Source organism: Macrotis lagotis, chromosome 1 (assembly GCF_037893015.1).
Source record: "Macrotis lagotis isolate mMagLag1 chromosome 1, bilby.v1.9.chrom.fasta, whole genome shotgun sequence".
Taxonomy (NCBI): domain Eukaryota; kingdom Metazoa; phylum Chordata; class Mammalia; order Peramelemorphia; family Peramelidae; genus Macrotis; species Macrotis lagotis.
Genome location: NC_133658.1, coordinates 435,175,953 through 435,281,581, shown reverse-complemented (window position 1 = coordinate 435,281,581; position 105,629 = coordinate 435,175,953). Strand labels below are relative to the sequence as shown.

Sequence of the window (105,629 nt, the reverse complement as noted above, 5' to 3'; positions counted from 1 at the left end):
CTTCCATCCATCCATTCTTCATACTCTTGCTGCTAAAAACCTCCTGAAACTCCTCATTGCCTTCAAAATAAAAATTTCTCAGTCTGGTACTTAAGTCATTTCACATATTCTCCAAAATACTACTTTCATACTTTCAACATTACTCCCTTTCACAAACTATGTTACAACCAAATTGGACTTCTCTGAATTTGATGTTCCATTTTCTGATCAGGTACATTTGCAAAAACCCATACTTCTAAAAAGTCACCCCCTCTTCTCCACTTCTCAAAATCTTTGCCTTCCTTCAAAACTCAACTGGGAAGGCACCTCATCAGAAAATATTACCTGATTTCCCCAACTGTTTATGCTTTTCCCCCTAATCAAATTATCTTATATCTCCTTCCAGATAAGCTCCATGAGGGCAAAAACTGTCTTGTTTTTTAAATCTCCAATATGAGTAAATACCTTGCATGTTGTAGACATTAATATTTAATTAAAAAAGATTTTCTGAAATAGGATAATGCCAATGATGACATGCCTACAAAAATGTCATTGAAGTTTATCAAATAAATATATATTTTACAAGGAATAGGTTACTAATGTTGAGAGAGTAAGAAATAACAGATGGGGAACTCCAAACTCTATAATGACATTCATGAAATATTAAAAGATCTAGAAGAAAGTTTGCATTACCCTCAATAAAAGGGTAAAAGACATGGACAAGAATCATTAAAAGAAGTCATAAGCAAGATAAGAAGATGGGCAAGTCATGCCAAGAGAGCAAGGAATGGATAACTAATGTATTCTACTAATATCCACGAAATCAACAAGAGATTTAAGGGAAAGTCCCAAAACTTTTTTGTGGACCTCTTACAGAAGATTAACAGGAGGACATGGATAAGAGTTACACATAACGAAATGGCATTAATGGGTTGTGATTGAAATATGGGTCAAGCAAGAATTATTCAGGAAAAGAAGGTATACGTGTAATCTGTATTGGTGGAGGGAATACCAATATGAATGAGATCTATATTTCTAACAGACTCTCAAAATGAGTAAAATTTTAAAGTTTCAGAATGTTCACAAAGTTTTCTAAAATTATATTTCTTCTTACTCTGGAAAAAAAAAATCAATGGAACCCATTCAACTCGTAAAATTACATCTCTCTTTATTCTCATCAGGCTAATCCAATTACTGGTTCCCATATAAGCCAAGTTCACATCTGGTTTCATTTACTCAAACTGTTATTTGGCTCGCCTACCCGTCTCTATCAATCTAAATTTTAATTTTCCCCCCAAAGTTCAATTAAGGTCCAATGTTTCCATACTAGCCTAGCTAAAAAACCTTTTTATTTCCTAAATTCCTATACTGAATATCTTAACTATACAAACATTTGACAATATATTACTAATTAATAGTACTATTTGCTTAATAACTTTTTAATATAGTAAGTATCTAAAGAATAAGAATTATATCTTGTTTCTTGTCTTTCATGTTGTATCTAAAACTGAGCTTAGCATTTAACAGAAGTTTAATCATGTGGACCAAAGGATTTGCTTTGGATCTAGAATCCTGGCTTTGGTGCCAGGACAAAATTTCTATACATGAGTTCAAGTTGGAATAGTTTGATAGTAGCCAAGAATAGGGCTGGTCCTTACCCTATATGATGTTATTAGAAGTTTTCAGTTTCTTTTCAAGTAATTGTAATAATACAATGTGAACCTGTGAGAACTAGAAAAGCATGAGCTGATATTAAGGTCCATGGCTGCCAGATGTTGCAAGCACATACAGCACTGGGTTCTATCTTTTTGAGTTCAAATTCAACCTCAAAATTTATTAGCTCTGTGATCCTGGGTAAGTCATTTAACCCTGTTTGTCTCAGTCCACATCTGTAAAATGAGCTGAAGAAGAAAATGGCAAACCATTCAGTACCTTTGCCAAAAAAAAAACCCAAATGGAGTTATAGGGTCCAAAAGAACTGAAAACAACTCAAAAAAATATATATACATATATATATATACATATATATATATATAAAACATATAGTGTTATTCAGGGTTTCTTAACCATTCCTTAAAAAAATGCTGGGGGGGGTGGATAGGTGGCAAAGAGGATGGAGTATTAGCCTTGAAGTCAGGCAAATCTGAGTTCAAATATGGTCTCAGACACAAAAGCCATGTGTGACCTTGGGCAAGTAACAACCCCATTGCCTTGCAAAAAAAATACCCCAAAAAAGAAAAGAAAAAATAATTGCTGACTTGACCTTTATAACTTAGAATGTTGCCTTCAAATACAAAAAAGGACATACAATATGTACAACAGGTACTTATGTCTATTTCTTTATTTACACAATGAGAACTAAAAAATAAAAGTCCCCCCAAATAAATTTAATGAGACTAATTACAGTTTAAAGAATTTGATAAAAGAAAGGACATTTGGTTTTAAGCAAAATCTTTTACGTTTTGGTTTTAATAGTAAAATTTTCTAATAGTCTATAATTTACATAGTCAGAATACTATTATTTGCTTTAAAAATCAATAGGCTTGGGATGGCTAGGTGGTGCAGTGGATAGAGCACCAGCCCTGGAGTCAGGAGTACTTGCGTTCAAATCCGACCTCAGCCACTTAATAATTACCTAACTGTGTGGCCTTGGGCAAGTCATTTAACCCCAATGCCTTGCAAAAAAACTAAAAAAAATCGATAGGCTTTTATAATCTTACAGCTTTTCCTTTAGAATGAGACTCCCAGGATCTACAATTTTTTTTCTGGGTTTACCAAACTCATATATATTATTTCCCACGATCGTATATCCCTTTTGTTGTTAAATCAATTTTCAGTCAAGGCAGACAGTTCGCGACCCTTACCCACCTACTATAGAATATTCAATAGCAGGAATCCATAAATAGGGTAGCTGAAGCTAACACACGATCCTCGTGTAATTGTCCCCACTTTAAAAAAAAAAGCTCTAAATTAGGATTTTTTAAAAATCATCTAATAGAAAATGAGAGAAATAAGTCGGGAAAAAAGCGAAAAGTTTTAAATCTGCGCACTGGAGCCAGCAGGATGTTGGCAGAGGCATACAAAGACACCTGTCTTAATAACACACCTAGGACTCGCTTCTGTCACCCTTTTCTGGATGAACTCGGGCCGTTCCTTCCCGGGCCAGAGGGAGGCCTCCCGCGCTGCCCGCGCCCGGGCTGCCCGCCGGGGCTCGCCTACGCGGGCCACTCCGCCACTCCCGGGGCCCACGGCATCCAGGCTGTCTCCGTTCCACCCCCTCCCCGGCTCACCCCCTCCAATCCCCCCCAAAGCATGGAGCCCCCCCTTCCCGGGGCCGTAGAGGGATCCCACAACAAAGTTAGGGAGGCTGCGGAAAGCGGAATTGGGGGCCCCTGCGCCGCCGGCGGGGGGAGGTGCTCACTTACGCCTGTCTGCGGGCGATAAGTCGGTGCATGGGAGTCGCCATCTTAGCGAGAACCGGGGCTGCCGCGGCGCATTGTGGGAAGTTCTCCCCAGCTGGAAACAGCCGGTCGGAGGTCATAGAGACGGGACTAGCTGTGGCTAGAGGGGCGGACGGGCCTTCTGGCGACGGTGGGCGCCATCTTGCTCCGGGGCCCGGGAGGGCTTTAAGGCAGTCGCCGCGGATATCGTCCGTCGGAGCCCTCCGGAGGCAGTCGGACGTCGAGCCTGGCTTCCAGAGCCGGGGTCACGGCGGTGCGGCCGCGCCGGGGGCACAACGAAGCCCGGGAAGATGCTAGACGGGCCCCGGAAGCGGAAGCCCGCGCCTTCCGCCCTGTCAGGAGGGAGCGGAAGGGGGCGGGCCGCTCGGGCCAAGGGGCGTGCCCGGCTTTCTCCTCTTCCCCTGCGGGGCCGTGTCTCGCCTGGGCGTCCTCCGCGCTCCGGGGCTGTTTACCGCCTGCCCCTTCGCCCCGGTCCTCCGGCACCCGGCTGCCGGTTTCCCGCCCCTCCGGGGGCGTGGCCGCGGTTCTCCCCGCCCGGGAGTCCTGGAGATTAGATCTCAAGTCCCGGAGCTGGGAAGAACTCAGCCGCGGGGCTGCCAATCCTCTTGTACCCCTTTCCTCTCTAGCTCCCTCCTCCACTTGGGGTGTATCCTGCAACCCCTCCTCTTCCATTATTGAGGCGCGTTCACTCTCCTCACCCTCCATCCTCCTCGGTCTCCCACCTATCCTAGCATTAATGTGTTTTTACACTGCAGGTAAAACGGACATGCTCTTCCCCAAAAAATAGTTCTGCCCAGGGTCTGAAGTAAGAAAAAGGAAAGCCTCACAGGATGCCTTCTTATTGCACCCATAATAGCCTCTAATCCAGTCATTCAAACTTGGCATCCTAAATTAACTGGCCAAGGGATGCTAAATTAGTCCGGGAGAGAAATTTTCCCCACCGAAATCCGTTTAACTGAAGGCCAATAAATCTAGAAGTGAGGCTAGAAGAGTTTAACGAGCATCAGCTGATGAGCAGTTGCCAGGTGGTCAGCAACTCCTCGGAATAGAGAAACAAACATAGATCTGATTTTACAAAACTTTAGGGCAGGCAGTAAAAGGCTATTAGGTAAGGCTGCTCAGTCACTTATTTCTTTGAGGAATAGGGAAAGGAGGTTAGGTCATTCTTTTTGAGGGGGTATCGAGGGGCTGAATGTTCTAAGTTTGGAGGATCAAGATTTATTCTGGTTAGGGTAGTTTCCCAATAGTTAATCTCATCAATTCAGTGGTGATGCAGTTAGAGCACCAGCCCTGGAATCAGGAGAACCTGAGTTCGAGTTTGTTCTCCATCACTTGTCATTTACTGTGTGACCCACGGCAAGTCACTAACCCATCTGATGTCTCTTATCCAGGTCCATCTCCAGGTGTCTTCATCCATATCTGTCCACTGGACCCAGATGGCTCCAGAAGGAGTAAGTGAGGCTGGTGATTTTGCACAGCACCCTTTCACTCAATTCAAGTGCCTCACCTCCCTTAGGTCATGGTCTTTTTCAAGAGGAAAAGGACAAACGTCTATAATCAATTACATCAGATCATCACAAAGTCTACATGGGACTAGAGATCTAAAGTTAGAGGTCTTCCCTTTGAGATGGAATCAGACTGAGTCTGACTTTATTTACGCAAATCTTGAAAATGTACTTCTTTGACTTCTAAGGGTATTTCTAGAGAAGTGTTTTCCCCATACAGCACATAGGTCTCCTATTAAACGTTGTTAAGTGTTAAGCACAGGTTGGGTGCTTGGGATTCAGAAACAAAGGGCGGCTAGGTGTAGCAGTGGATAAAGCACCGGCTCTGGAGTCAGGAGTTACTTGGGTTCAAATCCGCTCTCAGACACTTAATGATTACCTAGCTGTGTGGCCTTGAGCAAGCCACTTAAACCTATTGTCTTGCAAAAACCTAAAAAGAAACAAAGGCAAAAATGTCCCTGGGCTCAAGGAATTTACATTCTAAGAGAAGACAACTTATACATATACATAGGCTGTGATGAGTGAATTTCTTGAAACAAGCAATAATTTTGAAATGGTTTCTTTTTTTGACAGCACATTAATGTATGTTTTCTTGCACTAATACTAGACAAACTCAGAATATTGGATCTTGACTAGATGAAACTAGATTGATATGGTTTCCAAAGCCTTTAGTTATTTCTTTAGGATCAGTTGATTGTTGAATACACTAATGCTTCATTATTCTTTTTCATTGTTTTAATTCTATAATTTTAAAGAATTGATTTACTCCAAGGAAATGTACAAAAGTGTAGCTCTCACTCAGAAAGTACACTTCTATGACTGTTAGAGAGATTGTAACAGCTATTAGGGAATCAAATGTTTCAAATCATTGGTGCTTCCAATGAAACAGAAAAGGAAAGTATAGTTGAAAATGAAAAGCAACTTCAATAACTGACAAACCTGTTGTAAAATTGTTTAATCCTTTTAAAGAAAACAAAGATTTCAAAAGGATCTAAATTTTTCTACTACAGAATTTCTTAATCTTTGGTTATTTTTTTTGTCATGGATTCCATTGGCAACATGATAAGCCTATGAACCCCCTTCTAAAATATATATTTTTTTATTGTTTTTTAGGTTTTTGCAAGGCAAATGGGGTTAAGTGGTTTGCACAAGGCCACACAGCTAGGTAATCATTAAGTGTCTGAGATCGGATTTGAACCCAGGTACTCCTGACTCCAGGGCCGGTGCTTTATCCACTGTGCCACCTAGCTGCCCCCTAAAATATATATATTTTTAAATTCATAGTTGAAGAAACGCCATAGTTAGTAGTTGGTGAAAATAAAAAGTTCCCCCCCCTCCATGTGCTTCTCTAGCATTGCCACTGGCTTATTTCTTTTTAGAAAATTATAAATTTATGTGCATACCCTTTAACACAGCAATACTACTACTTAATCTATATCCTAAAGAGCAAAAGGAAAGAAAAAGGAAAATATAAAGTTATTTATAGCAACTCTTTCAGTGGTGGTAAAGAACTGGAAATTGAGATGTTCATCAATTGAGGAACAATTGAACAAGTTGAGATATATTATTGTGATGGAATATTGTGCTATAAGGAATGGCAAACAGAATGCTTTCAGAAAAACCTGGGAAGACTTAAATGAATTGATAAAAAGTTAAGTGAACAGAATCAGGAGAACAATCTCCACAATAATAGCAATACTGTCATAAAGAACTGTGAATGGGGGTGGCTAGGTGGTATAGTAGGGGCAGCTAGATGGCACAGTGGATAAAGCACCGGCCCTGGATTCAGGAGTACCTGGGTTCAAATCCGGTCTCAGACACTTAATGATTACCTAGCTGTGTGGCCTTGGGCAAGCCACTTAACTCCATTTGCCTAGCAAAAAAAAAACCAACCTAAAAAAAGGAGTTTCCTTGTAAAATTATATATTCAGGATGACCCTAAAGAGATTATTATATAACTCTATAAAATGAAAATATTTATATGAGAAGAGGGCACGAATATTAAAAAAGAACTGCGAATGACTTAGCTATTCTGATCAATACAACTATGATTAATCTGAAGAATTTATGATGAAAAAATGTTATCTACCACTTTATTAACATGGAAGGAGAGAATTGGGAACTCAAAAAATTTTTTTAATGAACTTTGAAAATAAAATAGAATAATTTCAAAAAAGAAAATTATAAGTTTAATAAATATTAACAAACAGTAGCATTCAAACAAACAAATAACCTTAAAATGATTTACATGAAAACATGAGTTTTTATTATGTAAAGTTTGTCTAGAAGTTTATAATATAGTATTATAAAATAGTATTATAATATTTTTCCATGAACCTTTTTCTTTTGTCTATTTCTCCAGATTTGTTGCTTTTGCCCATATATAATCAGTGTATATGTGTATGTATATATGTATGTTTGTATGTATACACATATAGATTCTGTTAACTGAATTTTTACTGAGCCAGTTTCTAACCTTGACTTGAAGAGCAAGACAGAGACAAAGCTCCAGTAGTCAGTTAGCAGTTTATTCTTTTGCAAGGAATCAATTTGCAAATGTGGGATTTCTCATGATAGGAGCTCAACCTTGTTCAGTCAGAGAATAAATACATGATCATGAGTAGGAATGGAGTGGGAAGGTGGATCATAGAACAACCAGTTTGGGGATTTGAGTGATGTTTCGAGGACAAGTCCACCCTTCAGGACAATACATCAATTATATCAACTGTGACTAAGTTAGACAACACAGGTGATCTTGAGTCCTTTGGATAGGCTTGGGGGTATCCCATTTCTGCTTGAGTATAGTATAAGCTATAATAATTCACTTAACACAGACAAGTACAGGTCAGAGAAAAAATGCAGGACCTGTCATGATTGATGGATGGTTCCTGTTACTTTGTTTTCACTGCTTCCCAGGGCTGGAGTCTCTGCCTGTGAAAAAGATCTCTAGAAACTAAATCATTAAATTCATTGCACATATATCAGTATAAAAATCATAATTCTCTTTTTGACAGTTCCAATTTTTTTCATTCTGTATTTCTTATGAGTAGCAATGCTCTGGACTTCTCCCAAAGTATTTCTCTTCTCAGAGTTCTAGTGAGGAGTTAGAGATGTCTTTCTCTGTCATTGACTTAAGCCTCTATTCCAGGGTATTTCCAGTTGCATTCCAAGCTCTTTTGCCTTCCAAAATATTATATTCCAAGTTCATTTTCAAGCTCAACAAAAGTGACAACCCCAAAGGAAGATGACTACCGGAAGATTAATGTTGACAGATTAGAGTGCTTCTCCATGGGTGAATAGTTTGTTGCTAACTTAAAGCAGTGAAGCAGAAAAGGAGTAGGCGGCTTTCAGAGATTTGGTATACAGTATCAAATTTACTCATCTGGGTCAGAACACAAATATCAAGACTGGTTTGATGAAAATGATGGGGAAATTCAGAAGTTGTTAAATGACATGCAAGAACTCTACAGATTGACCAGAAGGATAGTTCATCAGTCTATATAAAGGTAACATGTAATGCCATCAAAAGTAAAGTGAAAACAAAGCTCATAGGGGCAGCTAGGTGGTGCAGTGGATAAAGCACCGGCCCTGGAGTCAGGAGTACCTGGGTTCAAATCCGGTCTCAGACACTTAATAAGCCACTTAACCCCATTGTCTTGCAAAAACCTAAAAAAGAAAAAAAAACTTATAAAGATGCAGGATTCTTGGCTAAATAAGAAGGCAGATGAAAGCACTTTTATGATGCATTGAAGTCTATGGGCCAAAGGACTAAGGTGCATCTCAACTGCTCAGTGCTAATGGAGTTACATAGATTAATGATAAGGTCATGATCCTGAAGAGATGAGATGAATATTTTCGTAGTATTCTCATCAGACTATCTGTTGAGATAGCCCCTGAACATATGCCTCACTCAATCCTCTAATCAAACTTCCAACTGAAAAATTTTTGAATGTTCTTATGCTTCTCTCATGTGGCCTGGTAAGGCAGGGGATCCACTATTCATACAAAAGATGACCAAAATTTCCAGGTTATACGACAAGAGGAGGTAAACACTAGTTCAAGAATGTTTTCATCCATTCTATCTCTAAAAGAAAAGGGAAATAGTTTTTTTACTGAAAATCAGCATGGGGGGGGGTTCTCTCTTAGTCACTGCTGACAATTTTTTTTTAGGTTTTTGCAAGGCAAATGGGGTTAAGTGGCTTGCCCAAGGCCACACGGCTAGGTAATCATTAAGTGTCTGAGGCCGGATTTGTACCCAGGTACTCCTGACTCCAGGGCCGGTGCTTTATCCACTGTGCCACCTAGCTGCCCCATTTGGTGACAGAATTTTTGCCAGACTCCTCAATTGACTGATTCTTCATCTGGAAGATGGTCCTCTACCTGAGAGACAGTGGGGCTTAAGAAAGGAGCAAGGAATGATTGACATGTTTGCTGCTTGATAACTCCAAGAGAAATGTCAGGAGAGAGGTCTTTTCACAGTGTTCATTGAGCTGACCAAAGACTATGATGCTATCAGGTTTGAGGGTTTGTGGAAGATCATGGCGAAACTTGGTTGCCAGTATTAGCCAGTTTCATGATGACATGTTTACACAGGTCCAGATAATGGATTCTGCTGTCCCACTTTCCCAGTCACCAGTGGAATGAAATAGGACTATGTGCTTGCTCCCAAGCTTTTTAGCATGATATTTTCTATGATCTTATTTACCTTCATTGAGGTTGAAAATGGCAATGAAGACAGCTAACACAATGACAGTAAACTAACTTGAAAAAGCTACATGCCAAGACTAATGTTGAGACTTTCCATTCACAGATGATTATGTACTCAAAAAAAGTCTCTGAGCCTGAACACAGCAAAGTATGAATTTATTCTCTGCTGCCTGTGCTAATTTGACCTAATACCCAAGAAAACAGAGGTTCTCCACCAAGCTATATCATATCATCCATGCTTGGAACTATCAGTTACAACAAAGGGAGAAATTTTTTTTAAATTTACATTTATTATTTATTTACACATTACTTGAACAGTCTTGTAAGAGTAAATATAATTCCCCCCCCCCAAAAAAAAACAAATATCATCACAAGAAATAAAGTGAAAGAGAAAAAAATGTGCTTCAGTTTGTGTTTCCATACCATTAGCTTTGTCTCCGGGGTGGATCATATTCTTTATAATAAATCTATCAGAGAAGTTACTTCCATATTTTTATGTAGTTGCTGCTGCTGATTGTAATGCCCTCAATCCATTCCTCCCCACTACCATTAAGTAATTTTCTCTCCCCTTTCACTCTGTCCCTCTTCAAATGTGTGCTATGGGGCAGCCAAGTGGCACAGCAGAGCACCAGACCTGGGGCCAGGAGGCCCCAAGCCCACAACCCACCCCAGAGACCCAGCAAACCACTCAGCCCTGTGGTCCTGGACCACCCAAACCCACCATCCTGCAAAAAATAAAAAAAAGAAAATGTGTTATATTTGACTATCCTCTCCCATGATCCCCCCTCCCCTCCCTTTGGCCCCCTTCTCTCATCCCCTTTCTCTCCTTTTTCTTCTAGATAACTATACTCTATTAAGTATGTATATTGTTTCCTCTCAGCCATTTCAAGGAGAACGAAGTTTCTCTCATTCAGCCCTTTCCTTCCCCCCTTCCATATGATTGCAAAAGCTATTTGTTGACTCTATTACATGAAATTTTCTACCTTTCCTTTCCCTTTCTCTCAGTACAGTTCCTTTTCACTCATTGATTTCATTTTTACAATATATTATACCTTCAAATTCAACTCCCTCCTGTGCCTTGTCTATATATGCTCCTCATAAATGCTCTAATAAATGAGAAGGTTCATAAGAATATTATCAGTACCATCTTCCCATGCAGGAATACATGCAGTTTATCATCATTAAATCCCTCATAATTTATCCTTCTCATCCATTCTCTCTATGCTTCACCTGTGTCCTGCACTTAAAGATCAAACATTCTGTTTAACTCTGGCTGTTTCAAAAGGAACATTTGAAATTCCCCTGTTTCATTGAAAGTCCATCTTTTCTGGGGCAACTGGGTGGCACAGTGGATAGAGCACTGGCCTTGGAGTCGGGAGGACCTGAGTTCAAATTTGACCTCAGACACTAAATCACCTAGCTGTGTGACCTTGGGCAAGCCATTTAACCCCACTGCCTAGACAAAAAAAAAGTCCACCTTTTTCACCTGGAAGAGGATGTTCAGTTGCACTGGGTAGTTGACTCTTGGTTGCATTCCGAGCTCTTTTGCCTTCCAGGATATTATATTCCAAGCCCCACAAGTCCTTAATGTGGATGCTGCTAAGTCCTGTGTAATCTTGATTGCAGCACCATGATATTTGAATTGTTTCCTTTTGACTACTTGTAATATTTTCTCTTTGACTTGGGAGTTCTGAAACTTGGCTATAATATTCCTGGGGGTTGTTTTTTTTTTTTGGATCTCATTCAGGAGGAGATAGATAGATTCTCTCAATTTCCTTTTTTACCCTCTGCTTCTAGAACATCAGAACAATTTTCCTGTAGAAATTCTTTAAAGATTAAGTCAAAGCTCTTTTCCTGATCATGACTTTCAAGTAGCCCAATAATTTTTAAATTGTCTCTTCTGGATCTGTTTTCCATGTCAGCTTTTTTAATGAAATATTTCATATTTTCTTCTAGTTTTTCAATCTTTTGGTGTTGAATTATTGTGTCTTGATTCCTTGCAAAGTCATCTTCCTTTAGCTCCATTCTACATTTGAAGGAGTTATCTTCAGAGAGCTTTCTTATGTCCTTTTCTATCTGGCCAATTCTGCTTTTAAGGCATTTTTCTCATTAACTTTTTGAGCTACTCTTTCCATTTGACCCAAACTGGCTTTTAACATTTTCTTCAGCATTTTTTTTGGATCTTCTTGATCAAGCTGCTGACTTGGTTTTCATGTTTTTCCTGCATCTCTCTCATTTCTCTTCCCAATTTTTTATCTACCTCTCTTCCTTGATTTTCAAAATCTTTTTTGAGCCCTACCATAGTTTGAGTCAACTTCTATTTTTCTTGGATGCTTTGGATATAGAAACTTGGACTTTCTCATCTTCTGAGTGTGTGTTTTGATTCTCCATGGGACCAAAGTAATTGTCTATGGTCAGGTTCCTTTTTTTCTGTTTACTCATTTCCCCAGCCTGTGCCCTGGTTTTTGGGGTGCTTCCCAAGCTTTTAAATATTTAAGTATTATTGGGACACCTCCCAAACACCAGTAACTTCAAGGTCTTAAGAGAGGCTCTAAGTACTCTCAGGACCTGTGTTTTGGTCTGTGGATGACCACAAACCCTCCTCTCTTCCCTGAAGCTGTGAGGAAGGGCCCTATTCTATGGCAATGAGGGGTCCCAGACTGAGGCCAGGGTCTGAATATGGGCAAAGACCAGAGTCCTGTCCCAGGGACAGCGGAGAGACCTCAACAGTCTCCCCCCACCCCCTTATTTTCATGGGCTGAGAACTCTGGGCTGTGCTATGCTGATGGCAGCCTCTGCACTGAGGAGGGCCATGCTGGCCTGGGCTTCACAATCTCTCTGACAGAGGTTTCCCACTGATCTTCCAAGTTGTGCTTGGTATTCCCTGGGTTGGCAGGTCAGGAAACAGCTTCTGCTGCCAGGAGCTGATACTCCCAAGGACCCAGGTGTCCCTCAGGCTGTTCCTGGAGGGCTGGAAATCCTTAGCTCTGTGGTGATCCTAGTTGTGCTGTTGCCCCCTCCAAGTCCATGGAACAGAGCCTTCCCATGGTCTTTCTGTTTACCTTGGGCTGGAGAATTGCCTCACTGGATCTTTCTGTGGGTTTTGTCTCTCAAATATTTAGTTAGAGTCATAATTTTAAGGTTTTTGAAATATTTTAGAGAGAGCACCTAGGAAAGGCTGTTCTGATACTGCCATCTTGCCTCTGCCCCAAAGGGTGAAATTTTAAATGCTATGGATGTTTGCTTACCTAGCATTAAGAGATAGACACATAGATGATAAGGATGATGCATTGCCAAAGTGTTTGGGGGGCTCTGAAGGCAAGTGTGACTAGAAGAGGTATTAGACTGTCTACCAAACTTAATGATTACAGAACTATTATGCTGATCTCATTGTTGCATGGCTGTGAAGTCTAGGCAGTATCAGCATCATACCAGGAAACTAAACTGCTTCCATTTGGATTGTCTTAGGAAGATTCTGAAGCTAAGGTACAGAAAGCTGAAATTTTTCCTTGAGATAACTACTAAGCATTCAAACTACTGCAGAGAGGGGCAGCTAGGTGGTACAGTGGATAGAGCACCAGCCCTGGAGTCAGGAGTACCTGAGTTCAAATCTGGCCTCAGACACTTAATAATTACCTAGCCATGTGGCCTTGGGCAAGCCACTTAACCCCATTGCCTTGCAAAAACTAAAAAAAAAAAAAAATGGGGACAAACTGCAGAGAATTTAATTCTGATGGTTTGGCTACATTGTTTAAATGTCAAACATGTTTTTTAACAGAGAACTCACACAAAGTAGGCACTCACATGGAGTCAGAAGAAGTGGTATAAGGATACCCTATTGTAGGAAATCTGGGACACTGTTACACTGTTGGTGGAGCTATGAACTCATCCAACCTTTCTGGAGAAAAATTTGGAACTATACCCAGTGGGCAACAAAAATGAGCATACCCTTTGACCCAGCAATACCATTACTGGGTCTATACCCTGAAGAGGTGATGAAAAAGGGTAAAAACATCACTTGTACAAAAATATTTATAGCAGCCCTGTTTGTGGTGGCAAAGAATTGGAAATCAAGTAAATGTCCTTCAATTGGGAAATGACTTAGCAAACTGTGGTATATGTATGTCATGGAACACTATTCTTCTATTAGAAACCAGGAGGGATGGAAATTTAGGGAAGCCTGGAGGGATTTGCATGAACTGATGCTGAGTGAGATGAGCAGAACCAGAAAAACACTGTACACCCTAACAACAACATGGGAGTGATGATCAACCTTGAAGGACTCACTCATTCCATCAGTGCAACAATCAGGAATAATTTTGGGCTGTCTGCAAAGGAGAGTGCCATCTGTATCCAGATAAAGAGCCATGAAGTTTGAACAAAGTTCAAGGACTATTTCCTTTAATTTAGGAAAAAACCATATCTTATAGTCTGATCTTGTTATCTCTTAGACCTTTTGTCTCCTCCTTAAGTATATGATTTCTCTCTCATCACACTCAATTTGGATCAGTATACAACATGGAAACAAATTAAAGACTTGACAGATTACTTTCCATGGGGGGTGGGGGAGGGAAGTAAGATTGGGGGGAAAATTGTAAAACTCAAGTAATATCTTTTTTTTATTAGGTTTTTGCAAGGCAAACAGGGTTAAGTGGCTTGCCCAATGCCACACAGCTAGGCAATTATTAAGTGTCTGAGGCCGGATTTGAACTCAGGTACTCCTGACTCTAGGGCCAGTGCTCTATCCACTGCACCACCTAGCCACCCTCAAATAATATCTTTAATAAAAAAATAAAATAAAAAATAAGGATACCCTAAAGGTCCCACTGAAGAGTTTTGGAATCAATTGTGAGACATGGGAGATATTGGCATGGGACTGCCCAGCATGACGTGCCCACATCAAAGATTATGCTTTGCTCTCTGAAGAAAGAATTGTGGTAACTCAAAAGAAACTAGATGTACAAATTTAAAGATACATCCACGCTAGATGTTCATATGGATTATTTGTGCCTAACCTATGGTAGAGTCTTCTAAGTTCACATTCATCTGATCAGCCATGGTCTGATACACTCTACCTTATACTCAACATAGAAATATCATTTTGGTCCATTTCAAAAAATGAAGGACAACAAAGTAGCCACAAGTAGTGACAGGGCAGTCTTATGCTTGTGTGTGATGAATCAAAAAAGAGTAATTCAGGGAAGGATGATTAAACTCAAAGTATCAATGCCTATCCCTGTTGAACAGTCTTCTCTTACTAAGGCTAAGTAAATCTTTTTGTTAACTGTTGAATGAGTTATCAGAGTCTCATTTTGGTCTAATAGCAAATTTTTACTACAAGGACACTGGCCTGAGTCAGGCTCAGTCCAGAAAAGATAAAAGTCTATGAATGATTTCTCAGCTCTAATAGCATAATTGTCTTATTGTATTGTTTTCCAAAAGGTTTGCACCAGTTCCCACCTCCACAGATGGCATAATATGCCTGTTGAGAAAATATTAGTAAAGCATTAACTCAATGTCTATGAAATAGACTAGTTCCCTTTCCCTTTACAATGAATTTTAGAGTTTTAAATTATCTTGAACAATTTAAGGGAAATAAAAGATATCTCAGAAATTTTTTAATTTGTATTTCTCTGGTTTAGAAACTTTAAATAATTTTAGGTAGGCATATAATTTTTGTTTCTTTTTATACTGCTTGATTTTATCCTTTGATCACGCTCATATTGTAGAACAGTTCTTATTCTTAAAAGATTTGTGTCAGCTAATATATTGTTGGTGGAGTTGTAAACTGATCCAACCTTTCTGGAGCATAATCTAGAATTCTGCCCAGAAGGCAATAAAAATGTGCATGGTCTTTGATCTAATAACACCACTACTAGGTCTGTATCCTTAAGAGATCAGCCTTTTTAGGCTAAAAATCCCACATGTACCAAAATATTTATAGCAGCTCTGTTTGCAGTGGCAAAGAATTGGAAATTGAGAGGATGTCCATCAATTGGGGAATGGTTGAACAAATTTTGGTATATGTATATGATAGAACACTATTGTTCTATAAGAAATCATGAATTTCAGAAAAACCTGGAAAGACTTGCATGAATTGATGCTGAGTGAGATGAGCAGAGCCAGAAGAAAATTATATACACTAACAACAACAAGGGGTAATAATCATCCATGATACACTTGTTCATTCCATTAGTATATTAATCAGGGACAATCTTAGGGAATTTGGATGGAGAATACCATCTATATCCAGAGAACAAACTGTGGGGTTTAAATGAAGACCAAGGTTTATTATCTTCAATGGTTAAAAATTGTCTCATGTACTATGTGATTTTGTTATCTCTATGTTTTCTTTCTTTTTTTGGATCTGATTCTTCTCTCACAGCATACTCAATTTCATTCTATGCTTATCATGGTTGTAAAGGTAAAGTCAAAGAGTGAGTTCTAAGAGATGTCCTCTTTTCAGATGACAATGTATTGATTATATCATATCCTGGAATATTACAGAGCTTATTAAAAGAAATCCATAATCTCTCAAAAATGAATTAACTGGATGTATCCATATATATGTAGAAAGATAGTTCAGTCATTTAGTTGCATATGACTCTTTGTGACCCTGTGGAACACAGTGTACATGGAATTTTTTTGGCAATGAAATTGGAGTGCTTTATAATTTTCTTTTCCAGTAGATTAAAAGAAACAGAAGGTCACATAGCTAATAAGTGTTTGAGGTCACATTTGAACTCAGGACTACTTAACTCCAAGTCTGGAATTCTATCCACCAAGCCACCTAGTTGACCTCTGTTTATATGTGTAAATATGTATGTATGTATGTGTGCACATGAGAGTGTTTGTGTGTGTATATAGACATACACACATAGACATAATATATGACACTGTAAATTAATGGAATGGATTGCCTTTGGGAATTTCAAAGATCTTTTAATGACAGTAAGCTTCTTTCTGAAACAAAAATTTATTTAGTACTAATATTGTTGGAATTGGTATATTGGAACACTACAATCTCTGAAGAATTGATATTGAGGATCACTCAGCAATTGAGGATCATAGTGGGTGTGACCAAGCTGCAACAGAATACAGAAGAAGAACTCTGAATGAGCAGTTTAAAGAATGCCAGCAAAGAAATATATGGCATTTTTGTTTCATTAGTTTATGCTGCCTCATTTAAACATCCTGGTAGATTTCTGACACATACGTTAAAATCCATTGCAGGCAATTGAAATAATTTAGAGTGCATTACCTGAGTCGGCCACCAGGGGTTGTTTAATGTAAAGTTTACATTGTAAACTTGCCTTCACTGAGCTCTCAACTTCTCTGCTGTCAAATTCTCTCAATTAGCTGGTGATGGCTCAATCACTTTTGTGCCTTTTGTGAAAGAGACTTCCCATTCTACATGCTCCTGCTTTCCATGTTCATATCTAGGGAATGAAAAAATTTAAAATAATTGCTACTATTATCTTGGTTTTGCCTCCACTTCTCTCTCTCTCTCTCTCTCTCTCTCTCTCTCTCCATCTCCCTTCCCCCTCTCTCTCTTTCCCATTTCCTCTTCCTCTCCCTCGCACTCTTTCTTTTCCCTTTTCTCTCTCCCTCTTTCTCTCTTTCCCCCTTCCATTCTTTCTTTGTCTCTCTATCTCTCTGTCTCTGCCTCTGTCTCTCTTTCTCTCTCTCTCTCTCTCTGTCTCTTTCTCTCTCTCTCTCTCTCTCTCTCTCTCCCTTAAAGAATCAGATAGGCAGAATATAAATCACTTCAGTTTTAAAATATGAATTTAAAGCAAAGGAGATAACCATCCTTTGCAATAACTTTCACTGGATCATTTAATCTCATTCAGAAGAAAGACTTATTGTAATTTGAAGTCCTCAGTAGACTCTATACATTCCTGCTTGGAAGTTCCAAAAGTTTCAAAAACTATCCTCCTTCTACAATGTCTTCTGTCCTATAGTTGATTTTCCAGAATCACAGCTATATAAATGTGTGTGTTGGGGGGAGGGGAAATGTTTTCTTTATATGGTAAGAATGGAACATGACCAATAAACTACTTACCCTCCACCTGAAGATGTACTGGGACTTTTTTTTCCTACACTCACTCAATTCCAATTCCACACTGGTAACTACTAGACATTTCAGATTGAATGTATTATCAACATCTCAGCCTCAACACATTCAATTTAATGTTCTGTTTTTTGTCCTACATCCTTGAAAGGACCATGACATCAGGGAGATGATGCCACGACAAGTATATGAATTGGATATGAGTGAGGGGGACTGTGATAAGCCATCAACCTAATTTTCTACTTCAGAACTATCTGGGTCCAGTGGCCAGATATGGATCAGGATGACTGGGGATGACCCTGGATGTGAGGCTATCAGGGTTAAGTCACTTGCCCAAGGTCATATAGCTAGTAAGTGTCAAGTGCCTGAAGCTGGATTCAAACTCCTCTACTTCTGACTGCAAGGCTAGTGCTTTATCCACTGTACTACCTAGCTGACCTTTGTTAATAAACATTTATTATGTGTCTACTAGGTGCCAAGCACTTTGCTGCTTGAAAGCTCAGCTCTACAGACCTCTACAATGAGGCCTTTCCCAGTTTGCCACACTATTCTCTCCCCCATGATTACTTTGTTTTTAACTTTGTATTTTCTTTGTCTCTGAGATTGAATAATTCTGTTTCTCCATGGTATCTTATTTTGCTGAAATTTTCCACGATTTCACAATGATTACTTTCATCATCATTTTATCCTGATATTTTTTAATCATATTTAGTAAATTCTTTATTCTTATTATATTTTTTGCTTATTTAATGTTTCAGGGGCACACAGTCATAGCATTATTCCTTTTGACATCAAAGAGAACAGTTCATTAGTTATGATGGTAATGTTCAAGTTGACAACATCTCAATCAAAAAACAAAAATGTGTCCATTTTCAATACTCAACAGTTCTGATCAGATGTTCCAAATTCCATTTATTCAGTTTATTAAATGGTAGTTAATAGCTAAGACCATTTTATTCTGCATCTGGTCCTCTTACATATCTCTTATGTCCTTCCTTTTAAGCTAGTCTAACCATTTTTTTTGTTTGTTTTTTAGGTTTTTTGCAAGGCAAATGGGGTTAAGTGACTTGCCCAAGGCCACACTGCTAGGTAATTATTAAGTGTCTGAGGTCGGATTTGAACTCAGGTACTCCTGACTCCAAGGCCGGTGCTCTATCCACTGTGCCACCTAGCTGCCCAAGTCTAATCATTTTAAAGACTATTATTGTAGTGCTAGTAGAAAGGCTGGGGAAAACTAGATGGCAGAGTAGATAGAGCACTGAGGCTGGAAACCAGGAGGACTCAGCTTCCTAAGTTCAAATCCAGACCCAGATACTCACTAGCTATGAGATCCTGGGCAAGTCAGCTAACCTTGTTTGCCTCAATTTTCTCATCTATAAAATGAACTGGAGAAGGAAAATACTATAGGAGCTTTACCAAAAAAAAAGCTCCAAATAGGGTCAAAAAGAGTCTAATGCTTTTGACATCAAGAAAAAAGTGGAAGGGCAAATCCTACTAGTTTCTTCAATGCCACTTCCCAAAGAAAGTGTCTCCTGATTCAACTAAGTCGTTAAACTCATCTCTCTCAACCATTTTTGACCAGATTGATCTGCTTATGTACCAGGAAGTTCTTTTGGATTCAACAACTGACTTTGTCAGTTACATTTAAGCAAGGAATGCAAAGTTAGCAAACAGTTAAGCAAACTCTATAAGTGCAAGGTTAACTGTTCCTAATCATATAGTACCCTTGTTCTCCATAGAGGTTGGAGGGGTCGTCTAAATGATCTACTGATTGTCTGAACTTAAGTTCCCCTTCCCATTAAGGACCTGTGAATCCACCCAGCAACACAATCAGAGGTAAGAGCAGAGACCCAGAAATCTGGGCTCTTCATTAGGATATGGATTATGACTCTTTGTGTGCCCTTTGGTCTCTAGGACTGAAGAGCCACATGCCTGTGAGGAATAATTTATCTGAGTCATGATTCATTGAGCACGTATGTTCCTTCTTAGTACCTTACCCTTAATCTCCTTACATTAAATTACTCATGTGCATTAGGAAATGAGATTAGTACAGTTTACAGAGAGAGAGAGAAAGAGAGTTTATAGCTACAGTGCTTTGGAGAGTAAGGAGGACTTCCGAACTCCTATGCTATCACTGCTGCAATGACACAACTACAACACTGGTGTGTTAAAACTGCATCTTATTCTGGTCCTCTTAATCATCATCCTGCCCCTTTTTAGTTAATATAGTAAGTTTAAGAGTAGCCCTTGTAAAGAGATAATGAAGGAAATAAGACTGCAATGGGGAACCTGGAAGTCATATACAGACTATCTCAAAGATCAAAGGAGTATAACTTATAAATTATGTTATAAATATTTTTTAAAAAATTTATTTATTTTTCCAACTATATGCAAAGACAGTTTTCAACATTCATTTTTTTGGGTAAAGTTTTGAGTTCCACATCCCTTTTTCCTCCTTCCTTCTCCCCTCCCCTTGATAATGAGCAATCTAATATAGGCTATACATGTTTATAACCATGTCAAGCATATTTACATATTAATCATGTTGTGAAAAAAGAATCAGAACAAAAAAGGAAAAAACCATAGGAGGGAAAAAATGAAACATAAAACAAATTTTAAAAATTGAAAATAGTTTGCTTTTGTATGTATTCAGACTCCATAGTTCCCTCTCTGGATATGGATGATATTTTCCATATCAAGTCCTTTAGAATTGTCTTTGATTATTGTACTGCTGAGAAGAGCAAGTCACATCATAATTGATTATCATCCATCATAGTTTTTAATGTATAAATTGTATTCTATTGACCAAAATTCACATCCTGGTAATATGTATTGAATTGGGGAGACCAATTATCAAAAGATGTCAAGATTTCAAGTCTTTCATAGTTTCAAAAACAGCAATATTTAAAAAGTGCTGATATCTTTGAAGTTTTAAAAATAACTTTGAGAAAACATTGGATATGTTAATAAACTAACCCTAAGGAGGCACAGATAGGAGTTAATCTATTTCCTTAAAAACCCTATAAAAAATAAATCTCAAACTCCTGAACCTCCATTCCTCCATCTCCTGAAAATCTGTGTTGTTCAAGTGCTCTCAATTCCTTTGGATTACATAAGTGACTCATTCTCTCTTTACACTTCTGTCTGCCTCCCTTCAGCATTCCATCCCCCCATCCCATCTAGAGACATCTGCCTTTTGCATCCCCACTTTTCATTGCATGTCTCTCTGTTTCCTGTGCTGTTTGCCCTTATACCCATTGTGGTTATTAAAGGATGATTATGATCCTGTTTCCTGTTGGAAATTGCCTGAAAAATACCCAAAGAACTGAAGAAACCTTCCCTATTTCATAATTTCACAAATTAATTACTAATTTAACTGAGATTATTTTCTCTATACACCATTCAATGATGGAGAGATTACATCTCCCATCTCTTCTTGTCCTTTCTCCTAGGGACATGCTTTCTGAAAATGCATAACACTCTTAAGTTTCATCTGCTTTACTAACTTTTTCCCTATTATTTTATTTTATTTTATTTTTATAAGGCAAAGGGGTTAAGTGGCTTGCCCAAGGCCACACAGCTAAGTAATTATTAAGTGTCTGAGACTGGATTTGAACCCAGGTACTCCTGACTCCAAGGCCAGTGCTTTATCCACTATGCCACCTAGCCGCCCCCATCCCTATTATTTTAAAAGTCTAAATAATCAACAAAATAGCAAATCAAGCCTTGATTTGTAGTGTTTGTTGTTTTCCAAGATGTAAATACTCTCACTGAAAATTTGTTTTGTTTTTGCAAGGCAATGGGGTTAAGTGACTTGCCCAAGTCACGGCTAGGTAATCATTAAGTGTCTGAGGCTGGATTTGAATTCAGTTCCTCCTGACTCCAGAGTTAATGCTCTCTTCACTGTACCATCTAGCTGCCTCTCTCACTGAAAATTTAACAGTCAGTTATCCCAAGCTGGTATGATCAGGTTCCAGAATCCTTTTTCAGGCTTTGCCCCCTCTCAGTTTATTGGTTTCTCTAAAGTTTACATTCTACATTTATATTCACTAATTCTCCATATGTTGGTGTTATAAAACCAACCAAATAACCAAAACCAGATAAAACCAAACCAAAAATCAAAGTATTATTGGCCCATATGTATTTCATTTACTATAGACCAGCTTGTAGGGTTAAATGACCAGCCACAAGGAGAGCATAAGGAAACATTCTATAATGACCTTTTTATAAAAGCCAAGTGGAGGCTCAGGACCACAGAAATCAAAGAGATTTTTTGAAAATATATTGCTAAGTTCTCCCAAAGCAGAGAAGAGATCAAATGACTTTAAAGCTGTATATGGAATGAGTGAAGTAGCTTAGTGGAGATTATGGTTTCTGGAATTGATTCAATTTTCCCATACTTCCATTTCCCAGATAGGTTTAAGGCACACCCAAAGGGGAAGGGCTCAGAGTGTTGAGAAAGTATTACCTACTAGAGATCAACTAAGGATTTCTCTTCAAGTCAACATCTTTTACTCAATACATAGACAAAAGCATGCTCCCAATCCTAACAGGAGTGTGATGGGACCAGCTCAAACCAGCTCAGGAGAGCCAATATTAAATTTTCATTGTGGGTATTTACATCTTAGAAACTCATGGATTGATTTTACTGTTTTGTTGATTTTCTAGACTTAAGAAAGTAATGGAATACATGTTAATAATGTCAATTAAATTTGTGTGTCCTGTGTACATTTCACCTCTCTCCCCACCCGCCTCAGAAAGCCATTCCACTTCTGCTGTTAGATAAGTTTTATTATAACTTTGGACCAAGAGCTAATGATCTTTCAATTCATGCTTGTTCACTTCCTTTGTGAAAAAGCACAATTAAGTTAAATGAATTTATTGGTCATGTCTGAGGCATAGGGGTCATATGTGGTTCAATGGATAGAGTACTGGCCTATGAGTCAGAGGCCTAGAGTTCAAATCCAACTTCAGACACTTGACTAGCTGTTTGACCCTAGGGAAGTCACTTTGATTGCCTTATGTCCAGCTCCATCTCCTGATGTTGTCCTGATTCATATCTGGTTCCTGGATCCAGATGACTCCAGAGAAGAAAGTAAGGCTGGTGACTTAGCATCCCTCACACTCAAATCCAATTCACATGCTTGTTATGGCATCACTTCTCTGATGTCATGGTCTTATTCAAAAATGAAGGATAAATTATCATTAGTTTTGAAGTTATAATAGATCACTGTGTTGATCTAAGAGTCTTCAAGTCTTTCACAGGTTTGTTTTTCTTTATATTATTGTAATCATTATGTGAATTGCTCTTCTAGTTCATATATTTCATTCTGTAGAGCTTCATGCATTCATCATTTCCTAAAGTTTAGTGATATTCTGTCATTCATATTCCATAATATGTTTAACCATTTCCCAGTTTATTTTCCCCCTACTTTTCTCAGGGTCTCTACTCTCAGTTGTCTGACTCCCCCACCCACCTTTTTTCTGTTTCACTCTTTCTCTTCTTTTTTTCCCTGTCTCTCTCTCTCTTTTTTTTTCTCTCTCACTTTTCTCATTCTCAATTATTTTGAAATGATAAAGCTCCTTCACTTGATTTTTACCACTTTCTAAGGATCTAAATAGGGCAGCTATAAATGTTTGTGTACACATAGGCACTTTTTCTCTTTTTTCCAAATTAACTACAAAGAATATATGAAAGATGCTATGTGCATCCAAAAAAAAAGAACTGATAAGTATCAATTTGTATAGAATGATTTTACGTATATATAGATATAGATATACATATACATATCTATATATGTTTCTAATGGTAGAAATCTCTGGGGCAGAGGTGGGGATAGCAAGGAAGATTTATATGATAGTTGATTGTATTTAATAGATTTGTAGTTTCATGGGCAACTAACTTTTTTATGATATCATTGTGGAAATGCTTGTTTTATTCCATAAATTAAAAATAAAATAAAATTTAAAATATATAAATATATAAATAGGGCAGCTAGGTGGTGCAGTGAATATTACACCAGCCCTGGAGTCAGGAAGATTTGAGTTCAAATGTGGCCTCAAATATATAATACTTACTAGCTGTGTGACCTTGAGCAAATCACTTAAGTCCATTGCCTTTTGGGGGCCCTCCCTCCCTATAAAAAAAAATGATAAGCAGGATGATTTTGGAAAAACCTGTAAAGACTTACCATATTTCCCTTTTCAAGAAATTTGGGGTCTAAAAAGTGGGATCATCTTATACAGTGGTTGTAGATTTTTTTTACTTGCATTTCTCACTTTTTCACATTTGTCTTTGTGCTCATTGTTTCACATGTTACCAGTACATTAGGTTAAATTTTGCCACATTCTGCCCAGAAATGGCTCAGAACAGATTTTTATACAATGCTGAATTCAAGTTAAAAGTGATCCAGTTTGCAAAAGTGAATGGAAATTGTGCTGCTGAAGGTCAGTTTGATCCTCCTCCAACTAAGAAAACAATCTGAGACTGGATCCGGGAAGAAGAAACCTTACTGAAAACTGATTTCAAAGGACATAATTGCTGCTTCAGGCTCATGCAATGGAATGGACTGAGCATGCATCCATACACCAGACTTGCCCAAAAGATGCCTGAAACTGAGTTGAAGGTCCTTGGATTTGTGATGATGAATAAAACTTAAGTTTAATAACTTAATGTAATACATTTTGTATTCAAATTTTGGGTCCCAAAATTAAGGCGCCTGTTATACACGGGGATACATAAACTAATACAAAGTGAAGTGAACAGAAGCAGAACATAGTACACAGTAACAACAACATTCTACCATGAAGAACAGTGAATTGCTTAACTTTTCTCAGCAATGCAAATGATCCCCTAAAGGGCTCATGATGAAAAATGCCATCCATCTCCAGAGAAAGAATTGATGCTGTTTGTTGTAGACTGAAGTATATTATTTTCTCTTTCTTTCTTCCTACCTATTTCCTTCCTTTCTTTTTTCTTTCTTTATTTTCTTCCTTCTTTCCTTCTTCCTTCCTTCCTTCCTTCCTTTTACTTGTTTCTTTCTGCCTTTTTGCACAAAATGACTAATATGGAAATATTTTATATGATTGCACATACATTGCTTACCATTTTAGGAAGGAGGGAGTAGAAAAAAGAAGGGATAGAATTTGGAATTCAAAACTTAAAACCAACAAATGTTAAAAAAAGTTTTTACATGTAATTGGAAGGGAAATAGAGTATTATTTAATATAAAAAATAAATGTCTGTTTCCTTTTCTAAATCACTTTACATTCATTATTCTAGGACATTTCAGGGTCCCTGAGACCCTTTCAGGGGAACCATGAAGTCAAAAACTATTTTTATAATAACATTAAGACATTTTAATTTCTAATGTAAATTTTGATAGGTAAAACCCATATAAACAAAATCTCTTAGAGGTGGAGTGTGACTACAATAAATTTTTTTTTAGGTTTTTGGGGGTTTTTTGCAAGGTAAATGGGGTTAAGTGGCTTGCCCAAGGCCACACAGCTAGGTAATTATTAAGTGTCTGAGGTTGGATTTGAACTCAGGTACTCCTGACTCCAGGGCCGGTGTTCTATCCACTATGCCACATAGCCTCCTCTATGCCATCTAGTTGCCCCTTACAATAATTTCAAAAATAGAAAAGGATCTGAGACCAAAATCATTAAGAACTGCTACAAACATTAAGAACTGCTATGCTACTTTATCCTTTACATATCAGCCTATAGAGATGAATAATTGAGCCGGAATCCTGTTTTGCTTTAATGATACCAAAGGAAATTCCTGAGGATAGTCTACTATATCTCCTGCTGCTTCTGGAAGATTTGAAAGAATGGTGTATCCCCATTGAGATTCTCTCTCAGAGAGTATTCTTCCTCAAAAATTCAAATGATGGAAGTCAGTTCCTAAAGGCTGATTAATCTGCTAAATGTAAATCAGGTCATGTAGATCAGGACCCAGTAGTAGAAGTTCGTATTTGTTTTTCCTTTTTTCTGTGCCTATTCCCCGGCTTCTACTCCCCCCAAGCCTACCTTACCTGTAATGAAGGTAAGCACACTGAGGTATTGGAGATTCAATGTTTCCCTTGCTTAGGAACGTCTGCATTTTATTTGTCCTTCATTCTTGAAGAGGACCATGAGGTCGTGCCTTGACATGCAAATAAATTGCATTTAATTGATGGAAGGCTATGCAAAGTCTAAGCCTAGCCTTACTTTCTCCCCTGGAGTCATTCGGATCCAGTGGCAAGATGTAGGTTAGGATGACTAGAGATGGTCCAGGATGTAATGGGATTTTAAGAACATCCAGGAAAGAGGACATAAAGATATATATTTTATAAACCTTAGGGTTTGCAAAAATTTAAATACAACAAAAAACTTAAGGTTTAATGAGGTTTTATTAAGATTTAAAATAAATATGAATGCTATAATTATTATAATATTTTTCTTATCTCTTTAATCTAAGGGAGAAAATAAGGTTATCATAAATATATGACTTTTGCCCTTATTCTCATTAAAATTCAAATCTCCTTCTCTTCTTTGCCTCCAAATTATATAATGGTCAGTCAAGACTCTTATACTATCAAGGCCTCTAGTTTTCTACAAAATAAATATTTTTATTTCTATATATAAATATTTATACAATATTTATCTATTAGTTTCTATTTCAAAATGTTGTCAAGTGGATCAATTGAGGTCATATATGAAGAGTCTTTTGTAAGCCTTTAGACTTTACGTGCATCACATTATAGAGTACATGTACCAAATAGAAATTAAGTTTAAAAGCTTCCAGTAGATGAGCTAGTCATTCCTAGAAATGTCAAAAAGTTCCACGTTTTAGAATTTTTCCTACCTTTGATATACTTTGTGAATTTTACTAGGGAAGGAGAGGCATCTTGCCTTGAGGCCTTGGTAGAAAAATTTCCACTTATTTCCAAGTATACTTCCAGATACTTCTATTAAAGTCATAGATTGGGAAAAGGAATCACCTCACTCTATCTATATTCCTGAACCATCTCCCCTTTATTCCTGTACACATTGCATTCTCTTCCTAACCAGCTGCCTAACAGAACTTGTAATGTGATAGTCACCATAGGATATCTCTGAATTACCCTTTGCTGGGTCCAAGAACCCACAAATTCATGCTGTAGGTTAACTGGCTGATCATGCTATCAGTGGTATGTTTGATTTGTTTCCATGTGTTCTCTCCAGGGTTTCTTTGGGCATATTTTCCATAAAGCAAACAAATCTTTTTAAAAATGTTCTGTCACAGCATGACGTGATCTTTTTGGCATATCCCTTTGCATTAATTCTCTGAGCCTACAAGAGCCACATTCCTCCTGTCATTTAAGTGCTTTCAGAAGAATGTAATGGGAAAGAAAACCCAGAGAAAACCCAAGCTATTTCAAATCTGATTTATAGTTTTATTGTTGAATCGGAACAAAATTTTGCCTTTAATCACATCAGTAGGACAGACACATATATGCACATGTTCTCCTTATATGAATTCTGAGTATTCTTATTCAAACTCTTATTCTCTTATGTTGGTTGAATCTCCAAGCTCAAGGTAACATCTCCACCTCTGTAGAAGTAGCTCTGAGGGAATTTCTTTCTCCAATGCTTTTGGCTCATGCCCCCCTGCCCCTCATTCCAGCATTCTTCCCAATATCAGTCAACAGTGTTCCAGTTTCATTTAACCTACGATATATATGAGTTGTTTTAAAAGGAATATTTATTTGGAAAATACAAGAACATAAGTTTCCTTAACACTTGGTACAATACCATTCCCTAAACAACCTTGGTTTCTTTAAAAGAATTTAATTTCTACAAAGTTCTACCAAATTCACTTCATAACCATTAAAAAAAGTCTCTGTCTCAGTTATTGCTACTCTTGGCTCCCATACTTTGGGACAACTTTGGTGTTTTGACTAATAGGAAAATCTGACCTAGACTTCTATCTTTGGACTTTGCATAGCTTACTCTTGTAATCTATCAAAACTCTCATGTTCCTAGTCACCTCCAATCCTCCTTTATGTATTATCAAGAAAGAACAAAGCCCTTTTTATGGCCACATATGGGCCCAAGAAAAGAGAATGAAGCTTCAGCCTATTTCTTCCCACCCGGAGGTTTTCAGCCACAGAATGTCTTCCTTGATCATAGCTAGGCAAGAAAGAGAAAATGCCTTGTCTAGTTCGAGCCTTTTATAAGCACTCTCAGTTCCAATTCCAATAGTAAATTGAAAGGTTCTTCTTAATGTGGCAAGCAAATCTGAAACAACACCTGTGCACTCTCTACATCAAGGGGCAGAGCCTGTCTATAATATCATCAAGCCCTTCTTGCAAGCTGGCTTATAAGTAGTGCACATGCTTATAAGAGTTTGGCCATTTATTCCTTAATATATAAAAAATCAGGTGTCTGTCTTGTATAAACCACTTTCCTATTTCCTCCTGAGAACTTTTTCTCCCAAAGCATTTCAAGAGGTAGAAGAAATTTTTATTATTTTGCATTGTTTCTAAATATTCTTCCAGTAACTAAATATCTTCTTTAGTTTTAGTTTTTTGTTTTTTTATACTACAAAAATCTAGCAGGGATTAATAGTCTAAATATCTAACCATGTAGTCTAATTTGCCCCAAGCTTTAGTTGGTCTGAGTAACAAAGGTTCAAACCACTGAAGTTGCTTCCCAGGCATCTATGGTATTCAGTCTATAAGAAATCAGGCCTCTTGAAACAGATACCCCTCCTATTTCCATAAGCATCTACATACCCTTTTTTAAATTTATTTTTTTCCAATTATATTCAAAGATAGTTTTCCAACATTCATCTTGTTTCTTTTATTTTTTCCAATTAGATTCAAAAATAATTTTCAATATTCATCCCTTTGCAAGCTTTTGAATTCCAAATTTTTCTACCACTCTCCCTTCCTTCCCTTCTCCCCATGGCAGCAGTCTGATATAGGTTGTACACATATAGTTGTGTTTAACACATTTCCATATTAGCCATGTTGTGAAAGAAAAATTAGAGCTGAAAGGAGAAAAACCATGAGAAAGAAAGAAAAAACAGAAAAGAAGTTTTTAAAAGTGAACATAGTATGCCTTGGTCTACATTCAGAGTCCATAGCTTTTTTCTCTGGATATGAATGGCATTTTCCATCAGAAGTCTTTTAGGATTGTCATTGATCACCAAACTGCTGAGAGAAGTTGAGTCAATCATAGTTGATCATTTCACAACAATATAACCTTTTAAAATTTATTAGTTCATTTTTATTTTCAAATAGCAAATTTTTGCTGTTGTTGATATTTGGGTTTCTCCTTTGAAATCAACATATTCAATCTTCTCTGACCATTTATCTGCCAAGGAATAACTTTTGCTTTTAGAAATTTGAAACAGTTTTTTCTCCCAAATGCATGTTTTAATTCTGTTTTGTTACATTAAATATATACATAAAAAGGGGCGGCTAGGTGGAGTAGTGGATAAAGCACCGGCCTTGGAGTCAGGAGTACCTGGGTTCAAATCTGGTCTCAGACACTTAATAATTACCTAGCCGTGTGGCCTTGGCCAAGCCACTTAACCCCATTTGCCTTGCAAAAACCTAAAAAAAAAAAAATATATATATATATATATATATATATATACACACATATATATATATACACATAAGAATATTTTAGGTTATTGAAATTTCCCCTTTTATCCTTTATGACTCTTTCTATCACTTAATTAATCATTAACCTTTCCCTTATGCATAACTGAAAGGTAATTTCTTCCTTATTCCTCTAATTTGCTAATTGTGCCTTTTTATATTTAAATCATGTATCCATTTGGAACCTGGTGAACAAAGTGATGTGTTTGTCTAAGCCTAATTTCTACCAGATGACTGTCCGGTTTTTCCAGTCATATTTAATCATTTTGATAATGTTTCATAATATAGTTTGAAATTTGGTAATGATAAACCCACTCCCTTCCTACTTTTTTCATTATTGCCTTTACAATTTTTAATCTTTTTCCATATGAATTTTCCATATGAATTTCACCATTATTTTTTTGTTGCTCCACAAAATATTTTAGGAATTTGGTATGGCATTGAATAAGTAAATCAATATTAATGGAATTGTCATTTTTATAAATTTTCAATCTTCCCATGAGCAATTATTGTTTTTCAATTATTTAGTTGTGTATTTATTTCTGCAAAGAGTATCTTTGTACTATAATACTATATTATAGTTCTGGGAGAATCTTGGAAGATAAACTCCCAAGATTGTTATAGTTTCTATAGTGCTTTTGAATGAAATTTCTCTTTTTAGATTTTCTTACTGGCTTAACCCCATTTGCGTTGCAAAATCCTAAAAAAAAAAAAGGCTGATGATTTATGTGGACTTAGTTTTTATCCTGCATATTTGCTTAAGTTTTTATTTCAACTAATTTTTATTTGATTCTCTAGGGTTTTCTAAGTACAGTAGCATTTCTATAAAAAGTGACAATTTTGTTTTTATTTTGTCTGTGATTATCCTCTCAATTTATTTTCTTCCTTTTTTTTTGGTTTTATTGCTGTAGCTAGAGTTTCTAGCACTCTATTAAATAATAGTTATGAAAACAGTCACACTTACTTTTACCCTGGTCTTACTGGAAAGGTCTATAGTGTTTCATCATTACCTTAAGAAAAGATCAATTTATTCCCAATACTTCCCATTAGACTATGCTTTTTGAATACAGAAACGATCTTTTACCTTTCTATACATGATTCTTATTGTTCATTATCAAAGAAGACCAAAATGACATCACTATGTTTGAGTCAAATTACAGTGTGGCTGTGGCTGATCAGATCAATATGAACTCGGAATGCTCTACCACAGCTGGGCACAAATAATCCATGTGAACACCTGGGGTGGGTACTCTAAACTTATGTATGTCACGTTTCCTTTGAGCTGCTTCAGTTCTGCCTTCCTCATAGAGCTCATCCCCCTCTCTGATGAGGGCATGGCATGCTGGGCTGTCCTGTGCCAGTGTCTCCCATGCTGTACAATCAATTCTAAAATTCTTCAATGAGACCTTCAGGGTGTCTCAGTATTGCTTCTTCTGACCTCCTTGGAATACTTGTCCTGTGTAAGTTCTCCATAAAATAGTCTTTTTGGTGTGTACGTCTGGCGTTCTAACAATGTGTCCAGCCCATCATAGCTGCATTCTCTGTAGTAAATACTATATTACTTGAATGCTAGACAGTTCAGCTCAAGAAAGGACCTCAGTGTCTGATAACTTTTCCTGCCAGGTGATCTTTAGACTCTTGCTAAAACAATTTAAATGGAAGCAATTCAGTTTTGTATACACAGAGTTCAACATAGTGACTGGAATGTCATAAACACTTAACAAATGCTAGTTAATTATCTGATTTCTAGTGGTTTTAGTAGAAACAGCTATTGAATTTTCTCAAAATCCCTTTCAGTATCTACTGATATGATCATATGCATATTTCTTTTAATTATTTATTTGCATAGTTTTTCTTATTTTGAATCAATTCCACATTTTTTTATATAAAGCCAATGTGATCACAGTGCATAACATTTGGGTTTTTTTAGATTTTTCAAGCCAATGAGGTTAAGTGGCTTGCCCAAAGCCACATGGCTAGGTAATTATCAAGTGTCTGAGGTCGGATTTGAACTCAGGTACTCCTGACTCCAAGACCAGTGCTCCATCCACTGTGCCACCTAGCTGCCCCGCATAACATTTCTAATATTTTGTTAGAGCCTACATCATGTTCTATTGGTCTATTGGTTTTATTGGTTTAGATATCAAAATCCTATTAGTATTATATATATATATGTATATATATATATATATAGAGAGAGAGAGAGAGAGAGAGTTCAGAAGAGTGCCTTCTTTTCTTATTATTGCTAATAGTTTATATAATATTACAATTACAATTACAATTAATTGTTCCTTAAATTCTTTATAGGATTTATTTATGAATGAACATAGTATGGGATTTTTTTCCTTAGAGGCTAATATATGTTAATTAAATTTCTTTTTCTGATATTGTATTATTTAAATAGTCTATTCTCTTGTTAATCTAGGTATTTTGCATTTTTATAAGAATTCATTTATTCCCTCTAAATTGTCAGTTTTACTGTCATTTAAATGGCAAAATAGTTTTTAAAATTGTCCTTTGTTTCCTCTTCAAATATTCTAAATTTTGTTTTTTTCTTTATGATATGAACAATTTGCTTTTCTTTTGTATTCTTAAAAAATCAGATTAGCTAACTATTGTCTAACTTATGAATTTAAAAAAATAGATCCTAATTTTCTTTATCAATATAATGGCTTATTTTTGGCTTTCAATTGTTTTAAATATCATCTTTAATTTTTCCTTTATTATTTATTTTACAGTTTTACACTTGGTTTTGTTCAAGTTTTTAAAATTGCCTCCCTAATACATTGATTGATTTTGTTCTTTTCTTTTGTTAACAAATTTGTTTAAAGATAAATTTTTCCTTCAGACTTGCTTTATATATATTCCATAATTTAAAAAAAAACATATTTATTTAAGGCAATGGGATTAAGTGACTTGCCTAAGATCACTTTGCTAGACAATTATAAAGTGTCTGAGGCTGGGTTTGAACTCAGGTCCTACTGACTCCAGGGTGGGTGCTCTATCCATTGTACCACCTAGCTACCCCCCACAAGTTTTGATATATGTTTAAATATTGCCATTTAGGGCGGCTAGGTGGCGTAGTGGATAAAAGCACCGGCCTTGGAGTCAGGAGTACCTGGGTTCGAATCTGGTCTCAGACACTTAATAATTACCTAGCTGTGTGGCCTTGGGCAAGCCACTTAACCCCATTGCCTTGCAAAAAAAACTAAAAAAAAAAATAAATATTGCCATTTGGAAATCTCCAAATAGAAATTTTCTATTATTTCTATAATTGTTTGCCCCTCCAGTTCTTTAGAATTATGGAATTTAGTCTTCAATTACTTTTTCTTTCCTTCTTTATGAGTTCATTAACATAATTTTATTTTTAATAAAATTTGATATAAGGAAATGATATGGTAAGGCAATATTTTTATTTTCATTGTTGGTGAGGTCTTTGTGCCACATACATGGTGCATTGTTTGTAAATGTATCATGTATAGATGAATGTAAATTCTTTTTATTCTCATAGAATAATTTACCAGAGATCTATCATCTCTAATTTTTCTAAAATTCTATCTAGTTCTTTAAATTCTTTCTTGTTTATCTTTTGGTTAGATTTCTCTAGGGATATATTTGATGCCAGCCAGCAGGATTGGATTAAAATGGCCTCATAGATGACATTATGGTTGAAGTATAGAAAGAATGATGTAGAGAATAAGATAGAATAGAATAAATGGGGGAACCTATGACCTAAAATAGTAGGATGGCATGCTGTGGCCATGGTTCTTCTGGTTTCATATGGAGAGTCCTCCCCAGTTGAATAGGTATGTCGCCTCCACTGAGCTAATAGGATGAACTCAATAGGTGTTAATGAAGTCTGAAATGGAAGAAAGAGTAGTAGAGGATCATTGTTGTTAATGACCTAAGAAAAACCAGAAAAATATAAAGAAAAGTAAATTCTCCTTGTACATTCCACAGATAGATTCAAGGTTCTTAGTTTTTAAGAGCCATTCCTTAGAGGGGCAGATACTTACATATCTAATGTGAGTAAAATGAGCAATAATAATGGGGGGCAGAGATATACAGAAATATGATCTCTAAATCAGAGGTTTCATTAGAAAATGCTTTGAGTTTAATTGAGATTAGATAAGAGAATGGGAATGGGAGTGGGAGTGGGAATGAAGATAAGAACTAGTAACCTGATTAGATGATACTGTAACTTCAGTTTAATCTACTACTGTGGTTGCTTTTGTTTGTACTTTGTTTTAGAAAAGGACTGGGGCATTTAGGTGGCACAGTGGATAGAGCACCAGCCCTGGAGTCAGAAGAACCTGAGTTCAAGTCGACCTCGGACACTTAATAATTACCTAGCTGTGTGACCCTGGAAAAGTCACTTAACCCCATTGTCTTGCAAACCCCCCCCCCAAAAAAAGAAGAGGACCAATGACATCAAAGGGTGATGACAACTCATGTGTGAATTGGAAGGTCTCATTTTCTCTTCCAAAGTCAACTAAGTCCTGTGGCAATGGCCTGAGATGAAGTGGATGACCTTGGCATCTTTGATATCTGACCAAGTTCTGAGTATTCCATAGAACCTACTTCAGCTGTCTTCATGAATTGAAATAAACTGTTCCCATCTGCTTATTCCAACAGGAAACGTTTTCATATGCTGGCTTGGATGCCCCTCAAATTCACTGATAGGTCTCAGACACATTGGTTACTCTCACCCTGGTTTATCCTATCTGCTGAGACTATTAATTGTAGTGAATTGTAGTGCATACGTGTTACAACTTCTTGGAGCCATAGGTGAGTTAGATGAAGATGAACAGCAAAGATGGATAAGCAGCCCTAAAAAGGGCTTGGTAAGCCCTCATGCCTAAGGTGCTAGACTTCCTTGAACACTTTATAGACCTATTATTTTTACTGTCTTCTTTTTTTTTAAGATTTTTTTTTTTGCAAGACAATGGGGTTAAGTGGCTTGCCCAAGGTCACACAGCTAGGTAATTTATTAAGTGTCTGAGGTCAGATTTGAACTCAGGTATTCCTGACTCCAGGGCTGATGCTCTGTCCACTGCCTCACCTAGCCACCCCTTTCTGGATGTGTTGAGGAGGAGATGAAGGGAAGGAGAGAAATTAAGGGTGAAAATTGAAAATGAAAAAAAAAAGATGAATTTTCATTTTATTCAGGTTCTTGTGGGAACTCTTAGGATTTAAGAGGTTCATAATTACATTATGAAGCCTGGGAATAGATAGGTAGCTGTATGATCATTTACAGCAAACTTTATATCAGTTATATTTTTTTAGCCAAATGACAACATAATTTAATGCATTAAGGAGGCAACAAATAGGACAAGAACATATGGGGAGTGGAAAATGCTTCTAATGGCTTCTTTCACTTAGATGATATAGCTTTCTTTCCATCATTGGCAGGGAAGATCTTTATATCAAAAGCAACAAAAACCATGAGAAGGGATTTGACATCTCTCAGTTCCAGATAATATTCCTGGGCTATTTTCTCTGTGGTCCATGTTGCAGGAGAATGTTTATGATTGTTAAGTAGTGTGAGAGCTTCCACCACTGAAATTTTTCCTTTGGGAATGTTCTGGGAAGTCATGAGGTTAAAGTGATTGCCTTTTGGAAGTCTGAGCTCTGTTGAGTGAGGTAAACTGGCATCTTTCACCCACACATGTGGAATAGGATCTTTGGAGTTAATATAAACTTCTTTTAATAATGTGAGCAGCTTGTCATCTTTTCATTTAACTATTTCCTCTAATTCTGGGTGGTGGTTGATTTCCTCTTGGATCAGGCTCTTGGTGATGGGGGTGCATGGGGGCAATAGATGGCTTCACCTTACTGATCTTCCTCTTAACATGATCATCCAGATTGAGGTTCCAGAAAGCGTGGATCACACTGGCCCCCATCTCTCTCTCACATCATGATGTCCTGGCTTCGGAACCTGCCAACACATGGAACGCTCCAGGTAGACAAAGTTCTAACTGGCCGGGCTTATATCAATTATTGAGAAGAGAGTCAAGGGTCTGACCAAGTGGTCTGGGGTTAGAGAATGCCAAGATTAGTTCATTAAAGGCCTTCTACTTAGGATGAGATTAATTTTGCCATTGCTTCTCCCCATATATAGTTATTTGTGAAACATGATAAAACATTATATGACTTCTACAGAATTGAACATTTAGGTTGGCATTATAGAAAATCAGAAAGTGGGAACTACACCCACTTCTAATACAAACATGGAATCTGTGATTCCATATTGAGGATAGTATACTATTGTATGAAACCCCTAAGAATAAGAGAGTCACTTTTCAATCAAATGGCTCCTTAGTGACAGACATATAATAGGACTATATAAATGCTTCCACTCTTCCTTTCTTTCACTTGGGCCTAATAGTCCTACTTGTACCAATCAGAATACCTATTACCCTGAATAGTCTGCAATTGACTCCACCTAGTAAATTGTTTCCTTTCCTGCTCTTATCTGTGTAAAATGTTTACCCCTGCTCATCAACAGGTTCATGATCATGTCCCTGTATCCTAACTTCCAGAAGTTATATTTATAAAAATGACTCGTCAGGAAAAAATGAGTGCTTTATTTCAGTAGCTCTGAATAGGCCAGAGTTCTCCTCCGTCCTGTGTTATATTAGATTAGTTCTCTTTCTAAAAGGCAAAGAATCTGGTCCCAAGATTTGATTAGTCCAGCATACCACAAACCTCAAAAAAAAGATTTTCTTGATGAGAAGGGACTGCTTTTGGACATATTTCCTCTTAACTTTCTCTATTCCTTTTGTATTCTGACTGCAATGCAGAATCACCTAAGTCTTGAAGTTCTTGTCCCCTCAGAGGACTCCATACATCCCATGGAAATGATTCATATGCCCTTCAATTGACAGGTCTCCATTACCTCTGGGTAGCTGGACAGTTCTATCTTCCCTCCCTGAAAGAGCTTAGAGGACCAGGGAGTTGGAAGATGTTTTGCTTTTTAACATTATGGAGAGGATGGAATTGTTTCTGCATAAGCATGGTAAATGCATGACCAGCTGTAAAAAAAGGTATCTTAGTGATTTGATGGAAGTTCTGAATAAAGGTGAGTGAGAGTCCTCGTCCAGTGCTGTGGAAGAAGGATCCTCTCAGACCTTTAAGTGGATAAAGATTTGATTTCATCTTTCTCTCTCCTGCTTTCCACTAGAATGATACCCAGGAAGGGGGAGGCCTTGGTTAATGGGTTGGGGAATACTGATTAGGTGAAGTCTTCGTATTGACTTTGATATAGGCTGTATATAAAAGGGTAATGATTTGAACCTGTGATGAGAATTGTCACTAGGTGTTAGTTTTCTGTGATTATCATCCTTTGTGTTATGGCTCTGATATTCTTGGAATTGTATCTCCTTATTGTCATCACTAAAGTGGTGACATCAAGAAGCTCACTGAGAACTGCAAATATTTGGCATAACCCACCATATGGACCAGCTTGTTAAGGTCCTGGATTTTGTCCTTCCATAATATGGATGTGAAGCGTGAGATTTCAGATCTTCATTCTCCTTCATATTCTGGACTTTGAGGTCATTGGAGTGGTGGAAAGTGACTTAGAATACCTTTAGGATTTTTCCATCAAGGGATGGGGTATGGTGAAAACAATATACATACATATATACCTTATCTATCTATCCTATTTATCTATCTATCCACCCATCCATCTATCCATCTATCATCCATCCATCTATCTATCTATCTATCTATCTATCTATCTATCTATCTATCTATCTATCTATCTATCGGAATTCCTTCCACTCTGGCTGGGCTAGTCTTTCCCTGGAAGGTAGAGATGACTTTGACAGTTGATTGGCCTACTATGGTCTGAACCAGGATATGATTTCTTCTTTGCCTAGGATATAAAAGGAATTTATGTGCCTCAGACTTAAACTAATGTCCAGGAATGTGCTAGAGTCAACTCAAACCAGTTTGCAAAAACTAATTGTTAAATTTTAGATTTATATTCATAATCTGTAAACACTAAAAGTATGTCATGAGTATGTCATCTCTCCTTTCCATTTCCCCTCCCCCAGTAACTGAGAGCCAGTGGCTAAGTACAATGGCCATTACAATCTACCACAAAGCAAAGCAACACACCCTTCAGACTATAGGTGTTTTCATTTGATATCAAGGAGAACTATGTTTATGTAAACCAGTTCTAAATTCTTGCCAAATATCCTTGCATGTTTCTGCTAAATAACACTCCCTCCTTTTTCTCTCTCTCTCTCTCTCTTTTTTTTTTTGGTTGTTGTTATTGTCAAATTTTAGATGGTCTGACTTCATTCCAGTCCCAATCTTGAACCACCAATCTTACCTGAGTCAGGTATCAAATTGGCCTTGTTTTGAAGGAACTTTATTCCAGTTTGAAAGGCATTGTGGTCTAGTGGTTAGACTGCTAGATTCGGAGTCAAGAAGGCCTATATACAAATCTTGCCTCTGACATTAGCTCTGTGATCTTGGGCAAGTCATCTATAAAATGAGTGTGGGAGGGGTCCAGATAACCTTCAAAGTCCCTTTGTGCCTAAATCCATGATCTATGAACCACTTCCAATGTGCAGTTGGAATCTGAGAATCTGATACTTCATTTGGTCATGGGGAACTCCATATCTCTGTGCTGTTCCCAGGAAAACATGTTGTTAGTTACCAAGGTCCTACCCATTCTCCTGGTTAGTGCTTTTGTACTGGGCATTCCAAGTGTCAAATCATCCCTAATCATCTGGGATATTTTTAGATTTTGAACTCACATTTCATTTGAACATTAAATATAACTCCTTGTCAACGACTAATAAATGGGCCCCTTTGGGACATGAAGCCATGTTTGGCCAAGATGCTGCATGAACTTGAGGAATTCTGATTTTGATTGTTCATCAAATCCTAGCATTAACTACAGAATCTTCTTCAAACAAGAAGCCTGAAAATAAAATGCTATTGGGGTACCAAATGTTTATAACTTCACTTTTTTGTCATAGTAAAAAAAAAAAACTGGATGCCTGTTGATAGGAAAATATTTGAAAAAAATTGTGATATATAAAATAACTAAATAGTATTGTGCTATGAGAATGGCAAATACAAGGAATTCAGAAAATTGTGGCAAAATTATATCAATATCATAGTATAAATAATAACTTCGATAATATAAATTTTAAAAATGCTGAAAGGAAGCTGAATGCTTAGTAATTGGAATGATCAATTTTGGGTCCTGAGAAGAGATGATAAAATACCATATTTCCCCATGTATAGGATGCACCCTTTTTTGAAAAATGTGGGGTTGCAAAAATGGGAGTATCTTATACAGTGGCTATAGATTTTTTTACTTGTATTTCCTGGGGGTTTTTTTGAGCTTGTTGTCTTTCTGCTCATTGTTTCTGGTATAACAGGCTATGTTTTGCCATGTTCTGCCTGGTAATGGCTCAGGAAAGGTTGTCATACATGCTAAATTCAAGTTCAAAGTGATCCATTTAGCAAAAGTGAATGGAAATTGTGGGGCTGAACATCAGTCTAGCCCTCCTCCAACTGAGAAAACAATCTGAGACCAGCTTCAGGAAGGAGAAACCCTACTGAAAACATCCTGGCAGAAGAAGGCCATGAGAGGCAAGTCAGACAAATGGTCGGAGTTAGAGAGGGAAGTGAAGCGATGGATTGAAGAACAAAGTCCTAGTGGAATTCCCGTGTCCTAAAAGATGGTTCAGCAGGAGGCCAGAAGAATTGCTGATGAAAAAGAAGTGAATGATCTCAAAGGAGACACAATGGGTGCTTCAGTTTCATGAATTGGAAAGGACTGAGCATGCATCCAGGCACCAGACTTGCCCAGGGAGTGATTATGGTCAACCCTAGACCAGAGCCCAGTCAGGAGAGCAGGCAGAGCCTCTCCTAAGACAAGGATTCCTCATCAAACACAGATGAGGACAAGTTAATGGATGGAAGTTTTGACAGTGATGGGGAGTTGTATGATTTTATGATGAATAAAACTTGAGTTCAATAACTTTATGTAATACATTTTTTTCAAATTTTGGACCCCAAAATTAAAGTGCATTTTATACATGGGTCAATAGGGTACTCTCCTGATCTTTGTCTTTAGCTAGTTGGCACAACAGATAAAACCTTGTACTTAAGAATCAAAAAGACCTGAATTCAAATCCTACCTCAGATACTTACTAGTTGTGAACCTGAGCAAATAATTTAACCTAAGTCTTAAGTTGCCTTATCTGTAAAATGGGGGCAGCAAAAAAGCAGCTACTTCCCAGCATTGTTGTAATGATCAGATGAGAAAACATATGCAAAATGCTTTGCAAATTTTAAAGCATTATATTCATATAATGTTAGCTATTATTATTATTATTATCATTACTGATGATGATCATGTTCATGTCTAGAATATTGTTCCTGTCAGATGTGGTCATTTTTGAGATATTTCAGAGATAACTTTTAAAATAAAGCTAGTAGGGGTGGCTAGGTGGCACAATGGATAAAGCACCAGCCTTGGAGTCAGGAGTATCTGGGTTCAAATCAGACACTTAATAATTACCTAGCTGTGTGGCCTTGGGCAAGCTATTTAACTCCATTTGCCTTGCCTAAAACAAACAAATAAAATAAAGCTAGTGTATCCAGAAAATATGGATATCAAGGTCCCTTCTAGAAAAGCTAATCAGTAAATCACATGAATATCAGTTTTAGAAAAGTCATTAATTTCCTGCACAGCAGAAATGTGCCACAGAATGCTCAGAGTATCCTAAAGGTAAGTTCAAACAAGCTCAGCTGAGTTGATCGTTAAATCTTCAGTGTGAATATTTATATTTCAGAAATGGGCAAACACTATAAATAAGGGCTTAATTTATTCTTTGTTGATTGTCTAGGCTTAAGAAGATTATGGAGAAGATGTGAATTATGTAGATTAAACTTCACATTCTTTTTTGAAACCCAGTTGCTAAACATAATATATTAGCTAGTATATTACTGCAAAAGATTTACAGGTGTGCATCAACAAACACAAAAACATAAAACATTTCAAATATGGGATAGATAATTTATACTTATGTTCACTTTGGACTTTTGTCTAAGAAACTCACAAAGTTCAGATCTACTGGACAGCAAAGTTGGCTTTCATTGTCCTTTTTTTTTAGTTTTTTCAAGGCAATGGGGTTAAGTGACTTGTGCGAAGTCACACAGCTAGGTAATTATTAAGTGTCTGAGGTCACATTTGAACTCAGGTCCTCCTGACTTCAGGGCCAGTGCTATCCGCTGTGCCACCTAACTGCCCCCTTTCATTGGTTTTTAACTACAGACTATTCCTGGAGGTGCTGCTTTTTCTCTTCAGAGAAGTATGCTTTTATTGGTCTCATTTCCATCTGAACAGTTGGTACCCAAATCAGGAACTCTTAAACTCACAAGGAAACCATCAAGCCTAGAAACATCCATTTCTCAGGATTACTTGTTGCTGAGGTGTACTCAGAATAAAACAGAAAGCAGGAGGTAGCTGAGGATTTAGGGCTCTCTTCCTTAGCCTGGTAACCTGGATTATAGTCAAGGATATGTCTCCACTCCCTGTGCTCTTATTATAAAGTGGTACTCGGAGAAGTGGAAGAAAAGCAAAATTTCCTCCCTTTTTTTTTAATGCTAGAATTCCAAGGGAGAAAAGGCACTAGAAGAGTCTCCCAAAAGTACAGGTGGGGATATTGGTATAGCTCTTAGAATCTAAATACAGTCTATACCAATTCACAAGAATTCACCCTCTGTACTCTTAGGGGACAATTCTCTTCAAACATCAAGATCATGGGGACTATGATAGGAACAATATTTCCCAGTGTCCTGTTACGTATGCTGGGATAGCTTTTCCTAAGACCCTATCTAAGGGTCAGTTCTTCTGTAAGATCTTCTGATCATTGACCAACAGCACAATCAACACTAGGAAGCTGTGTTCAGTTGAATCAATACAGTGTCCTTGATGAATATATATATATATATATATATATATATATATATATTTTAGTTTTTGCAAGGCAACGGTGTTAAGTGGCTTGCCCAAGGCCACACAGCTAGGTAATTATTAAGTGTCTGAGGCCGGATTTGAACTCAGGTACTACTGACTCCAGGGCTGGTGCTCTATCCATTGCACCACCTAGCCGACCCTTGATGAATATTCTTATTGAATAATTTTCTCCCTGCTCTGGCCAAGGAAAAATCATTTTCATTTCATTATCAGATGTTAAGTACCAGGGTATCAATTTATATCAGGCAGAGCCCAAGGCTAGGACTAATGAGAAATTGCTGGGTAATTGTAACCTAGCATGATGATTTCAGACATCTCCAACTGTGTTGGAGATGTCCCAGTCTAGCAAATCTGGGATTTCTCTGATCACTCTTACTCTATGGTTTACAATCCACCAATCATTTATTGAATATCCACAACACGTATTTGGATGCAACAGGAAGAAATGAAGTATCCTTTGATCTTGGATTCTCCAAATCTAGACAAAGTAGTATGGATTTGTGTCTAAGGATTAAATGTTTAATACCAATTTTGCAATGTATTATAATAATGATGATAATTCTCTTTAATGTGGGATTTTGCAATTCTCCTAATAATTGTTTTATAAAAGCATCCAGATATAGTGCAAATATTATGATTCCCAGTTGAGATGGGGAAGTGCAGAAGTGGGGAAAGTGACTTGTCCAAGGTCATACAGCTAGTGAGAGGCAGGTTTTCTGACTCCAATTTCAGGGCAAGATGCCATCTCTGAAGGTTTGGAGTCTTCCCTTATGATAAATAAGTACTTGGTACCACCAGACACCTTGGTTATTCCAGGTTACCAGGCCAAGGAAATCTCCAAACTGGTTTAGGAAAAGGGCTTTCTAGAAGCCAGGCTGGACACTCCAGATTCAGCATTTCAGGATAATGATGGTGTATGCTGAGTATCACCTACTCAAGTTAGGGTGGGAGGATATCAGAATTTTATCTGGCAAAAGAAATTCAATTTGCAAGGTTTTGTTAAAAAATATATTTCCTTTTCTTTTTTCTTTTGAACATTTTTAAACTTTAAAAAATCTCATTTTCATATATCCATTGTCTCTCCCCTCCCCAGAAAACCATTCTTTTCACAAAAATAAAAAAAGTAGTAAAAACAGTTGAAAAACTAACATAGCAACTGAGTATAATAGTATTTATATTCTACATTCCATGTTTATAGTGCTTCAGCTTTACAATGAAGGAAGGAAGCATATTTCCTTTTATTAAAATCGAGACTGTTATATAAAATTCAGTATGTATGGATGTCATACTCACAAGTACTGTATTGGAGAAATAGTACAGACTTTAAATTCCTCCCTCCTTCTCTTCCTCTCCTTCCCTCCCCCCACCCCCAAATTCTGCCACTATGACAAGGTTAAACTGTTTACCTTTTTTAGCTCATTCTCTCTTCTGGGAAGAGGATATCCTCTATGCCATATAAGGCAATGTGGATGGAGTGTCAGTCACAGAATTAGAGAATCCTGGAAATAGAAGGGAATTTAGAGGTCATGCAATCCATGCTATGATGGAAAGAATTGTGGATTTAGAATTAGAGCTGTGGGTTCATATTCTGGTTTGGTCACTTATTACTTATGTAAACTTGATTGAGTTTCTTAATTTTTCTGGATCTCAATTCTTTCATTTTTAAATGACGGATTGGATTAAATTAACACCAATAGTTTTTGGGGCTTTTTGGTTTTTGCAAGACAATGGGGTTTAGTGACTTGCCCAAGGTCACACAACTAGATAATTACTAAGTGTCTGAGGTAGGATTTGAACTCAGACCCTCTTGACTCCAAAGCTGGTCCTCCTATCCCCTTGCTGCCCCCCACTGATAGTTCTAACTATGGGATCCTATGATTTTTCCCTATATCTCCTAAGAAGCCAGATAGGAATACCCCCTCAATACTGTAGGTGCCAACTAATGATTTTTTTGCTATGCCCTAGACCTTTTACTTGGACTCCATAGCAGAGCCCAGTAAGTTGCTTAATAAATTCTTACTGACTTGCTCTAAATTTAATCATTTTAACAGTGTAAAGAATTTAACAATGCCACGCCACTATGGTTTTTATTGAAGGCAAAAGTGTTGCCACTAATGGGCTGCATGTTTTGAGAGCCATGTTGTAAATGCTTATTCTATAACAAAATTCTTGGAAACGTGATACTTTAGACTTGCCATAGTTCTGAACTCTGTTGATCTGATTCATTGATGCTCATATGTCCTAGAATAGCCTCATGAACCATATGTTTGATGATACAGAGAACTATTTATAGCAGGACAAGGGTTTTGGAGCTGATGTTGGTTGCAGCTTATTTTTAGAAGAGAACATCTCAGTGAGGATGATGGGTTAGGTTGCTGGGTATTGTGCCAAAGAAAACCAGAAGTGTAAGGTCTATGCTGTATAAACTGAGACAACTATTTGCTATGTTCACTTTTGCTGTGTCAGTGACAGACTTCTATTGTTGAGGTTTAGAGGGAAATGAGATCCTATTCATTAAGAATGATGAGATTGTTGTACACTCAAGGTTAGAGCAGACTACTATATATATATATATATATATATATATATATATATATATATATATATATATGTTCTGTGCTTATTACTGCTAAATAGATAATCATATGTTTATACTTGCTCATTCAGTCATTCACTCAATAATCACTGGCATCATTTATTTTTTAAGGTACTGCTAGGCATAGAGCACTGTGCTAGACACTGGAGAAATAAAACTATTAATATGATGAACACTTTTCTTTGATGAATTTCACAGTGCAAAAGCAATGTTCTTCAGGGGAAAGTACAGTGGATTTGAAGTCAGAGCACTAGGTTCAACCTCTTTGATTATCAACTTCCTAATCTATAAAATGAAGGGATTGGAGTTGACAATCACTTGTTTCCATCCAATTCTAAATATGTGATCTTATGATATGGCATGCATATGAATTAAATAATTATAAAATAACTTTATATAAAACTGTTGATCATAATGGAAAACCTCCATGTTGGAAATGTCGAAGCAGAGGTTAAATGACCATTCATGAGACACATTACAATTCTTTTCAGGCTTGGATTGGACTAGTTGAAGCCTCAGACACATACTAGCTATGTGACTCGGGGCGAGTCACTTAACCCCATTTGCTTCATTTGTAAAATGACCTGAAGAAGGAATTGAGAAACCACTGCAGGATCTTTGCCAGGAAAATCTAATTGGAATCACAAAGAGTTGAATGCAACTGAAAATGACTGAACAAAGACAGCTGTGATTCATAAGAAAGATGCAAAGATTATGTGAAATCTGAGGAAAGCAAGATAATTTGTGAGTGGGTGATCAGGGAAGGTATCATTGGAGCTGTGCCTTTAGGGATGGGTTAAACTAGGGGCAGGTGCAGGGTAGAATTTTTTTTTTTAGATTTTTCAAGGCAATGGGGTTAAGTGGCTTGCCCAAGGCCACATGGCTAGGTAATTATTAAGTGTCTGAGGTAGGATTTGAACCCAGGTACTCCTGACTCCAAGGCCGGCGCTTTATCCACTTTGCCACCTAGCTGCCCTGCAGAGTAGAATTTGATATAGACACAGGGCAAAAGAGTTTAGGCCTTGAAGTCATAAGGAATTTGTTTCCACTTCTCCCTGATTCTTGTTATCTTTATGAACAGAGGCAAATCCCCTAACCTTCCTGATCTTCAAAGTCATAAAAAAATCACCATTTACAATATTTTAATTATGAGAAAGAGGACAGCCAAAGTCATCTCTCACCATCTCTGCAGTTACAAATGACTTCTTTAAAGTTTTGGAAGCACATTTCTACCATTCAATTCACTAAGAATACAAAAAGTCTTTTCAAGAATTCTTTTTAACCTTCTATGAAAGAGCAAGGTTTTACAAATCTATCAGAAAAGGACTCTCCAGCTAGAATGAGGAAATTTTTCTTCCATGAAGGAAGAAAAAGAGCTTCTATGGTGAAGCAGAAAGTGGGGGAAGAGGGTGGTGGGCAATGCTTGAACCTCAAGCTCATCGGAATTGATTCAAAGAGAGAATTGGTTCAAAGTGCACACACACACACACACACACACACACACACACACACACACACACAAACACACAAACAGCCAAAGACTCAGTTGGGTATAGATTTCTATTTTACCTAATGAGGAGATGGGAGGGGAAGGGGATAAGAAATATGGAATCATGACAAACTTTTGAGAAAGGGCAAGATAAAAAGGGAGAGAAGGATAAACAGGAAAATGGGATGAAGGGAAATGCACAATCAGTGATAATGACTGTGATTATGAATAGGATGAGCTAACCCTGGAAGTAGATAGCAGAATGGTTTAGAAATCAGAATCCAACAAGTAAACAAGAGATACACTTGAATTGAATACAGATCAAAAGATCTGGAGCAGAGTCCATAGACTTCAGGTGAAGTGAGGAGGGAAGGGGTAGTAATTATGATATCAGACAAAGCAAAAGCAAAAATAGACCTAACTGAAAGACATAATCAGGAAAAGTACAGTTTGCTAAAAAATATACCATAGACAGTAAGGCAATATAAAAAGTTTTACAGCAAATTTCTCTGATAAAGGTCTTACTTTTCAAATATATAAGGAAATGAGTAAAATTGATAAAAAAAAAAAATAAGAACCATTCCCCAATGGTCAAAGGATGTTATATGAAAATATATTCTAAATAGAGAAAGGCAAAACAGGAAAAATAGGTGCTTTAATGCATTGTTTGGTAGAGCAGTAAACTCAACTAATTGTTCTGGAGAACAATCTGAAACTGTGCCCAAAGGACTACAAAACTGTATCCTTTGGTCCAGCAAACAAACAACCAGGTTTATGCCCTAAAGAGATGAAAAACAAAGGAAAGGGCGGCTAGGTGGCCCAGTGGATAAATCACCGGCCCTGGAGTCAGCAGTACCTGGGTTCAAATCCGGTCTCAGACACTTCATAAATTACCTAGCCGTGTGGCCTTGGGCAAGCCACTTCACCCCATTTGCCTTGCAAAAACTAAAAAAAAAAAAAAAAAAAAAAAAAAAAGGAAACTATATATAGATATCTATATATCTATATATCTATTTCTATAAATATTTATAGCAGCTCTTTCTGTGATGGTAAAGAATTGGAAACTGGGAGGCTGTACATCAATTGAGGAACAAGTTGTGGTATATGATTGTGATGGAGTAATATTGTACTATAAGAAATGACAAGGAGAGGTTTCAGAAAAAATCATGATGAGGCCTATATATAAACCAATGCAAAGTGAAATGAGAAGAACTGGGAGGGAGATCACTGTGCAGAATAATAGTAATGTTGTAATAATACTTGACTACTTTGATCAATTCAGTGATCCAAAACAATTCCAAAAGACTTGATGAAAAAATACTAACCCCAGAGAGAGAACTGGTGAACTTTGAGTGCAAATTGAAGCATAATTTTCTTGCTTTTTTTATGCTACAGCTAATATGGAAATATATTTTATATGATTTCACTTGCATAATTGGTATATTGTTTGTCTTCACAGTGGGTGAAGAGGAACAGGAGGACAGACAAAATCTGGAACTCAAAATTTACTTTTTTTTTTAAAGTTTTTTGCAAGGCAATGGGGTTAAGTGGCTTGCCCAAGGCCACACAGCTGGGTAATCATTAAGTGTCTGAATGCAGATTTGAACTCAGGTACTACTGACTCCAGGACCGGTGCTCTATCCACTGTGCCACCTAGCCACCCCGAATTCAAAATTTAAAAAGAAAAGAATGTTAAAAATAAAATTAATTTTTTTTTTAGTTTTTTTTGCAAGGCAAAATGGGGTTAAGTGGCTTGCCCAAGGCCCATGAATTTTTTTTTTAAAAGGTCTCTCCATTTTCTTTCTCTGTCTTTTTCCAGCTTCACTCTAGTCCTGACAGGATAAATTTATTCATCTTTTCTGAAGCCATTTTATGAAATCTTTTTCAAAACTTGCTCATCATAAAATTATCTTCATAATATTTCTCCATAAAATTATAGCTGGGGCGGCTAGGTGGCGTAGTGGATAAAACACCGGCCCTGGAGTCAGGAGTACCTGGGTTCAAATCCAGCCTCAGACACTTAATGATTGCTTAGCTATATGGCCTTGGGCAAGCCACTTAACCCCATTTGCCTCAGAAAAATCTAAAAAAAAATATACTACATAAAATTATAGCTGACAATTTTCTCCAAAAAATTTTCTCATATTTTCTCTATCTTCTCCATAGTTTATCTTTAAATAATCTCTATTAATTTTCTCAAACACTGACAAACTCAAGGTTCCAAATCCTAAACATGCTTTGGCTCTTAAAGTTATAGTAAAAGTAACCATAACCTCTATAGGAGAATCTTTGGAAATAGTTTATATATGCATAAGAAAGATTATTCTAGAAACTTGAAAAACTGAGTTGAGGTAGTTAGGAAAGGATATAGTACAGGAGGGTAGTAATGACTTTTGTATTAGTTTAGCTCAGAACCATAGATTAACCTCAATCCTGAAGGTTTTCAAATAATGACTATGATTCATTTTGTTGACACTCAAAACCTCCTTGGGAATATTAGAGTCTGACTTTTTTCTAACTCTCTCCTAGAATATTAAGTACTTTGAAAGCATCACAGTAATAAGATAATGAATAGAAATCAGGTTTTATTAAACTTGTATGTGAGAGAAAAGTTGTATGATGAAATGTGATAGCCGTGGAGTCAGGAAGATCTAAGTTCAAGACTCACCTTTCCTACCTAGTTATGTGTCCTTGATCACATCATTTAATTGTCAGTTTAATCCTTGGTAACTATCTAAGACTATAATGTTGTAGATCAATTGCCAACATGCTTGATAATAGGAGCCTGATACACTGATGAAATCACAAGTCTAGAAAAATAAATGAATGACAAAATGCAAATAAGAACAGAGAAAGAATTAACAACTAGCCCTGGTTTATCAAGGGGATAGTTATAGGCCACCTTCTGGGATCACTCTTTCCTCCTCTCTAGGTCATTCCTCCAACCTCCTAAGAATTCTATCACAGATCTTGCAAAACAAACTCCCAGGGTGAAGGTTTTGCAGTGTAATTTCAGTAGAAGACCATAGGGAAGATTTGAGTTGGTGCCTTGATTTTCCCTCTTCTCTCTGGGGTATCAGCTTGCTCCTTTGTTCCTGCTTTTCTTGTGCTTGATAAGCATCTACCTCCTCTCTCTTAGCTGTTGGGATTACAGTTTTGCAATGTTCTATATGGCACAGACATGTCATGGCTTCTGGAGCTTCTGGCTTTTGCTTATGAACCCTGAACACATGGCTTACTATTCTACCTTTGCTGTTGCCTCCAGTTTTCCCTTTTATTGCTATCAGCAGAAATTTTTCTGTTTCAAAATATTTGGGGGGAGGAAAAAAGGCAGGGTAGAAGAGGGCCCTAGGCAGGAGGAAGGAGTGTGACTAGGAAATAGACACATCCTATTGGACAATAAAAGATTAGTCCAGAAAAACCAGTGTGATTTTTCCAGATTGCAGCAATATTCAGGGTTGGATTTTTCCTATCTTGTTTTTCCTATGAGACCTATTTCTATGTCATTGTTTTCTTTCTTTTTTTTTTTTTAAGATTTTTCAAGGCAATGGGGTTAAGTGCTTTGCCCAAGGCCACACCGCTAGGTAATTATTAAGTGTCTGAGATCAGATTTGAACCCAGGTACTCCTGACTCCAAGGCTGGTGCTTTATCCACTATGCCACCCTAGGTCATTGTTTTAAAAAAAATCATACTTACCTCATGTACTTTCAAATTTGTTCTTTTAATTTTCCTCTAATACTTTTTGCATCTTTGAACTTTTTGAGTTTGGTTTCTTTTTTTTTCAGTTTCAGTGCTTTGCTGAAATTTTCCACTATCTACTCTAAGCAGGTGACTTTGCTTTGGAATTTTTTTATTATTCTTTTATTAGGCTTGCTATATACTCTTTTTTAGTGGTTCTATTTTTAATTATTTCAGTATTGTTTTCTTCTTCTGAAGTTTTAGCATTCTGGTATTCTTTTACCCTATAGTGTTTATTCATGATCATAACTGCTCATTATCTTTGTCATTCTTTTTAGAGAAGTAGAATTTTTAGTAGAGGTTTCCTTTCTTCTCAGCTTAATATAATTTTTTAAAAGCTTATTTTATGTGTTTCTAGCAAGTCTTAATGTGTATCTAAGCTATTTCCAGTTTTTGCTATCAGAAAGTATTGCTATGAATATTTTGCCATATTTGGAAACTTTAATTCTGTCTTTGGTATCCTTGGGATATATACCAAGCAGTTGAGTCTATGTTCCTGTTCTCTCTCTCTCTCTGTCATGTATTATTATTGACCTCTCAAATACTATCTGTTCCCATTTGCCTACAAACTCATCCTAAAGAAAAAAACTGACCCTTCTACAGGCCTACCTCTCCCTTTATATTCCCTTTTCTTCCCAAATTTCTTTTTTACATTTAATTTTTTTCTCAATTACCTATAAACAAAAATTTTTAATATTTGTTGTTTTTTCTAATTTTGATGTTTAAATTCTCTTCTTTCCCTTCCTCCTTGATAAGGCAAGCAATTTGATATTAGATCAGGCCCTGCAGTATAATTTTATGCAGACCCTGTGGGGCAGCCTCTGGATTTACTAAATTTTTTTTTAAAGATTTTTCAAGGCAATGGGGTTAAGTGGCTTGCCCAAGGCCACATGGCTAGGTAATTATTAAGTGTCTGAGACTGGATTTGAACCCAGGTACTCCTGACTCCAGGGCCAGTGCTTTATTTACTGGGCCACCTAGCTGCCCACACTGTACTACCTAGCCGCCCTAAAGCTGAGCTACTATAGAGGTCTCATTATAATGGCAAATCAAGATATATAGGCTATTGTTTTAATAAAAACTTTTAAAAGTAAAAACTTTGGATAGCCCTGATATAGATTATACATGTGCAATCATCTCTTGCTAAATTTCTTGAAAAAATTGTTGAATGTCACCACTTCCTCATTACTCATTCTTTGTAACCGGTTGAAAAATCTGGTTTGATGAGGGTTGGGGTAGAGTGAAAGCCGGGGAAAGGTTAACCTTTCATTCAGTCTTTTTTTTTTTTTTTTAGGTTTTTGCAAGGCAAATGGAGTTAAGTGGCTTGCCCAAGGCCACACAGCTAGGTAATTATTAAGTGTCTGAGATAGGATTTGAACCCAGGTACTCCTGACTCCAGGGCTGGTGCTTTATCCACTGCACCACCTAGCCACCCCCTCATTCAGTCTTCTGACTGGTACTTCTCTGCCATTCCAGATACACTCACTTCTCCCATACAGCCTGCTCTTGTTATATGAAAGTACAAAGAACAATAGAACAATTTTTTTTAGTTTCTTTTTTTTCTTTTTCTTTTTTTTAGGTTTTTGCAAGGCAATGGGATTAAGTGGCTTGCTCAAGGCCGCACAGCTAGGTAATTATTAAGTGTCTGAGGTGGGATTTGAACTCAGGTACTCCTGACTCTAACAATCCTTAAACACTTAGCTATATAAATGCTTATTTCTTTCACTTCCTCCCTTTTCCCTTCTACTTCCAATGAGCATTTATAGTGTCTAGCATTTAAACAGTTAGGTAGTACAAGTGGAAAGAACACTGCCCTTGGAGTCAGGAGGGCAGGAGTTCCAATCCAGCCTCACTTGCCACCTACTAGCTGTGTGACAATGGGCAAGTCGATTAACCTGGATTGCCTCTCATCTAGGGCCATCTCCAGTAGTTCTTCCTATCTGGCCACTAGATCCAGATGGCTCTGGAAGGGAAAATGAGGCTGGTGACTTAGCACAGCAAACCCTCATTCAAATCCAATCCATGTTCTTGCCATGACATCATCTCTCTAGTTGTCATGGTCTTCTTTGAGAATGAAGGACAAATATCATAAGTACTTGGCACTGTGCTCACCCTGATATTACAAATACAAACAAAACTACAGTATCTGACTTCAGGGAAATTACATTCTAATGGGGAAGACAAACCACAAGAGGAAATTGAATTGGAAGAAATTATGCAGCCCAATCCCCTTTATGTTTACAGATGAGAAAACTAAGGCTGAAATAAATTAAATGAGTTTCCCAGGGTCACACTATTAGTATCTGAAATAGGACTTAAACTTAGATCTTCCTTAAACTTAAATCCTAGTACTCTATCCACTGTACCACCTAGCTGTGTCCCCAGTTTTTGATGTAGGGTCTGGCACACAGTAGATGCTTAATGGTTGTTAATCTTTCATTTTTGGAGAGGACCAATGACATCATGGGGATAGGAGAGAGATTTAAGTGAGGCAGAGTTTTACAAAGTCATGAGCCTCATTCTCTCTTCCAAAGTCATCAAAGTTCAGTGGCAAGCAAAAGTCAAGACCACTGGCATAGTTCAGGATACAGTGAATAATCTTGGCATCTTAGATGTCTGACCAAACTCTACACACTCCACAAAAACCTTTTTTTTTTTAGTTTTCTTCATGGCTGTTGTAATTTTCATCTGCCCATTCAACCAAGGGAAGTCTTAACATGCTTGGGGTAGACAACCCTTTAAGTCACTAATACGTTTGAGGCTGGTAGGTTACCCTCAACCTGATTTAGCCCATCTGCCAAGAGAGTTTCATTAGAGTCAGAACAACACATGTGGATGAGCAGCCCTGAAAAGGACACAGTAAAAGCTTTCATACAAGTGGTGCTAGTCTTCTCTTAACTCTCCATATGCCTTAATAAAGGCTTATTGTTTGATTGATTCTACCTTTCAAGGTGGTTAGAGAGAAACTAAGCTTATATCACCTATCTTGCCAGAATTCTTTATTCAGGAGAGAAGTGGGAGCAGAAACCAGATTTTTCAATGAGTTACAAAGAAAGTGTATTATGAGGAACTGAAAACTTTTTCAAGAAACTTAGCAAGGGAAGAGACAAAGGGAGTTGGTACTGTAGAAGGGTCACAAACACTGTTTTTTGGACTGAGAAAACTATAACATGTTTGTAAGCAAGGGAGTCAGTAATGAGTGAAAGATCTATAATACTTGAGAGAGAGCAGTGACCCAGAATTCTCACTGCTTGGCATATATCACAAAGATGCCAAAGAGAGAATGAATGAAAAGTTTCAAATGAAGAAAAATATTCATAACAACACTTTTTTTGTGGCAGCAAAAACTAGAAACAGTGGACCCCATAAATTGGGGAATGGCTGAATGAATGACTTAATGGAACAAAATAGCGCATAAAGGAAATAAAATAGGGTTTAAGAAATTACAAATATGAGAAATTCAGAGAAACATAGGAAAATTTATTAACTTCTTCAGACTGAAGAAGCAAAACCAGGGGAAGAATATACTCAATAACTGAAATGTTGGAAATGAAAAGAATGTGAGGGTAAGATGAAAACTGTAATTCTAATGATCAATCTTGGTTCCAGAGATGAGGAAGCACTCCCCCCCCCTTTTTTTTAGGATTTTGATAGGCAATGGGGTTAAGTGGCTTGCCCAAGGCTACACAGCTAGGTAATTATCAAGTGTCTGAGACCCGATTTGAACCCAGGTACTCCTGACTCCAGGGCCAGTGCTTTATCTAACTGTGCCACCTAGCCACCCCTCCCCCTTTTAAAAAAGATTTTATTTTGAATTTTACAATTTTTTTCCCTAATCTTGCTTCCCTCTCCCCACTCCTCATAGAAGGCAGTCTGTTAGTCTTTACATTGTTTCCATGGTATACATTGATCTAAGCTGAATGTGATGAGAGAGAAATCATATCCTTGTAAAGTATAAGAGATAGCAAAATTGCATAATAAGATAAGGGTGGTTTTTTTTTTTTAAATTAAAGGTAATAGTCTTTGGTCTTTGTTCAAACTCCACAATTCTTTCTCTGGATACAGATGGTATTCTCCATTGCAGATACCCCAGGATTGTGCCTGATTTTTGCACTGATGGAATGAGCAGGTCCATTAAGGTTGATCATCACCCCCATATTGCTGTTAGGGTGTAAAATGTTCTGGTTCTGCTGATTTTGCTCAGCATCAATTCATGTAAATCCTTCCAGGGGAAACACTCACTTTTAATGGGGGGTGGGGGTGGATCACCTTGGAAGTAGAATGTTATATTCACGATTAGATGTAGTTCTTGTGTCATTCAGTTTTACTACAAGGCCCCTGGAAATGACTGGTGTAAAATTTAAAGGCATTCAAAAAGAGGGAGAGAATGGAATCACAGACATAGGTGAGGAAAATTACCTCTGCTATGATCAGAGAAAGGATAATGCTTAAAAATAATGAAAAATGGAAGCAAGTTGAGGAAACAAATATCTTGTCTCATGAACCAAGGCTAGATAATTAGCTATATAAAAGCCAAGAGAATGTGATTAAGAGATTGAAAAGGAAGAAAAAACTTGAACTGTTATTTTGGGGAAATGACATGAGGAGCCAAAAAAACTGTTCCATTCTCATTGGGTTTGTTTTTATCATGCACAGAATAAGAATAACAGTGCTGTTAGCAAAGATTTTTTTTTTCTTTTTGGTCGCCATTTGTGATTTTAGCGATGAAAGGAACCTACAATTGAGGAAACTCCCTGCTTCCTCTAAGAGAAGTCAACAAATATAAATTAAGTGCCTACAATGGTCTATTAGGTACATGTGCTTTGGAGGCAGTTAGATGGTTCAGTTCATAGCATCCTGGGCCTGGAGTCAGGAGACTATAGTTCAGTCTTTTCAGCAGTGCTAAACTTTTTGTGATCCTATTTTTTTTTTGACAAAGATACACTTAAGTGATTCCATTTGGATTTTTTTGGGTAAAGATACTCTTCTTGAAGTTTATTTTATAGATGAGGAACTGAGGCGAACAAGATTTGCCCAGGGTCACAGAATTATTAGGTGCTTGAAGTTATATTTGAACTCACATATTCATAATTTCAGACTCAGAGCTCTATTCACTGTTAAGAAGACCCGAATTCCAATCCAGGATGAGACTCTTAGCCAGTGACTCTGCCAGGGGCAGTACTGCAATGGTAAATACGAAAGAAAGGAAGAGTCCAATCCAACTGAAGGGCTGGACAGCAAATGTTTCTGACTTTGTGCTACGGACAGGGCACCCGATGGGACAACAGTACCAAAGATAGTGATTTGCCTGGAGGTCCTGAGAAGTTTAGGGATACTTTGAGGGTTGCTAGGGAGTCCGAAGCCTAGCAAAATCTACCTCCCCCCATGTGAGGGAAGCGGGTGAGCGGCTGTAAGGGAAGTGCTTCAGATCGTGCCCCGAGCACTTCACGGCCGTGGGCAGCCGCCGGCACCTTGCTCAGCCTCCGGCACGGCGGAGCCAAAAGCGGCCCCCGAGCTCCGGGGTGCTGGCGGCGAGGACGCGCCACCGCAGCCGCGCGGCCGCGTGGCGGTGCCGGCCGCCGGGGGCTTCCCTGCAGAATGACTCGTAGGCTGAAGGTCACGGGGGCCAGCGGCGCTTCTCAAGGAGGCGGGGCAGAGGGCGGGGCGCTTGCCGCGCGGCCCCGGGTGTTCCCGCGCTCTGGCCCCCCCGCAGGACCCACGCGGGAGGCGCGGCGGAGGAGGGCTTTGCCCCCCTCCCCTTGGCCCGCTCCCCATTCATTGTTCAGCGAATCGAGGAGGGGACGGCACCCCGAGGCGGCGCAGGCGCACGGGAACAGCACGCACACTCCCTCCCTTCCCCCCCCCCCCCGCTGCCCCGACCCAGAGCAGGGCGTGACGTAAGCGTAAGGGGAGGAGCCCGGGGACGGGAGGGGCGAGAGGGTTAAAGTCCGGAAGTGTCGCGAGAAGAGCCCTTCTTTCTGCCGCCTCGCTGAGCCCGCCCTCCTCCAGACGCGACCAGATCCTTCCAGAGCTTCTTCTCCCGTCCCGGCCGCCCCGCCCCCGCCCCCGCAGCGCCCCGCCGCCCGCGTCCCGGCTCGCCGCCGGCTCGGAGCCCGCTCGGGCCTTCCTTCCCTCCGCTCCCTCCGCCCGCTCTCCGCTGCCTCCGCCCGCTCCTGCCTCTCTGCCCTCGGGCCCAGCGGCGGCGGCCGGCGCGCTCCGGGGCAGCCACGCGGGGCCTCGTGCGTGCGCCTCGCGCTCTCCCCCGCCCCTCCCCCGCCCCCGGTGCCGCGCGGGGCCCCCGGGCGCCCGTCCCAGGCCGGGGCCATGTCGGTGGTGGGCATTGACCTGGGCTTCCAGAGCTGCTACGTCGCCGTGGCCCGGGCGGGCGGCATCGAGACCATCGCCAACGAGTACAGCGACCGCTGCACCCCGTGAGTGAGGCGGGGGCGCCGGGGCCGGGGCCGGGGCTGGGCTGGGCTGGGCCGGGGCCGGGGCTGGGCCGGGCCGGGCCGGGGCCGGGCTGGCAGCCCGCCCGCCGCACGCGGCCCATTCTGCGGATGAGGAAGCGCGGGGCGAGGGCATCCCCTCCGCCACGAGGCCGGGGTCGGGGCCGGGGCCGGCACGGGCCCGGGGGGAGGGGGCCGAGGGGGCCGAGGGCCGGAGGAGGAATCGGCCACAAAGCCGCCCGCCTGGGCCAGGCTCGAAAGGAAGGGAGCCCGGGGCCCCAGGCCAGAGCTTGGGGCTGGGGGGCCCCGAGGCCCAGGACGGCGCCCTGGTGCGGCCCCTGGAGGGGGGCTGGGGGGTGGCCACGGCCCGGCGAGGGGTTCCGAGAGGCCTGCGGGTAGGGAGACGCCGGGCCCGGCCGGGGGAGGTCACAGACCCGGGCCCGAAGGGCTGTGACGGGCCAGCCCGGCGCCCGCACGGGGCAGAAGGCAGAGCTGGCGCTCGCGCTCAGCCTCCAGGCCCCTTCATCTCGGGGTTCGGTTTGCTTCCTAACCAGGCAACTTGTACCTTTAGCGTCGGTGATCCAACTTGTCTGCCGAGTTTGGTCGAACCCCTCCATTGTTGATGAGAACATGATCCGGGGTTATTTCCCCACATTTTTTCTTACAAATCCCCCCTCCCTTTCCCTTTTGATAAAAAGAATACTGTAACAAATGTGCTTAGGCAAGCAAAACATCTGCATTGGCTACATCCAAAAAATGTCTCAGTCTGCATCTTGAGCCTCTCACTTATGCAGATGTTTCATTCAGGGTTCTCTGGAATATCTCCTCCAATGTTGACAAATCTTTATTTGGTAGCTTTATTAAGATTTCAAAGTAAATTTTTAAGTAAGTTATGGACGTCTAGTCCTCATGAATTTTGACAGAAGCAGCTGCTCACCCCCCCCCCCACCTCTTTCTTTCTTGGCAATGGGATTAAGGGACTTGCCCAGGGTCATACAGCTAATAGGTATCAAGTATCTGAGGTCAAATTTGAACTCGGTCCTTCAGACTCCAGGTCCCGTGCTGTATCTACTTTGCCCAGGAGAACACTTATCTTTGAAATTACAGTGTCATTAAACTTAGAAATGATTTTAGCTTTAAGGTCTACTTCAATCCTCCTATTCAACAAACTGAAGAAAATGAGACCCTGAGAAAGTGAGACTTATTCTGGAACACACAAAGACAAAGTAGCATGACTGGACTTAGAATCAGGAACCATTCTTCAATTCCCACTGTACCTAGAATATTCTAGAATTTAGTGCTGAAAGGAAATTTGGAAATCGTGTAGCAATATCCTTTTTTATGTTGGTGGATACTTCTGTAGTCTGGTGAACTTCTTAGTATAATTTCATAAAATGCATTAAATACAAAGGGATTGTAAAGGAAACCATTAAGCTAAATAGTTATCAAAATATTATAGAAAAACAAATTTAAAAACCCTGAAATCTATCCAAGGATTTCATTGCAATCCATGAACTCAAGGGTTAAGAACAATTGATCTAAAAACCTTATAAATGAGAAAACTGAGACCTGGGAGGAGGTTGTAACTAGCCCGGAGGTCACACGGTAGCACAACAGAGGCAGGCAGGATCACTGTGGCGTGAATTTTTCCCTCTCAACATTCCGAGCATCTCTGAATACAGATATATCGCAATATAGATGTGTTTTGGGACCACTAGTAACAAATAAATATGTAACAAGCAAGCTATATACAGTATAAGAAGGAAACTAAAAAAGACTAGAATGAAGAGTGACTTGGGGAGGCTTTCTGTAGAAGGTGGATTCTTTTGGGACCTAAAGGAAGCTAAGGAGTTCAGTAGATGGAGCCCCCTGAGAGAGAGTGCGTTCCAGGCATGCAGGAAAGCCAGAGAGAATTCCCAGGTTTGAGAGATGAGTGTCTTGTTTTTGGAACAGCCAGGAGACCCTGATCACTGTGTCAAAGGGTAAGTGGCACCAGGTAATTTGAAGCAAGATTGGAAAGTTAGGAGAGGGCTAGGTATGTAGGAGCTTTGAATGCTGACATAGTATTCTGTATTTGTTCTTGGATATAATAGGGAAGCCACAGCAATTTATTCGGTAGGGAGGTGTCATAATTGGAACTGCACTTTAGGAAAATCATTTAGTGATTGAATGGGGGATGGCTTGAAGTCTGGAACAAAGTTGAGGAATCCGACCCAACTGCAGTCTGTTTGCAGTACTCTTCTTGATTGTGAGGTGAAGAAGGCAGGCACTAGAGTTGTTGCAGTATCACAGATGGGGCATATTTGAGAACTGTGGCAAAAGGGAATCGACAGACCTTGGCAACAGCTTGCATGGAGAATATTTAATATAGATTTGAAGAATGAAAAAGAAAATAAGAACTATTTCTCCAGTGTTTTTGGAATGGCCTTGACCAGAATATTAAATGAATTTGGGAATGATAGCAGTGCTGTCTTTTAGTTTAATTTTGAACATTTTCTTGTTAAGAGAAAAAAATTAGTTATTTGGGAAAAAAATTTAAGGCACTACTATTGGCAGGGGTTACCATACTACTTGTCATTACTCCTAAGTTAGAAAAATAGGAAATGACCTACAATCATTAAAAACTGATGCCATTTTGCATTTGGATTTGCCATTCTGAATAAAATCACATGACTGGGGTTTCAGAGGTGCTTTATATGTTTGTCTCTTTGTCTGGAAAAGATTTGGGGGTAATACAATAGAACATAATTGAAAGTTTCCATATTTCAGAGAAAACTTCAAGGCTTATAAAATTAGAGAAATGTAAAATGGGAAGTTTAAATATATTAAAAATAAACATCCTAATTCTTAGAGAAGAAAAAAGTTGATTGTTATTCCAAGTCACTAAACTTAAAACATAAAATGGTTCCTACTTGTAAAATTGATCTAAAAGAAAAGGAAAATTATTCTATCAAGTCAATTAGGGATTGTCTGGAATATAAACTGAAGCTATACCACGGGCAGGCAGTTTTCTAAATTTAATGTTCCACTTTAGAATGATGAATATCATCATATAATTTAATAGTACTTGGGAAAATATTAGGACAAATATGGTTTTGTGTATATAATAAAAATCAATTCCTCAGATCAGACCTATAATTATGCCTGAAATGGGGTCACTCAGCTACAAAGTTAAGCACACCTTAGTTTCAGGATGTCCTGTCCCAGGGTTGAAATAAATTTAAAGGCAAGTAATAATAAGAATAAGTGACTTAAGGCACTTTGTAGCTTACAAAATATCTTACATTATTTCATTTAATCCTCATAATAATCCTGGAGTTAAGTATTAAAGGCATGAGCTGAATAGAAGATAAGTCACATGGCTGGTGGCTGAATCAATGGCAGAATTGAGATTGATTTTTCTGATGATTCCCAAATCCACCATTATCTTCCCTGTCACATTAGTTCAATAAGTAAAAATTAAACTAATAAATGAAAAGGGCTAAGAGGAGGAGCTGATGATGTTTTAATTGGATATAAGGGTAGAGAAGAGTCCTAGGGAAATAGCAACAAACTTGCCAGCAGAGAATTTTCTAAGCAAAAAATGTTTTGTCCTTTCTTTGATGTACACAGAATTATACTAAGGAAACTGATGTGGGAGGTTGGGGTGGGAAATGACTGAGTCATCATTCAGTTCCTTTACTTCTAAACTAGGGTTGCCTAGGCTACAGGACCTGTGGTGGTACCTCCATTACTTTGGGGAGATTGTAAAGTACGACTTTGACAGCTCCCTGATTTCTTTCTTCGGAATTAATAGTGCTTAAATCCTAAAAGGAACATAAGAGAACCAGGAAAGGAAAAGTACTTTCCCTTGTAAATAGTCATTTAAAAGTCAGTCTTTACTTAAAAATTATTTACAAATCATCAACTCCTCAAAATTCAAAAATAGAAGTTCTTCCTTTGGTTTAACATGCAACAAGCAAAATTATATATAGTAACAAAGGGAAAATTGTAAGCACTGTATTGTACAAATGATTCTTGAGAAATTTGAAATGAGAATCTTAAGATTGCTAATAAAGTGATCTGGGCTATAGTATAATGCTGAAAATACTGCTATATTTGCTCACTATTCATATTATTTCTTTAGTGGTTCAAAAAAAGAAATATTTCATTGAATTGGAAATTCTCATTGTAGATCAACTCCTTTTTTTGAGAGAGAATTTTTTTTTTTAGGTTTTTGTGAGACAAATGGGCTTAAGTGGCTTGCCCAAGGCCATATAGCTAGGTAATTATTAAATGTCTGAGACCCAATTTGAACTCAGGTTCTCAGGTACTCCACTGCACCACCTAGCTACCCCCCCCAAGAAATGTTTTTAATAGATCTACAACCATTTTAAATAATGAATTTTTCCAAACTACATTAATTGAAAAGGTTTCAAAATATAGAGACCTAAGAAGAAATCAAAGAAACTTGGGGAAACAAAGCAAGATTATCCCTGGACTGCTGGTGTGTTGTGTGTTCTTTATTTTTTTGTGAGAAAATTGAGAATTTTTTACAATTTCCCCCCAATCTTGCTTCCTTCCCCTCCACCCCCACAGAAGGCAGTCTACTAGTCTTTACATTGTTTCCATGATATACATTGATCTAAATTGAATGTGATGATAGAGAAATCATATCCCTAAGGAAGAAAAATAAAGTATTATGCCTGATTGTTGCACTAATGGAATGGGCAAGTCCATCAAAATTGCTCATCACTCCCATGTTGCTGCCAGAGTGCACAGTGTTCCTCTGGTTCTGCTCATCTTGCTCAGCATCAGTTGATGCAAAATCTTCCCATCCTTCCTGTCTTCTAATAGAATAATAGTGTTCCATCCCATGTTAAGCCATTCCCTGATTGAAGGACATTTACATTAATTTTCAATTCTTTGCCACCACAAACAGAGCTGCTGTGAATATTTTTGTACAAGTGATGTGCATTTTTTATACATTACTAAAATATTCTTGTTTAAGAGTAAACATAATTATACACTCCCACCCCCCAATAGACCCTCATGAGAAATAAAGTAAAGGAAAGGGGAAAAAAATGTGTTTCAGTCTCTGTTCTGATACCATCAGCCCTGTCTCCGGTAGATCACAGTTATAAGTCCGTCATAAAAGTTGCTTCCATATTTTTGCACTGTTGTTGTTGCTGATTTTAATTCCCTCCATCCATTCCTCCCCACTACCATATATTATATTTTCTCTCTCCTTTCACTCTGTCCCTCTCCTAGCTGTAGGGTGATTGAGTAGCTCAGTGGACTGATTACCAGCCCTGGGTCCAAGAGGCCCCCAGCCCACATACCACCCCTTGAGACCCAGCAACCACCCAGCCAGTGGTCCTGGACAGGCCACCCAATCCCAGCCCCTTGGCAAGAAGTAAAAAAGAAAATGTGTTATATCTGACTGTTCTCTCCTATGATCTACCCTCTCCTCTATCACCCACACCCCCCCCTTCCCCTTTCCCCCTTCTCTCCTTTTTACTCTAGATGTCTAGACCCTATTGAATGTGTATATTTTTTCCTCTCTGAGCCATTTCTGAGGGGAGCGAAGGTTCCCTCATTCCCTGTCACCTCCCTTCCATATCATTGCAAAAGCTCATTGTAAAAAAAATTTTTTTAAATTATCTTTTATACGAAATATCTTAGCCTATTCCACCTCTCCTTTCTGTTACTATCAGTGCATTTCCCTTTTAGGAATTAGCTCCATTTTTACAATATATTTTATCTTCGGATTCATCTCTCTCCTGTGCTGCATCTATAAAAGCTCCTTCTACCTGCTTGTATTAAATGAGAAGGTTCAGATGAGTATTAGCAGTATCATTTTTCTAAGCAGGAATACATGTAGTTCATCATCATTAAGTTCCTCAAATTTTACCCTTCTCCTCTACTCTCTATGCTTCCCCTGAGTCCTGTATTTGAAGGTCAAGCTTCCTGTTCAGCTCTAGTCGTTTCAACAGGAACATTTGAAATTCCCTTGGTTCATTGAAAGTCCATTTTATCCCCTGGAAGAGGATGCTCAGTTTTGCTGGGTAGATCACCTCCTTGATCACCTCCTTTCCACATGCTTTTTTTGATTATTGTCCAAAAAAAATCATAACTTGATGTTCAAATTTAGGGTGATAAACTCCTACTTAATTAACTTCTACCATTTAAAACATTTTCAGCTTGTTGTTGGACTTGATGGAAATTGGATCATTTCCATGGTGACTAGAGTGTTTTAATGGAGGATGGTAGTTAGTACAGTGGAAAGACTACTGGATTTGGAGTCAGTTTGAATCCCAGCTCGCCTTACTTTCTCCTATTTGATCACAGCTCTCATAGATATAGAGCTGGAAGGGACCTAGGAGGCCATCAAGTCCACCCCCCCCCCCACCCCGCCCATTTTGTAGATTAGGAAAATGAGACTCAGAGTTATAAATTAATTCAATATTAATATGCTTCTGAATTTGTATTCAGTAAGCTGATTTCTCTGTTTGAACCTCAGAAAAAGTTGGAGATTAGAGTAAAGGGTTCTCCTCAGTGATAAGAGACTCCATGGATTTAGAAAGGCTGTTTCCCTGCTCTTTGAAGATGAAGTATTGTTTTGGTTATTTTATTTTCAATTCATGGTTGAAAGCAGTAAAAAAGGTAGTCTACTAGGAAATTGGGGCATATTTCAAAGTAAAAACTAGAATAAAGATGACTCATTTTAAAATGATTCAGACTTTCGATTTAACTTCATTAGGAGCCAGTAGAGTTAGTTGTTTTTTTTTTTTAAATTTAAGGCTATAGGTACCCCAAGGTCACACAGCTAGGCAATTATTAACTGTCTGAGGTCAGATTTGAACTCAGGTCCTGCTGATTCCAGGGCCAGGTGTTCTATCCACTGTGCCACTTAGCTGCCTCCAGCCAGTAGATTTGTACCACAAAGCAAATGATCTTCTTCCTTCAAGCTTTCATCCAAATTCTAAAGAAAGGTTTAGGTTAGAATGTGTTTTAAGTATCAAAACTACAATCATAGAATGTTGAAATAAGATGATAACGTGTTAGTCATTGTGATTTTAATTTTTGCTTATTTAATTTTAATTTGTCAAAAAAAGATGACCATATACCAAGAATAGAAAACAAGGATTCTACATCAGACTGCAAATCTTTATTAGGAACAATTTGATTTTCTTTTGCCCTTCATTTTTTGTCTTTTTTTTTTTTTTTTTTTAAGGTTTTTGCAAGGCAAATAGGGTTAAGTGGTTTGCCCAAGGCCACACAGCTAGGTCATTATTAAGTGTCTGAGGCTGGATTTGAACCCAGGTACTCCTGACTCCAGGGTCAGTGCTTTATCCACTACGCCACCTAGCTGCCCCTTGATTTGCTTTTGAAAAGTTACTTTTCAAGATTCTTTTGCTTGTCTTTTGTTCAGGCCTTAATAGTGTTCATTTCTTTGAGGGTAGTGCTTTCTCATAAGGATTATGGTTGAAAGGGGTAGAAGAGAGCCCCTCCTTTACCTCCTTTCCAGATGTAGATTCTCCTTGTTTTGGCCTAGAACTAAAGAGGCCCACCACCATTAACAGACACCTTTACACAATGTTTCTATTTAAAACCATGAAATCTGATTTTATCTAAAACTTCTTCATATTTTTTCTTTAGTTAATTCCTACTTCTTATTTTCCATGGTTTAATTTTGTATCCCAATGAGGTAAAAATGATATTGTACATCTTTGTTCTTTCATCAATATCCCACCTCAGTTCTATTCCTTTGTACTACTTGTCCTTTTCAGTTGCTCCTTGCATTGACTGCTTGTGTTACTTTTCATTCTTGCATTATTTCTCTTAAATTCTTTCCTCTGATGTTTATGAAAACCTGTCTTTCTCTCAGAGATAACTAATCTCTTATTAAACATTTTCTAGAGCTAGCCATTTTCTTATATCTCTGCACTGTGGCTGAATAATGGACTTTTAACATGTTTTTTCTACCACCTTTATATAACACTTCTCATTTTAGATTTGAGTTCATACAGATACATTACCCATTTAGATTATTATTACTCTTGTAAACTGAACTTTCCTTCCTGTTCATTCTAATAAAATTGACATTGACTTATCTGAATTTCACTTTCCATCTCCTATTTCCTACCTCTGAGCCTTTGCCCATATTTGTACCCAAAGATTACACTTAGAATATTTAGAATATACTCTTGGTTGTTTTTTTTTTGGCAAGGTAATGAGGTTAAGTGACTTGCCTAAGGTCACACAGCTGGGTAGTTATCAAGAGTCTGAGACTGAATTTGAACTCAGGACTTTTTTTAAAATTTAATATTTTTTTATACTTATTTTGTACAAATGTTTTTTTACATTAATAAAATATTCTTGTTTAAGAGTAAACAAAATACCCCCTCCCCCCAAAAAATATAGACTCGCTTGATCAATAAAGTAAAGGGGAGAGAAAAATTAAAATGAAAATGAAAAAAATAGTAATAATTGTAGGTATGGCCAAGTGGCGCAGTGGGCGGAGCACCACCCGAGCCCACATCTGGCCCCATATACCCAACAATCACCCAGCTGTGTGACATCCAAGCCACCTCAACCCACTGCCCTGGAAAAAGAAAAAAGACCCCAAATAAAAATAAAATAGTGATAATAATAATAGTAGGGGAGGCTGGGTGGCAGACAGAGCACTGGCCCTTGAGCCAGGAGCACCCGGGTCCAAATCCGGCCTCAGACACCCAAAGATGCTTTTTTTCTCTGCTCGTTTTCCCAGCCTGAGCTTGTTTTTGGCGTGCTTCCTGAGCTTTTGGGACACTCCCACAAGGGTCTCAGTGTGTGAGGCTCTGTCCTCCCTCCTGGTCTGTGAACGACCATAAGCACCCCCCTCTTCCACAGGGCTGAGGTTCCTTCACTCTGGTGGGCTGCCCCTCCAACCCTGGGGAGTGGAGCCTTTCTGCTCTTTTCCAGGTTACCTTGAATGGGAGAACTGCCTCACTGGGTCCCTCTGTGGGTTCTGTCTCTTGAAAATTTAGAGTCCTTAGTTAGTAAGTTTTATGACAGCCTAAGAGACGATTCGCTTTGATTGCCATCTTGGCTCTGTCCCCCAAACTCAGGTCTTCTTGACTCCAGGACCTGTGTTCTATCTACTGCATCACCTATCTGCCCTTAGAATATACTGTCTTCATTTATACCTCTTAAAATTCTCATGGTATATTGTAAATTGATGTCAATATCTTCCCAGGTTTGTGCACCAAGTTTCTGTTTGTTGCGGACATTACCTTCTTCCCAAACACCTGGGTTTAATCTGGTATTCATATTAGAACTAGAAGGTCATTTAGTCAAATCTCATTTTACAGATGAGAAAACTGAGATCCAGAGACTTGTGAAGTTATGAGAGCCTCTTAGAAGGATCAGAGTCAGGGTAGAACCCGAGGTCCTCTTGCTCCAAATCCAACTTTTCTTTCCCACCATTATGTATTTTCATTCTTGATTTCCTCTCCAGCCCTTTTTCTTTTCTCTTTTCACCCACATCCCTCTCTTCCTTTAGCCAATCTGTTGCCAAGTCCAATTGGTTCTGTGTCTTTAAGGTATTTCATGTACACCTATCTCTGCACATGTCACTCTAATTCAGGTCCTCATTTTCCCTTGACTCAGTCTCTTGTTATAGTCTAATAATTCTAATTTTTCTTTTCTTCCTCTTCAGTCCTTCCATGCCACTACCAAATAAGCTTCATAAGCCTCATTTTGATAAAAACAAAAATGTTAGTTATTATTAGTTTGGATAGTAGGAAGTTTTTTTATTTGATAAAATTAAATTTTCCATGTGCAAAAACAAATTTCAACATTCCTTTTTTTTTTTTTTTTGCAAGGCATTGGGGTTAAGTGGCTTGCCCAAGGCCACACAGCTAGGTGATTATTAAGTGTCTGAGGCCAGATTTGAACTCCTGACTCCAGGGACTCCTGACTCCAGGGCCAGTGTTCTATCTACTGCACTACCCTCAACATTTACTTTTAAAACTTCACATCCAGATCCTTTATCTCCTCCTTCATTGTGAAAGCAAATTATTTGATAAAGGTTAGAAATGTGTAGTCATGATAAACATTACCACAATAGTCATGTTGTAAGGGAAAACATAATTCCTCCCACCCTAAGAAAAGAGAAACCTCAAGAATATAGTTTTAACTTGATTAGTGACCTACCAATCAAAATTCCAAAAAATTACTTTAATGAGTTAGAAAAAGTTGTAAGTAAATTCATATGGAGAAATTAAAAAGTCAAGAATTTCTAGGAATTTAATGAAAAAAAAGTGCAAAAGAAGGGGGCTTAGCCTACCTGATCTAAAATTATATTATAAGGCATCAGTCATCAAAGCTATTTGTTATTGGCTAAGAAATAAGAGTGGTGGACCAGTGGAATAGACTAGGTGCAAAAGCATGAAATGATTATAGTAATTTGCTGTTTGATAAACCCAAAGAGTCCGGCCATTGGGATAAAAACTCCCTCTTTGATAAAAATTGCTGGGATAATTGGAAGTTAGTATGGAAGAAACTTAGATTAGACCAGTACCTCACACCTTTTACTAAGATAAGATCCAAATGGCTACAGGACTTAGACATAAAAAAACAATACTATAAGCAAATTAGAAGATCAAGGACTGGTTTACCTTGCAGATTATAGAAAGGGGAGCAGTTTATGACTAAGGAAGAGATGGAGAACATCACCAAAAACCAACTAGATAATTTCAATTACATTAAATTAAAAGCTTTTGCAGAGATAAAACCACTGTAACCAAGATCAAAAGAAATGTAGAAAATTGGGAAACAATCTTTACAACTAATGATTCTGACAAAGGACTCATTTCTAAAATAATGCAGAGAACTGAGTCATATTTTTTAACAAAAGCCATTCCCCACTTGAAAAGTGGTCAAAGGATATGATATGCAAAGGCAATTTACAGATGAGATCAAAGCAATCCATAGCCACATGAAAAATTGCTCTAAATCATTAATTATTAGAGAAAAGCAAATTAAAGCTTCTCTGTGGTGCCACCTCCCACCTCCTAGATTGGCCAATATGACCAGGAAGGATAATGATCATTGTTGGAAGGGATGTGGGAAATCTGGGACACTATTGCACTGTTGGTGGAGCTGTGAATCCAACCTTTCTGAAGAGAAATATGGAACTATGCCCAAAGGGCAACAACAATGAGCATAACCTTTGATCCAGCAATACCACTACTGGGTCTGTATCCTGAAGAGATGATGAAAACGGGTAAAAACATCACTTGTACAAAAATACTCATAGCAGCCCTGTTTGTGGTGGCAAAGAATTGGAAATCAAGTAAATGTCCTTCAATTAGGGAATGGCCTTAGCAAACTGTGGTATATGTATGTCATGGAACACTGTTGTTCTATTAGAAGCCTGGAGGGAGTTGCATGAACTGATGCTGAGTGAGATGAGCAGAACCAGAAAAACATTGTACACCCTAACAGCAACATGGGGGTGATGTTCAACCTTGATGGACTTTGAACTCATCCAACCTTTCTGGAGAGAAATTTGGAACTGCCCCCAAAGGGCAACAAAAATGTGCATACCCTCTGATCCAGCAATACCACTACTGGGTCTATACCCTGAAGAGATAATGGAAAAGGGTAAAAACATCACTTGTACAACAATATTTATAGCAGCTCTGTTTGTGGTGGCAAAGAATCAGAAATCAAGTAAATGTCCTTCAATTGGGGAATGGCTTAGCAAACTGTGGTCTATGTATGTCATAGAACACTATTGTTCTATTAGAAACCAGGAGGGATGAGAATTCAGAGAAGCCTGAATTGCATGAACTGATGCTGAGCAGGATGAGGAGAACCAGAAAAACACTGTATACCCTAACAGTAACATGGGGGTGATATTCAACCTTGGTGGACTTGGTCATTCCTTCGGTGCAATAATCAGGGACAATTTTGGGCTATCTGCAATGGAGAATAAGCCATGGGGTTTGAACAGAGTTCAAGGACTATTCCCTTTAATTTAGGGGGGAAAACCCAGATATCTTATTATCTGATCTTGCTATCTCTTACACTTTTTGTTTCTTCCTTAAGGATATGATTTCTTTCCTATCACACTCAATTTGAATCAATGTACAACATATATGAAAACAAAGAAAAGACTGACAGATAGCTTTCCGTGGCGGGGGAGGGAAGTAAGATGGGGGGAAATTGTAAAACTCAAATAAAATCTTTAATAGAAAAAAGAAAAATATAGTTTTTAAAAACAGTATGCATCAAACTGTATTCAGACACCATCAGCGCTGTCTTTGCTTTGAATGGTATTCTTTTTGTAAGTCACAGCTTTGCTGAGAAAAGCTGTTCACAGCTAATCATCCCACAACATTGCAGTTACTTTGTATTAAATACATTTTTCATTGCTTCTGCTCTTGTGAATTTTTTACTGAGATCATCTTCTTCATCATTTCTTATACAGAACAAGTAGGTATAAGACAATACTTCAGAATTGTTCCAGTCCACAATTCTATCAATAGTAAAGATTTTTTTTTGAATTTAATTTATTTAAGGCAATGGGATTAAGGGACTTGGCCAAGGCCACACAGCTAGGTAATTATTAAGTGTCTAATATCATATTTGAACTCAGCTCCTCCTGACTCTAGGACTGGTGCTCTATCCACTGGGCCACCAAGATGCCCCTTGAGTTACAATGTTTTTAAAAAATGATATAGATATTATTGATCTCATCTGAAAACTTAATACTTTTGGTTATTTATGAATTGGAAGAATACTTTTTTAAAATAAATTTGATTCTGTTTTCTATGAGAAATGAAATCTTTATCAGAGAAATTTATTTCAATATTTTTTCCCCACAGTTATTTTTGCTAACTGTATTTCCCTCCAGGATATTCCTACTTTCATTTATTCTCTGTCCTTTTACCCTGTCCCTTCTCAAGTGTTTTACATCTAAATGAACCCCCTCCCCCAGTCTTCCCTGTTTTCTGTCACCTCTCCCCCTCCTACTTTCATCTAGGGTAAGATAGATTTATTTGTATATCAAAATTTTGTATGAAATTGAACCTATTTCAGTGAGAGTAAGACTCAGTGGGAAGTTTTAAAAATCTTGACAGAAGTTTAAGCTTGTTTTGATGGGAGCTAGCCATGTGCTCCTCTGCCAAAACTCCGAATGAAGATTTCTTATAATCATGGGATTTTTCAGAGCTATCTGTTCCTTTTCCTCCATATTTGCAAATTCTATTCCACATTTGTGTTACTTGACAGTATGTAGTGCTTTGCTTGATGCTAGGGTTGCAAAGATAAAGATGTAATTTTGTTTCTTAGTGAGCTTATAGTCCATTAAAGATTATCTTGAAAACTGTAGAAATGCTCTTAATTTTGTAGTATATATTTTTTTATTAGATTTTTTTTCAAGGCAATGGGGTTAAGTGGCTTGCCCAAGGACACATGGCTAGGTAAATATTATGTGTATGAGGTCGGATTTGAACCCAGGTACTCCTGACTCCAGGGCCGGTGCTTTATCCACTGCGCCACCTAGCATTTGAATTCAACCTTGATGGTGTGGTAGTGGATGGAAAAGAGACATTCCCCATATCCGTAAAATCTTATGGGTGGTTGGACAAATGTGTCCACGGTGATTTTTTTTTTTCCTGGTTAATTTCTACTTGGTGTAAAACTAATTTTAGCTCTGTAGCACACTGGCTTTCATTGAAGTCACTTTCATTAGCAATAAGAATCACAACTGTACTGATTCATAGAAATTTCAGTGGGTTATCTATTTTCCCTTTTGAATTTCTCTCATCCTGACACTTTCTGGGAGTCAGTAACCCAAAGCCTTTAGTGAGTTATTGGTGAGAGGCACTAGAGTAGTTGACTTGGAATCAGGAAACAGCTGAGTTTGAATCTCAGTGGGCCCCCCCCCCCCCATTACCAGGTGTGCCACCGTGAATGAATTGCATTTTTTCATTTCCTCATTTGTAACTTGGGTGTTGTTATTAAACTGTATCTATTTATAGGGATGTCAGAACACAGATAAGTAATGTATGTAAGGATGCTTTGTAAACCTTTAAAAATGTGTCAGTATCAACTTTTTATTCTTCCAAACCTCCTGTGACTTGCTTAAGATGCACTTTGTAGACTATAGTAATTTTCTTTCATCCGCCTTTAAATTTTGTTTTTTTAATATTCAGAATGTATCTGGATTGTTGGAAAGCAGAAATACATGATCTTTAGAGTTGTGTACTCCTTTAGGACCTCTTTAGGTTGAGGCACCCTTCCTGTTAAGAAAATAAGAATTGTCCTTAGTAATAACATGTTCTACCCCAAAGAGAAACCGAATTTATAGCAAAAATAAATTTTTTTGTTGTGATCCTTAGTTGTTATTGACATTAATTATTTACAAATTTTAAATTATAGAGTTAATGGTATTGTCAGTTTTACAAGTGGGCTTGTAAAGTGGGCCAAATGTAGTAGGAATAGTTATGGTCATGTTCTTGGTGTATCACCTAGAAAAGGAATGGTGAAAAGAAGCCCAGGGAAGGTCCTTCATTGACTTCATAATATTTTGGAAAGAACTTGGCATCTCTGCCTAGTATCCTGAGTTTGAAAACAAAAAAATCAAAATGAGATGTGTCTTGGCAACATGCTAGTAAACTGTTCATGGACTGTGTCAGTGGATAGAGGACCAGACCTGGAGTCAGGAAGACTCCTCTTCTTGTGTTTGAATGTGACCTTCTGCACTTAGTAGTTGTGTCTTGGGCAAGTCACTTAGCCTTGTTTGCAATGCTGGAGAAGGAAATGACCAGGAGAACCCCAAATGGAATCTTGAAGAGTGACTTATGTGACTACAAATGCCTGAACAACAACTGACTACTACTGAAAAACCAGAAAATAAAATTCTTGATACTAAAATCTTTGATATTATCAAATGGCTTAGCTTCAGAAATAAATTGATTAATGCTGGTGCTAGGTAGTATAGTCAATATTATGTCAGACCTGGGTCAGAAAGACCTGAGTTTAAATCCAGTCTCAGGCACTTAATAGGCAAAGTCATTTAACCACTTTGTGCCTTTAATTTCCTCATCTATAAAATAGTGATAATAGCACCTACCTCTCAAAATTACTGTGAGACTTAAATGAGATAATATTTGTACTTAGGGAAGGTTTCTTGCATGTTGTAAATGATATTTAAATGTTAGCTCTTGTTACAAAATGCACTGCCATATGCTTTGTACTCTAAAAACCCTCCTCTTTTCTGTATGATTTGTAGTTGAAACTTAAAACTTATCCCTAGAATTTAGGCTCCTTAAGAACAGGCTATTTTCATTTTTTATTGTATATCTAGCACATAATATACTACTTGATACATGGTAAGCACTTAAATGATTTTTCATTCATTCAGTTCTAGTGTTTGACAAGTTATACCCATTTGATTTCATGTAACCAGTCCTTAGACTTTATAGCTCTTTATTTACCTCTAGCAAAAAGAAGCATGTGAATCTAGCTGAAAGCTAGATTCTTTTGAAAAAAATCCTTCCCCCTACTCCCTTTATTTTGGATGAAAGGTATGGAAAATCCAATTACCACTATTCTGAAATTCTGCCTTCATTAAATGGAAATAAATATCTTGCTTAGAACTTGGAATACTTTTGTTCTACTAGCATTTCTATTGTAATGCTCTTAGCAATAAGATTGGGCCTGTTGCATTTGTATTACACTATAAATTCCTAAATATTTTCTAAAAATGTCTTAAATGTTTTTTATTCTAGGGCTTGTGTTTCTTTTGGTCCTAAGAATCGTTCAATTGGAGCTGCAGCCAAAAGCCAGGTAGACGTTTTTCCTTTCACTTCTATCCTTAGACAGCTGGCTGTCCAACCTTATTTTTTAAAACTTTTTATTGAAACAATAGACAATATATTTTGATTTCTCATTTTAGTGAGAGCTCTGTGGTAGCTTGGCTTCATTTACTAAAACATTTAGTAAATGAACAGATTGCCACATAAAATTGAACAGCCCTGCCCTTGACAACTATAACCTCTTTAAAGAGTATTATTTCCTTCCAAATTAGTCTGGAAGAATAACCTTCCTGGTAGAAGTAGTAAAGACCATCTAACTCCTAATAAAACCTTTCAGGTTTGGATGATGTTGTGCACAGTTAATTCTATATTCAGAATACTTTAAAAATATTTTTGCAATTTATACCTATATTTTTTCATGTTAACTGAAGAGAATTGAAAAAAAATTTAGGGAATGTCTAGAGGATGTTGGGGAAAGAAAGCTAGAATTTTATGTTTTTCATGATTTAAATATTTTATTTGTTTTTCCAACTACATGCAACAGTAGTTTTTACCATTGATTTTTTTTTGCAAGGTTTCGATTTTTACATTTTTCTTCCTCCTGACAGAAAGCAATCTAATATAGACTCCATGTTTATAGCCATGCTAAACATAGATACATATTATGTTGTGAAAGAAGTATCAAATCTAAATGGAAGGAAAAAATGGAAAAAATGACATGAAGATAGTAAGCTTTGATCTTCATTTAGACTCCACAGTTTCTTTCTCTGGATATGGATAATACTTTCTATCACAAGTCTTTCATTATTTTCTTTGATTATTGTACTGCTGGAATGAACAAGGTGTGTTGTTTTGCTCATTTCACTCAGCATCAATTCATATAAGACTTTCCAGGGCTAGGCTAGAATTTTGCAAGACTATGTTCTATCCTTGATTCTTAGTTCTGCCAGTTCGTATGGGATTCATTCTTCTTTACTTATAAAATGAAAGATGAAAGATAATCTCTATGATCATTTTAAAAATAGAGCCCTCTAAGAAACTAAAGCTTTAAGAGAGCAAGACAACACTGGTCGTATCGTTATTTTTGTTTCATGTTTATCAGTAGCTAGTCTTCATTATTTAATTCTAAATTTATTTCTTTTAGGTTATTTCAAATGCAAAGAACACAGTCCAAGGTTTTAAAAGATTTCATGGGAGAGCATTCTCAGATCCATTTGTTCAAGAAGAGAAGTCTCACCTTGCATATGAAGTTGTGCAGTTACCAACCGGTTCAGCTGGTATCAAGGTAAACTTTTTTTAAAATTTATTTTTATTAAAGATATTATTTGAGTTTTACAATTTCCCCCCAATCTTGCTTCCCTGCACCCCCCCCCCCCCCCAGAAAGCAATCTGTCAGTCTTTACTTTGGTTCCATGTTGTACCTTAATCCAAATTGGGTGTGATGAGAGAGAAATCATATCCTTAAAGAAGAGACAAGAAGTCTAAGAGGTAACAAGATCTGACAGTAAGATATCTGTTATTTTCTAAATTAAAGGGAATAGTCCTTGTACTTCGTTCAAACTCCACAGCTCCTTATCTGGATACAGATGGCACTCTCCTTTGCAGACAGCCCAAAATTGTTCCCAATTGTTGCATTGATGGGATGAGCAAGTCCTTCAAGGTTGAACATCACTCCCATGTTGCTGTTAGGGTGTATAGTGTTTTTCTGGTTCTGCTCATCTCACTCAGCATCAGTTCATGCAAATCCCTCCAGGCTTCCCTGAAATCCCATCCCTCCTGGTTTCTAATAGAACAATAGTGTTCCATGACATACATATATACCACAGTTTGCTAAGCCATTCCCCAATTGAAGGACATTTACTTGATTTCCAATTCTTTGCCACCACAAACAGGGCTGCTATAAATATTTTTGTACAAGTAATGTTTTTACCCTTTTTTTCACATTTCTTCAGGGTATAGACGCAGTAGTGGTATTGCTGGGTCAAAGGGTACGCACATTTTTGTTGCCCTTTGGGCATAGTTCCAAATAGCTCTCCAGAAAGGTTGGATGAGTTCACAGCTCCACCAACAGTGTAATAGTGCCCCAGATTTCCCACATCCCTTCCAACAATGATCATTATCCTTCCTGGTCATACTGGCCAATCTGAGAGGTGTGAGGTGGTACCTCAGAGAAGCTTTAATTTGCATTTCTTCTAATAATTAATTATTTAGAGCATTTTTTCATATGGCTATGGATTACTTTGATCTCCTCATTTGTAAATTACCTTTATATCCTTTGACCATTTGTCAATTGGGGAATGGCTTTTTATTTTAAAAATATGACTCAGTTCTCTGTATATTTTAGAAATGAGTCCTTTGTCAGAATCATTAGTTGTAAAGATTGTTTCCCAATTTACTACATTTCTTTTGATCTTGGTTACATTGGTTTTATCTGTGCAAAAGCTTTTTAATTTAATGTAATCAAAATCATCTAATTGGTTTTTGATGATGTTCTCCAACTCTTCCTTAGTCATAAACTGCTCCCCTTTCCATAGATCTGACAGGTAGACTAGTCCTTGATCTTCTAATTTGCTTATAGTATTGTTTTTTATATCTGTCCTGTAACCATTTAGATCTTATCTTGGTAAAGGGTGTGAGGTGTTGGTCTAATCTAAGTTTCTTCCATACAAACTTCCAATTGTCCCAGCAGTTTTTATCAAAGAGGGAGTTTTTATCCCTATGGCCGGACTCTTTGGGTTTATCAAACAGCAGATTACTATAATCCTCTCCTGCTTTTACACCTAGTCTATTCCACTGGTCCACCACTCTATTTCTTAGCCAATACCAAGCAGTTTTGATGACTGATGCTTTACAATATAATTTTAGATCAGGTAGGGCTAAGCCACCCTTCTTTTGCACTTTTTTTCATTAAGCTCCTGGCAATTCTTGACTTTTTATTTCTCCATATGAATTTACTTACAATTTTTTCTAATTCCACAGAATTTAAATAAAAAAACCTTAAGAATCTTAGCAAAGCTGGAATCCATTTTATAACATTTCTAGCAAATATTCAGCTAAATTTTGCTTGAGGGCCTAGTAAAGGTGGAACCCCTAATTCCTCCCAAGTTAGTTAGCCTTTTCCAGTTTTCAATGACTACTTCTAACTTTTGAGAACCTGATATTATGCATAGAGAGTATGCCAAGCATATTGGCAGCCCAGTAGTTCTGAAATAATATCACTGGTGGGTTAAACAGATGTATTGACTTGCATTTATGGAGTGCTCTGATGAAAGCAATCTGCCCTTCTCACTCCAGGCCATCCAGGTTGTAGCTTACCAAATTTTATGGAACTTCCCCAGGTAGTACTTATATGAGCAGTACTTTATTTCAAAAAAGACATTTTGTAGTAAATATACTGCCTGTACTGATACAGTGGGTATATATTTATGATTTTCTGTATCCACTATACTTACCATTGGTTGACCAATCTTGTAGTGATAAGGCATTCTACATTTATCTAAGGTGCATTTGTACTTGAAGCTTTCAAGTTTGGTAGGACTGCCATGGCCTTCTTGAACCCAGGCTAATTTCCATGAAGCATTGGAATAATTTTTTGTTTTAGAAATTCTCGTTTTTTTGCTCATTAGAGAAACTTTGGGAGTATTAGGAAAACCAGATTGCATTTAATTCATTTCTATAATATAGACAAGAAATTTAAAAATTACAGTAGAAAGTTTTTTTCTCCCCATCATAGCATAATTTACATCATCATCATCATTATAGCTTGCAAATAGTTTTAGCTAAGAGAAATTTAACAAGATTAAATCTGTGTGGAAGTGTTAAAGGAACATGTGGTTCCATGGAAATACAAACTCTATATAATTTTTTATATATATGAGATTATTTAAAGTAGTTATTGAATAATTTTTCTGTATGTTTTAGCTAGTAGACATAAGATTATTGCTATAATTGGTATAATTTTAGGTAAAATAATAAATCTGAATTATATCACTCATAATCCTAGATTATGACTTACCTTTATAGATAAAATTTTGATCAGTTCCATTTTCTTATTTTTAAAACTGAAATAGTAATAATCCTAATGTCTATCCTTTTAGCCCATTAAAATTGTCATTTTCATCATGATCCCAAGTCTTAGTCTCATGTGCATAGGGGTTAAACAGGAAATGAGCAAAAATCTTTGAAGAGGGGTGGCTGGCTAGGGTGGCACAATGGATAGAGCACCGACCCTGGAGTCCAGAGTACCTGAGTTCAAATTCGGTCTCAGACACCTTAATAATTACCTATCTGTGTGACCTTGGGCAAACCTCTTAACCCTACTGCCTTGCAAAAAAAAAAAAAAGAATAATCTTTGAAGACAAATCAGAAATTGTTTATTTACTAGAATTTTCCTAAGCAAAAACAGTTTTTTTGTGGACAGTGTTAATTCAGTAGTCTAGTACAGTTGTTCATAGGTGTTAAAACATAAAATATTTATTGAATAGATGGAATAAATATATATATATATATATATATATATATATATATATATATATATATATATGTGATTTCCTTGAGGTGATAAATTTGATTTAAATATATCCTAATCATCACTAGTTAGAAGAGCTATCTTTCATATTCTGACTTGAATTTTTCCCTGTAGGTAACATATATGGAGGAAGATCGGCATTTTACCATTGAGCAGGTTACAGGAATGCTCTTATCTAAACTAAAGGAAACTGCAGAACATGCCTTGAAGAAACCAGTTGTTGACTGTGTAGTTTCAGTAAGTTATCCAGAATGATTAGACCAATTCACTACTTCATTAATGTACCTATTTTCATTTTTTTAAGTCTGTCTCTCAAAAGTTTATTTTGCTTCTGGAAACTACCCTCCTTAATCTGCCTTTCCTTTTATCATTCTCTTTCCTCCGCTCTTCAATATATTCTTCCCCTCCTATTTCCTTATTGTATCAGATAAGTTTTCTCTCTTTGAACCAATTCCAGTGAAAAGTGATACTCAAGTATAGCCTGCCACCCCCCACTTGCAATTCCTCCCACATATATCCTCCTTATGCACTTTTATGTGAGAAAATTTCCCCTATTCTATCTCTCTTTCCTCTTTTTCATTTTAACCCTACTATTTTTAGGGAGGGGGAGGTCATCACAACATAATCTACCCCTGGTAGACTATTTTTATTGCCTTAATAATGATGTTCTTAGCAGTTAAGTGCATCATATTTGCATAGAAATGTAAACAATTTAACTTTTCCTTATAACTCATGTTTATCATTTTATGATTTTCTTGAGTCTTGCATTCTGAACTTTTCATCAAGAATGCTTGGAATCTTCTTTCATTAAATACTTTCTTCCTAAAGGATTTTCTTGATTTTCATGGGTAAATTATTCTTGATTGTAATTTTAGCTCTTTTGCTTTCCAGAATATCTAGTCCTTTAATATAGAAGTGTGATTTTTGAATTGTTTCTAGATCTTATGATATTTTCTTTCTTTTCTTTTTTTTTGGCAAGGCAATGGAGTTAATTGGCTTGCCTAAAGTCACACAGCTAGGCAATTATTAAATGTCTGAGTCCGGATTTGAACTCAGGTCCTCCTGACTTAGGGGCTGGTGCTCTATCCACTGCAGCACCTAGCTGCCCCTAACAATATTTTCACCTTGATCTAGGAACTCTGGAATTGGGCAGTGATATTTCTATGAGTTTTCATTTAAGGAATTAGTTTTTTCTTTTTTTCCTTTTTTTCTTTTGGTTTTTGCAAGACAATTGCTAATTGTCTGAGAATGGATTTGAATTTAGGTTCTCCTGACTCCAGGACCAGTGAGTGCTCTATTTACTGCACCATCTAGCTGCCCAGGAGTTATTTTATTCAGTGAATTTTTGTGTCTCTTACTTTTAGGCCAATTCTAGTTTTTAAGGCGTCATTTTCTTTAGTATTTTTTTTTTGGTGCTTCTTTTACCAAGCTGTTAATTTATTCTCCTTTTTTAATTTTCTTTTTCCAATTTTTCCTCTATAATGTTTATTTTTTTCTTTAGCTGTTCCACGAATTTAGAGTGGTTGTGTTTTCAATTAGCTTTTTTCTTAGAGGTTTTGCTTGTAGCTGTTCTCACATTGTTGTCTTCTAAGTTTATTTATCTTAGTCTTGTCTTACCTGCCACCTGACAGGTTCTTTTCTTGTTATTGTTCATTCATTTTTTAAGCCTATTACTTCACTATGAATGTTTTGTATTAAATTTGGGCTCTGCTTATCTGGGCATGGGGCTGCATTGTGCCAAGCTTCAGGCTTTTGTGTGCTGATGTTTTTCAAAGAACCATTTTTGTGACATAAAGGGCATGGATTGTTATGAAAAAATCATTTGGGCTGTTAAAATTGTAAGGCATCTGTTTATATCCATGAGATAACATTGTAGTTTGAGTCCAGTAACAGTAATAACAATTTTTATTTATATCATGCTCTAAGGTTTACAAAGCACAATATTTTATCTCATTTATACATGCGTAAGGGTCCTCTTGTTGTAATTTTTGTTATATTTTATAGGTCCCCTGCTTCTATACAGATGCTGAGAGGAGATCTGTACTGGATGCAACACAGATTGCTGGTCTTAATTGTTTGCGATTGATGAATGAAACTACTGCAGGTAAAGGGGAATTCATAACTTGGCCATCTAATGTAAATAAAGTCATCAGATGACGAAACTATTGTTTTGTTCTGTTTCCTACTTTTGAAATGCTTTCCTTTCCTTTGTCTTGTCCTAACTCCGCCAAAATCTTGTTTCAACTCAGGTTTCATCTTTTCCTGGAGATATAATTCTGAGTATTCCAGCATTAATGATCAGACCCTTTTTTGAACACTTAAATTTTTGCCATTCACTGAATATTAATTGTCCTTGAGTATTAATTGGCATTTATCTTATCTGTCTAGTTAGTTGAAGCTCCTTCAGATGAGGAATTATTTTTGTGCTTTTAAGACAAAAGTACAGGGACTATACAGTTAAATGTAAAATGCCTATGATTTGAATGGTGATAAGGATGGCATTTGTATGGGTATAATATCAAATTTGATATCGTTCACTTATTTAAGGCATCCTGCTAAATTAAAAATTTCTGAACTAGACCCATAATAAAAATCTTTACTAATTGGAGTTTTCTGCTTAATTGGGTAAGAATGCTGTGTAGATATTTCTGGCATTGATTTTTATAAATCTGTATTCCTGTTGTTCAGAAGAGACTACTTTGAGGATAATTTTACCTCATAAGGATTGTATAATCCCTAAGGTTTCTCAAATTATGTCATATTTTATCACAAAAGGCATTTGATAGTTGTTTTGTTTTGATTTTGAGAATGATTATCTGAGTTACATAGTTGTGCAGCTGTAGAAGGCTATGACATAGATTGCTGTAATCTGACATTTAAATTGCTTTTTTAACTGAATCAGTGATCTGAACATTGCCACTTTTTCTTCAGTCACATTCTTTTTTGCTTCTGTCCTCACACACCAGTTACTTAGTTACATATTAGTCTACTTGTATAAACCGATTTAATTTTATTTGGGAGACTTGAAGTTTTTTGGCATTCTAGCTAAGTCATAAAGTTATCACGTTATCTGTAACAAAAATGGAGTAGGACAGATTTTGGTGAAACTTTAGCTAAGGAGATTTAGTAATAAAAGCAAGTTAAATTATGAAATATTATGATTGTTGAATAGTACATCTAACCTTTGTTTTGTCTTAAGACTACTTAAAACATTATGTATAATATTTTAAGGTTTACACAGCACTTTCCTCAAGACATTCTGTTTGTCGTACATGTGTAGTACACATGAGGCAACTGAAAAGATAATAACTTAAGTGTTTGAGGCCAGATTTGAACTCTATCCACTGTGCCACCTAGCCACCCCTAGGAAGTAGTTTTCTTATGCTAAAATACAAGTGCTGTCTTTTTCCTTTATATCTCAAAGTGCTCCCGTTCAGATGCATTTTGAATATGGAAACTTCATTTTAATAACTCTAGTTTTCCTGATATGAAATACTGCATCATTGAATGATAGTTTTTTAAAATAAACAGCATTTTCTCTTCTCTCCAGTTGCCCTTGCATATGGAATCTATAAACAAGATCTGCCTGCCCTAGAAGAAAAACCAAGAAATGTTGTTTTTGTTGACATGGGGCATTCTGCCTATCAGGTGTCTGTGTGTGCATTCAACAAAGGAAAACTCAAAGTAAATATATCTTTTCTTTTGGAGTGTGGAGTGGGGGTTTTGTAATTGTGATATTTCAGTGGGGGACGGAATAGATTTTGAGATAGTACAATAATTCTTAAACTATTTGTACTCATTGATTAAAATTGGTCTTAGTGTTTTATAATTTGTGTGTTTAAGAAGTATCGTGTCATCAAAGAGTTCTTATAAGTCTTTTAAAAGTTAAGATACGTACTTAAGATATATTTGACATAGTACATAAAATGTTGGACTTGGGATGTCTGAGGTCTCATTCTGCCTCAGACAGGACACAACAAATCAGTTCATTCTAGAGGCAACTGGCAGTAAGGTGGGTTGTTATGAGGATCAAAAAAAAAAGCTCTTAGCACAGTGATTTGTACGTAGTAGGTAACTATATAAATGCTTATTTGTTCCTATTCTTATTCTCACTTAACTTTGTAATTTGTAAAATGGTGATAATAATACTTCACATAGTTATTATTGCCCATTCTAAGTTCTTTTCCTCCATTTTTTTTCTCACCAAGGCCAACACCTTTAAACACACCTTTGATGCCATTCCCTATTGTCTCCTCTGACAGATTACCATTACAGTCATTTCTCTTCTCTCATCTTGAACTTCTCCCTTTTAACTTCTTGTGTCTAAAGTTTCTCTCCTCTTTTATCATCAATCGTTTCCTATCTTATCTTCACTCTTTTTGCTCTTTATCTTCATCCTCTCCCCAGGCTTTTTCCATACTACTTTAACAGATATGTTTATGTCTTCCCCATTCTTAGGTGGAAAAAACAAACCAAAATCTTCACTTACCATCCTTCAAGTCTTTTTTATTGGTATTCCTTTTCCAGAGTCAAATTCCTAGAAAAAAATAATCTTAATTCAGTGGCTACACTTTTCTTTCTTTTATTTACTTAACCTATTAATCTGACTCCTGACTACCATCACTCAAATCACTGTTCTCCAAAGTTACCAATGATCTTTTTTCTTCTTGAATTCTGCTATATCTGACATTGATACACATTCTATATGATGTTCTCTCTTTAGATTTTCATGTTACTGCTCTGTATTGATTCTTGTCCCTATCTGTCCATTCCTCAGTTTTTTTTAATTGGAACATCATCCACATTTCATTCCAGCTGTGTGTGTACCCCAAGACTTTGTTCTGGATATTTCTTTTTCTTGGTAATCTCACCATCTCCAATGAGTTCAGTTTTCATTCTGAATATAATGGTTTTATTAAACTTCATTAGACTAAGTTGCAGTTAGTCTTGTAGTGTAGTGGATAGAATACTGGGCAGAAATTAGGAAGACTCAAGTTCAAATTCAGCCTTAGGCATCTACTTTCCTCTGTGACCTTGGATAAGTCACTTTTTGTTCAACCTTAGTTTCTTCATCTATAAAATGGGATCTCTATCAAGATTTGTGAGAACACTTAACAATTACCTAGCTGTGTGGCCTTGGGCAAGCCACTTAACTCCATTTGCCTTGCAAAACCTAAAAAAAAAAATTTATAAGGATAAAATGAGATATGTAAAGAACTTTGCAAAGCTTAACCATTACTTATTATTAACCATTACATTATTATTTTACTTGCTAATATGGAAATTGGAGTATTTCATTTTCAGTAAGTTGGAAAAGTGAGACATACCAGTATTTGCTTGCATGATGACCTAAAAATTGTTTGTAATGATTTTCTTAAAACATGTTTGACCAGATCACTCCCTTTACTCTATAAAATCCAGTGGTCTAGGAGCAAATAAAAAGTGCTTTATTTAGCATTCAGAGACCTTTATAATTTAGCCCTCTCCTATCTGTACAGTATTATGTCTTAGCCCCTAATACCTCTATCCAAATAAGATATTCCATCTCTCAGCTTCAGGCATTCTCTTGTCTTCTCCTATGCCTTGGAAAAATCCCTCTCTACTCCACACCACTGATGTCTTTGGCTTCGTTAAAATCCCACTTTCTACAAAAAGCATTCCCTGGAGAGGAATCTGGGTGTAGATGGTGAAGTAGGTCAGAAAATTCCAGCCTTTCCATATTTTCTCCACAAACAAGTCAAAAAGCACCTCATCATGAATGTAGAGCAACAAAAATGATTTCAAGAACAGAACAGTGGTCCTTCCTGGGATACCAGAGAAGATAGGAACAAGACCTACTTCTAGTAGTGAAATGTAAACACCTTTAGGCTAGTTCCCTGGAGCAGCAAGAGGTGAGCCCTAGGGGCATCTGGTTTGGGAGGTAACTTCCACTAAAGTCACAGGAATTCTCACCTTTAAGTGAGCAGGCAAACTAGAAAGAAACCATTGATAGTTACTATGGGAAAGAGAAAGTTAGGGTTTGTCTTCTCTGAAGTTGCTGAAGCAAAAAAGCCTCTCATTCCCCTAAGAGTAGCATTAAATAGTTACCTGTTCAAAAAGAATTTATAGAAGAACTCAAAAATGAGTTGAGAGATTGAAGGAAAATAACAATCCTAGAAAAACAAGAGTATGACAAAGAAATCCAACTGGAAAGGGGTGGCTAGGTGGCGTAGTGGATAAAGCACCTGTCCTGGAGGAGTACCTGGGTTCAAATCCAGTCTCAGACACTTAATAATTACCTAGCTGTGTGGCCTTGGGCAAACCACTTAATCCTGTTTGCCTTGCAAAAACCCAAAATAATAAACAAACAAATAAATGTGAAATCCAACTGGAAAAGAGATCCAGAGTGTTAAGGAAGAAAATAAATAACTCTTTGAAAATTAGAATTGACCTAGGGGAAGCCAGTGAAGTTACAAAAGACCAAGAAATAATAAACAATATAGAAATTTTTTAAAACTTAGAGAAAAAGAAACATCTCATTTTTAATTGAAATTTTCTCTAATTTTTTCCAGTTACATGCCAATGTAGATTTCAGTATTCATCCTTTTACAAGTTTATGAGTCTTTCTACTACCCTACCTCCCCCATGGTGCCCAACAATCTAGTAGATTTACATGTGAAATCATGTTTAACACATTTCCATATTAGTCATGTTGTGAAAGAAGAATTTGAATTAAGGGGAAAGGAAAAAAAAAACATGAGAAAGAAGTGAACTATTAATAGTATGCTTTGCTTTGCATTCAGCAGTCTCCATAGTTTTTTCCTCTGGGTGAGAATGAAGTTGCCTGTGACAGATTTTTCAGAATTGTCCTTGATCTTTGCACTGCTAAGAGGAGCTTCATCCATCATAGTTGATCGTCTCACAATCAGAAATATTTCATAAACAAAACAACTGATCATAGTGGATAAAGCACCTGCCCTGGAGTCAGGAGTACCTGGGTTCAAATGTGGTCTCAGACACTTAATAATTACCTAGCTGTGACTTAACCCCTTTTGCCTTGCAAAAAAACCTAAAAAAAACCAAAAAACAACTGATCACAAAGGGAAAAACATAAGAATAATTAAACTACCTAAAGCTACATTCTGAAAAAGAATCTTGATACAATAACACGAGAAAATTGTCCTGAAGTGTTAGAATGAGAGAGGGGGAAAGTAGAAGTAGAAAGAATTTGGGGCAGCTAGGTGGTGCAGTGGATAGAGCACCAGCCTTGGAAACAAGAGACCTGAGTTAAAATTTGTCCTCAGGTACTTAATAATTACCTATCTGTGTGACCTTGGGCAAGTCACTTAGCCCCATTTGCCTTGCAAAAACCAAATAACCAAATAAATAAATAAAAATATTTTATCAGGAAGAGGATTAACAACTAGAAAAGGAAGTGATCATCAGAAAGATGGCTTTAGCAAGAAGTCATGCCAGTCTAACTTAGTTTGTCTATTTTTTTAAACAAGATCACAAAAATTGGTCTATTAACAGGAATTCCAAATAGATGTGTTTCACCTAGGGGTTTTTTTTTTTTGGTATAGATGTGTTTCACCTAGTGTTTTTTTTTTTGGTATAGTATTTTTTTCATAATACCTTGTGTAAAATATGGATTGATCTGGGCTAGTCAATTGAATTGGTTAGATGGCTAGCTCCAAAGGTGTTTTGGGTTTTTTTTAGGTTTTTGCAAGGCAAATGGGGTTAAGTGGCTTGCCCAAGGCCACACAGCTAGGTAATTATTAAGTGTCTGAGACCAGATTTGAACCCAGGTACTCCTGACTCCAGGACCTGTGCTTTATCCACTACGCCACCTAGCCTCCCCCAAAGGTTATTTTTCAATAGGTTAAATGTCAACTTTGAAGAAGGTTCTTCAGAGAGCTTTAGCTGACCCTGTACACTTAGTATTTTTATCGGTGACTTGGTTAATAACAAGTGCCGTCCTTCTCAGATATTTGAAAATGGGAGGGATAGCTAATGTGATATATCCCTGAAAATATGGGCAGTCTGTAACACCCAACCTTACCCCCCTTCACTTAATGCAAACTTAAGCTGCATTCAGTGAGACATAGATTTCAGGAATCAGGAGTTACGTAATTGTTGTCTTTTGCAGTTCTTTGTGTTCTGTTCTAGTTGCCACTTTTTTGGTAATTATTGGAGAGCCATAAAGAAATGAGAAGCCAAGGACCATGAAGGGACCTTGATTACTAGATGAAGGAACTGAGAATGTTCAACCTGGAAAAAAGAAGTCTTTGGAGGGGTTGAGTTTTGTAAAAGTAGTCATATTGGAGAAGGATTAAGTAGTTCTTTTTGCATGTGGAGCATTGGGGTAGGGATGGCAAAGGTTAAATGAATCTGGATTCAAGCAAAAAAAAAAACAACCAGTGCACTTTCCCTAGTGCATTATAGGAGGATGGAGGGTAAATGGAAACTATAGCTGAATTTGGAAATAAGAGAACCTGTTCAAATCTTACATCTGAATTTTAATACCTTTCTGAACTTGGGAAAGTTACTTTTTCTGTATAAAATGAGTCTTTCTAGCTTACTTTATGGTAAATGGTGGACTGTCTCTAGAGGACTTGTGTGATGCTTGTCCTTTTGATTTTGAGGGACTTGTTTTCGGGTCTTGATTGGGCTTAGTTGGACTTGGATTCCTTTGAGGTCTGAAATTTTTTGATTTTGTGATAGATAAGTTTGGAGGGTATAAGTGTTTATAGGGAGATCTATAAAAATGTGAGGAAAAAAAGAAGGCAGATAAGAATAGCTATATACCAACAACATATAAAAGGGAAGTGTGTATGTTGACATATAATAATAAATGGACAAAGGAAATGACATAGTGACAGGTAAATTTTACATGTACCAAACACATTTTATATGACAAAAATTAACATTCAAATTTAAACAGTCATAAAATTGCATTTAGTTATTTTGGTTGATGTTTAAGAGCCATTTCATAACACTTTTTTCAAATATTAAATCTTTAGGGGAAGGGAGCATTGAAAAGAGCAGTGGTGCACCAGGCATTATAATCAATCACTGGAAATGGAAAGTTCGGTGAAACAACACTTAGACTTTTAGTGTTTAAAGGGCCAAGTTTACTTTCATTTAGAAGATTGTACCTGTCCTTCACATAGACAATTGTGAATTTTGTTGTTTTCCAATTTTTGTTTTTATCATCTTTGGGTACTAGCTTAGCAGATTATCTTCCTTCTTCCAAGGGTGGCTGTAAAGAAAGTTTTGCCAACATTAAAGTACTCTATCACTGTGGAGGATTGTGAAGGATTTATCAGTTAATGGCTATTTGAAGTAATTTAATCATATTCTTTTTTTAAACTTATTTTTATTAAAGATATTTGAGTTTTACAATTTTTCCCCCAATCTTACTTCCCTCCCCCCATCCCCCTAGGGAAAGCAATCTGTCAGTCTTTACTTTGTTTCCATGTTGTACCTTAATCATATTCTTTCTTAGGTTCTGGCCACTGCATTTGATCCAACATTGGGAGGTAGAAAATTTGATGAGAAGTTAGTAAATCACTTCTGCGAAGAATTTGGGAAGAAATACAAATTAGACATCAAGTCCAAAATTCGAGCATTGCTTCGACTTTGTCAGGAGTGTGAAAAACTCAAGAAATTGATGAGTGCAAATGCTTCAGATCTCCCTTTGAACATAGAATGTTTCATGAATGATGTTGATGTATCTGGAATTATGAACAGGTATTCCTTAATTTCAAAATAAGGGTTAAAAATGACTTTTAAATTTAGGTTTTTGGGGGTGGCTAGGTGGCGCAGTGGATAAAGCACTAGCCCTGGAGTCAGGAGTACCTGGGTTCAAATCCGGTCTCAGACACTTAATAATTACCTAACTGTGTGGCCTTGGGCAAGCCACTTAACCCCATTGCCTAGCAAAAAAAAAAAACCTAAAAAATTGGTTTTGCTTTTTTTGCTTTTTTATTCTTAACCATATGCTTGAAATTTGAATATATTTCAATGACTTTGAGATGGTTTTGTGAGCTACAAAACTAAAATCACAAATTGAACCGATTTTTCTATTTTCACTGTGATTGAGAAATGAATTTCTAATTTTGATATTTGAGTTAGCTGAGCATTGACATAAATAGCCTACTTAAATGAGACATTTTTAGATAATTTAAAGAAGCTGCTTATTTAATCTTTCCTCCAGAAGATATCATTTCTTGATGGCCACTTCAAATTTGCATAGATTAGTTCTTGACAACTAATCTCCCGCCTTTATAGCTTAGCATATTGATTCTGACAGAGCTCATGATTATTTTGCATAGTTATCAAGAATCCAGAGCTATCCTTGACTGTGAGAACTTTTTTGATAAAGTTGAGATGCAGATTGTTTTATTCTTTGTGTTTTTATTACATATTCAGTGACTAACAAGAGTGTCCAGTACTTAGTGGGTGCTTAATAAATACTTCATTGATAAATTTGAAAAAGCATAATCTTAACTCCTTCAAAGGTATGAAATAGAAGTTAGAAATAATTAAAGATGGTACTTTAACAGTTATTATTTTATTAAAGGAAGGCTGTTTTCTTGCCTTTAGAGGGAAAATTTTAGCAGTATATTGAGACTTAAATTAACACTTAAATACTAGGTGGTCATGTATCTATTTAGCACAGTCCAGTAGAGTTCTGAAGTCTTAGGATGGTAAGGGTTTTTTTTTATCTTGGTCTATTAAAAGGTGAATGTAATTTAACTTCTCTTTTCTTACATTAGGAGCAAATTTTTGGAGATGTGTGATGATCTCTTAGCTAGAGTGGAGCCACCACTTCGAAGTGTTTTGGAACAAGCCGGTAAGTTCATTATTATTGTGAAATAGTTCATATTTCACAAAAAAAAAATCCTTTAAGTACTTCAATGGGAATTGACACATTTTAAGCACCCATTTCCTATAATTGCTAATTTCCTAAAAATTCCATAATATGATTGATTTACTTAAGATGACTTTTACACCTTGCCCCTTTTTCCTAACTTTCTTTGCTAATGATTAGGAAAATTCAGAGATAGAGCATCCAGATAAAAAGTCTTAATAACTAATTTAGATCCTTCTAAGTAAAATGTTGGCTTCCTTTTTAAAAAAATTAAAATTTTATTGATATTCTGAGTGTTGCCTTTTACTCTTAATGCTAATAGTGTTTGTCTCATTACCTGTAAGAATATTGATGTTTCATTAGTGGTGAACATTTTGTTGGATAAGTTAATTCTTTTTTAAAAAAAACTTCATTTATTTTGAGTTTTACCATTTTTCCCCTAATCTCACTTCCCTCACTGGACAAGTTAATTCTAAATGTCACTGACTTTCTTAAAAAACTAATTTTGATTAAAAATGTTGACATTTTGTTTTGAAGTAAAACTGACTTTGCCCAACAAACTTTGTAACAAAATGTAAATTTCCTGAAAAAGTTGGGTTCCTTCATTATGTAACAAAAGGAATGTCTTTTTATTAACTTTGACCATTCTGTCAAGTTTCTTTTTTAAAAATAGAAATTTTGTGATGTGTACTGTGTGCCCAGTTTTGTGGATAAAACCCTAAATGATTAAGTCTTATACTCATCATAGTTATGTAAGTTATATTTAGGTTGGAGAAGAGAAGCTGAGTGTACCCTAATAATTGTCCTTAGGTATACATACGAAAGGCTTTTCTATGGAAGATGGTGATCAACCATTATCACCAGGAAGGCCAGAACAATCGAAAATGGATTCAGTTGCAGAGAAAGGAGTTGAGGTTAGATAATAGACATGATTGCTTTACACATAATAAGCAAATAGTGATTGTTGAATTAATGAATTGAAACAAAGCTATCTTGAAAGAGGGGTTAAGATGCTACAGTAGACCCTTACAAAAGCTTTCGAGATGGATTGATCCAGAAGAGACTTATTTTACCCTGGATGCCTTAACTACAACCATTCCTGTCATCTTGGGCTTGAAAGTTTGTTTTTTTATTTTTACCAAAAAAAAAAAGCAAAACCTGTTTTTCTTTTCCCTTGTTAGATTGAGAGTGCAGTCAAACCTGGTAACCTGACATGCTCCGTCTCAAAGGAAATTTTATTTCTGTGACTCAAATGCTGATATTTAGATTCGAAATTGGGGATGATGATAATGTCATAACATTATCTCTCTTAGAGTAACCTTTATCTTGGGATAACTAATTAGAAAACAAAATCACTTATACAGATACTGCTTTGTGACATATTTCTGTCATTGTCATTCATATAATTCTTTCTTACTCAATTTATATTTTTCACTTCATTGTGGGCCTTCATTGTCTATTCAGTAAGGCTAATGATGGAAAAGATAGTTGGGAATGAATTTTAATGTAATGAAATCATAGCGTCTTTAATAGCGCAAAGGGTTTAAAAGTCTTGATTATTTCTTATTCTTTTAAATAGGCTTAAAGAAAGAGGACATTTATGCAGTAGAGATAGTTGGTGGTACCACTAGAATCCCTGCAGTGAAAGAGAAGATCAGCAAATTCTTTGGCAAAGAACTTAGTACGACATTGAATGCTGATGAAGCAGTTACACGAGGGTGTGCATTGCAGGTGAGTTGATTTCATGAATTGCTAGTAGGTATCTGATTTTACACAAGGCCATAGCTAGGTAGGTAGATTGTTTTGTAGGATATAGTTTGATAGTGAAGGTTATTCTGCCATCTATTTGATTACAATTTAGTGTCAGAATATAAATTATATTTACTATTCTTTAGATTAAAATTTTGAAACATTTTCATAACTTAAAAATGGAAAATAACCACTGGAATAAAAGAAAACTTAATGTAAATATATCTGGCTAATAAAACTAGAAAAAATACATTTTCTTTAAAACTAAAGCTGAGAGTGTGAAATTAAGATTATAAATTCATTTTTTAGGGCATACCAGCAAAGATTTGTCTGGAAGTTTAGTAAATTATAGATAAGTTGATATCGAATTTATATTATTTTGGGTACCTATACCTATAAAAATATAATAGTTTATTTTGTTGTTTTAGTGTGCAATATTGTCTCCTGCTTTCAAAGTACGAGAATTTTCTATCACTGACATAGTACCATATCCAATATCTCTTCGATGGAATTCCCCAGCAGAAGAAGGAATAAGGTAATAACATTTCCTAAGAATTGAATACTTAAAATTCATGTTCTTTGTAGCATTTTTCACAATTATATTGAATTGAATTATCTGTAGCATAGATTAAAGTAAGACAGGTTTATCAGAAAAAATATTTTTATGTATAATATGGTTAGGTCTATCTTTTTTTTTGGCAGACTGTTAAAATAGTTTTGAGAGAAAATTTGAAATAAATTAGATTGTACTTTAAATTCACTTTAAAATATAATTATTCTAAATGTTGCTTTTTATTCCTTCTTTTTAGTGACTGTGAAGTCTTCACGAAGAATCATGCAGCCCCTTTCTCTAAAGTTCTCTCATTTTATAGAAAGGAACCATTTAATCTTGAGGCCTATTATAGTTCTCCTAAGGATTTGCCTTACCCAGATCCTGCTATAGGTATTTTAAAGGGGTTAGGAATAAAATGGTGGATAGTCTTGGAATGATTCCTGTATACCTGGAGAATTTGGAGCTCAGGAAAAATTCTACATTTTGGTGCACTGGATAGAATGCAAAACTTAAGAGTCAGTGCCTATATTTGCTTTCAATTTGCTCACCCATAAAATAGGGAACGTTTTTAAACCAAATGACATTTTAGGTAGCCCTGACAACCGTGATCCTACTAAATTTGAGAACTGATTAAATCAGAAAATACTTGGTGCCTAATATTACATATTGAGGCACGCACAGTTGAATAGAAAGAAATGGAATACAGAGAGTCTTGATCCTAATTTCTGGTTGATGTTTAGTAATTCTCACATAGCATTTATTTAACAATATTAGTAAATAATATAAAAATATTACAATTCAGTTTGTTTAAATGCTAGTGAAGTGATAGGGGTTGTCTGATTCTAGAGAAAGATGGGATCTTTGACAGGCTATCATGGTTAGGGAAGACTTTGAAGAAGAATAAGGTATGGATTTGTATTGGTGAGAGGTAAGAACACCTGATACTGGGAGTAGAGCCTAAGCACAGGAATAGAAATGGCAATGCATGTTTGGGGGACAGAAAAAATTAACCAGATTGACTAGAGCAGAAGTTTCTTATAACTGTAGTAACTGAAAATGATTAATGACCATGACAATGAGACTTCAAATTATGTGGTAAAACAGTTTGACAGTGATGTGAAAGATGAATTTGAAGTAGTAAGAGACAGCAGGACCATGTTGATCCTTTTAGGTACTTTCATCTTAATTCAGGCACAGCTACAATGAAGAGGGATAGAGTGCTGTAGAATTTAACATTTAGGCATAAAAGGAAAGAATTAAAGATGACTTCCAGTTTTGAGAGTAACATATTACTTAAAGTGACCGTTGAAATTTATTTGCAAGGGTCATAAGATATTTTGTTTGGGTTTGTTTTACTCTGAATCTCCATTTTTCTTATTCTCATTCCTTCATTTTGTTCATTTTATAGTCAAATTTCTTTTATTAATCATTGTTCTCCTCTGTCCCTGACATGTTAAGCCCAATTTTTGGTTCAGAAGGTGACCCCTCAGACTGATGGATCCAGTTCAAAGGTGAAAGTAAAAGTTCGAGTCAATGTGCATGGTATTTTCAGTGTGTCTAATGCATCCCTTGTGGAAGTACACAAGTCTGATGAATGTGAAGAGCCTATGGAAACAGATCAGCATGCAAAAGAGGAAGAGGTAATCTCAGGTCTTAAAAGCCTGTGCTTTTTTAACCCAGTACAAAAATAGTGACAAACTGGGTGGATAATTAGTATTTGACAGATTGCAGTCCTTATCTAGGATAATTTTTAGATGTTACGTACAGTTGGTGGAGGCAGCTAGGTGTGGATGCATTGGATAGAGCACTGGCCCTGTCAGTCAGAAGGATCTGAATTTTGAATTTGGTCTCAGGCTTAGTAGCTATGTGCGCCTGGGCCAAGTAATTTAACACTGATTGCCTCCCCAAGAAATCAAAACATAAATAAATGCAGTTAGTATTGGCAGAGAAGTTAAATGATGCTTCTGGGTGATTTGATAATTCTGTCTCATAGTTCTTTTTTAAAGAAAGGTTTTATTTATTTTGAGTTTTACAATTTTCCCCCCCATTCTTTCTTCCCACCCCCCACAGAAGGCATTCTGTTAGTCTTTACATTGGTTCATGTTATACACTGCTCTCAGTTGAATGTGATGACAGAGAATCAAATTCTTAAGGAAGAAAAATAAAAGTATGAGATAGTAAAATTACACAATAATATAATGCTTTTTTCTGGTTGTATTGTTTGAGGGCTTTTAGATCACTTTTGATCACTTCTACTTCACTTAATTTCTTTAATAAATTCAATTATGTCTTGTTAAAACCGATAAGCAGGTTTTATGGGAAATTTTGATTTTTTTTATTTCCTTTTTAAATTTTTATTGTTTTGGAGGGATAAGTGATTAGAACTATTTTTTAGGAGGTTTTTGAGATGATTGGTACCTATCCTTCGTACTTCCTTAGATATATCAAAAAAGAATTCAAGAAGAGATTCTATTGGTACTGATTCTGTGGGCATGCAAAATCTCTTAATTAATTTACCCATTATGAACTTTCTAACTATAGTTTAAATCTGTAACTTGACTTAGTTTATAAAATAGTTACTTGGGACATATGTGAGAATGACTGCTTTTATAACCTAAAAGAATGTCTGAGATTGCAACATAAAAAAAGAAGTATTTCTGTTACTTTGACATAATTTTGTCTGTAAGAAAACTTGTTCGAATCTTAATTTTTGTTCAGGTGTTATTTTTCTATCTCTGAACCTAAGAATATTAAGCATAGGTTTTTACTGCTCTAATTTCTGCACCAATTATTTTGGTGGCAGTCACCACAGATATCATATATCACAAATCTTGCCATGTTATTTCCCTATTAGTAAACTCCATGGCTTCCCTCTTGACTTCATTTGTAAAATTCTCTCTTTAGCTATTTCATGCCTTTTACAAACCAACTAGTCTTCACAACAACATCATGATTATATGTTACCTCTTGTTCCCCTACTAGTAGTTGGTGCTGACCCCCAAACTTTGAGAAAGAGAGAGTTGCTTGTGTGTTGTTTTTTAGTTAAAATATAAGGTCAGATGGGAAAGGTTTCATTCTTTACTTTCTTGTCTTCTCCTGGGGTACTTACTAGTGCTTTATTGATTGATTACATATATATGTATGTGTGTGTGGTGCAGATACCTCCCTTCAACTTGTATATTTTTAGTATTCTGCTCTGCCATTATTTGAATTTTTCCAGGCCTAGCCTCCAAAGAAAAAGGCTAACTTCAGTGATTTAATAAAGTTAATTGAGCATGAGGACCTTGCACATAAGTGGATAGATTACTTTAACTGATGGAATTTTATTTTAAAAGAATGGGCAGCAGCTATTATTTACATCCATTAATATTAGAAAGTGAAACCATTCATTTGGAAAGTCCTCAAATTGAATTTGAACTTTTGTTGGGGGGTAGCTAGGTGGCGTAGTGGATAGAGCACCAGCCCTGGAGTCAGGAGTACCTGGGTTCAAATCCGGTCTCAGACACTTAATACCTAGCTATGTGGCCTTGGGCAAGCCACTTAACCCCCATTTGCCTTGCAAAAACAAAAAAAAAAGCTTTTTGTTTATGTTGTAATGGTTCTGATTGAAGTTTGGAAAAGGTATCTTCAAGTTGATTTTAAAAGTAGTTAAATGATTCGCATTCAAATATGCCTTCTGTGGGTTTTTTAAATATATATTTGTTGATGTCTCTTTTTTTTGTATCATCAAAAGCTCCCGCAGTGTTCTTGCCAGAAAGTCACCCCATGCATTATTTTTTTATTTTTATTTTTTTAGGTTTTTGCAAGGCAAATGGGGTTAAGTGGCTTGCCCAAGGCCACACAGGTAATTGTTAAGTGTCTGAGGCCGGATTTGAACTCAGGTACTCCTGACTCCAGGGCTGGTGCTCTACTATCCACTGTGCCACCTAGCCGCCCCCCATGCATTATTTTTAGTACCAAAAACAAAATTAAGAGGAAAAAAAATCAATAAAGCTTAGGCATTGAAAAAAGTCTGAAAATATGGGCAATGAACTTTTTGAAAACTCTTGAGTAAGTCATGCCTCCATTTATAATCTTTTGTGGAATATAATTGTATCTTTAATTTTTTCCCTCCAGCTACATACAAAAACAAGTTTCAACATTTACTTTTAAAACCTTGAATTCTAAATTTCTACCCTTCCTTCCACTCTACTCTCTCCATTGAGAAAGTTAATTATTTGGTATAGGTTAAAAATGTGTAGCCATGAAATGCATTAATATAATAGGTTGTAAAAGTAAACGTAATCCCCCTCCCTCAAGAAATAAAGTGAGAGGAAAAAGTATGCTTCAGTCTGTTGTTCAGACACCTTCAGCTCTTTCTTGGGGGTGGATAGCATTCTTAATCGTCCATCAGAGAAATTGCTGAAGTATTTTTTCCCCATATTTGCTATTCCTAGTTGTATTTCCCTCCATCCTATGCCCACCTATCCCTATTTATTCTAATCTCAATCTTCTTAGACCCTGTCTCTCTGTCCCAGAATCTTCCCTCTCTTTTATCACTTCTAGCCCCCCTCTCATCCCATTCCTCTCTTATTTTCCTCTAGGCTAAGATGTATTTCTGTATCCAGTTGAGTGTATTGTGATTCCCTCTTCCTCATATCTATCCACTATGCCACCTAGCTGCCCCTCCATTCTATGTTTTAAGGAATGATTTTCTTCAGGGCATTTTTATATTTTTTTTTTATCTGACCAATTCTGCTTTTTAAGGCATTCTCCTGATCTTTTGGACTGCTTTTTAAGATGTTATTTTCCAAAGTATTCTTTGTATCTCCTTCACCAAGCTGCTGACTTGATTTTCGTGATTTTCCTGCATCTCTCTCATTTCTGTTTTTCCTCTTACTTCCCTTAACTTGATTTTCAAACTTTATTTTGAGCTCTTCTATAGCCTGAGACCAATTCATCTTTTTGGGGGGGAGGCTCTGGATTGAGAAACTTTGCTTTTGTTATGTTATGTTCAGAGTGTGTATTTTGATCTTCCATAGGACCAAAGTAATTGTTTATGGTCGGATCTTTTTTTCCCTTCTGTTTTCTGCTCGTTTCCCCAACCTGTGACCTGATTTTAACTCTTTGTTAAGGTGAGCCTCTGCTTCCAGGGTGAAGGATGCAGTATCTCAAGTTTTTGAGGATTTTTGCAGTTGTTGCCACCCCCACAGAAACAACCTGCAAGTTCTCAACATCCAGGATCTTATGAGAGACTGGCTGTTCTTCTCACCTGTGCTCTGGTCTGTGGATGATCATAAGCACTCCTTTCTGTCCTGGAAACATGAGAAGAGACCCCCTGAAGAGGACTTCAGGGTTGTGCTTGTGCTCCTTTTCCTGATACTGGGGCCCTCACATTAGGACCCAGATCTGAGTATGAGCAAAGCAGCAGAGTCTTGCCTCAGGGATAGCAGAGAGACTTCTCCAATCTCCCCTCAACATCCTTATTGTCTGTGGGCTGACCTGAATGCCCTGGAAGCAGCTGCCCAGTGGCTCCCTAGGCCTGCTTCTGTTCCCCTGGGATCAGGTCTGTGCTGGACTGGGCTCCACTCTCACTCTGGTGAGGCAGAGTTTTCCTGCTTATCTTCCCAGTTGTCTTTGGTGGTACCTAAGCTGAGAGGTCTGGAAACTACCTCTGCTTCCACAAACCCAGTCACCCCACAGTCCATTCCTGGATAACTGGAGCTGGTTTGCTCTGGCTGCAGCCCTTTCCAACCCCGGTGTAACAGAGACCCTTCCCATGTATCTTCTAAGTTGTCTTGAGCTGGAAAATTGTTTCAGTGTTTTTGTGGGTTCTGCTACTCTAGAATTTGGTTTATTTATTATTAACTCCACCATTTTGCATCTTCCTTCATTTTTTGGAATATTGTATAGGGCAGTGGATGTGCCTATTGTCTGCAAATTGGCCATGGATTAGTATCTATGTTATATTGTTTTTACATTTCCCAATTGCAGTTTTATTTAAAGTATGTGTATTTCTGTTTAGCCATATGTAAAATCTGATCTCATCTTTTCACAGAAGATGCAGGTAGACCAAGATGAACAGAAAACTGAGGAAAACCAACATCAGATACAAGGGGAAAATAAGACAGAATCTGAAGAAATGGAGGTATAAATTTGCATTTGAATCTTTAAAATCAACAGTATTAAGGAATTCTTTTATATTTGTTTCAGTGCTGAAGAATTTTTTAATAAGTTTTGTAATTTTCCTTAATCATGGTTAGTATATTAAAATGACTGATTAGAATGTTCTTAGTAATTAAAATATCCAAAAACCCTGTATATTTGTGTGTTTAACTGATTTTTTTATTTTGTAGACTTCTCAGCCTGGATCCAAAGATAAAAAAATGGATCAGCCACCTCAAGCTAAGAAGGCAAAAGTTAAAACCACCACTGTGGATCTCCCTATAGAAAATCAGTTGTTATGGCAAATAGGTAGAGAAATGTTGAACTTATACATTGAGAATGAGGTAATTATTCATATTTTCTTAATTGCAAACTAATGCTTTGAAACACAGACATTTGAGTCTAGTGAATTAACTAGATTTTAACTTATATTACTACAGAAAACTAGTATCTCAGAAAAATATTTTGATTTTTTTAAAAATTCGCATTGTTTTAGATTTTCATATAAATATAGCTATTGCTTAAATACTAGTATAACTAGCAGAGTTAAATTTAGTAGTACAGCTACATCTTCTAAATAACAGTTCCTATTTTGAATTTTTTTTAATATTTAATCATAATTGTATCTATGAAAGTGTTTTGAAATACTTTTTTCTTGTATTATTTTGCATCATCAGACTTTTAAAAATATTTTGGAAGGGGTGTCAGAGAAATGACCTTACCCTAAGGAATAATTTGTAGAATTCAGAGATTTATAGCAAATCTTTGAAGAGAATTCTTAGATGAGCTCTTGAGCTTTCTTTCCCTCTTTCCAGTCCAAGTGTTACATATGTGAGAGTGACATAGGCTGTAGGACAGAAGAAGCATTTATTCTGGATAACTTTGTTGTATTAAATGTGCTATAAGCAGCACTTGAAAATTTTCTTATTTAGCCACAATAGTCTCTGCTTTTGTTTCTAGTTCTCCATTATATCTCCTCCTCCCACAAGAACTTTATTTTGTATAAAGTCTTCTTTGAATTATTTTATTTTTAATAAATTCAGTACTGAACCCATTCTTTTCATCCTTAATAAAGTCTCATTCTATTGTTTTTAAAGGATTTGCTTGAGAGAGTTGTGGGAAGAATTTGTATTTTTCTGCCTCTTCTGTAAATTGTGGGACTCTTACATTCATAATATTCTATCAATCATAATTTGGTATTTTTAGCTAATATCTTACTAATTTATCCATTTTTTTTTCAGGGAAAGATGATTATGCAGGATAAGCTGGAAAAGGAAAGAAATGATGCTAAGAATGCAGTGGAAGAATATGTTTATGAAATGAGAGACAAACTAAATGGCCTTTATGAGAAATTTGTTAGTGAAGATGTAAGTACTGGTTGGGAAATTTAAAATGTGTGTCCTTAGGAGATCCATGTATGTTTTGCAAGGTAATAGATGAACATAATTATTTGAATCTGTAGAGAGCAGTGATTGAAGTTGATCAGAGTTAGAATTTCATGAATTCAGCAGTCTTCAGGCTATATAGAAAAAAATAGAACAGATTCTACCAGGGAATTCACATTCATATAGGGCATGGAAGTTGAGGGGGTAGGGTCAGCACAAAATTATATAAGTTAAATATATAAAATAATTTGTGCCATGGGGAGAATACTAATAATTGTAGAAATCAGAAAGGAACTCCTGTAGACAATGGCACTTGAACTGAGTCTTGAACATCATAAAAATAATAGTAGCTAGCATTTATATAAAACTGACCCTGTGCCATGCACTTGTGAAATATCTCATATGATTCTCAGAACCACTCTGAGGTAGGAGATAGCATTTCTGTTCTACAGATAAGGAAACCAAAGTAGACAGCAGTCTAGTTTCCTGGTTTCCTGGTAAGTGTCTGAGGCCAAGTTTGAACTCAGATCTTCCTGATTGCAGACCCACTAAACATCTCACTAACCAATTGTCTCTAGTTTCCATGAAGGAAGCTAGTTACTCTGAGAGAGACACATAAGAGAATGGAGTTTATTCCAGACATGGGAATGAGGGGAGGGGGAGGAATTGAGGGAATGAGAGCAACATAACCTTCCTGTGCAGAAGCAGGAAACAGAAGGTAAGTACATCATTTCAGCCTATTTGACTGGAGCGAAGACTGTATGAGAGGAAATGTGTGGAATTCATCTACAAAGACAGACTGGAATCATGTATTTTAAAAGCCACAAAATGTCCAATAGCACCGTTTGGGCATTATCCTCTAAGACAACAGGAATTCATTGAAGTTTCTTGGGCAAGGCTTTGATATTGTTTGGGTTTAGATTTTGTGGAGGATGGATTAAAAAGAGGAGAGATTAGTTAGTGGAAAGACTTGAGACTTTATGAATAGAAAATGGAACAGCAAGATTTAGTGGATCATTTCAGTACTAGGAAGGAGAGTGCTGTTAGTACGAAGAGGAAAGCTAGAAAAGGGTATGGTTTTGGAGGAAAAAGTAATCAGGTTGTATTTTGGACATGCTGGTTGTTTAAGATGCTTCCAGAATAATCATTTTGACTGTCAAACTAAAATTTAGGAAAGAGTAGGACTGAAAACACAGGTCTGGAGTCATCTGCATTAGAAATGTTATTGCTGTTGTTTATTCTTTGTTCTCAAAGAGGACCATGACATCAGGACTTTTCATAAAGATAAGTGAACCCATGAGAGCTAAAAGAAAGGAAAGTTCTGGGACATCCATGGTAAGGCCATTAGAGGTGGATGGATGATGATCCGGCAAAGGAGACTGAGGAGTAGCCAGACAGAACCAAACCAAAGTAATATCATCAGTCCGGAGAGAAGAGTTATACAGGAGGTGAAAGGGAGAGGGAATTGTAATTAGTGGCAAATGATAGTAGTGGATATGGATAGAAGAATGAGGACTTGAGAGGCCATAGGATCCTATTTGCCCTATTGGAGACAGCAGCTATATATTAGTGATATCGTAAGCCCAGACTGTAGAGAGTTGACAAGTGAGTGAGAGTGGAGAGAAAGTGGAGGTGGCAAGTATGGACAGATTTTTCTAGGAATTTCTAGGAGTTTTCTAGGAATCTAGTGATAAGGGAGGAGAGAAGATGATTGCTTGAACATAATTTATAAGCTAATTATTTTTCTAGAGTATAAATTTCTTCCTTTTTTTTTTTTTTACTTGTAGGATCGTAATAGTTTTACTTTGAAACTAGAAGATACTGAAAATTGGCTGTATGAAGATGGAGAAGACCAGCCCAAACATGTTTATATTGACAAATTAGCAGAATTGAAGGTAATTGCTATTTGACTACTACAGGAATACAAAAATGTTGCATTGTTTCATAATGAAATTACAACAAAATTTGAAGTAAAATATCCTGAAATCCTGTAATTCTAAGTGAAAATAATTCAATAGAAATCAGGTCCATCTTGGATCACATTTCCAGAAGGTTTTGAGGACTCCCTAAGGTATCTACCTATTACAAGATTTTTTTTTTCTGAATAAAGGTATAATAATAATAGCAATAGTAATAATAATGGCATTTTTTTCTTTTTGGCTTTTTGCAATGCAATGGAGTTAAAGTGACTTGCCCAAGGTCACAAAGGTTTGTAACTTAGTGTCTGAGGCCAGATTTGAACTTGGGTCCTCCTGACCTATCATCCCAATTTATATACAACCCTGAAAGGCAGGACAGGAAGAATTTTACAGATGAGGAAACTGAGGCAGGCAGTCATGTGACTTGCTCTCAGGATCTTACAGCTAGGAAATGTCTAAGGTGAGTTTGAATTTGGGTTTTCCTGAATTCAGGTCCAATGTTCTCTGTGCTGCCTTTATAATGAAAGAGGGAATGCACTAAGGTGGACTAATTTTTCATTTCAAATTACTACCATTTCAGGCCATACAGTCTCATTTGTGATGGTAAGCTACTTACTAAAACATCAGGAAATTCAGTGAAACATACATATTTGGTATCAGCAAGAAAACTTCTCACAGAAAAGATTTCCTAATTTGATGCTGAGAGGATCAGGCTATTAATTATTGGTAGATTTAGACATTTAAAGAGTTAAATTAGCATTTCATTCATTGAGGAGAAGAAAATTTTAGCATAATATGGGATCAAAAGAAAACAGTGTCACATCAATAAGCACTTATTAAAGCATTATGTGCCTGGCACTGTGCTTTACTGCCAGGGGTTGGTCTCTGGCTGACCTGCAGCTTAGCTTCTGGCCTTTCTCCTTTCTGACAAAGAATAAGTATTATAATATTGTTTGACTTAGGCATTCTTTACATGATTGGTTTGCTTGGTAGAGATGGTCACCTAGAAGGAGAGTGGTACTGAGCTAGACTTGGAATAATTATCCCCATATCATATGAGGGAATACATATACTTGTTTCAAATCTATAATAATTTTGCGATTTCTATATTCTGTAGAAAAATAGTTGTAAAAATAAAATTCCAGTTACTCTGAAAGTACTGTAACAGTGTGTATTTCTTTCTTACCAAGAATCTGGGTCAGCCTATTAAAAACCGGTTCCAAGAATCTGAAGAAAGACCGAAGGCATTTGAAGAACTGGGGAAGCAAATCCAAATGTTTATGAAAGTAATTGACTCTTTCAGAAACAAGGTATCTATTTTCCTTTTTGCAAGGGTAATTTTAGTTTTTTTTTTTGCTGCCTTATTCCTTTAAAAGAGTAGTATTCCTATCACGAAAAAAAAATGTCATCCAGCTTTCTTTTTTAAGAGATTTCTTAGAATATTCTAAAGGAATTATCACGTATAATATTGAGAAGGTGGCACAGACAGGGCTAGTACATTTCAAGAACTCAGACTTTAGCCTCGAAGTGTTGGCCCCAGTTCTTAGTTCTGAGTCTCATTGTTCTTTCTTCTTACTGCCCTCCATATACTGTACTTAGTAGATATTTTAGTGTTGCCTTCACCTTTTTACTTGTAAGGCAGGGTACAGTATTTTAACAAAAATAATAACTAGAATTTTATAATTACTACATGCTAGCTGGTGTGTTAAGCACTTCACAAGATAGCTCATTTGAACCTCTCAACATCCCTGCAAGGTGGAGGCTTTTATTATCCCCATTTTAATAGTGAAGAAACAAGAGACAGACAAAAGTTAAACTTCCCTGAGGTCACACAGCTAGGTCTGAGGTTGGATTTGAATTCACATCTTCCTGATTCTAGACCTAGCCGTTTATTTTACAGTTGAATAATATTTATTGCTTTCTAATGCTTATTCAAACTGGCTAATGAATCGTTTTGATGGTGTAAAAGTTAATTTTTTAATACTTTTGGATTTGTTCTTCAACTCCTTATGTTAGCATTTTTTAAAAATTCAATTAATAGTCTCTTCAATGTTCGTAGAGTTTAAAACTCTGCTTAATAAAACCACATCCAGGAATTACTTCTTTTGAAAGTACCTTCTTTTTTATATTTTGTGTATTTTAATGAAGATGTTTATTTTTCTGAGTGTATAATCTGATCTCTCTACTTTGGTAAAAGGTGAAGTTTTGTCTGTATTTTAGGAGGCAAACATGAGATAGCTGGCCTTGTGACTTATCGATAAGTTTTTTCATCTGGTTATAGGAAGAACATTTTGACCATTTGGATACAGCAGATGTCTTGAAAGTTGAAAAGAGCACTAATGAAGCAATGGAATGGATGAACAGCAAGCTAAATCTTCAAAACAAGCAGAGTCTTACTGTGGATCCAATCATAAAGACAAAGGATATTGAAGCAAAAATTAAAGTAATTTATTCTCTTGCATATTTATGACCTTACTACTATTTAGTTAGCTTCATTACATGGCTCAATGTAGTTCTTGAGTATAATTTAGTGAGCAACATTTAAGTCATCTTAATAGACAGAACTTGGGATAAAATGTGACCAGTTGTCACTTTTTTTTCAGATTGTTGATCTAGAGTTCAGTGAATCAGTACAGGTCATTTAGTTTTGACTCCCTCATTTTACAGATGAGTAAACTGAGGCCCACAAAAATTAAGTAGCTTTTGTAGACTCCAAGATAGTATCAGAGATGGGATTAAAATAAAATGAGTAAAATTTCTTTGCCATTTGCCAAAAAGTCCCAATGATTTTGTCTCTGTTTTAGGAGCTTACAAGCATTTGTAACCCTGTAGTTACAAAACCTAGACCCAAAGTGGAGCTTCCAAAAGATGATGAACCTGTGGAACAGAATGGACCAGTAGAAGGACAAGATGATAGCCATGGAGGGGCTCAGTCCACTGAGCAGAATATAGATCCAAGCGCTTCCCCAGATTCTGAGAAGAAACTTCCTGAAATGGACATTGACTAATTCCAGCATTTGTTTATATTAAAGCCCACTTATCATAAAGCTTTAAGTTGTCAACTTTGTTTTAAATAGCAAAGAGAACAGATTAATATTGCAAGTTATTTAGAATTCATTTTCTAATTTTTTTTCTCTTGAAGAGAAATCCATGTATTGAATATGAAAACTGCAAAAATGCGTCAATATATCATCCAATATGTTGTCTGTTTTCCCATAGTGCTTATGTTATACACTTTTACTTTGAACTCTCTGAAGCAGTAATTTCTTCTTTTTTTTTAATGTTTGATTAGTTAAAGGAAAAATTTATTATGGAGATCTAGGACAGAGAACTGTAATTAGCTGGAGATCAAGCTTGGTAGGATGCTCTGTGGCCATGGTCTTGCAGGTGTAATTGCATTTTAAATATTGTTAGGGGTGGGAAGGAGGGAAACTAGAAAGGCATGACTCTGAAATTTAAATGGACAGATTCTCTCATAGCAAGTACCATATATGTTAATGTATTTGGAATTTAAATGAATTGGACATATTTTAATCAGATTTTTATATCTGAAAGATGCTTAAGCTATGTTGTATGTCCAGTCATCAAAGTTTAAGCAAATCTTTGGTGGTTATATATCATGGGTAAGATGTTTTCCTGAATTTAGTAGAAATGAATAGGGTGTATAATGAGGTAAACACACCTAAGAAATGTACATTTTGGTTTCTATTCAGATTGAGTTGTTACTCTTAGATGCTTACTCTAAACAGGAATGTTTTGTTGGGAGGTGCTGCTAACCTTGGGTTGAGGGAATAATTTTCTAGTAAGAGTTGCAATTTCTTAAGCTCAAACACACTGGCTATTACCTTAGAATATCTATGATGAATCTGCAAATTACTCATTTGTATGTTTTGAATCAAATAAGATGCAAAACTACAAAAAGTTAACAAGAAATAAATACACTGGATTATACTGCATGAGTTTTAAATTGGTGTAGAATAGATATAATGGAAACTTTGGATATTTTCTCAGTGTTGGACTTCAGAATTTTGCACTAAAGCAGTGATTTCCAACTTTTATACTATGGAATGCTCATAAATTTTTCATGGACCTCACCTGTCCCTCCTCCATTCTCCACTCCAGCTCATATCATAAATGAAAAAAAAAAGCTTAAAACAATTATGAATTCAATGACTTATAATTGAATTCATTTTATTCACAGTAGTATCTGGTTCATTTACAAATTAGTAATACATGTATGTGAGACATTCACTCTCCAGACAGCATTATTGCTTGGTCTGTTTATTGAGATAGGCACTTTATAGTAACTTTGAGGGGTCTTTGGCCTATAGGTCCTTGGTCCTGTGCTAAAACAGTAGTCCTTGTTGCTTTTTTATGAACCCAGTAAGAGTTAATAGTGGTTTTATTTAGCATTTGGGACCCATAGGAACCATCAACAGCTTTTTTTTTTTGCATGTGTTTGTGTGTTAAAAACTAACATCCCTCTTAGTGACCGTTGTTAGTAATGTCACTTAATAGACCTTGAAGATTTATAAGACAACTTAATTCCATACATTGCAAATAATTCTGTGTGTATGTGTATGATGCCATTTATCTGTGGCATAATGGGAAAGTGGAGTCATCATAGGATATAGCAGGGAAGGGAGGGAACCTCAAGGCTCATCTTCCTCCATTTAAAAATGAGGAAATGGTTTCAGAGATCTTGGTAGAACACATTCTAGAATCAAAGCCTTCTGTTATCAAACTCCTTCAAATTTATCCTGCATCACATAGGGCCCAAATATCTGAATTACTTCTATTCCGTTCTCATTCTGAGCATATTGAACAGTGAAGTGTGGGCTATTCTTTGTTCAACTTAAACTTAGCTTATAGACTTCATGAACTAAAATATGATGGGGCTTTATTAGCCAAACTAATAGAATTGGGAGGTTAGGATTAATTCTGCACAGTTTGGGGACTCTGACTTTAGAACGAGAGGAATCCAGAGTATGGCAAAAGTAAGTCAAAGTGGGAACTGTTTAGGGTTGTACCTTGATGGGCCATTGTGAATGTAGGGAAAGGATATAAACCGTAAGTGTCTATGTGGGAGGCACTGTGCTAAGCACTTTTTAAATCTCATTTGTTCTTTACAATTCTTTGAGGCAGGTGTTGTTATATCATGTTATAGTTGTAACAGGTAGCCAAGTGACTTGTCTAGGGTCGCCCAACTAGGAAGTATTTAACTCCTCTAAAATGAAACAAGTCGTAAATGAGCGACCAAATGAAACCAAACCACTGATTTACTAGCAAATGATATTAAATGTTACTTCAAGCCGTTTGGATTAACCAGACAATCCAGGGGTACCATGAAATCTATGATAAAATTTAGTGTTTGATACCTAAATCAGGGAGACAGCAAAGGAAGTCATAGGCCAAAACTCGTAATAGTCTTTGTAATCATTTTAAGTAAAATGTTACTAAGATTATAAAAAATGTATGAAGATTACTCTTAACGACCTGGTTGGATTTATGCTTAGAATGCAGATTTGGTTCAATATTAGGGAAAATGACAATGTAAAATAAAAGTATATGATACCTGTAGATGCTGAAAAGGCTTCTGATAAAATCACTTAATGTTAAAAACTAGAAATAATAGGAGCAAAAGGATCTTTCTGAATAGTATTTCTCTAAATTCAAGATCAAACAGGAAATGGAGAAAAGTTTGAGACCTTTTCAGTGAGATCACTGGTAAAACAAGAATATTCATCTATTATCCCTTTTACTGTTTTACACATTGCAAAAATTTAAATATAACCAAGAAGAGAGGAAATAAAATGATATTTTGGAGAGTGAGTTTTTTTAGGAAACTAGGAAGTCAACTAAATGATTTATTTTACCAACAACCCAGCAGAAAGAAGATGGAGAAATTCAATTGAAAATAACAAAATATTTGGGAATCAGTATGCTAAGAGATGGTATGCCTAAAAACTGCAAAATAATCTTTACACAAATAGAAACAGATAAATGCAGAAATATTGCTCATATGTAGTCTGAGGCAATATGGGAAAAATTATTACCTAATTGCCCAAATGAACTTGCAAATACTTCATACAGCTAGGGAAAAAAATCACCAAAAGGTCAATCTTAAGGGAAATTATGAAAGGGAAGAAGTTTACAAGCATCAGATCTGAAACTTTATTTCAAAGCAGTTTTTAAAAAATGACTTTTAAAGAAAGGGAGAAAATAGATTAGGTACACAATATACAGAAGTTAATGAACAACATTATTTGATAAACCCAAAGATCCCAGTTATGATTAAAAACAACAACTGGGAAGTGGGCAGAAATGTCTCATAGTATGTTCCAAGATAAGGTACCAGGTACATGACTTAGTGACATCAGGAAACAAATTAGAGGAACAAGAATAACTTGAGATAAGAAAAAGGGAAAGTTCAATACCAAATATTGGAGTATGGTGAGAGAAAATAAACCATGAAATAAAATTTTAAAATTTTTGCACAAACAACCGTTGCAGTTAAGATTAGAAGAGATGCAGGTAAATGAGAAAAAAAATTTCTGATTATTTACAAATTTATAAGTAGTCTTTTCCCCAAACGATAAATGGCCAAAGGATAGAAATGCAGTTTTTCAGAGGAAGAAATCAAGCTATCAATAGATGGGAGGATGTAGAAATTCCAAATCACTAACAACATTAGTAGTGCAAATAGATTTAGAAACTGATCAGCATAATGATCAGTCATGATTTCAGAGAACTCAAAATGCCACCTACCTTCTGGCTTAGCAATGATGGACTTGAGTGCAGATTGAGATTTACATTTATTGGACATGGCCAAAACAAGAATTTGTTTTGTTGACTAGGCATATTTTGTTACAGGTTTTTGTATTTCTTTTTGGGTGATGGAGAACTAATGTGAATAAGTTAAATACATGTTAAAAAAAAGTGTTTAATTTGCTAAATACTTGAAAAAACAAACTATATAATAGATTCATGATTTCGTATACTGTTCCTTATATATGGGAATGTTTATGTTGGGGAGGGGAAGAAATACAGGAAGAAATTT

The 105,629-nt window shown here is 36.9% G+C and overlaps 1 protein-coding gene and 1 pseudogene across 1 annotated transcript; one reads left to right on the top strand and one right to left on the bottom strand.

The window, feature by feature from the left end:
* Window positions 1-34,733: 34,733 nt before the first annotated feature.
* Window positions 34,734-35,262, bottom strand: LOC141518856 (NADH dehydrogenase [ubiquinone] 1 alpha subcomplex assembly factor 4 pseudogene; annotated as a pseudogene).
* Window positions 35,263-55,256: 19,994 nt separating this feature from the next.
* On the top strand, window positions 55,257-101,616 carry HSPA4 (heat shock protein family A (Hsp70) member 4). Its single transcript, XM_074213244.1, has 19 exons — window positions 55,257-55,627; window positions 71,410-71,467; window positions 72,581-72,721; window positions 76,079-76,201; window positions 77,969-78,068; window positions 79,515-79,648; window positions 85,452-85,696; window positions 86,725-86,801; window positions 88,399-88,550; window positions 88,997-89,103; window positions 89,378-89,511; window positions 90,580-90,761; window positions 95,159-95,248; window positions 95,457-95,609; window positions 96,507-96,632; window positions 98,438-98,545; window positions 99,760-99,879; window positions 100,851-101,012; window positions 101,374-101,616. The coding sequence occupies exons 1-19, from the start codon at window positions 55,521-55,523 to the stop codon at window positions 101,575-101,577; spliced, it is 2,523 nt and encodes an 840-aa protein (XP_074069345.1). The 5' UTR covers window positions 55,257-55,520; the 3' UTR covers window positions 101,578-101,616.
* Window positions 101,617-105,629: the final 4,013 nt, after the last annotated feature.

Bases quoted from the DNA above. Each gene is read 5' to 3' on its own strand.
- HSPA4 (XM_074213244.1), top strand. From the start codon at position 55,521: ATGTCGGTGGTGGGCATTGACCTGGGCTTCCAGAGCTGCTACGTCGCC. The intron at 78,069-79,514 runs GTAAAGGGGAAT...TCTTCTCTCCAG, and splicing joins GATGAATGAAACTACTGCAG to TTGCCCTTGCATATGGAATC. The intron at 99,880-100,850 runs GTATCTATTTTC...ATCTGGTTATAG, and splicing joins TTGACTCTTTCAGAAACAAG to GAAGAACATTTTGACCATTT.